General features: G+C 51.2%; 1 protein-coding gene across 2 annotated transcripts; it reads left to right on the top strand.

Moving 5' to 3' along the window:
* The first annotated feature begins 4,129 nt into the window (after positions 1–4,129).
* MDGA1 (MAM domain containing glycosylphosphatidylinositol anchor 1) lies at positions 4,130–68,712 on the top strand. 2 transcript variants are annotated; one of them, XM_061398065.1, is made up of 17 exons: positions 4,132–5,055; positions 38,411–38,550; positions 43,408–43,582; positions 44,948–45,144; positions 45,897–46,029; positions 46,236–46,505; positions 48,491–48,820; positions 51,745–52,041; positions 53,066–53,350; positions 54,931–55,082; positions 56,102–56,279; positions 56,532–56,555; positions 57,556–57,708; positions 60,998–61,132; positions 67,084–67,214; positions 67,385–67,493; positions 68,362–68,712. In XM_061398065.1, the coding sequence occupies exons 1-17, from the start codon at positions 4,989–4,991 to the stop codon at positions 68,451–68,453; spliced, it is 2,868 nt and encodes a 955-aa protein (XP_061254049.1). In that variant the 5' UTR covers positions 4,132–4,988; the 3' UTR covers positions 68,454–68,712. The 2 variants fall into 2 exon arrangements, with proteins under 2 accessions (XP_061254050.1, XP_061254049.1); XM_061398066.1 differs by lacking the exon at positions 56,532–56,555 and having other exon boundaries at positions 4,130–5,055.
* Positions 68,713–121,896: the final 53,184 nt, after the last annotated feature.

The following is a 121,896-nucleotide window of genomic DNA, read 5'->3' as shown; positions in this document are numbered from 1 at the left end:
TGGTGGGTGACCAAAGTCTCTATGGTCCCTCCTTTCCAAGGATGTCATTGCAGGATTGCAATAGTACTAGTCTCGAGCAGCACGATTTATAACAGGAGTTAACTGCTTACTAATTAGCAGCTGGAACCATTAATTGGCTATTTGTTAGAGCGGGAATTAATAAACTGGTCTTTCAGCAGGGTCATAACTCTCCTCATTCCTCGCCCCTCCCAGCCAGCCCTCTCCTACCTGACCAGAAAGTGGCTTGCCCCTAAGATTGAATCAATACCTCCCATTGCATGATTTTCCAAGACCGTTTCCCTTGCAAGGTGATGACGCTCTCTCCCTGCAAAGACTCTTGCGCTGTCTCTCCTGCTTTTTTCTTCCAGGCTCTGACTTGCTAGAAGCCAATGATCGAATAATCGAGAGGCAGGGGGAGATGGGGGAACTTTCTAGTAACGCACTCTCACAACAAAAGCCCCAAGTTGCGCTGCTTGACAGAGGTCTGGGGCTCCTGGTTGTCCAGCCTCTCACGCACGCCCTCAGTCAGCAGCTACTTAGTCCTCCAGGAGCCCATAGGCTGGGCTTTCTCTAGGGCAAAATGATGGAGTTTTTCTTAGAATGTCATGAGTGGAACCCAAGGGCTGGCAGTGGGTGTTGACCACCAGGCCTCCAGGTGGCTTCAGTCTCAACTCGTGCCCAGTGGCCTCCTTCACTGTTGCCTCGAGTCCAGTGGTCTAGCTTTCATGCCCCACCCCCAAGCGCCTGATCTGGGGCGCAGAAGGATTGTTCTCTATTCCAGAAGAGAATAGGAACACTTCTTGTGAAAATATTTACTAAATACCTAGGAAAGAGCAAGCCTGTAGAGTCCACTTCAGCCACTTAGCAGGTGCGTGAATCATTAGATCTCTCTGTGCCATTCTACGAGAATAACAGTCCTGTCTCACGTAGTTGTTGTGAGGATTAAACAGTTAATGCACATAAAGGGCTTAGAACGGTGCTTGGCATGTTGTGTCAGCCATTACTATTATTACTCGTTTCTCTCAACCACTCTGTGAAATGTGGATCCTACTCACTTTTCAGCTGGGGAAACTAAGGCCCAGAGAGGTTAGGACTGGAGCTCAGGACCCATGGCTCCCAAGCCAACTGTTCCTTTCCTTCTCCTATTTGCTTCTCATTGTCAGGCCCAGGACTTTGTCAGAGGCAGCAAAGACAGGCACACCTAGGGGAGGAGATGACTGAATTTATAGGCACAGACAAGCAGGCTGTCAAGGTATTTACACTGCACACAATTAGCTGCCGAGTATTCACAATGGATTAGCTACAGCAAATGTTCAATCCTAGCCGCGGTAGAATTTGGTCCTCTACTCTCCCCTCCTTTTTGTCCCTCCCCCGTCATGAGTCTTCTCTCTCCTCCAGGCCAGGGTAGGTGTTCAGAGACAGTAAACTCAAGAGATGGTTAGCTGAGTCAGTGGGGTTCCTTGGCCACCAATAATGCATCCCAAAGCCAAAAAGGAGCAATTAACTGCTATTTGGGGTTGGCTAACTGAAAAATAGTAAGGCAGTTTACCATGACATGGACAAGTGCCCATCCAATTTAAAATAGGCAAAGCCAAGGAGGGCAGGAATCACTGTGATCACTCATTGAGAGCTTCCTGGAGGAGATGACGATTTTCAAATAATGGGAAGAGGATGATAATAAAAGAAGGTACTTATCATCGCACCCTCAGTTGGTACCACTTCCTTTCAGACTGCGTGGGGAAGGTGGGTGGCAAGATACAGAACCTGATAACTCTGTATGTCTGTGGGGGCAGAAAATGGATTTTTCTCTTTGGTTGGGGATAGAGGGGAATAGAAAAGATGGCGGCATTGAGGGTATCCTAGGTCGGTGGTCTGTGGTCTATGATGGGAATCATTCACTGGTTCATTTAACAGATCTTCAGCTGGCATCTGCTGGGTGCCCAGCACTAAGTGGGTCTGGCTTCCCTTATTCAGCCATAGACCCACAGGAAAGCAAGGAGAGGAAAAAAAGGAGAGGCCAAAGGAGGCTCAGTCAAGTGGAGGTGGGCTGCAGAATAAGATTCTTCCCATGAAAGATTATGAAAAAGAATATATGTGTAACTGAACCAGTTTGCTGTCCAGTAGAAATTAACACAACACTGTAAATCAACTGTATTTCAATAAAATAGCGGGGGGGGGGGGGAGGGCGGATTCTTCCGGTGGTCTCAGACTTCCTGAGATGGACAGAAGGAAACGCGGAGGTGGGCACAGCCGCCCCTCCCTTCCTAGGCTGCCTGGAATTTCCCCAGAGGCCTGAGTCCTGCCGTCACACCCCTGAAGTCAGGGGCAGGTACTCCAGTGAGAGGCAGGAGAGGAGGGACCCAGCAGGAAATGGGTCTGGGAAAGAGGGTGACTTATCCTTTAATTATTTAAAAAAATTTTTTTTAAATTTACATGCTGAAAAATTAAGTCTTGTATATGTTCTTTCAGTTTTGACAAATGCGTCGAGTCATGGACCCCCATCACAGCCAAGATGTTAAACAGGTCCGGGGAGTCGGGGAAGAGAAAGGTTTGTAATCTCACCTCTTGCTAGTTGCGGTTTTCTGCGCTCCCACGGGTTGCCCTAACACAACCCTTGCGCACACGCCGAGATAAATAACGGCGACAGGTGGAGCAGGTGAGATTAGCCAGACCCGGGGAGGGGAAAGCGATCGGAGTGCGGGGGAGGCCGCCCGCTTCGCTTGCTCGCCTTTGCCTCTCCCTGCCCGCGTTTGGGAGGCGCGCTCTACCCACCCCTGCTCCCGGAGGGCGGGTTTGAGGTAGTGGAGTTCGGGAGTGCGGGGACCACGTAGCCGGAGCCGGCCCCTGGCTAGGCTGCCGGAAGAGAGGGCGCGCCTGGGGCGCTTGGGGGCGCCTGAGGTCCTGAGCGGAGGCAGGACGGGGAGAAGGACGAGCTGCGGAGAACGGGGGTAGCCTGGGGGAATTTCAGCTGCGGGGTCCTGCGGACAGACCTGTTGGCAACCTGTGGGCCGCGCGCGGCGAGGGCTGGAGCTCTGATCGCGCCCTGTTCGCCCCGGGGCTCAGCCAGCGGCTCCCGCGGCGGCCCCCGCGCCGGACGCGGGGAGAGGCAGCGGCTGCCTGGAAAGGGGCGGGGCTCGGCCGGGGGCGGAGGGACTCCAGGGCCACGCAGACAGCCCTGCAGACCCACACAGCGGGCGACCGGCTCGCGCGCCTGCAGGACCCTAAGAGCCGCGGGCGCCCTGGTTCTTCCCCTTCGATCCCCTGCTTCGGTCCCGCCCCCCAAAAGTGCAAAACATTTTACAAAGTGTGCAGTGCCCCGCGGGCTAGGTTAGAGTCCCCGGGGCGAACGGCCGTGCTTGTCCAGCGAGAGGACTGGGATCCGTGCACCCGGCTCGGTCTGGGTGTGCGAGAGCTGGCGGAGAGAGAGTGCAAGCGCGCTGCAGAGCCCGCGCCGAAACCCACGTCCCTTCGCCACTGTCCTCGGGATAGATGGATCCATTTCTGCTTTCTGACATTTTCCTGCTGGGGGGATGGGGGGGCGGAGAGAGGGAGAGAAGGGGGGAAGGGCAGAAAGGGGTGGGGGGAGAGAGAGGGAGAGAGGCAGAAAGGCAGTCCGCTTCCCCCAGCCTTGTTTTGTTTTCTCTAATTGGTCCTGGGGGAGGCGAGGAAATTGGACAGAGGCTGGGCCCGGCTAGCTGGGCTGCCTTTAATTGGCTCCTTTTTTTAACTGGAGGGGAATCAAACAGGAGAGCGAGCGACAAAGGGTGGGAGAGCGAGAGACCGAACGAGGAGCCGCGAGGAGGAGGGAGGAGGGGAGGGGGAGGAAGGAGGAGGTGGGGGCAGACCGGGGGAGGCGGGGGGTGGGGGGGAGCGCGGAATGAAAAGCTCGGGGTGTGGGGGGAAGCAGTACAGCGAAGCCCAAGTTGCCGAGCTAGCCGAGAGCTCCCACGGCCCGGAGCCCCGCGGCCGCCGCGCCCGGGAGCCCGGCCCGGCCCGGCCCCGCCTGCTTTGGGCCCCCGCCGGCAGAGGCCGCCGGGCGGGGGCGGGGACGACCAACTTGGGGCGCGGCGCAGCCCCGCTCTCCCTAGAGCTCCGAGCCCGGGAGCGCCACCGCCGCGACCAGACGGCGGGAGCGGAGCGCGGCGAGCGGAGGCGGCGAGCGGCTCCAGCGCCGCAGCCCCGGCCTCGGCGAGAGCGCGAATATTTTTCAAACGACTCAAACTTTCCTTCTTTCCCCGCGTTCTGGGGCCTCTCTTGGATGGAATTGTTCTCTTCATTCCCGCGGGGCGCTGGGGCGCGATTCCTCCCCGGGGTTCCTCCGCGGCTCGGCTAACTTCGCGGACCCGGGGACCCGTGGCTCTCGCCCCTCGGCTGAGCCCAGCCCGCGCGCTTCTCCCCGGCTCTGGAGGCCCAGAGTCCGGGCTTTTCGCCTCCGAGAGGACGCCTAGCCCGGCCCCCTTGGATCGGGCCATTGAGCCCCCAGCACCGGCCGCAGAACTGGAGATAGCGGATTAACCCGAGCCGAGCCCCGGCCTCCCCGCCCCCGCTCCACGGAGGGGCGTCCCCTGGGCGGGGAAACGACAAGTTTGTCAGTCGTCGGTGGCCTGTTGGATCCAAGCGCCTCCGCCTCCGCGGAGGGGTCCCTGGAACCCAGAACCCCGAGAGGACAGCCCTGGGGACCCGGAGAGGCTCGGCGGCCGGGCTCCTTGGGCCGGGGCGCTGGCTGCTGCGCCGGGCGCGCCGAGGCACCCGGGGCCAGGCCAGCGCCCCCTGCGTCCCCACGCGGGCAGCGGCCCCGCCGGAGGAGAAACCCGGATCGCTGCCGCCGCCGCCGCCGCCTCCTCAGTCTCCTGGTCTCCGCCGCCGCCCCCTCCGTCGCCTCTCGGGGAAGGGGAAGACGCAAGGGGCACCGAGGGGCCCCGGCGGATGCGCCCCCCACTGCCTCTCGGGCTGCGCCGCCTCGCGGGGATGAAGCACGGGCCGTGAAGATGGAGGTGACCTGCCTTCTACTTCTGGCGCTGATCCCCTTCCACTGCCGGGGACAAGGAGTCTACGGTAAGAGCTCGCGTCCGGCTGAAAGCCGGTTCAGCCCCGCGCGGAAACTTTGCAAGAGGCGCAAAGTGCGCGCTGCGCGGGTTTGGTGGGTACCCCGGCTCGGACTCCGGAGTGGATGCCCGGGTCCCCGCCCTTTTCCAGAGCGCGAGGAAATCGGGCTAGCTGCTTCAGCTCACGGAGGCAGGTCGTAGGGTCTGGCGTTAAGCCGGGGATGCCAGGGGGAGGTAGTATCCACTTTTCCAAACCCTGCCTGGGGCGGGAATGAATCGGAAGCCTTAAGAGCATCCAGTTGGCCTCGGAGACCCTGACAGACCGCACACTGGGGACTGAGAAAGCGACTTGCACCGAAATCTTGTCCCACCCTAACTCGGCCTCTGGAGTGGAAGCCAAGCGCTGCACGATCTGGAGTTGCGCGCGGCTTGCGGGCGAGCCTGGTTGCCAGCTCCGCGGCCCGGCGGCGGGCTCGCCTTCCCAGCTCTCTCGCTGGGCTTCGCTTCTTGACAGCCCAAGCGGATGCAGGCATCCCCTAGATCCGGCTCCCAAGATGCCAAGATCCCTTCTCGGACCTCTTCTGAGCCGGTTAGTTCTTCCCGTCCCCGGTTCTCAGCTACAAAACCCCAGCTCCACCTTCCTTTTCCCTGCGCGCACACAGACATTCAGCCACGGTCCCCGGGAAAGCAAACACTGCACGCGCCCGTCAGGTGACGTGTCCAAACTCTGCCTCCTGCCCACGCAGCTTTGCTCCCGCGTCCGCACGCCCGGTTCTCAGGCGCCAAGGGAACTCTGGTTACCCGCTTCTCCCTTCTCTCTCATGGGTTTTCCGGGGGAAAGATCCTGCGAGCCGGCATCATCCATTCAGTGTCCCAAGGGCTCATCCCTCTCAGGAACCCTCCGTCTGAGTTCTAACAGCCGGTAATGCCCTGACCCGCAGCACAAAAAGTCTTTGGGGCCCGGTGGCCTTACCGTGCCTTCTCCTGACTGCAGGGTGGTCTGTGTGGGTCAGTTTTTTAATGCGGTGTAGCTGGGGTGGGGATGATTCTCTTTCTTTAGGGTGGATCAGGAGAGGGTTTGAGCTGTTCTGGGGACGGGGTGGTAGCTGAGGTATTGTCCCCTCAGTTGCCATCCTCAAGTGCAGATGCTAAATGGCTCTTTCTCGGGATGCCTGGCAAGAGGGAGGGGTATCCTGGGGGGTGGGGCGGGTATCTGTGAGGTGACATCTTCCTGGCCCTACACAGCTAGCTAGCTTGGGTTTAATTCCCCAGGGAGGCTGGCTCAGGCATCTGGCCAAACTCTGCTTCTTAATTAGTTTGTGTGTTTCTTACTGCCTGGCCCTTTACATAGGCCAGAAAGGGAAAGAAGAGAGAAGAATGCAGCAGGGACTGAGAAAGGCTGGGCTGTGGAGAGGAGGCCACTGAGCGGGTTCCAGAGGCCTCGGCCTCCCCGGGGCAGGGGAAGATATCCGGGTGTACTGAGCGGGTCCTGTTTCTTTTTTTCTCCTCGAGATTTCCCTACAGCTTCACTGCCTCCTTAAGAGGTGACCTCAGGAGGCACCAGCCAAGGCCTCTGCCTTCTCACCACGCCCAGGGGCTCTGGAGAGTGATGGGGAGCCCTCCGCCTCTGCTGCTGTTCTCTGCGCTGCTCTTCCCTCTCCGTGCCCTTGGGCAGATCTGGCAGGCTCATCTCCTGGCCGTCCGTCTCCTCCATCCCCTCTAGCTTCTTCACCCTTCTCCAGGGCTGCATGAGACCCATCTTGAAGAGGCTCTCGTGAGCCTAGCCTGGAAACCCCAGCCATGAGGGCAAGGGGTGGGGCAGTGGTCTCTGTGGACCCTCACTCATAGGACTCTGGGGCCAGGATTTAGCCATTGCCTTATAAGTCCCCCTTTCACTGTATTTTCTCCACTCCCTCATGTGCCTGGGTTCTAGCTGCTCTCAGAGCAAATCAAGGTGGGCTTGGTGCACTGGGGCAAACCTGGAGCTCTTGGGTGACATTCTTTCCACTTGCCCTTTGAAAGTTTACCTCCAAGGAAGTCTGGAGCCTCTGGGGAATTGCAGGGTGGAAAGCCTTAATCGGGGTGGATGGAGAGAATGGAAGATCTAGTGTGAGGAGAAGGATGGCAAGAGGCTATGATGCTGGAAATTTGGCCAGCTCTAGCAGAAGGGACAACTACTCTATCACTGGGTCTGGGTTAAGAAACAGTATGGAGAGCTAGTTCTTCTGCGCCCCGCCCCCCACTCCAAAGCAGGTGAGAAAAGAGTAAGAGTGTGGGGGTGAGAGATGGTCACTCATGCCCATCCATCACTGTATGTAGGCACCCAGCGTTGTGCCTGGCACGGGCAAATATTTGTTGTGTGAATGAAGGGCCATTGTTGGGAGGAAGTTGAGGAAATGCTTCTTGAAATTCTTTCTCCCCTAGAAGTCTGTCCAGGATGGTTTTTAGCAGGGTAGTGGGGGCTCTTTGAGAGTCTCTGCTTAGGGTGAGTCATGGAGTCCTAGGCTGGCAGCCAGAGGGCACCTTAGCTGCCATGGCAGTGAGCGGGGAGGCAGAAGCTTTTACTCAAGGCACAAAAGATAAAAGTGTGCCTGGACAAGGGAGTCCCTGCATCTTCACAGCCTGTGTGGCTAAGGGAGTGGCAGATTAACATGGAAGCTGAACTGAGAAGAGGGAGGAAGAACAGGACATGGAAGGTAAAGCCATCAGGATCTTGCCTGGGCTGTGGCTCTCTGCTGAGGCTGGTAGGAAGAAGGTGCCTGGAGCTCTATGCCCAGCTTCCCTCAGAGTGTCCACTTGTTGGCTCTGAGGTCCACTGTCCACAATAGGGTTGGGGAGGTGCTCTCAGTCTGGTCAGGTGGCTTTGCTCTTGGGAGCACAGATGCTACGGCAGCTGAGTACTGGAGCAGATGGTGCATTTGGAGCTGGTCTCCTCTTCCCTCCCGCCTCCCAATCTCCTGGGCCAGTTTGTTGTGCTCCGGGGTGTATCTTGTAATCTGCATTCTGGCATGCCAGGGGGAGGTGGGCTGGCCACAGAGACCTCGTTCTGGGGCAAAGACAGTAGCCAGGTGATGGGGGAGAAGTGTCCTGTGTGTGGTTAGCATCAGAGAACACCCTCTCATCCACTCTGGCTTCCTCTCTTCCTCCCATAGCTGCTGGACTTCTAGCCAGCAGCAGGTCGGTGGGACTCCTCTCCCTTTCAAAAACACAACAAACCCCTGGATTATTTAATATGCAGGAGTGGGAATTGACATTATCCTTAAGACAGGTTGTTTGCAACTTACTGGTGGAAGTCAAAATATTTCACTAAAGGTGTCATCAGAAACTACTATCCTATGCTAATTTTTGTGGGAACATGAAGACAGATGTTGAATAATTTGACAAGAGCAACATAGCTTACAGAATTATCACCAAGTCAGGTTTTTCCCCTCCTCTGAGGGGTGTGGAAAGGGAATTTGAGGAGGTGTGTCTCCCAGTGCCATCTTCTGGGTGTTGATCTGGGTGTGGGCACCCGTGGGAGTTTTCACTGACATTTCTACCCCATGCCTTGAAACTGCCTGCCCGCTGGCGAAGGAAGTCATAGCATATGAAAACTCTGGCCTCCCAGGGCAAGCGGAAGGCTTGGGGTTTTCTAAGTATCCTTGAGAAGGTCCCTGCCTCTTGTCCCTTCTTCCTTCTCAATTGTGGAAACTACATGAGGGAGAAAGAGGACCTTGTGTTCACAAATCCAGGCTGTTTTGTTTGCTTCGTCAGCATTATCTGCACCCCCACCTCCCACCCTCCAAGTTTAAGTTGGCCCCTCAACTAGTCTGAGGGCTCCTAGGCCTCATTTCAGGCAGGAGAGTCCCCCCTTCAGGTCAAGATCCACACGACGTCCCACCCTATGCTGCAGGCTGCAAATCTGTGCTTCCTGCCTGGAAGGGGGCTCTGGGAAATGGGGGTGGTTAGAGAGGAGGAGTTTGTTTATTAGCTGGGAAAGCACCTCTTCGAGGGGCTGGCTGCGGACATGCTGAGGGCCTCCTTGTAATTGGCCAGACCTGACTGTGAGCTGCTGGGGCCAGGGTGGCAAAGCCTCATTTAGAGCCTGGTATTAGCTCTGCTTTGCTGAAACATGGAGGGACGGGGCGGGGGGCTCCACAGGGAGAATGGAGGGAGCTAATCACAGCCGCCAAGGCCGGCAAATGAATGATGCAGGAAATCAATACCTGGGGGCGGGAGTGGAAATCCGGGCAGTGGTAGCGGCCACTGCTTCTCCCCAGCTGCCCAGGAGGCACGGGCAGGACTGGGAGGAGTGAGACAGCCAGGAGTGTGAGGCCCTCCTCTCCCCCATATCCTCCCCGACCCTGCTCCCTTCCATCTTCCTCTCCCCTACTCTTACCTGTTATCTCCTGGTGGCTGGGTTCACGGAGGTTGGGCCAGGAATGCCCCATCAGGCAAAAACATGGAAACTGGGAGATGGGACCTTGGGTCTCTCATTCCTGGATGAGCCCTCCCCGACTCTGACCTGCCTCTGGACTCTGGGGCCTGACAAGGGCCCAGGGGCCCGGGGACCCTGCCCTGTGCCACTGGCACTGCCGCTCCAGATGTGGCCAGCAGGGGGAGGGCTTGGCCATCACATTGCTTCTTGCCTTTCCTGGGCTCCCTTGGCCTCAAGCCTCCCAGTAGGATGAGAGTTATTCTAATTACTTAGCCTCTGGCCCATGGGGGCTCCGTAGGGCCTTCTGAAGCTCCAGACTGCCCCCACTAGCTCCGGTGTTCCCACCCTAGCATCCAGGGCATTTGCCTTTGGTCAGAGCCACACTTCCGACACCCTGGGTTGGAGGAGAGCTTCCTGGTGGGGCTTGGCTGGGTTGGTTCCTGACCCTTGGGGCTGTGTGCAGAGCAGGGGCTTATGCTGTGGCAGAACTGCCTCTTTGAGAACCTGAGTATGGCCCCTCTTCTGCATCTTCCTCCCCACAGTCAGAAGACCCTGCTGGGCACTGGTACTGGGTGTTAAAGGGCCCCTGTTACATTTAGATGCTGATACGGAAGGCAAGAGCAATGCCTAACTCAAAGGAGTGAACCTTTTTTTCTTAATGCAATCTCCCTTTCCCCATGCCTATGAGTAACACGTGTTTTCTGCAAAAACAATCAGAGAAAACATAAAAGTATAAGGAAGAAAGTAAAACTCACTTGACATCTTGCACTGCATTCGATGATGATTCTTTCGGGCATCTTCTTGTGCAAAGAGGACTGCACTTTTTTTCCATTTAGCCTCATCAGGTCTTCATCGTGGCACGTGGGATCTTCTGTTGTGGTGCGTGTGCTCAGTAGTTGCAGCGTTTGAGCTTAGTTGCTTCACGGCATGTGGGATCTTAGTTTCCTGGACAGGGATGGAACCTGTGTCCCCTGCATTGCAAGGCAGATTCTTAACCACTAGACTACCAGGGAAGTCCTAGGAATGAATATTTTAGGGAGAATTGTTGGTTATAACAACAACATCTTATAGGTGTGTAAGTGCCACGTGCATTAACAAGCATTTTCACACCTCTGCCTGCTTTGGTTCCATAACATTCTGAGAGGTCAGAACAGTGGGTCCTATGGTCCCCATTTAGTAGATGAGGGAAGCAAGGTTGTAGGAATGTAAGGATTTGCTCAAGGTCATACAGCTGGTAGGAAGTGGCTTGGAGACTCAATCCCAGTGGGCCTTCTGATTTGGAAGTAGGAAAACATGGTGTCCATCTCCTGTGTGCTCAGTCGCTCAGTCGTGTCCAACTCTTTGTGACCCTGTGGACTGTAGCCTGCCAGGGTTCTCTGTCCATGGGGTTTCCGAGTAAGAACACTGGAATGGGTTGCCATGCCCTCCTCCAGGGGATCTTCCCCACCCAGGGATCGAACCTGCATCTCTATCTCTCTCTCATCCATCAGCAGGTGGATTCTAAACCACTAGTGCCACCTGGAATGCCCGGTGTGCCTCTCACTATCCATTAAATTACTGAGTACCTCCCTGAGTAAGGCCCTGTTCTGAGCATCGACAGGGCTACTGAGATAAATAAGATGCAGGCTCTGCCCTCAAAGAGAAGGAGAGATGAATCACATACAAGATGGTGGTTCCTGGAAGATCTTGATAAATGCCATGTGGCAAGGGCAGATAAAGGGCTGTGGGAATTCCAAGGGAGAGGAAATTACTTCCAAAGCCTTTTAGAGGAGGGGGCATTTGAGCTGGCTTTGACAAATAGAAGTAAGGAGCCAGAAGGGCATCCCAGGTGGACGGCTTATTATGGCAGAGGCAAGGAGGATGTGTATGTGTTGGGGGCGGAGGGGAGTAGTGAGTCATTCATTTGGGCTGGAACGTAAGTTGAAAGGGAGTCAGGGCAGTGAGAGTTGGAGCAGTAAAGGAAAAGTAATAAAAATTGCTAACATTAACTTCCCAGGATGAGATCAGGAATATGTATTGTCTGCTTTAATCCTTATTACAATCCCTTAAGAGAGAGTAATTCATCAGCCCATTTTATAAAAGAGTAAACTGAGGGATCAGAAGGGTGGGTTTACTTGTCCAAGTGGCAGAGCTGGGCTTGAACCCAGATTTGCTGATTATAAGACCTGTGCCTAGAGGCAGTAGTCTGGACTCTTGGGTTTGGGAGATAGTATCGGGAGGGTCTTGAGCAGGTGAATGGGGTAATATGACCAGGGAGCTCATATTAGGCTGGGTAGCCCTGAAGCTGTGTGTTTTGAGGAGGCTAAGGTTAAGAGGAGGAAGACTGGTCAGGAGATCTGGCAGTTGTCTAGCGAGGTTGTAATGAGAGCTTGATCCAGGGTTGGGGCTGTGAGAATGGACAGGAAGGAGTCAGTATAAGAACTGTTGTCAGTTGACACACATTTGAGTTTGGCTCTTTGTGGAGCACCTGTGAATTTGGTGAAAGAAACATGCTCTTGTCCTAGAGTTGAAGTTCAAGTTGAAGGGAGACAGGCAGTAAAGAAGTCAGTGAATAAGTATATAATGCATTCTCTGGTGATGAATTCTACACAAAAGGGCAAAGCAGCCAAGTTCAAGTTCATATACGTTAATTAGAAGTAGGGGTGCTCCCGGAGTGGGTCTCCCCTCCCTGAGCAGAGACCTGAAAATGCCCGAAGGAGGAAGTCCCACAGACATCTGTAGGAAGTGTGATCCAGGCAGGAGAATAGCCAGTGCAAAGGCCCTGGGGTAGAAACATGCCTGGACTGTTTAGTGACAATGGGGAGTCCGGTATGGCTGCAGTGGAGTGAGCCATGGGGAGTAGGAGGTGGGATTAGAGAGTTAATGGGGCCAGATTGTTTGCAGCCGTGCAGGCTATAGAAGGTCTTTGGGTTTTATTCTGAGAGAAGTGGGAGCCCTGGGAGGATTTTGAACAGAGGAGGGACATGAATTGACACCTTTTTAATAGAATCTCTCTGGCCACCATGTAGAGACTAGACTGTAGGGGGTTGGGGATGGGGGTGGGGGACGGATCCGGTAGAGACTGTTACAAAAGGCGAGAAGTGAGACTGCCCATCACTAGGTCCTGACAGTGTTTCAGAGCTCGGACAAGGGATAGGAGCTGTTTGGAGTTGGGAAGCTTGGTACACAATGGCAATGAGATAGAACAAAGACCACAGGAAGTCAGACAGGTTTGGCGCAGTGGAGTAAAGTAGTTCAACAACGGGACTTCTGGTAAGGAACCCGGGTTTGAACCAGCTGTGGGAGTCTGAGAAATTACATCTGCTTTCAAAGCTGTGGCTTTACTGCTTGTCAGATGGGTTTGTGATAAGCATGTGATGAGCCATACCTGGGAAGCCCCAACTGTGCTGGGCACTTAGCAAGTCCTCTGTGAATAGTTTCTTTTTTTTTTTTTTTTTTTTTAAGTCTTCATTGAATTTGTTACAATATTGCTTCTGTTTTATGTTTTGGTATTTTGGCCCCAAGGCATGTGGGATCTTAGCTTCCTTACCAGGGATGGAACCCGTACCCCCTGCACTGGAAGGTGGTCTTAACCACTGGATTTCCAGGGACGTCCCCTCAGGGAACAGCTTTATTTGAATGACGGTGTCGGTGCAGTTTTGAACTTCATGCGATTCTGGCACTGGGATGTCTGGGAGAGATGTTGATGGAGCAGGTGGACGTGGGTGGGGGGTGCTCGCTCAGGAGGGAGACATCTGTTCTGAGAGATGGACTCGCATATCTGGATTTATGTCCACACAACAATGTGGGCTGAGACCACGAGGTGGGAGGAAATTGCCAAGGAAGCGTCCAGCAGAAACTAACACAACACTGTAAAGCAACTACACTCCAGTAAACATTTTCTAAAAAATGGCCAACGAAGACAGGATAGACTGAGAGAGGAGATTGGGCTAAGACCAGTGCCCTGGAGGGCCGGGGAGGAGAAGGTGGAGACAGACCAGGTGGCCCCAGGGAGGTAGGAGGAGACTCGAGAGAGGACGGGAATCAGAAAGCCAGGGAAGGGATGGAGTCCAGGGGAGAAAGGGCCATCTGAGATGGGAGAGGAGCTGGAGTAAGGGCCATCTGGGGACTGGGAGGTTGGTGGGGAGGCGGCTGAAGCATAGAGTGGGGTGTTCGAGGGCCAGTGGGAGCCCCCCGGGGATTTCTGATTCGGTGGGTCCGAGGCTGAGCAGAGATAATGCATTTCCAACAAACTCCTGGGGAATGCCGGTGTGGCTGGCTCACGGGTTGCTGTTTGAGCAGCACGAGTAGGCAGGAAAGAGGAGTGGACTCAGGTGGGACGACTTGGGTCGGCAGGTCAGGGGGCAGCTCACTGAGGGCCCCTGACCCAGGAGTCTTGCCTCTCTGAGCTCAGCTTCCTTATCTGGAAGGCTGGTTCAGGCACACCCACCTCTTGGGATTGCAGAGGAGCCGAGAGGGATAGCACTTTGTAAACTCTGAGGCGCACTATGAGGACTCTGTTTCACGAGAGCAGAGGGCTGGTGGGCAGATGGTAGGGAGCCCCGGGTGTGGGCGGCGTATGGAAGCAGGAGGTGCAGGCCACAGGCCAGGGAGGGCTGGAACCCCAGTTTCCCTCGCCAGGCTGGGCCTTCTGCCCATGAGAAGCTGGAGCTGCAGTGGAAGGGGGAGGTGACCTCTGTGGGGGAAAGGGTGACATGTGTGGGCCTGGAGTTGCTGCTGGGCTGGCCTCGGAGATTCCACCCCAGGCTCTTCTTGGTTCCTTTCCAGTCCCAGACACTCAGACGAGATTGACTTTGATGATCTGGAGGGTTGGAAGCTGTGCAGAGAAGTGGTTCTCAGCCCGGGCAGCCTGTCAGAACCACCTGGAGAGCTTTTTCAACAACAGATGCCTGGCTCCGCCCCCAGACCTGAATCAGAAACTCCGCAGGTGGCATCAAGGCAGCTGTGGTCGGAAGAGCCCTCCAGTTGATTCCTGGGCACAGCTGGTGTGGACAGCGCATCTGAACGCGTCAGGCCCAAGCAGATGCCTTCTCCCTTGAGTTTTCTGAGGGCATCTCTGCGTTTTCTAGGTCACCGTCCAAGCTTTGTTTCTACCATGATCATCTGGACACTCAGGTCTTAAAAAAAAAAAACAAAAACCTCACTATTTTTTAAATGATGAACCACGGGACTTTCTAGTTTTGTGGTTCTAACTGGAGCATCCAGGTCAGGAGCCTAGGGGACTGGACTCTCTTGCCCTCCTCTGACCAGGGATTTTCCAGTCTCAAACCTAGAGAGACCCTAAGAAACTGCTCCAGGAATGTCATTTTCAGTGATTTTCAATAGGCAAATTATGTTACCTTTTGGAAATGTGGCCTTTTTGTTCATTGTCTTCTCATTTTAGAGAAAATGAAAATTTCAGAGCTGGACCACATTGCAGCAGTTCAATGTAAAGCAAGCGGATATTGAATGAGTATCTGCTGAGTATCTGGAGGGGCGGTCAGCGCTGTGGCTGCAGGAGTGAAGGACACCTGCCCTCAGGAGCTCACAGTGCAGCAGGAGAATGGAGTCTTTCCCAGCATCCTCACCTTACAGTTGGAAAAGCTGAGGCTTAGCTCAAGGGACTTGCCCAAGGCCCAGCAGTTAGCAGGTAGTGGAGTCAGGATTTGAACTCAAGGCTGCCCAATGCCAAGTCTCATGCTTGCCTGAGTGTGACCTTCCTGAGGGCAAGAACTGACCATTGTTTTGTTCCCCAGATTGTACTGTGGGTGATGGGGTGCTGATGAGGACCCTCAGTCCTATTGTTGTTGTTGAGTCACTCATTTGTGTCTGACTCTTTGCATCCCCGTGGACTGCAGCATACCAGCTCCCAGAGCTTGCTCAAACTCATGTCCATTGAGTCGGTGATGCCATCCAGCCATTTCATCCTCTGTCATCCCCGTCTCCTCCTGCCCTCAATCTTTCCCAGCATCAGGGTCTTTTCCAATGAGTCAGCTCTTCTCATTCAGTGGCCAAAGTATTGGAGCTTCAGTTTCAGCAGCAGTCTTTCCAATGAATATTCAGGATTGATTTCTTTTAGGATTGACTAGTTTGATCTCCTTGCAGTCCAAGGGACTCTCAAGAGTCTTCTCTTGTCTTATACCAGTTAGGAATCACATTCTAAAGACTTCCCTGGCCGTCCAGTGGTTAAGACTCTGCCCTTCCAGTACAGGAGGAGCGGGTTTGATACCTGGTTGGAGAACTAAGATCCCACATGCTGTGCTGTGAGGCCAAAAAAAAAAAAAAAAGGAGTCACATTTTGTTGCCAGAACCAAAGAACTGACTACAGAGTCTCAAACAAATTAAAGCGACTTTCTTAAGTCTAGAAGTAGGCTATGCACGGCTGTACTGGTGGCTCCTTGCTCACTAGAGATCCAGGTCCCTTTCATCCTGCTCTTCTGATCTCCTTACAGTGGTGCTTCTCAAACCTCCTGCATATTAGAATTACCTGGAAATGTTAAAAAAAAAAAAAAGTGTTTAGGTCATATATCAAATAAATCAGAATGTCTGGGAGTGAGAACCAGGGATCAGCATTTAAAAAAAAAATCCCCAGGTGATTCTGATTTGCAACAAAGTTCGGGAACCCTTGCCTTAGAGCATTTTGCCTCAAAGTCACCAAAGGGCTGCTAGGGCTCAGCCGTCATGACACATTCCAGACAGGAAGAAGGAAGGAACACTTACAAGGGCGAGTCATTTACCCAGTCAGAAAAGTTGAGTCAGCTTTTCCAGGAGCCCCCTCCCAATGATGTCTGCTTACATCTTACTGGCCCTTCTAGGGGGAGGGAGGCTGAGAAATACAGCCTTTTAGATGGATTCTCACCTAAGAGAATGTCAGGGTTTATTTAGATAGAAGGGGAGAATGAAAGCTGGATACGTAATGAGCAGTCTTTACCACAAATCCCCACCTCGGGATCAGCTGGTGTTTCTTGAAATGAGCAGATTTAGATGGATGTGAACATCTGTTCCTCTCCCCACCTCCCTGGACCCTGCCAGCCTAGTTCAGGTGGGTGGGCGGGTGGGGGACTCTTGCTGCTCTGAGGATGCCCAAAAGGAACCTTAGAGAAGATGAAGCCAGGGCAAGGAGGAGGCTTGCTAGCGCCCCCCACCCGACATTCCTATGAGGCCCAGCTGCCCATCTGCTAGTGCTCGTCTCCTCCTCCTCACCCCAACGCACTGTTCATTTATCCTTCTGTGAGGGTGTTCATTTCCCCTGGTTGGTACCTCTCTCCTCTAGCAGGTGGCTCCTCTCAGTCCCAGCTGCAGGAGAGCTCTGTGGACCCTTCTTATTCAAGGGGGCAAGAAACGGAGGGACTCTTCTAGAAGCTATGATCTACTGCATCTTTCTGCCTCTCAGTAAGCCCCACACCCACGTGAGCCCAGGACACCCCACCACTGTTTGCTCAATGCCTGGTCCTTTGTAGGAAAGTTCTTCTGATTGTCTAACCTTCTTTCAACTTGCTGTAGTATAACATCTTATCAGAAAGTTTCAGGTGACTTCCTTTGGTGGTCCAGTCCCTTGGGATTCCATGCTTCTAAGGCAGGGGGCCTGGTTTCGATCCCTGGTTAGAGAAGTAGATCCCACATGCTGCAATTAAAGATCTAGCACAGTCAAATAAATAAATATGAAAGATTCAGGAGCTGAGGTCTTTGAACTGAACTTGAATATCTCCTTGGCTCTGAGACTTTCCCTCTGTAATTCTTAAGAAACTCTAAATGAAGGTACTTCTCCCACCTCTGAGAGGGACATCGGGAGGGTAGAGGTGAGGAGGGAGTTCAATTCTGGTGGCTTCCTCTACCTGGGTTTGGCTCTGGTGTTCCAGTAAAATGCGGGGAGCCCTTGATCCCCTGGAGAAGAGAATGGCAACCCACTCCAGTATTCTGGCCTGGAGAATTCCACGGACTGTATAGCCCATGGGGCTGCAAAGAGTTGGACACGACTGAGTGACTTTCACTTGGGGAGGCCAGTTTATCTCCAGCAAAAGACAGAAGCTCAGAAGGCAAGCTGAAGGTCTTTGCTGTTGCAAGACCTGGCTTTACTTGTCTTCCTGGAATAAGGGCACACAGTAGACACAGAGAAGGCCAGGAGATGGAGCTTGAGGGTGTGGCAAGAGCTCAGCTGCCAGCTAGTGGTCTTAAGTGACCCAGAGGCACTGGAATGTCAAAGATTCAGTGCAGGAAGAGACTGAGACCAGAGGAGGTGAGGTCAAGGTCACACAGCAACTAGGTGCCAAGACTGAAGGTAAAAGTCATGTCCAGGGACTTTCCAGCTGGGTCTTTCTTATTCTCTATTATTCTGTAGGCTCAGGAAAAGCCAGGACATGACTACATGGCATTTATAAGCCCAGTTCACACCCACATCACTAATAAAGCTCCCCTCATCCCTGTAAACTACATGTCTTATTCCTGGGCCTCACTGCCTTGGGACTACAGGATCTGGGGCTCGCTCTGAGTCCAGGCCTCCTGTTTGGATGTTAGAGTCCTTTAATGAGGTGTCGGGGAGGCCCTAGGAGGCCCCGCTACTTGTGGGTGGAGGAGGCAGTCATCTTGGTAGATGAGCTGGAGGTTGCTACCAATCTCCACCAGGCCCCACATCTCTGTCACATGGCCTAAGTTCCATCTTAAAGTCATTATTCATGTTAGCTGATGGAAACACAGTCACTGTTTCCAGAAGGTTGCCCTGAGAGTGCCAAGCATCTTTCAAGCCTTTTTCCAGTGATCCAGGTTGGTTGATCACATGAGTTAAATCTTGAAGCCTTGGGATTCAGGAAAGGAGGTTTCCAAGGAAGAGACAGGTGAGGTAAGGGAGCGTGGTAGGGTATTTGGTGTGTGTTCGTGTGTGTGTCTTAAGCAACATGAGAGCCCTAGGTACAGCCATGTGAGAGGTTTAATAGTGGACACCATGATGGTCATAATTGGTTTGGACTCATAGTCTTAGCTTCAGTTCCCCAGAAACAATCCTGAGACAAGGAGCCAAGTGCGGGTGGTTTATTTGGAAGATGAGCCCAGGAATCTCTGATAGAGGAATGGGGATGAGAGACAGGGACATAAAGCAACCAATGGAAGGTGCGTTGTCAAGCCAGTCACCACCGTGTCCCTTTGGGGCCCTCTGGGACACTGTGTAAAACACACTTAAGAGTCATCCCACCGTGGGGATGTGGGAGCTGGGGCCTGAACACACTAATTTCCATCTGTCGTTGGGAGGGCTGCCCCAGGGGGTGTTAATTTCCTGGTACTCGGCCCACTGCGCATGCACACGCTGGCAGTGTGAGCTCTGAAGCTCACACTGAGAGGAGCAGGTGCTGGCCGTTGTGCGCTGCAATGGTCAGGGGAGGGAATACGGGAGAAGAGGGGATATGGGTGACAGAGGACGAGATGCTTGGATGGCATCACCGACTCAATGGACGTGAGTTTGAGCAAACTCTGGGAGATGGTGAAGGACAGGGAAGCCTGGTGTGCTGCAGTGCATGGGGTAGCAAAGTGTCAGACACAACTGAGAGACTGGACAACAACAGTTGGCAGGGGGCACCTACAGCCTGTACTGCCTCCTGGCTGAGCCATCAGTCTTGCTTTTTCAGATCCAGCCTGCTTTGCTGAACTCTTTGTTCTTAGAACTTGTCTTCTGTATGAATCATCTCCAAATGCAGTCTGCAAACACTCTCCTGTGGCCATGAGCTCCGTGAGCTGCTCATTTGCTTTCTAGGATCCTGGGAACAGAACCTCCAGCACGTCGATTTCCCCAAGACCTTCCTGATAGAATCCAGACTCTCCCTAAAGGATTGAGGGGACCTTATAGCGGGGGAGGGCAGGGTGGAGGGTCACTGGGCAGCAACTCAAGAGTCTATAGGGCCTTTGGGCATGCTACCAGAGGCATGACCATTAGCTTCCCATCTGCTGAATTCAAGACTAAGAAAGAGATAGGAATGATCTCTGAGACTAGAAGACTGCCTCTTCTTTCTGCAGGCAGGATTCAGTGTGGGTAAGAAGGCTGATTGCATTCTGCCTACTCCCCTCTCCAGGCATCACACCTCGTCCCGTGGGCCAGGCTCACCTGCTTCCCTGGATGTCCTGGGGCCTGTGGGGCAGGATCAGAACAACACCTTTGTCCTGTTGTGAATTTCCCTCTGTCTTTCACTGCCAGTGGGGACCTGCGATTAACTAATTAATTAATCAGATGTTTACTGAGCACCTCCTGTGTGCCAGACACTGTTCTAGGTGCTAAGCACACAACACAAAGAGATGATCTAGAATCACAGCCCTGTAGAATCAGAGCCAGGAGGAAACTTAGAACATATGTCATCGTTTGTCAGGAAAGAAACCTGAGGCTGAGAGAGGGCAAGAGAAGTTCTCAAATCACACAGCAAACAGGCAGCCCAGCTTGAGAAATCGTGGAAAGTCAGAGGTAATGAATGTAGAGATCACCTAGCTGAACTGGTCAGCTTTTAGAGACTGAAACCAGTGGTCAGAGGTGAAAGGTCACTCCAAGTTCTCCCTGCCAGTGAATGCAGCCTTTTCTCCCACTTCTATCTCCCAAGTCAGGTTTGGGCTCTAGGTTACTGAGAGGAGTATGTATGTGTGTATCATAGCTTCACATGCCAAGGGCAGCAGGCAGGAGACACAAGAGACTTTCCCCAGATCAAGCCTCCCCACCTCCTTCTGGGGCATTCAGAGGCTGAAGCAAGTCCTCCCCTCCGCCCCTGCCTTTCCCCAGCTTCCTGTACAGCCGTGGCCCCTGGAGTTGCCCACTGGCACAGTGGCCTTGGGCGGTGCTGGGAGAGCTCAGCACTGAGGGAAGCTCTAAAGTGCCGGAAGCACCGACACCCTGTCTGGCTCATTGCCTCCCTCATTTTCTCGGGAGCTGAGAGCAGGGGCTGTGGGGCTGTCCAGGCGAGGGTGGGCTGCACCCCCTAGTCTCTTTCCGCTCATTCATTGGAGCTGGGACCAGTGAAGGCAGTGGCTCCTTTGGGCTCCCCTTGCAGAATTGTAGAGCCAGGCTGAGGGGTGAGAGGAGTGATTGATGGAGAGCTGTGGTTGCTGGTAGGGATCAGTGTGTGTGTGTGTGTGTGTCTGTCTGTCCATCTGTGTATGGAAAACCATTGGCAGGAGGTAAACTGCTCTCACTGGAAACTTCAACAGGAGCTGGAATGCACTCCCCAAGTCCTCTCACCCCTGGGCATGTACACTTCATCAGTGTTTTTCATGCATATATAAATATACGTGGACACGCATGTGCTGAAGGTGTGCGTATGTGTGGCGATACACACAAGAACATGGGTTTATGTGCAGGGAGTCCTGTATGTATGTGTGTGGAGGGCACTGCAGACCTCTTTGGGGGATTCTCTGGATCCGCCTTTATCCCACTGTCCCCCCAGCAGCCCCTTGACTTGTCCCCCTCGTCCTTGCCTTGACTCCTAGAGCCGTCAGCCCAGCACTCTGTCTGGCCTGCGTTATAACTGCCTGCCATCCCTTCTTAGGAGGCCTGGAGTGGGGGCAGGGACAGGCCGAGGCTGGCCCGAAGCTCCTGGCTAATTTTCCCGGCCTCCATCGATCCAGCAGCTTCTCCTGAGTCTATTAGCAGTCGGCGAGTGAAAATATCCCCCATCGCAAGCCCTGACCTGAGACAGGGAGGAATCCATAGCAATTTGTTCAAACAGAGGGAAGCATTTCCCTCTGATTTGTATTTCAATTTATTCCAAGCAGGAGGGGCGTCAGGGTGGGGGCGGGGCAAGCCTTGGCATGGTGGCCAGAGTTGGGCCCCTGGGCCATCCCCCTTGGCACCCCTGTGGCAGCTGGGGTGGCAGCTGGTACTCCCCATGGTGCCAGGGGGTGGGGGCTGCAGAGGGGAGGGTGGGGCCCAGCAAGGGGGACGGGAAGAGAGACCCGCCAGCCTTCCCAGCAGGCCCTGCTCGGCTGGAGAGCTCAGTTGTGGATTCGATTTTCACAAAATACAAAGCCGCCAGCTTGGAGCCTCTCTCCCAGGCACTGGGGCCTGTGCCAGGCGTGCGCTCACCCGCTGTGCCTGTGCCAGGGTGGGGGCTGGGCTGGGCGCATGGACCCAGTGGCCCCAGCTGGGTTGAATGGTGGAGGGTGGGGTGGGGTGGGGACTCTTATTCTCCTAAAGCCCTCCCCAGCCATCCTCCTAGGAACAGAACTGCTCAGGCTCGGAAGGGAGCTGGCACCTTGGAGAGTTCCCTGGCAGGGCGGAGAGCCCCTCACTGTGGGAGCCCTGAGCAGTGTTCACGTTTCATTCCTGGACTGAGTAGACTGGAGCTCACTGGTCTACTTCCCAACCTAGGAAGTCTCTTTTGAGCACCTGTGATAACAATAGCTCTGGCTGACATTTATTAAGTACCAACTACTTGCTGGGCACTGGCAAGCACCCAGTTTTTGCAGGGTCCCAGCTTCCTCCTGCCCCTCATTCTCCTCAATCTTGCGGACTCTTCTGCCGCCTCCCTCACCCATCCCTGCTTAGCGTTTTCAGTTTCTCCTGGGAACGATGTCTCCTTTCCTCCTGAGGGTGGCCCTAATGACTGAGGGCCTCAGGACTGATGTCTCTGCAGCGCTCCCCCCCACCGCCCCCGCCCAGCTTTTCCATGGGACTCCACAAACAGGCTAGCTTTCTTTCTTCTGGATCACTTTCTTTCACTGCACCTTGCCTTCTCATCCCCACCAGGGTCCAGGCCTCTGCAGAGGTGGCTCCATGGCAACCAGAGAGGAGGATTCTGGGAAGGGTCAGCCAAGTGGTCCTGCAGTTCCCCGCCTCCCCCGCAACCCCTACCCTCCACTGTCTCTTTCCCTCATTCCTCAGTGCCCCAGGGAGGAGAGTAAGTGGAGAAGTTCTTCACACCGAGGTGTCAGTGACTCGCTGCTCTGAGGTCAGCTGTCGCACATGACTCGCCAGGCTTCCTGACACCACCAAGGTCTAATTTCAGAAGCATGCAACTAAATATATCAAAGTCGATGAATAATCATCTCGCTCGCTCAGGTAGGAGTGTAGGGACGCAGTGTGGCATGAAGGCTTATAGCAGAGGGTTCTGCAGTAGAACTGGGTTCAAGTCCAGCCTCAACCACTCACTGGCTGTGTGGTCTTGGGCACAGCAGTTATACACAGCACCTCAGTTTCCCCCTGCACAAGCCAATGAGGATGATAGCATGCACCTCAGGGGGCTGCGGTGAAGAGGAAATGGGGAAAGGTGTGGAAAGCCACTCTGAGCCCAGTGCCTGGGCTGTTCAGAGGAGGCCCTGCAAAGTGAGTGACTACAGCGTCCCAGCCTGCTCAGGCCTGCTTGGTGAGTCACAGATCTGCCACCAGGGAGGGGACACGTGCGGTTCTACATACAGGCACGTGACACAGCACTGAGGGAAAGAGGGAGCGAGACCCTGGCCCTGGAGAAAGAGTGGCAGGATTCCAGCCCTCCTCCCATCTCCCTCTCGGGGATGTTGACAGCAAGGATGTTCTCTCTGAGCTACTCTGTGCCTTGGGAGACAGCTGTGTTTTGTACCTTTACCGCCACCCACATGGCTGCCCATTCCAGACCTTGCTTTCTTCCTAAAAGGCAGCTTCCCCCTCCCCCTGTCCTTAGCCCCTGCTGCTGCTGCTGCTGCTAAGTTGCTTCAGTTGTGTCCAACTCTGTGCAACCCCATAGACGGCAGCCCACCAGGCTCCACCGTCCCTGGGATTCTCCAGGCAAGAACACTGGAGTGGGTTGCCATTGCCTTCTCCAATGCATGAAAGTGAAAAGTGAAAGTGAAATCACTCAGTTGTGTCCGACTCTTTGCGACCCCATGGACTGCAACCTACCAGGCTCCTCCATCCATGGGATTTTCCAGGCAAGAGTACTGGAGTGGGTTGCCATTGCCTTCTCCGGTCCTTAGCCCCTAGGAGCCTCCTAATGGCAATGACTTTTCTGTTCCTGGCTGTGATTGAACTTTAGGCCAATTGGCCTCCCCCATCCACAGGTCCTTCACTTTCCCCCCACAACCAACTGGGTTTCAAGTCATTTACAAGTTGTTCAGAGGCTCAGCATTATAATCAGATCCTACGGTGCATGCCACTTATGTGGTTTCTAAAATTTTAGCCAAAAAAGGAGAGAAACCCTTCCGTGATGAAAGAAAAAAAAAAATCAGAATACTTAAGCATGGTGGGGGGGGGAGGTATTATATTTCTTGATTTATAAATATACCTGATGTAAAGAAAATATGTTCCCAAACTTTATGCTTCTGGAATTGACTCCTGAAAAAAAAAAAAAACAAGATTATTCATCCCATTGTTAAAGCAGGAATTTAACCTGCTTTCCCTCCCAGGGGTGTTGTCCTTTGAAAGGGACACAAGAGAATGAACAGTGACTAATCTGCCAGTGTTGACGGGTCATATGAAGAACCCACAAAGCAGGGAAGGGGACCGAAAGTGATGGCGGTGGGGGCAGGAATACTGTCTTAAAAAGGGTGGTCAGGGTAGACCTCACTCATAAAAGAGCTGAAGGAAGTGATGGGGTAGCTCTGGAAATCTAGGGAAGAGCAGTCCAGTAACAGCTGCAAGTGCAAAGGTCCTGAGGCACAAGTGGGCTTGGTCTGCTTGAAGAACAGCAAAGAGCAGTGTGACTGCAGTAGTGGGGAGTAAGATACAGGGGTGGGTGGGAGCAGACGTGGGGCATAGCAGGCTACTGAAAATGCTGTGGCTTTGACCTGAAGTGGAGTTCTGGTCGGGTTTGAGCAGAGGAGAGATGGGATCAGACTTAGTATAAAGAGATCTCTCTGGCTGCTTGTGGAGAACAGATGTACCAGGCAAGGAAGGAAGCAGAGTCAACCTCTCTGTTATAAAAATCCAGGCAGGGGATGGTGGTGGTGGCTCAGTCCAGGTTGGTATTTCAGGGGTTGGGTTCAGGATCAGTTCTGAAGACTGAGCTGGTGGCTTGGATGCAGGGTGTGGGAGGAGAGAAGTCAGGGATGACTCCCAGGTTTCTTCCTTTTTTAACTTTATTTATTTATTTTTTTAAATTTAACTATTTGGCTGTGCTGGGTCTTATTTGCAGCAGGCAGGACCTTCAGTCTTCACTGTGGCATGTGGGATCTTTAGTTGTGGCATGTGGGATCTAGCTCCTGACCAGGGATCAAACTGGGCCCCCTCCATTGGGAGCATAGAGTCTTGCCACCGGACCACCACGGTAGCCCTGAGTCTCAGGTTTCTGGCTGATGGTGTGTTTTCAAGATGGGGGTGAGGATTGGCTCCCAGGCCTTGGGGTTGCTGAGGGGCACTAAGTGCTGTCCCCTGATGTCATCGGATGTGGAGAGAGGCATAAAGTTGATCAGGCCCTTACATCTCTGCTCCGTGGTTTTTAAGCCTTTAGAGCTAATCCTCCTCCCTCCTCCTGAGCTGGGGTGAAGATCAAGCCCAGAGGAACTTTGCAAGGGCTGCATGAAGATGTTTCAAGCTGTCAGGTTGTGACACCCATAATTTCACCCCAAAGCCGGGTAGGATGATGCCCAGGAACCCACAGTGGCCTGGGGTGGGTGGGTGGGGCTCAGAGTGCTACCCCCAGCAGAGTGGAGATGGTAAGCTGTCCAGAAACGCTGTCTTTCCCTCCCCTGCCCTCCTGTCCTGGGGTCTAACGCCCCACCTGCTCTCGAGCTGCAAGATTGATTTTGTGTTCAGAGTTGTTACTGTTATTATTATCCACTTAAACAACTTCATAGGAAAAGAAAAGGAATCCAATGACTATCAAACATGAGCCATTCATTCTAAATTCCCTGCCCATTCCTGTCAATATATTTTTACATAGCAGTAAACAGCGGTCCACTCTGCACTCTTGGACGACTTTATCTCCTGCACACGTCTCCTGGTATTGACTGAGCCCTCAGACCTGTCAGCTTAATGGCCACAGGGCACCCCCTGCATCGATGTGCTGGAGTTTGGTCACTGTTTCTCCAGTGCTGGGCGTTTGGGCAGATGCCAATTTCTTCTTCTTCCAAAGAGCTCTGCCGTGAATATCCTTATGTGAATTACTTTTTCCTTTTAAATTATTTCCTTGGGGCCTATTCCCCAAAGTGAGATTGTCTAATAGGTCATAAGATAGGAACAGTTTTATGATTCTCCTTTTGCACTGCCAGGATGTGTTACAAAAAGTTTGAGCCGGGCTTGTGCAGAGGCCAGCCATAGTGGATTTTATTATTATAATTTATTTTCACTGGTGTCATAGGTGCCTTATGGCCTGCTTCTTTGGGCCTTTTCAACACCTAATAATAATAAGACCTGATCTGCACAGAACTTTACAGTTTACCTGGCACTTTCTGATATGTCATCTCACTTAATAAGACACGATGCATCTAATATCATTGGCTTCTGTTTTCTATGGTGAATTGGGGGGTTTAGTCACGCCAAGTGCTGGAGTGGAGCTTCCAGCCTGTTCTTGCAGGTTGTTTGGAAAGAACTTGTTTCCACTCGCCACCATCCCGTCCTTTCTGAGCTTCCAGGGCCTCAGATGCCAACTTCAGCCCCCGTCCACTGCCTCAAGCCCCCTTGTCTCCCTCGGCTCCCACAGCCAGGCCTGTGTCAGGCTGCAGGCCATGCCCTGTGCTTCAGACTTGGGTCTCAGCTCGCAGGGTGGGAGGAAGCCACTGGGCTTTTTGGGTCAGAGGGGGCTTTGGGGGTTCTTTGCTTTAGCAGAGCTGCCGCTCCCTCCATACCCTGACCCAGGGGCGGCCCAGGCTCTGCGTTCTGGTTTGGGAGCCTGGATCTGGCAGTGCGTCTCTGGTCCCACCCAGGATGTGCTGGTCCAGAATGTGTCCCTAGTACTGGTCACAGGTATGCTGGAGCCCTGGTGACTGAGCCTCAGGCTCCAATGAACAGGGTCACTCAGGGGCCTGTCAGGCTCCACGACTGAAGCTGCAGCTCTCAGACTAGGGGGACCTTCTGATGGTGGACACACTCAGAGGTATGAGTTTGGTTTTATTCTGCTCCCTTCTCACTGTACATCTAGAGCATGTGCTGGCAACATGTGCTGTGCTTGGTGGATTCCATTCTTATTGTATTTAATACTTCTAATAGGGAGGATTCTTATGCCCATTTTACAGGCAGGAAGCTGGGGCTGGAGACTACAGAGTTAAATGATTTGCCCCAGTTGATTATTGCAACAGCCTGAAGGAGAACCCCTGTGTCTACGCCAGCCCTGCCTCTCCCATGGAATCAGTTCAAGAGCTTTGTTTTGTCAGGTGGGAATGTGGTCATATCCAGAATTTGGCCCAGTGCCAGGACCCAAGGCCAAGTGAACTGCAGTGATGGGGTCTCCAGGACTGCAAACCTTGGTGGCGTTGAATAGTGAGACCCCTGAAGAAACACCATGTCCACTGGTCCCATGTCCCTGGGCTAGTCAAGCTCAGGTCCTGAGGCCTGAAACCATCCTCTACCCTGTTGGGTGGTAGCCTCTCTTTCTCGCCATCCTCCTAGGGAGAGCCTTCCTCCCAGTGATCACCTCTTTCAGTCCATGTTTTTAAAATATAATTTTATTCATTTTTGGCTGCACTTGATCTTCATTGCTTTGCATGGGTCTTCTCTAGGTGAGACGACCGTGGGCTGCTCTTGGTTGTGGTACGTGGGCTTCTCATTCAGTGACTCCTCTTGTTGTGAAGCACAGGCTCTAGGCACACAGGCTCAGTAGCTGTGGTGTGCAGGCTTAGTTTCTCCTGGGCACGTAGAATCTTCCCAGACCAGGGATCGAACCCATGTCCTCTGCAATGGCAGGCGGATTCTTATCCCCTGCACCACCAGGGAAGTCCTCAGTCCACATTGATATTCTGGTCTGTCAGGATTATGGCTCTTGGCATCCCCCCACGCCCTTGGAACAGGGTCCCAGGCCCTATGATCAAATGGAAAGGGAACTGAAATTTATTGAGCAGTTACTAGATACCGGTGGTTATGCTCTGTATCCACATTGTCTTGTTTAATCCTCACAACCTAGAAGTTACTTCTGCCAGAGCTGAGATATAGTATTATCCCCATATTTCAGATGAAGGGACTGAGGCTTCGAGAAGTTAAATAACTTGCCCAAGGCTGTGGGCAGCCCCTCAGACTTGCACTTACAGCCTTGGCTCAAGCAACGCCTGACTTGTAGTGTGGGCCTTTCTGCCCTCTCTTCCCTGAGTGTCCTGCCTACACTGGGTAGAATTGCCCTGTGTGCTGTGCCGTGTTCACTCTCTTCAGTCGTGTCCAGCTCTGTGCGACCCCATGGACTATAGCCTGCCAGGCTCTTCTGTCCATGGGACTTCCCAGGCAACAATACTGGAGTGTGTTGCCATGCCCTCCTCCAGGGGATCTTCCTGATCCAGGGATCGAACCTACATCTCTTACATCTCCTGCATTGGCAGGCGGGTTCTTTACACCTGGGAAGCCCAGAACTGCCCTAGGGCACCTTGTTGTTGAGAATTGATCTCCCTGCCCACAGAGAGAACGTCTTTTTATAGTTCCCCCAGGGGATCTCAGAGCCCTCACTTAGAGGGCTTTCCCAGTGGCCTGTCCTGACATCCAGAGTTCATTAGTTTTGTGCAGACTAGACTTCCATTGATACTCGGTGAAGACTCTGAGCAGAGCCCGACACTCTCAAAACCTGTGTGCCTTCTGATGGAGCCAGGATGTAGGTGCAGTGGTGCCAGACCTTCCAAGGGATGGGGGTGTGGCTGGACTGCCCACCACTTTCAGCAGAGGAGTGTTGTCAGGAGCGCCAGGCTCTGCCAGAAGCAGCAAGCTCTGCAGACAGCATCAGGTCTTGAAAATAGATCCAGGCCTTATGCATCATAGCGGACTCTGCAAGCCATACCAGGCCCTGCCTCTGACTGTGAGAGCAGCGCCTGTCTTCACGCTCCGTCGTAGTGATAGGCTGGCAGCCTGGGCCCTGATCTTTCAGCTGTGGCTGCCTTTCTTCACTCAGTGATGGTGCTCTTGGACCCGGAGGTCAGAGATACATGCAGTCGGGTTGGGGAGGGATTTTTGTAGCCAAAGAGGGGGTCGGCTGAACGTGGATTTGGTTTTGATAAGCAAAAAAGCCCAGTTGCTGAGAGCAGACTTTAATAGAGTCTGCAGCAAGCGGGGGGCAGAGGTTCTTTGGGGAGGGGGCCGTGCCTGATTGGCTCTACATCCCAGAGCTGAGGGCAGGACAGTAGGTGCTCAGGAAATGTTACAGAAGGGATCCAGGAATCAGTGCAGATGAACAGGCGATGTGTGTGTGTTTGAAGGGTTGGGAGGCCAGGGAGCAAGAAGGAAGATGGAGAGGAAAGCATCCTGGACTGATGTGTAATGCCCTGGGGGAGTGACCAGCAGTGGATAGGGCTGGGGAGATGATGCTTCCCTTCAAGATGACAGGCACTGAGGTGAGGCCAGAGGAGATGGTACTGCTTCAAACTGGTTTTCCCAGCATGGAATTGGAGCCTCCCCTAGACCCCAGCACTCCTGAGAAACCAGCTGGCCTGGTCCCAGGCCTGTGGCCCAGAGGCCAGGCTTTGGCCAGCTCTGCATACAGGTCTGTGCAGAGAGCAGGGTGAACCCTCAGTATGGAGTGCACAGAAAGGTTAATTTCCCTGAGAGGTCCTTGTTCGATGGCCCATGGTCCATGAGAGAGGTGCGTGGCATCACGTAGCATCACAAGGCCCAGGCGGAGCCAGCCAAGCGCCTACCCTGAGAGTCTCATTTCAGACCCCGGCCGCCATTCTCTGAGCAGCTAATTAAAAGGGAAAAGCCTGTTAATATTTCAGCACTGTTAACTCTGCTAAATTATTAAGTGTCCATTTGCATTATGTACAAAAAGGGATCGATAAACATGTGGGTACCAGGAGCTGGGAGGATGAAGGAGGAAGAGTATCTAAGGATGCGCCCTGGGACAAGCCCACCCAGTGACATGGAGACTCTGTCCTCAGCTCTGTGTCAGGCACTTGGAAACTGGAGATGTGGAGGGCTTAGCACAAATGTCAGAGAGTCCGATGGACTCCAAACCAGCAGGGTGCCCTTGGGCAAGTTACTTACCCTTGCTAAGGCTCAGCTTCCTCATCTGATTAATGGGAACAATAATAGGCTTGTTATGAGCAGTAAACAATTAGATATAAAACACTCAGTACAGTGCTGGCCCAGAGTAACTTATTATGTGTATGTTATGATGTTATTGTTATTTGATGGTGATGGGGGGACACCTGAGACATAGCCCCAGCCCACAGCAGTCCTTCCCTCCATGCTTCCTGTCTGCCTCTCAGCAGGCCTTTATCGCAGCTCTTCTTGACTGTCCACTTCCCCAGTTCAGGATTTGGGTGTTGGAGCTCTCGCCAGCACCCAGCTCAGCACCTCACACTTATGAGGGTTTGTTGAATGACGATCTGATAGAAGGCAGGACCAGAGCACAGATTCTGTTTCCATATCGCCTGGCCTGGAACACTCGGTGATGCATCTGAGAGGTGGTTAGGGTGGTGGTACTTGCCCTGCCAGCCAGTAACTGGGGCGGATGGAACCAGCTTCAGGTGGGGAAGTCTGTGGCTCCCACTTCTTTTCTCTCCTTGTCCTCCCCTCACTGTGCTCTGTTTGGAAGTTTCCTTCAGCCTGCAGACACACTCTCCATGAAAATCAGGAGTAGGGAATAGGACACCAGCTCCCACTCGGTCATGATTAACCTTTTAAAATTTAGGATGGGTAAGTTCATTTGTGTGTGTGTGTGTGTGTGTGTGTGTGTGTGTGTGTATATATATATATATATATATATATATATGTATTTAGATTCCACATATAAGGGATGTCATATGATATTTTTCCTTCTCTGAGTTACTCCACTCAGTAGAAAATGAACTTCTGGTTGCTGGGGGAAAATGGATAGTTAGGGACTTTGGGAAGATCATGTACACACTGCTATATTTAAAATGGGTAAATATTTTTTATTTACACAGAGACCTATTGTATAGCACATGGAACTCTGCTCAACGTTATGTGCCAGCCTGGATGGGAGAGGGGTTTGGGGGAGAATGGATACATGTGTACGTATGGCTGAGTCCCTTCACTGTTCACCTGAAACTGTTAACACAGCACTGTTAATTGGCTGTGCTGCTGCTGCTGCTGCTGCTAAATCGCTTCAGTCATGTCCGACTCTGTGCGACCCCATGGACTGCAGCCCACCAGGCTCCCCCGTCCCTGGGATTCTCCAGGCAAGAACACTGGAGTGGGTTGCCATTTCCTTCTCCAATGCATGAAAGTGAAAAGTGAAAGTGAAGTCACTCAGTCGTGTCCGACTCTTCATGACCCCATGGACTGCAGCCTACCAGGCTCCTCCATCCATGGGATTTTCCAGGCAAGAGTACTGGAGTGGGTTGCCAGTGCCTTCTCCAGTTAATCGGCTATACCCCAATACAAAATAAACAGTTTAAAGTTTGGGAAGAATAAATAAATAAAACTTAGGATGGCGAGGAAAGCTGAAGGAAAGCGATGGATGGGGCTTTTAATCAAGGGGTTTCATTCCCACTGCTGTCTGTCAGCCTTGTTTGGCCCCCCATCCTGCTGTTGACTCCTCCTGCACTTGGCCAGCATCTGCCCACCGCCCCCCCCTACCCCCGACCCCCTTGGCTAACATCCAGGGAGAAAATTCTCCCATGGGGGATGGGGATCTTTGATGAAATTCCCCTTCCAGGTTGCAGTGAGAATTCTCTTCAGGAGCCCAGGGGGCAAGTTGGAATTTGCCGTGAAATGAGTCCTTGAGAATTGGTGGCTTCCTTGCTGGGCCTCCTGGTGCTGTCAGTCCCTACCGTACCTGTGACTTGGGGTGATGCTTTTGGAGGAAGGAAGGAGTGAGCTGGAAGCACCTGCCAGGGACTTGCCATTTCTGCTCAGTGGTCCTCCTTACCCTGTGGCCCCATTGGTGACAGCCCTCATGCTACTTGGCTCTTCTCAGCCAAGGGCCTGGGGAGGGGCATGTTCCTTGACTCCGTAGCCATTATACTCTGTGAAGAAAGGGCTTTATGGTCAAATGGAAAGCACTGGAATAAACCAAGTTATGTGGATGTGTTTGCATGTGTGCCTGTGTGCTCAGTCGCTTCAGTTGGGTCTGATTTGGCGACCCTGTGGACTGTAGCCCGCCAGCCTCCTCTGTCCATGGGATTCTCCAGGCAAGAATACTGGAATGGGTTGTTATGCCCTCCTCCGGGGGATCTTCCAGACCCAGGAATCGAACCCGCATCTCCTGCAGCTCCTGCGTTGCAGGCAGGTTCTTTATACCACTCAGCCACTGTGTTTACTGCAGGCCTTTTCAGAGCCTTTAAGAGTATGTGCTCTTTTGTGCTGCAACTCAGAGGGAGAGAGAAGGCACAGCATCCTTATCTGGTGATGGGCTCTGTGAGCCTCGTGTGGCACTCAGGTTGGGAGACAAGGTATTTTCTTTTCCTGGGGGGATTTGCTGATAAAACTTAGAAGAGTGAAATATTGTAGCAAAAGTCTCCTAGACCAAAAGCAGGGAAATGGTTCCAACATCCTGTCCTAGTTTCTATCTACCAAAGTGGCCTCAGAGAGAAAACAAATCCAGCAGTACCTCTGAAATTCCCAGGGAGTTTGTTACAAATATGGACTCTGAAGAGTCAGGCTGATGGTTCTGCACAGGGCCTGGGAATCTGCATTGCAAAGGGCTCCCCACCAGTCCCCCACAGGGTGATACAAGGGGGGAGCAGGGGAGTCCATGGAGGGCAGCAAACTGAGTTCCAGGCTAGCAGACAGAAAGCCTGAGTTCGAGCCCCAGCTCTGCTAGTGCCTGTGTCCATGAGTGGAAAGAGGGCTCCCTTCTCCAGGCCTCAGTCTCCTTCTCTACCAAAGGAGGCTAAATAGGACTTTAGAAATAATGCCCTTTCTGGCTCTTAGAAATAAGGCCAGGAGCCTGCAAATATACAATGGACCCCAGGAATGTATCAGGCCTCACCATCTGTGGTAGATAAGACAACGTCCTTTCATGCAAAGCCCTTGCAGGCCCTGGGGAGATGGCGTTTTGCGAGGAGTGCAGATCACATACAGAATAATAACACTGGCTGGCATGCTTGGGGGCTTCTGTGAACCAAACAGTTTTAAACACTTCACCTACATTTACTTCCTTATTCCTTTCCACAACAACCCCATTTTACAAATGAGAAAAACTAAGGCTTGGATAACTTGCTGAAAGTCTTTCTGAAAGTTGAGTGTATAAAAGGGCTCCATTCCTCCCCTCTGGTTTTCTGACCTCTCTAAAGTCCTTCATAGCCCTCAACATGAATTTGGAACAAATTTGTGAGACATCCCTAACGGTTTAGTGTCTGCTTCGAGTCCCTCCACTCCTGGGATGTAGCGTGGGCCACAGAAGGTGGTCTGCTGTCCCCATCTCTTGGTCATGTTTAATCATCTCAAGACCTGTCACTTCTTGACAGAACATATACTGTTTGGGATTTCCCTGGTGGTCCAGTGGCTAAGGCTGTGCACTCCCAGTGCAGGGGCCCCAGGTTTGATCCCTGGTCAGGGAACTAGAAGTCACATGCCACTACCAAGAGTTCACATGCTCCAACTAAAGATCCCGGATGCCACAGCGAGGATGGAAGATCCTGAGTGCTGCAACTAAGACCAGTTGCACTAAAAAAAAAAAAAAGAAACACATACTGTTTGGTCAGGTATTTTACATACATTGTATTTAAGTCTCACACCAGCCCTGGGAGAAGGCATTATTGTTCCCATCTCTTGCTCCTGAGACTGAGGCTCAGAGAGGTGAAGTAACTTGCCCGGTGTCACCCAGCTAGAGGGTAGCAGAGCCAGAAATGAGCCCCAGATTGTCTGCTCTTTCCATGTCTCTCCAGGAGACCCCTCCTCTGCCCAGTTTCTCTTGTCACGACCCCCCCACCCCACCCCCCACTTCAGGGTCATCCTAGCAATAACCACACTCTGAAACCATCCTGTTCATTTCTGTTTCCTTCTTTGCCGTCCGTCTCCCCAAGAGTGCTCTTTCAGAGCTGGTCCTTGTTTGCTTTTCATGACAGTCTCTTGAGCACCCAGCGCAGCGGCTGGCTGGAAGCATTTGTCGTTCGATAGACTGAATGAAGGGATTATGTCACAGTGCCTCTTGACTCAGGCCCTGGCCTGGTTGCCTTTGGAATGAGAAGATGCTGTTTGCTGGCAGTGCCTTCTGGGGGTGTGTGGAGTGAGAGGCTGAGACTCAGTGGGACACAACCCCTTTTAGGGGGGACTATAACTTGGTGGGATCTCTGTTGGTTTAGGGTCAGAAACATAGTTCTAGCCATCCTGGGGGTAAGAGGAGTTGGGGGGGCTGACTCACGTTAATGAAACAGTGGGGGTGATGGGCAAATTGGAATGCCTAGGCCAAGGGGGCCTATGTGTGTGTGCATGTGCTAAGTCGCTTCAGCCGTGTCCTGTGCTTTGTGACCCCATAGACTACAGCCTGCCAGGTTCCTCTGCCCATGGGGTTCTCCAGGCAAGAATACTGGAGTGGGTTGTCATTTCCTCCTCCAGGGGATCTTCCTGACCCAGGGATGGAACCCGTGTCTCTGGTGTCTCCTGCATTGGCATTTGGTTCTTTACCACTAACGCCACCTGGGAAGCCCAAGGCTCCTGGGTGCCTTGCAACTAGCCAACACTTGCTCCAGAAGGAACATCTATACTGGGAAGAAGTCGGTCATGGGAAGTGGCTCATCAAGAAGGGCTTAGAATAAAGGGAGAGGGTGATTGAGGAAGCTGGATAACCTCAGTGGACAATGTCATCAAAGGGAGGTGGGTGGATGCTCTGTCTTTATCTAATAAAAGTGATACAGTAAAATCTTAAGCAAATACCTTGGTGCCTTTTTACATGTGCATCCACCCTTATAATAGCCACTCAGATTAGGACTATGGATATTTCCGTCTCATTCGATGGGATCCCATCTCCTCCCCAGAAGCTTCTCTTGTAACTTCTTAGTAAATAATCCCTCACCTCCACCCAAGGGCAACCATGGCTTAGACCTCTGTTACTCTAAGATTGTTTTTTTTTAGTTCTGAATTTCAAATAGATGAAACCATACACTGTTTCCTCTCTTATGTCTGAGTTCTTTTCACTCAAAATGTGCTGTGAGATTCAACAGCATTGTTGTGTCTACCCATAATTCTTTTTTCACTTCTGTGTAATATTCCATTGTATGAATATGTGAGAATTAATTTACCCTTGTTGCTCTTGATGGACATGGGGGTTGTTTCTTGTTTTTAGTTGTAATAAATAAAGCTGTTGTGAATATTCTTGGACCTATTTTTTGGTTGTCATAGGCACTAATTTCTATTGGGTACATACCCAGAAATGGGATTCCTGTGTCATGGGGTATATACTTGTTTAACCTGAGTTTTGTTTGTTCAGTTGCTCTGTTGTATCTGACTCATTGCAACACCATGAATGGCAGCACACCGGGCTTCCCTGTCCTTCACTATCTCCCAAAGCTGGCTCAGACTCATGTCACTGAGTTGGTGATGCCATCCAACCATCTCATCCTCTGTCACCCCCTTCTCCTCTCACCCTCAGTCTTTCCCAGCATGAGGGTCTTTTCCAATGAGTTGGCTCTTTGTATCAGGTGGCCAAAGTATTGGAGCTTCAGCTTCTGCAGCAGTCTTTAGCCTGTGTAGGTGCTGCCAAAATCTCTTCCAAAGAGGTTCTACCATTTGAGAGTTGGATAGTCTTAGTGGTTAATGTCATTAAAGGAAGTTGGGTAATCTTGATGATGTCATTATCCATGATGCCAACTCATAGCCCCGTGGCCAATGAGGAAGCGAACCTGTCAGGTAGTCAGAAGCCTTGGGTCTGCGGGTCAGGCCCCATCTTTCCCAGCTTGTGCTGTCCAGGCCCTGAGAAAGTTCAGCTCTCTAACTCACTTTCAGAATTCCTTATCAGTCACCAAAGCATCTGTCATTACAACACTGTCTGGCTATGGGCAAGCCACGTTGTCCAAGATTACAGCTTATCTTCCACTGGAGCCTGTTAAATTGATGTCTTCCTTGTTGAGAGGCACCCCAAGCCGCTTGCAGACATTCAGGCAGCCTCTGGTCTTACCAGCAACTGCCACACACATCATACATTGGTGGGTTGTTTCCTGATGAGATTTCCTGAGGACCTTGGCCACAGATGGCTATCTCTTCTGATGCATTTCCATTTCAGGGGGTGACAGTTTCAGACTTGTTCCCCAGATTCCAGGGGGCACCTTACATAGGGACTACGTGCTATTGATAAAATTCATAGAAAGTGTGACTTGAAAAAAGATGTCAGAAGTTATCTAGTACACGCACCTCCTACAGGTGGGGAAACTGAGGTCCCTGAGGTCTGACTTGCCCCAGGTCACACAGCTTGTCTCCTGACCACTAGCCTAGGTTCATTGCTCCGGGGCAGCCAGACTGGACACTCAGACCCTGGGTTGGTGGCAGCTGCCACTGTTTGCAGAACCTGCTGCTATTTGCAGAGACTCTCGTGGTTAAACCCAACCTACATCACTCCCAGTGGTTGCACCCCTCCCCTGCCCCCACCCTCTGCTAGCTACTTGACCTGTGGCCAGGCTGCCTCTGTGGACCTATCTCTGTCATTAGTTCATGACTGTCCTGTCACTGTTGGTTGGAGAGACTCTGCTAATTAAGGTACTACTTGTGACAACAGTAAAAACACATCAGAGTTCTACTAAGCACTTCTCATTTATCCTGTGTTATCATCACTCCTGAGGGCTTCCCAGGTGAAGCTGGTGGTAAAGAACCCACCTGCCAGTGCAGGAGATGTAAGAGATGTGGGTTTGATCCCTGGGTCAGGAAGACCCCCTGGAGGAGGGCATGGCAACCCGCTCCAGTATTCTTGCTTGGAGAATTCCATGGGCAGAAGAGCCTGGCTGCAGTCCACAGGGTCGCAAAGAGTCGGACACGACTGAGGCAACTTAGCATGCACGTATCATCATTTCCACCCTTGTGAGTTGTCAGGGTTGGTAGCATTCTCTCATCTTAGAGATGAGAGAATGAAGGTCCAGAGGTCACTAGTGTTTTTCCCTGGATAATATGGAATATTAGACTGCCCTGTCAACCTGCAGGAAGTCCCCCTATTCCTTGAGGACTGGTTCAAAAGCTACCTCTTCCACAGTCTTCTGTGATTCTTCCTCCAGCAGTGATATCTTTCTCCCCTGACCTCCTAGGGATTTCTTTACCTCTTTTACAATGCTTAGCACCTTCACCGTGGAATATTCCCATACATTCATTCATTCAGTGTTCACTGAGTACCTGCTGTATTCAAGGCTGGGGATACCAATGTAAGCTCACGGTGGGGCAGGCAGAAAGATGAGAATCCTGAGTTTGATAGTCACACAGATTGATGCTTTGTTGCTGTGCTGGAAAAGTGATGGATGCAGAAGCGGGGAGGATGTAGGTCAATCATGGAATGCTTGCTGGAGGACGTTACACATTGTATGAACAGGTTTTATCTCCCTGCGCCTCTTTGGGGCAAGGGCTCAAGTTTTCACCCTATTGTGTTCCTCGAACCCTGGATTAGCTCTCCTACCTCCACCTCGTCCACCCTCATCTGTGAGCAGACATGTTTAGCTCTCCTACCTCCACCTCGTCCACCCTCGTCTGTGAGCAGACATGTTTGAACTTGAGGTCTTGCCCTCTTTCCCAGAGCCCAAGTACTGGTGGGCTGGGGGCTGGTTTGCTTTCAGGACAGTGGGGTTGAGACACCAAAGGAGGGCTGTGGACTTCTCCGGCCCCGTCATTTTCCCTTTGGTCCCCCAACCATATTCTAGCTTTGGTCCCCCAGCCCCGGCCAGACCCCAGCCCCCAGGCATGGTAAGAGGGTCAGAGGACATGTAGTCTTAGGAGAACTTCCAGGTCCCCCAGTGAAGACTTCTATCCCTTGGAGAGGGGGCTGGCATAGGTTCCGCGAGCAATGAGGGAATGATAACAGGCCTTGGGTGAGGGGAGTGATGTGCAGTCTGTGGGGCTGGGGGATATCTTGGTCAGGTTCACTAAAACCTGACCTGAGCCTGGAGTGGTTGGGAGTGAGTTCAGGCAAGTGATTTTCTGAGAAAGTGCTCCCAGGACAAATTGAAAGAGGACAAGAGAAACAGCTGGGTGACAATGAGATTTTGTTGACTTAGTCTCAGCCAGTCCCCAGGGGTGGGGGCAGAAGTGCTCTGGAGCATGAACGGAACCATAGTCACCCCGCTTGAGGCAACACAGCTGGGCCTTTGCATCATGTCCATCAGGCCACTGGTGTGTATGTGTGTGTGTATGTGGGGGGGGGTGTTGGGCAAGGGGTGACCTCCTAGGCATGTTTGGTCCAGGCAGTGCTCACTGTCTGAAGGCAATTCCTTGGGGCAGGTGAGCTCTGCGTGCCTCTCAGCGGACACCAAAGCTGGGAATGGAGGCACCTGCCAGATGTGGAGAGCAGCCTCCACGACTGGGGTCTAAGACATGATGCTCATTGAGTGATAACCAATTTGCACAGATTACCAAGCCTCCTCACAATCCTTGGCTCATTGAAAAGCACCTCTCTCTCTCTTTTTTAAAATATTGTAATTTGTTGACTGCGCCGGGTCTTCGTTGCAGCACACAGGATCTTCCATCTTCATTGCAGCACGTGAACTCTTAGCTGCGGCATGGGGGATCAGTTTCCCGACCAGGGATCAAACCCCAGTCCCCTGCATTGGGATCATAGAGTCTTAGCCACTGGACCACCAGGGAAGCCCCAAAGAGCGCAAATCTCTTGCAAGAGCAGTGGGATGGGGAGGAATTGCCCCTTTCCTGAGTCCTTGACCCTTCTGGTTCTGGCCTAGGGGCCCCAGGAGGAGCTCAACAGGATGAGGCCTCTGAGGGATATGGTGGGGAGTTCTGGGTGACACACTCAGGAGGGAGCCTTGGACCTCCTCTGGCCTCCGAGTCTCCTACCTAAACCTCCCCGTCTCCCGCCAGCTCCAGCCCAGGCTCAGATCATGCACGCAGGCCAGGCGTGTGTGGTGAAAGAGGACAACATCAGCGAGCGCGTCTACACCATCCGGGAGGGGGACACCCTCGTGCTGCAGTGCCTCGTCACTGGGCATCCTCGGCCCCAGGTAAGCCCCCGCCCTGGCTTGTGGGTGTCCCTGCCCTCGCCTCCTCACTCCCTGCCCCACTCCAGGATCAGAAGAGACAGTGGGACCTGAGATTGGAGGCAGATGGTAGCAGGTCAGCAGAAGACAGGAGCCTGGGGCTGGGGAAATGGCTGGAAAATAGACTCTGTGGGGAAGGGCTAGACCATGGGCTTACTCACCTGGAAACACTGACAACTGAATGTCAGCTGTTCCATCCCACTCCATTCCCTGTACCTGCTGAGCAAATGCTCCTGCAGATAAACCTTCAGCCACTGTGTGAAGTCAGACCGTGTGCCAAGCACTGTGCTAGGTACTTTCTCCAGTGTTTCCTCCTTGAAACCTCACAGCCAGGCTGTGAGGAAGGCATTAGGGCCTCCATTTTAAGATAAGGAAATCAAGGATCAGAGAGGTTGGGTAAACTCCCAAGGTCACCCAGCACTTGTGAGGGCGGAAGCAGAATTTGAACCCAGAACCAGTGTTCTCTATGGCTTAGCACTCTTTCTCTTTCAATTGAGGGACCCAGGAGTTACCAACAACATATAACACAATTGCAAGCAAACAACAACAACAAGCAAACAAAAAACACATAATACAACCACTACTTCAGGAGGTTTCCAGTATGCAAACCCCACAGAAGATGGGTATCTGGAAAAGCCAGGTGTGAATTTTGTCCCAGACCCACTGTATGGTTCAGGCAGGAAGTGTTGGCTGGTTATCACTGAAAGCTGACGGAAGAGGTAGGAGGATGGGCTGAAGGGACGGTGGAATTTGCTAGTGAGCTGCTGTGACCTTTAAAAGCAGCAGAAAAGGTTTTGGTTGGCTCCTAGGAAGCACAGTGATTGCAAAGTTCTTTTTTGCGGGGGGGCGGGGGGCGGATAATACTGGGAACAGGGACAGCTTTAGTAGGTTTGACCTTAAGACAATCAGATGGACAAGAAATCCCCAAAGGTTTTAGTCTGAAACTATCATCATTGCTTGCTTCTTCTTAAGGATTTGTTTGGAAGTGAAAGCAATGCTGCCAGTCTTCAGGATGCTGCTCGTCTAGGTGTGACTTTAGGGGTGGTCCTCTCTAAAGCCTAACCCTAAGAGAGAGAAGGCAATGGCACCCCACTCCAGTTACTCTTGCCTGGAAAATCCCATGGAGGGAGGAGCCTGGTGGGCTGCAGCCCATGGGGTCGCTAAGAGTCAGGCACAACTGAGCGACTTCACTTTCACTTTTCACTTTCATGCATTGGAGAAGGAAATGGCAACCCACTCCAGTGCTCTTGCCTGAAGGATCCCAGGGACGGGGGAGCCTGGTGGGCTGCCGTCTATGGGGTCGAACAGAGTTGGACATGACTGAAGCGACTTAGCAGCAGCAGCAGCAAGCTCTCCCTAAGGCTGCACCGACCACCTGTGGGTATCCCCCTTGTGCATCGCATGTAAGAGTCATTCATGGGTGTGACGGTGTGTCCATGCACCCGTTTTCTATTCCTGTTTATAGTTTCATTGTTCTTCCTGCTACCTAGGTTCAATCCCTTGGGCTCATATTTGACTCAGCCCCATATCAGTCTCCACCTGCAGCCAGGCTCTGAGGCCTATCTTTTTATGTCTCTTGAGTGGATCTCCATCTATTCCTCATTACCCCTTGAGGTCAGACTTTCTGTGCTGTCCCTTGGACTATGGCGGTAGACTGACTGGCCTCCCATCCCCTCCCCCAACCCATTCCTGCACCCTGTTCCCAGAGTCACCACCCTCAGACCTGTTACCTCACATCACTCCCCTGCCCACATGGATCCACATCACCTGCCAGACCCAGTTCAGGCTCCTGAGGGTGGAATGGAAGACCTCCCACAGTCCTGTCTGATCTCCCACCGCCATCCTCCTCACACCCTGTCTTCGGTGAACCTGTCCAGAAATACCCTGTTCGTTCTTGCTGTAGCCACTGCTCACCTTCTCTCTCTCTTTTTTTGAGTACCCCGTGTGGCATGTGGGATCTGAGTTCCCTGACCAGAGATGCAACCTGTGCCCCTGTACTGGAAGCATGGAGTCTTAACCACTAGGCTGCCAGGGAGGCCCCTAGCTGCTGCTCTTTACCTCTTCTGAAATGCCTTCCAGTGCCTTTTTTGCTCATTTCCTTGCAATAAATATTGAGCACCTGTTATGTGCCAGGAGAAGGCAATGGCAACCCACTCCAGTACTCTTGCTTGGAAAATCCCATGGGCGGAGGAGCCTGGTAGGCTGCAGTCCATGAGGTCGCTAAAAGTCTGACATGACTAAGCGACTTCACTTTCACTTTTCGCTTTCATGCTTTGGAGAAGGAAATGGCCACCCACTCCAGCATTCTTGCCTGGAGAATCCCAGGGACAGGGGAGCCTGGTGGGCTGCCATCTATGGGGTCGCACAGAGTTGGACACAATTGAAGTGACTTAGCAGCAGCAGCAGCAGCTATGTGCCAAGTACTATGATGGGTCCTGAGGATACAGCTGCAGTTCCCATTGCCATGGAGCATCCACAGTCTCAGGGTGGAGCAAGTACCATCTCATGACCTGCTTTGTGGTCACATGGGGGAATGAGTGCTCCTGGAATTCTCTACTGCCAACTAACAGCAAGAGAGAGGGAATGTCTATGGCCAAAAGGAAGAAGAACTCTACAGCAATGGCAGTGAGCAAAAGCTGAAGAACCTGGTCCTTGGAGGGACATACTCACTTCAGAGACAGTAGTATTAATACACACATGGGTGGTATGAGCTGAGGCCACAGGCTCATCTATAACTAGAGCTGGAGCTGGACCCTCTACCTAAAACTGGAAGCTTAATACGAGTGATACCACCTATGAATGGGGACCAGATCTCTGCCCCACAGCCCAGAGTCACAGCAGGGAGCAGACTTTTGCTTCAGGGTGTGGGTGCAAACAGAGTCACCTTTGAGGGAATAACCCTAATCCAGTCTGTATCTTGCACTGTCCAAGTGGTAAGGTAATCTTAAGCTGAGAAACATATAAAAAATGGTTTAAACCTATAAATCCATGTATCTTGGGTGTAGGCAGCCATACAGTTACACCCCAGACAGGCATGTCAGGGCCCAAGTGGGACTTTTGAAGTAATTCCTCCTGAATACAATCCCATGGGGTGAAATTTTAAAACATCTTAAAATGCAGTGCTGGGAGAGCCAGTCCATAGACCCCAAATAATTGAACAACTCACATCTGAGAAAACAGAGATCATAGAGCAGTCTGGAGGGAATCCTTAAAATAAATATGTTTAAAATGTTTAAAGAGATAATGGAAGGAATAGAATCCACAAGACAGGAGATTATAAACTGGTCAGTTAAGGATATGGAAAAAAGCGAACAGAAATCCTAGAAGTAAAAAATGATACAGTCTTTAGAAAAATTTGACCTCAAAGCCATAGAAGTAGCTAAAGAAGAAACTGGTGAATTGGACAATAGATCCAAATCAGCTACAGTGCAGTCTGGAGAAGACAGGGATGCCAAGTGTAAAAAGGAAGTTGGGAGAATGAGAAGCTATAACATAAATCAAGGCATTCTAGAAGAACTAGATAAAACTTAGAGGCAGCAATCTTTAAAGAGATAAAGGCTGAGAATTTTGTAGAACTGAAGAATGCTATAAATTCTTTGATGGATAAACCAGGCCCTAAGCAGTTTGTAAACAAACCCCATCTAGGTAAATCATGGTAAAACTGCAAAATGTCAAGTACAAAAAGAAAAAAATCTTTTTCATGGTCTTGTTCTTTCTCCAAAACACCCTCTGATCAACGTCTGAATGGCCTGAAGCTGCTGTTCAGTTCAGTTGCTCAGTCGTGTCCGACTCTTTGTGACCCCATGAATCGCAGCACGCCAGGCCTCCCTGTCCATCACCAACTCCCAGAGTTCACTCAAACTCACGTCCATCGAGTCAGTGATGCCATCCAGCCATCTCATCCTCTGTCGTCCCCTTCTCCTCCTGCCCCCAATCCCTCCCAGCATCAGAGTCTTTTCCAATGAGTCAACTCTTCGCGTGAGGTGGCCAAAGTACTGGAGTTTCAGCTTCAGCATCATTCCTTCCAAAGAACACCCAGGGCTGATCTCCTTTAGAATGGACTGGTTAGATCTCCTTGCAGTCCAAGGGACTCTCAAGAGTCTTCTCCAACACCACAGTTCAAAAGCATCAATTCTTCGGCGCTCAGAAGCTGCTGTAGTCTTCCCCAAGTTTTGTAACCCCTGGGTCTATCAGGGTAGAGTAAGGGTGGTGAGATGAGAGTATCAGAGACACACCATCACCCCTGCCAAATTCTGTTGGTCACATGGACCATTCCTGGTACAAAATGGGAGAGAACTACAGAAAGGTGTGACTATCAGGAGGTGGAGACCACTGGGGGCCATCCAAGGTAGAGGCTGGCTACCACATAGACCTCTTTCATACATGAGAAGTCTGAAACTAGGAGATGAGTAAACTACCCATGCCACTAAGCTAAAAAAATGGGATAACAAAAATTTAATCGAAGTCTTACTCTTCCAGGCACTAACTATATACTCGTTTAGTTTTCCCAATAAGCCCAGGAAAGGAGTAATATTTCCATTTTAGAGATGCAGAAAGGAAGGCAGGAGAGGTTGGGTAACTTGCCCACAAATCGATTCTCTTAACAATTGCACATTCTAACTTTATAAAAACCTCCTCCATCTGCTCCTAGATTGCCCAGGCTCTTCACTGAGAGGTCCCACCTCCAGTGTGCATTTCTTCGAGGCTGTTTGGGTTAGCTTCCCAGGCCTGTGTATAGCCTGCATACACTTGTGGAAAAGTATGGGAGTGGGCGGGGAGCCCCCGCGCCGGGTCCGATTGTGTCCTGCCTGGCTGGCCCAGGTGCGTTGGACTAAGACAGCTGGGAGCGCTTCGGACAAGTTCCAGGAGACGTCAGTGTTCAATGAGACGCTTCGCATCGAGCGCATTGCGCGCACGCAGGGTGGCCGCTACTACTGCAAGGCTGAGAACGGCGTGGGCGTACCAGCCATCAAGTCCATCCGGGTGGACGTGCAGTGTGAGTCGGGTCCCCTCTCAGCCAGGGGCCTGCTCCTGGGGGCTCAGGCTGGGAAGAAGGAGTGGGGAGGAGGGTGGAGACGTGGCACCTCCATGGAAAACAATGGTAGAGACTCTCTGCCGGGTTAGAGAAGGGCATTTTTGATGTTCCTTCGATTTGCACTACCCTGACCCATTCCCAGAGAAGGTAATGGCACCCCACTCCAGTAGTCTTGCCTGGAGAATCCCATGGACAGAGGAGCCTGGTGGGCTGCAGTCCATGGGGTCGCTAAGAGTTGGACGCGACTGAGCGACTTCACTTTCACTTTTCACTTTCATGCTTTGGAGAAGGAAATGGCAACCCACTCCAGCCTTCTTGCCTGGAGAATCTCAGGGACCGGGGATCCTGGTGTGCTGCCGTTTATGGGGTCGCACAGAGTCGGACACGACTGAAGTGACTTAGCAGCAGCAGCAGCAGCAGACCCATTCCCATCATAATCAAATATGAACCTTAGAGCATCCCTGTAAAGTGGTCAGGGAGGCCAGGACAGGTTGGATTATACCCATTCCACAGATGAAGAAACTGAGACCAAAGGCTTGTGACTTGCTCACTGCCTAGGTCTCTTGACTATGGTCCAGTGCCCTTCCCACCACACCTCATATCTCTGCTTTTGTCCCAGGGCAGCTCTAAAACTTCCCTAACCCAACATTTGCAGGACCAGGCACCCCTCAGTCCTCGCTGCTGGCTGAATGAGAAGCCTCCAATCCCTGCCTGCCCTCCATGGATTCCCTTTGACCCCAGGAGGCTATCTGCCTGCTTACCACCCACCTCTGTGCCCATTCAGGCTGACCTAGGTACCCAGAAGCTGTGGGGCCAGGCCCAAAGATCTATCTGCCACCATCTTAGTACCTACAATCAACCTGCCTATTAAATACACCCCCTGCCCCCCAGATGGGACCTGATAGAGTGGTGAGCAATGAAACCCCAGGCCCTCTCTTTTATCCCCCATCAGCCACCCAGGAGTCTGCCTTGGGGCCAAGGGTCATTTCTCAAGTTTTTGCAGCGGGAAGGAGCTGGCAGGCATGGCCTGATTTCCAGTCTCAGCTTATTCCTCTATCCCGTGATAGGAGGTGAAGACAGCCCCCCTGCCCCCACCGCCCCCCAGTGCAGGTCCCTGGGGAGGGATAGCTGAGACACCCACAAGTTCAGTCCCCTGTCTCTGACAGGTTGGTCAAACTTGCAGGGCTGGCAGAGCATGTAGTTCTCTGGAAGCATCCCATGAGGGTGGCTTAACTTTCCCTGAGGGCTGCCAGGGGCTCAAGGCAACCCCCCCCACCAACCTAGGGGTCATGCAGCTCTGACTCCACCGGGACTGTGCCCTTGCAGACCTGGATGAGCCCGTGCTGACGGTGCACCAGACAGTGAGCGATGTCAGAGGCAACTTCTACCAGGAGAAGACGGTGTTCCTGCGCTGTACAGTCAACTCCAACCCACCTGCCCGCTTTATCTGGAAGCGGGGCTCCGACACCCTGTCTCACAGCCAGGACAATGGGGTTGACATCTATGAGCCCCTCTACACCCAGGTCAGAATGGGCGGCAGCTGGCTTGCTCTCCTCATGGCTTACCCCACACTCATCCTTCTGTACCTCCCAAAGGAGAGGTGTAGGGGGGCTGAGGCCTCACCACCTGGAGTTCCAGGGACTGCCCTGACTCCAACAATTTTCTTCTGACATCAGAAGCAAGCATTCTGATTGGGCTTCAGACAGCCTGGGGTAGACAGAACCAAGACAGAAAGGTCAGGGAGCAGTGATGACAGGAGAGCCCTTTAAGAACATCGCCAATTAGGAAAGCATCCCTGGGGGGCAGACAAGTCATCCCCACCTGTCGCTGGCTGGCAGGGTCTTGGGAACCCATGGCAGGCACAGGAGGGGTTGGGATAAAGATGACTCACTCCCCAAGGGTCTCCTGCCATCCCAGGAGATGGTGATGAAGCCATCCTTCAGGGGAGAGCTTTCAGAGGCAGCTTTCCTAGCTGTCAAGACACCACATGTGGCCATGGCCTGCAGGGCCAGCCCTGTATTTGTATGGATTGTGAGACAGAGCGGGATTCCTGCCTTACCCTTCCATTTCCTCAAATGGGGAAACCAAGGCTGGGTCCTGGCCATTGTGTACCAGGACACCCTCGGACCCATGCAAGGCCAGGGTATGGGGAGTGTGGCATCCACTCCAGGCTCAGTCGTGAATAGGAATTTGCTTTAGCCTCTGGTGCTTGGTGAGTGTGTGTGAGAGCCCTGGAGACCCAAGCAGGCCCCTCACCCTAGTGGTCGCTGCCCAGGGGGAGACCAAGGTCCTGAAGCTGAAGAACCTGCGGCCCCAGGACTATGCCAGCTACAGCTGCCAGGTATCTGTACGCAACGTGTGCGGCATCCCGGACAAGGCTGTCAGCTTCCAGCTCACCAACACCACGGGTACAGACCCCTCCCTGCCCCGCCCCTTGCCCACCTGTGCTGTGTCCTCAGCCAGGACTCCAGGCACTTGACCACGAGTCTGTGCCCTCTCCCTCCTGCCTGCTTCCTCCTCCCCCCACCCCCCCAAGAGGCCTTCTCTGCTTGCCTCTGCTCCCCCACGTCTAGCTCTGCCTCAGTCCCCTGAGACCCCATTCTTGTCCTCCCAGCACCACCAGCCCTGAAGCTGTCTGTGAACGAAACTCTGGTGGTGAACCCTGGGGAGAATGTGACGGTACAGTGTCTGCTGACTGGTGGTGATCCCCTCCCCCAACTGCAGTGGTCCCATGGGCCAGGCCCGCTGCCCCTGGGTGCCCTGGCCCAGGGTGGCACCCTCAGCATCCCTTCAGTGCAGGCCCGAGACTCTGGCTACTACAACTGCACAGCTACCAACAATGTGGGCAACCCTGCCAAGAAGACTGTCAACCTCCTGGTGCGATGTACGTGGCTTTGGGGGTGGGGGGGCATGGGGGAAGGAACTTGGGAAGCAGACAGGGTTCCTGTTGCTCAGGAACTGGAAGGGGAAAGGGGCCTGTCTTCTTTTCCTTGGTAGGAGGGAGAGGCTGAGGAAGAAGGTTCCAGGCACTTTAGTTTCCCTGTAATTCAGGTGTCTGCCAGCAGATGGCAGGACTAAAATTTGTATAAAGTTTTTTTTTTTTTTTTTAACTTTTTATTGGGGTATAGCCAATTAACAATATGATATATAGAGTTTTATTTACAGCTTACAGTCTACATTTTCAAATATAACCTCAGCAAGCCAAGATGTGGGAAGGGCTGCTGTTGATCACTTTGAATTTTTTTAGATTGGGAAACTGAGGTTGCCTGAGGCTAAATTTGGACATTCTAGTCTCTAACAGAAATTTCCTGACTTCCTGCCTGTACAACGGTTTCTACAAGATTAATAGAATCAAAGTGAAAATAAAACACATTTGCACATGCTTCCTATGTAAATCTTTATTAGCAAAGCATTTCAGTAAGTATGAAGATGATTACTAAATGTAAAAATGATTAAAACTTGGAGCACAATCTAAAGAAGTACAGATACTTTCCTAACTAGATTTCAGCCTCAGTAATGATCATTAGCTGCTTGATAAGATCTTGATTTTACTGCTTTTCTTATAAGGAGAAACCTTTAAATTCTTCTGCTTGTACAGCTTTAGGTTACTGTTTTTAAATTTATTTTTAAAGATTTTTTTTTTAAAGATCCAGGCTTGTTTCCAGCTTTTTAGCATTTGAAAGTAAAATACAGCTTTTGTCAAATTCAATTGAGAATCTTCTGATGAAATGAACACTGTTCTTTGTTCATCTCTCACTGACCAGTCTCTCCCTGATTCTCCTCACAAAAAAGAAGCTGGCACTCTATGACTTTTTACTTAATTCTGATTAAGTAGTGAGAAAGATAATAGTCAAACTGTGGTTATATAATGACTACTTTTCCCTTTGATGGTACTTCTCCCATCAGAAGATTGTTTTTCTCCACCTGATTCCATTTGACCTTTAAAATTAACCTGGCTTGATAAGATTGCGATTTACATCAAATACTTGTGGTCACCTCTTGGGGTGACATACAGCCTGTTTCACTCAGCCCAGTCGTGATTTATGGCTGTTATAGAGTCCTTGCCAATGAGCACCTAATATTAAGCATTCTATCTCTTGGCATACATAAAACAATATTCAGATTTCTAAAAGAGGCCACACCATTTTCTTTCTAAACTCTGTATTTTTATGTAATTGCAATAAGATGATTGTATTAGTCTTTTTTTTTTTAATGACACAAACTGTTGCAAAGAACTAAACAGCATAAAAGGGCAAGTTAGAAGTCTCCCCTCAGTCCCCTTCAGTCCCATTCTCTACATATAACCAGTAGTATATTCTAGTGCTTCCTTCCAAAATTTGAATTTTGTATATTCCAGGTTTAAAACAACAATAAATATAAAGCAGCATAGTAGCTAACAACATAGGCTCTGAGTGTGAATTCAGAGCACACTGAAGTGTGTGTAAATAAATTGGCTATTTACTTCTTTGAGCAAGTGGATTAAACTGTCTGAGCCTCAGTTCTCTCCTTTGTAAAGCAGGGACAATAAAATGCCTCCCTCACAGACTGTGGGGTGGGCTAAATGAAGAAACACATTTTAGGTGTTTAGAACAGGGTCTCTCATAGTGTATGGTCAACTGTGGCTGTATTGATTACTAAAACTGACTTTTCTACAGCCAGCTTTTTTTGAACTTTTGGAAACACATCTGAGCAAGCAGAACAATTTCCAAGCAGAAAACGTGATGGTTTCTCCTGGGAATGGGGTTGTAGACCCCGACCTCCAGGAAGGCCAGCTGGAGGCGAGGAGCCACATCTGGATGGCGGTGGTGAGACAGGGAACCCTGGCTTTGGGCCAGCCCCAGCCACCCTTTCCTCTCCTTCCACCCATAGCCATGAAGAATGCCACATTCCAGATCACCCCAGATGTGATCAAAGAGAGCGAGAACATACAGCTGGGCCAGGATCTGAAGCTGTCATGCCACGTGGACGCAGTGCCCCAGGAGAAGGTGACCTACCAGTGGTTCAAGAATGGCAAGCCAGCACGCATGTCCAAGAGGCTGCTGGTGACTCGCAATGACCCCGAGTTGCCTGCCGTCACCAGCAGCCTAGAGCTCATTGACCTGCACTTCAGTGACTACGGCACCTACCTGTGCGTGGCTTCCTTCCCGGGGGCACCTGTGCCCGACCTGAGTGTCGAGGTCAACATCTCCTCTGAGACAGGTGGGCAGCTGGAGGTGGGGCAACAGGGAGGATGGGAAGGGGCTGGAGAGCCCCACAGAGGGGAGGGGGCAGCAGCTTGAGAAAGGGAGGCTGCAGTGAGGAGGACACCATTTGTTCATGCTGCATGCATTTATTAAACATGCATTATATGCCAGGCACTGTGCTAGGCACTGCAGTAAAGTGGTAGGCAAAACAGGTTCTGCCCTCATTGGACTTACTAGCAAATGTGTTTCAGATCATCCCACAAATAAAGATATCACTGCAAACTGTGATGCATAAGAGTCAGGAAAGAGTTTCCTAAGATAGCTTTGATCTAGATCTGAGGGAGGGGCAGGATTTTAGTAGGCACAAGAGAGCAAGAGGGTGGAAGAAAAAGGCAGGCCAAGGAATCAGCATGTGCAAAGACACTGAGGCAGGAAAGTCCATGAACCATTTGGAGCCCTGAAAGAAGGAGAATGTGGCTGGGAGAATGGAGTCAGATGAGAGTGGAGAGGTTGGCAGGGGCCAGATTTTGCAGAGAATTTGGGTCTTTATACCAATAATAAAAAAAAATAATAATGAAATAATAGCCAACATTTAGTGAGTGTTCACTGTATGTTCTGATGATTTTGTATTTATCTCATTCACGTTCAAGATTTACTATGTGGGGTAGATGGTTCATCTTCAGGTTTTAGAGATGAAGAAACTTAGGCTCAGAGAGTTTAACACATCAACTGGAGGAGTGTTGGTGGTGGAGCTGGGATTCAAACCCAGGCAGCCTGACTTCAGATCTTGCTCTCAGCCACCCCTGAAGGGTTTACACTTGGAAAAAGAGTTTGGAGGGACTGACTCTGGACAAAGTCTCTGGAATCTCATCTCCAGCCCCCACTACCTTGCATTGAGTTGCTGGCTGACTTTGGCTAAACCTCTTTGACTCTCTGGGCCTCAGTCTCTCCTCTATGAGACACTAGACCAGATGGCCTTGGAGGCCCTTCCCATCCTGATACTTGAACAGGGAGGAGCCAGAGGCTGGAGGCGTCAGGAAAGGCTTCCAGAAGGAGACAGACCTGAGCTGGGCTTAGGGAGTGAACTAGGCTCCACGGATTCCACAAATCCATTTCTTAAATCCTGAGCCATGTCCTGGGTGAGGAGCTGGGGAACCGAGCCATGAACCACAGCCTCATTCTCAGAGCTCACTGCCTAGCCAGAGAGATAGACCTGTTGTGGAGGGGTCAGGCAAGGTGCAGGAAAAGGAAGAACAAACCTTAGATAAGACGCAGGAGCTAAACGTGGGGTCTGCAGAGCATCCTGGGGACATGAGAGGAGGTCCAGGCTGCCTGGGGTCATCAGGGGAGACAACTTCTTAGAGGAGCCAAGTTCCATGTGAGCATTTGCTAGGTGTAGGCAACAAGCCCAGGAGAGGAGGGACAGGGAGCCCCCAAGGTATAGGAGACTTGCTGTATCCAGGAAGTATGTTCCTTACAAGTGGATCCCACAGCTGGGACTCAGGATGGGAAAGGGAAGATGAAGCTGAGGGTTGACAGAGGTAAGGGCCTTGTTTCAGAGCCAAGGGGTTTGAGTTTTAACCTGAGGGCAGTATGGCCTCAAAAAGGGGGGACAGCCCTTTAGCTTGTGGGGCATAACAGGGTTGAGAGCTGGGATGTTTTAGAAACAGGGAAATCAATGAGGGTACAGGGCCATTTCCTTCGTTTGGCTATAAGCTTGACGCCTAGGGCATGGAAGCTTTTAAAGAACCTATGGAAATGGAGTAGAATTGGAAAAATAAATTAATTGGCTCCAAAATGCAAAAAGAAAACTACAGAATTAAAGTCGATAGATGTATAAATGCTTACAGAGCATAAATTATGCCAACTAGATAACTGGACCTCAACTTGCCTTGTAGAGTTATTTACAATTTATATTTAATGAAGACATTTTAACTTTTTTGATGTGATATGAGATGGGACCCATGGAAGTCTTTTTTTTTTTTTAATTGGAGTATAATTGCTTTACAATGTTGTGTTAGTTTCTGCTTCACAGCAAAGTGAATACACAGTATATACACAGCTATATGTATACAAATATCCTCTCTCGGGAAGTCTTTAAAGACTCTTCATTTGGGCAACATGTTGAGTTGGATTAGGTTTGGCTGTGAATGACAGAAAAAGCCTAAATAATAGTGGCTTTAAATGAGCTATATATGTATTTCTTCTTCTTCTTGTAAAAGTGAGCAGTCCAGGCTGGAATAGTAGTTCTGCTCCATCAAGTCCTCAGAGCCCCAGGCTCCATCTCATCTTGCTATTCTGTTCTCCTTAGCATGTGCCACTTTGTCCACAATGGCAGTGCCAGCTGCAGCCATTAGTCTGCATTCCAGCCTGCAGGAAGGAGGAAGAGAGGCACAGCCTCTCCTCACCGCCTCGCCAGAATTTAGGCAGGCTGGGAAGTAGTCTTCATTCTGGCTGTGTGTCCTGCAAAAGCCCAGATAGTCTATCACTTTGGAAGGAAGGGTGAGGATGCTAGGGGACCGACTACGAATCTGTGATAACACTCCAGAAAGAGAAGATGGAAGCTTTCACTAGAGCAGGGCGGATGGGCTGGAGAGGGGATTAAGGGAGAAGCTATTCAGCAGAACTATTTAAAAAGTGGAACCCCTCCACCCCCCAAATAAATGAATAAAAAATGGAATCCCCCAAACTTAGTAATGTTGGGGTTAGGGGATAAAAGGAATCGGCCTGGACGACTTCAGTACTCTTTCTAGGTTGGGAGACCTTGAGAGGTAGAGGCCCAGGAACTGGAGAGGGTTTGGGGGAGGGGAGTTCTACTTTGGAGAAACTGCAGGATCTGTGGGAGCTCTGGGATGGGAAAGGGAGGTTCGAACGTGGGGGGAGGGAAGAGGGTGGGGTCGGGGGAAGCTCTAACCTGGCTATCTCTCCCCCGCTCCGCAGTGCCGCCCACCATCAGCGTGCCCAAGGGCAGGGCCGTGGTGACTGTGCGCGAGGGCTCGCCAGCTGAGCTGCAGTGCGAAGTGCGGGGCAAGCCTCGGCCGCCTGTGCTGTGGTCCCGCGTGGACAAGGAGGCCGCGTTGCTGCCATCGGGGCTGCCCCTGGAGGAAACCCCAGACGGGAAGCTGCGGCTGGAGCGCGTGAGCCGCGACATGAGTGGGACCTACCGCTGCCAGACCGCTCGCTATAATGGCTTCAACGTGCGCCAGCGCGAGGCCCAGGTGCAGCTGAACGTCCAGTGTGAGTCCCACCGCCCCACCCAGACTACCGCCGAGCTGTCCCTCCCGGTCTCCTTCACCCCCACCCTCCATGTCCGACCAAACCCCTCCACTTACTGCTGGTACCCCAACCCCTCCTTGACTCCCGCGCTGTAGGACATGGAGGCCCATGACCCTTGCGGCACTTGTACCCCATCTTCATTCCCGGGGACACAGTGAGCAAAGAACTGATTTTGACAAGTGGAAATGAGAGTTTGAAGGAAGAAGGACCTTCAAGGGAACACACTGCCTCAGTGTGATGATGAGTTAACCTGTGCTGTGTGCTTAGTCGCTCAGTCGTGTCCGACTCTTTGCGACCCCATGGACTGTAGCCCGCCAGGCTCCTCTGTCCATAGGGATTCTCCAAGAAGGAATACTGGAGTGGGTTGCCACACCCTCCTCCAGGGGATCTTCCCAACCCAGGGATGGAACCCAGGTCTTCTGTATTGAAGGCGGATTCTTATTCTCCGAGCCACCAGGGAAGCCCGAGAGTTAACCTGCCATGTGTCAAGCACTGTTCTGAGTATCTTAATGCACTAACTTATCTAGTCCTTAACAGCTCTGTGTATAGATTCTATTATTCACCCATTTTTACAAATAGGGAAACTGGTGTCACACAGACATTAAGAAACTTTCCTAAGATCCCACAGCTATTTAGAGGCAGAGCTGGGCTTTGAACCTAAGCCATCTTGCTCCGGGGATCATGCTCTAAACCCTGACGTTGTGTTGCTTTTCATCACACGGGGTGAGGGGACCCTTTGAGGCACGAATAGAGGCCCCGTCTGGGAAGCTCGGCTGGAAGTTAAGGCGGGGAGGAGAAGGCATCTGCAGGTCGGGAGGTGTGGCTGTTGAGTACGCCGTGTGTGTCTGCCCTGAGACCCTTCCAGGCTGGGGGGGGTTGGGGAGGGGCGCGGGCGTAGGGGTGAATGCGTCGCCTCCCCGTGGGGCAGCTCTTCAGATCCTACCCGGTGGGGAGAGGCCCCGCTGACCGCCGCCCCCGCCCCCAGTCCCGCCGGAGGTGGAGCCCGGCTCCCAGGACGTGCGCCAGGCGCTGGGCCGGCCGGTGCTCCTGCGCTGCTCGCTGCTTCGAGGCAGCCCCCAGCGCATCGCCTCGGCTGTGTGGCGCTTCAAGGGGCAGCTGCTGCCTCCGCCGCCCGCCGTCCCCGTCGCCGCCGAAGCCCCCGACCACTCCGAGCTACGCCTCGACGCCGTCACCCGCGAGAGCAGTGGCAGCTACGAGTGCAGCGTCTCCAACGATGTGGGCTCGGCCGCCTGCCTCTTCCAGGTCTCGGGTGAGCGTCCCAGCAGCCCCGCCCACCCGGGCCCAGACCCCGCCCACTTCCATCCCCGCCCACTCCCGGCCTGGAGCTCCGCCCCTTCCGCTCACGTGCACCCGGTGTGTGCACCGGGTTTAGGCCCCCTGCCTTGTCAGGGCCCGGCCATGCCAGGTGTAGCAGGCCTCTTGGATCTAACCCGGACCTCTTCTCGCAGCCCTCCCCACTCCGCACGTCCACTCTAGCCTTCCCGTTTCAAGGCCCATTCAGACCTGGCCTCTGACAGCCCCACTCCTGTTAAAGCCTTCACCAGGCCTAGGCTTTGCGCCTCCAGAGCCCTTGGGTACTAGCCCTTGCCAGTTCTCACCACGCTCACGCCCAGCCTGTATGAGGCATAGGCTTCGCCCCTTCCAGCTCTCTGCTTACACTTGTTCGGGTAGTAGGCAGCGCGATCTTTCCAGCTGGGTCATCAATTAGGTTTAGACTCACCCGCTCAAGCCCTGGGTACTGCCCCATCTCAGCCATCACTCTTCAAGCCCCTCTTCCTTTGTCCTTGGCCCCCGAAGCTGCATATAGGGAATCTGTTCCTGACTGCAGGCCTGGTGTGAGGGGCCTGAGCCGTAGCTTGAGGGGATGGGAGAAGACGCCCCCGCTCGACAGCTTCTCTGGAACATGGAGGGTGGTGCTAGGCCAGCCAGCACACAGTTCCTGAACTGTCACTCTAGAGGTTCCGGCCTCTTGGCGCCCCAAAATCCCTTTCAGTCCCATGTCTTCAAGTCATTCGAGAGGGCACTTTGAGGCTGCAGCTGGGCAGAAAGGGCTGGAGGTCATGGTGAGAGCAGAGGGTAAAGGAAAGGAGCTGATGGGATTGCCGAATCACCCCATCTCCACCTCCTATGGGGAAAGCCAGCTCCCTGTCAGAAGTAGCGCCCCGAAGAGAGCCCAGATGTTCCTGTCCCCCATTTTACAGCACCCTGGCTCTCCCCACAGCCCCTGACTGGCCTGGTATCCCTTTAGCTCTTTTCTGGATCTCCTCACCCAACAGTGGGGGCTAGGACCACAGGTCACTGGCCACCTCCCCAGTCCTTCCCCACCCCACCCAGCCCTGCCAGCCAGAGGCCCCTGTGACATTTCCCACCTCCCCCCTCTCTCCTGTTCTCCCACACTTTCCTTGTCTCCCCACCTCTTGGTCTCTATCTCTCTTCCCTTCCTTCTGCCTCAAAATCCTTGACCTTTCTTGGTGTCTTCTCCCCACTGCTCTTCCCCTGTGTCTTCTCTAACATCTCTTCTCTGTGTCTCTCCATATTTCTCTTTTCTGGCCTTTCCTTGGTCTTTCCACTCCATCCTCACCAACACCACCTCTTGGATTCCCAATCTCCCTTTCCTCCTTCTTCCACCTTCCCTCCCACCCCATTCTCCCCAATCTCCTCTTCTCCCACCGCCTCCTCTCCTCACAATATTCCTTGTCTTTGTCTCCCTCCATCCTGCTCTCTGTTCTGCCCATCCTCTTCTGTCTCCCTCTCCTATACCTCCTCTCTCTGTGTCTCTCCCCACCACCCACCCTTCATGGCCCCGTGCCCCGCTCCCCACCCTCTCAGCCAAAGCCTACAGCCCGGAGTTTTACTTCGACACCCCCAACCCCACCCGCAGCCACAAGCTGTCCAAGAACTACTCCTACGTGCTGCAGTGGACCCAGAGGGAGCCTGACGCTGTTGACCCCGTGCTGAACTACAGACTCAGTGTCCGCCAGGTGGGCCGAGGGGGACAGGGGCCCAGGTGCAGGCTGGCCCTGGGAGTGCTTGTCAAGCCAGGGGAAGGGGTTGAAGACACATTGACCCTCTTATAGAAGGCTCTTCTGAGCCAGAGCCACAGTATTCTGGACACAGCAGCAGGAGCTGGGAGGCTCTAGGGACTTATCCCCGCTGAACCAGTGCTCTGTGCATGGCCCTGGGAATTAGGCAGGAGTCTGCTGGGTTCATGTGGGGGAAGGGAGCAGAGCCATTTCTGCTCACAAAACACAGAGTCTCCTCTTACATCAGAAGCTTAAAGCAGGAGCTTAAGTCTCACCCACAGGATGTCTAGGATGCAGGGCCAGAGCCACCCTGCTGGTCTCGTGTCCAGTCTCGTTCCATGCGGTTCCACCCAGCTAAGGGGTAGTTGGGTGGAGGGTAAGAGTGTGACCCCGGGGCAGACTGCCTAAGCTAAACATCAGTTCTGTATTAATTTGGGCAGGCTACATCTGTTTGGCCTCAGTTTCTTCATTTGTAAAATGGGGGTAGCTATAATATTCCACCTGATAGGGCGGTTATCTTGAGGATTAAACAAGTTAATAATCACATCGCATTTGGAGCAGTGCCTAGCATACATTAATTGTTCAATACTTGTTCATGTGTGTGTGCTCAGTTGTGTCTGACTCTTGCGACCCCATGTACTGTAGCGCACCAGGCTCCTCTGTCCATGGGATTCTCCAGGCAAGAATACTAGAGTGGGTTGCCATTTCTTCCTCCCAACCCAGGGATTGAATATCTCTTATATCTCATGCACTGGCAGGTGAACTCTTTACCATTGCCCCAAGACAGCCTGGGAGGAGGGGCATGGAAGGGGTGACTGCTCTGTCTTACAGATGAGGAAACTGAGGGCCCGGCTTCCTAGTTAGACCTTTGCTCTTTCTGCTCCTCAATGCTGCCCCCACAGTCACACCAGGGTCTGGGCAGGTGCTCAGGTGGAGGGCATGGCCTGTTGGGCATCTGGGACTTCCTGTATCTACAGTTGAATCAGCACAACGCCCTGGTGAAGGCCATCCCGGTGCGGCGTGTGGAGAAGGGGCAGCTGCTGGAGTACATCCTGACCGACCTCCGAGTGCCCCACAGCTACGAGGTCCGCCTCACGCCCTACACCACTTTTGGGGCTGGAGATATGGCCTCCCGCATCATCCACTACACGGAGCGTAGGTGGTGGTGGCAGCGGTGGTGGTGGGATAGGTGGGCCCATCTCATGCTCAGGGGACCCCTCATATTTCCCGCATGGTTCCTGAGCTTGGGGTTCCCCAATCTCCAGTGTCCTACTCTGTTACTGCAGGCCAGGTGCCTCTGGCCCCCAGTCCTGCTCTGGGGACCCTGTTTCCTGGTCCTAAGCCCAGGCACCCTCTACACAGCCCCACACCTTGGTTCTGACTTGATTTTCCTGCTTGCTTTCTCAGCCATCAGCTCTCCAAATTTGTCAGGTGAGATACCCCTGCCTACTTCTCCTTACCTTTAGGGTCACAAAGCTTCCCCTGGAAGGGGGGAAGGGACCCCCAAGAGATACCCAGAGAGAAAATAGCGTGGAGGCCCGCCATTGGCAGGAGAAGCAGGAGGGAGCAGGGCTGGGCTTGGAGATATTTGCATCTGGGATTTATTTTGGGGCTTAAAGGCTTGAAGGGAGGGTGGAGTCAAGAGGACATCTCTAACTCAGGGTCTTTTGTCCTCACTTAGCACCATTCACTGTCCCCAGAAGAAAAATGGAAAGATCAGGTTAATCCACCTTCTCTGTTCCCTGGGGCAGGGGTCCTTAATCTGAGATCCCTGGACTGACTGCCCCCCAAATGATCAGGGTGGGCCCATGAAACTGCAACCTGGAAGGGCCTACAAGTACTTCTTTATTTTCCCTAACTTCTTTCAGAAATTTAACATCCCCTTCAATGATGCATGTAGGAATATGGTGTAATCATTACCTGATTGACTTTGTCACCAGTGGAAATCCAGTGTTTTTACATCGCCTAAAAGTTGTTACAGCTATCTGTAAACATCATTTCCATTCATTAGTATTTCAAAACTACAGTACTTAGACTTAACACTAGATCTTGTGATTTAGTTAGATAATAGAGAAGCCCACTTATTATTATATCACGCATTTGTTTTTTGATGACCGTATTTCAGCATAATATGATTTCCTTTGTAACCCTATGCTTTTCATTTTATGCACCTAAATAATCTGCAATGGGGTCCTTAACTTCATTAGACATCAGAAGGGTTTGTGGCACCAAAAAGGTTAAGAAGTCCTGTTCCGGGAACAGATGTGTCAGGGGCCCTGTTGCCTGGTTTCTGGAGCCTTGGGATCCTGGGCCCACTACTTGGATGTTTGGGAACTGCCTAGGGGTTACCAGGAAGTTAAATCTGGATGAGGGCACCTGAGCAGGCTGACCTTCTTTGTCTTACTCCCTCCCCACCCTGCCCTGACTGCAGACAACACCTGCCACTTTGAAGATGAGAAGATCTGTGGCTACACCCAGGACCTGACAGACAATTTTGACTGGACCCGGCAGAATGCTCTGACCCAGAACCCCAAGCGCTCCCCCAACACTGGTCCCCCCACTGACATAAGTGGCACTCCTGAGGGTGAGGAGATGGCCTGCTGCTCCGAATGGAGGGATGCTTCAGGGAGGGGTCTAGCGCCGGGGAGCCCCAGTCTGAGGGGAGACACAGCCCTGCCTCAGGGAGCCCCAGTATGAGGGGAGCACAGCCCTGCATCAGGGAGTGCCAGTCTTAGGGGAGACACAGCCCCTACTCAGGGAGCCCCAGTCTTAGGGGAGACACAGCCCTGCCTCAGGGATCACCAGTCTGAGGGGAGGCACAGCCCTGCCTCAGGGAGCACCAGTCTGAGGGGAGACTCAGCCCTGCCTCAGGGAGCCCCACTCTGAGGGGAGACGCAGCCCTGCCTCAGGGAGCCCCACTCTGAGGGGAGACACAGCCCCTCCTCAGGGAGCCCCAGTCTGAGGGGAGACGCAGCCCTGCCACAGGGAGCGCCAGTCTGAGGGGAGACACAGCCCTGGCCTACGGAGCAGCAGTCTGAGGGGAGACACAGCCCTGCCTCAGGGAGCCCCACTCTGAGAGGAGACACAGCCCTGCCTCAGGGAGCCCCAGTCTGAGGGGAGACACAGCCCCTCCTCAGGGAGCCCCAGTCTGAGGGGAGACACAGCCCTGGGCTACGGAGCAGCAGTCTGAGGGGAGACACAGCCCATACTCAAGGAGCTCCAGTCTGAGGGGAGACACAGCCTTGCCTCAGGGAGCGCCAGTCTGAGAGGAGACACAGCCCTGCCTCAGGGAGCCCCAGTCTGAGGGGAGAAACAGCCCTGACTCAGGGAGCCCCAGTCTGAGGGAGACACAGCCCTGGCCTACGGAGCAGCAGTCTGAGGGGAGACACAGCCCATACTCAAGGAGCTCCAGTCTGAGGGGAGACACAGCCCTGCCTCAGGGAGCCCCAGTCTGAGGGGAGACACAGCCCCTCCTCAGGGAGCCCCAGTCTGAGGGAGACACAGCCCTGGCCTACGGAGCAGCAGTCTGAGGGGAGACACAGCCCATACTCAAGGAGCTCCAGTCTGAGGGGAGACACAGCCTTGCCTCAGGGAGCGCCAGTCTGAGGGGAGACACAGCCCCTCCTCAGGGAGCCCCAGTCTGAGGGGAGACGCAGCCCTGCCTCAGGGAGCGCCAGTCTGAGAGGAAACACAGCCCTGCCTCAGGGAGCCCCAGTCTGAGGGGAGACACAGCCCTGGCCTACGGAGCAGCAGTCTGAGGGGAGACACAGCCCATACTCAAGGAGCTCCAGTCTGAGGGGAGACACAGCCTTGCCTCAGGGAGCGCCAGTCTGAGAGGAGACACAGCCCTGCCTCAGGGAGCCCCAGTCTGAGGGGAGAAACAGCCCCTCCTCAGGGAGCCCCAGTCTGAGGGAGACACAGCCCTGGCCTACGGAGCAGCAGTCTGAGGGGAGACACAGCCCATACTCAAGGAGCTCCAGTCTGAGGGGAGACACAGCCTTGCCTCAGGGAGCGCCAGTCTGAGGGGAGACACAGCCCCTCCTCAGGGAGCCCCAGTCTGAGGGAGACACAGCCCTGGCCTACGGAGCAGCAGTCTGAGGGGAGACACAGCCCATACTCAAGGAGCTCCAGTCTGAGGGGAGACACAGCCCTGCCTCAGGGAGCGCCAGTCTGAGGGGAGACACAGCCCCTCCTCAGGGAGCCCCAGTCTGAGGGGAGACGCAGCCCTGCCACAGGGAGCGCCAGTCTGAGGGGAAACACAGCCCTGCCTCAGGGAGCCCCAGTCTGAGGGGAGACACAGCCCTGGCCTACGGAGCAGCAGTCTGAGGGGAGACACAGCCCATACTCAAGGAGCTCCAGTCTGAGGGGAGACACATCCTTGCCTCAGGGAGCGTCAGTCTGAGAGGAGACACAGCCCCTCCTCAGGGAGCGCCAGTCTGAGGGGAGACGCAGCCGCTACTCAGGGAGCCCCATTCTTAGGGGAGACAGAGCCCCTCCTCAGGAAGCCCCAGTCTGAGGGGAGACGCAGCCCTGCCTCAGGGAGCACCAGTCTTAGGGGAGATGCAGCCCCGCCTCAGGGAGCCCCACTCTGAGGGAAGACATAGCCCCTCCTCATGGAGCCCCAGTCTGAGGGGAGACGCAGCCCTGCCACAGGGAGCCCCAGTCTGAGGGGAGACAGCCCTGCCTCAGGGAGCGCCAGTCTTAGGGGAGACACAGCCCCTACTCAGGGACCCCCAGTCTGAGGGGAGACACAGCCCTGCCTCGGGGAGACACAGACCTGCCTCAGGGAGCACCAGTCTGAGGGGAGACAGACCTGCCTCAGGGAGCACCAGTCTGAGGGGAGACGCAGTCCTGCCTCAGGGAGCACCAGTCTTAGGGGAGACGCAGCCCTGACTCAGAGAGCGCCACTCTGAGGGGCGACGCAGCCGCTACTCAGGGAGCCCGATTCTGAGGGGAGACACAGCCCTGCCTCAGGGAGCGCCAGTCTGAGGGGAGACGCAGCCCTGCCTCAAGGAGCCCCAATCTGAGGGGAGGAGACACAGCCCCTCCTCAGGGAGCCCCAGTCTGAGGGGAGACTTAGTCCTGCCTCAGGGAGCCCCACTCTGAGGGGAGACACAGCCCTGCCTCAGGGAGACCCACTCTGAGGGGAGACACAGCCCCTCCTCAGGGAGCCCCACTCTGAGGGGAGACGCAGCCCTGCCACAGGGAGTGCCAGTCTGAGGGGAGACACAGCCCTGCCTCAGGGAGTGCCAATCTGAGGGGAGACACAGCCCTGGCCTACGGAGCAGCAGTCTGTGGGGAGACGCAGCCCTGTCTCAGGGAGCCCCAGTCTGAGGGGAGACACAGCCCTGCCTCAGGGAGCCCCACTCTGAGGGGAGACACAGCCCTGCCTCAGGGAGCGCCAGTGGAGGGGAGACACAGCCTTACCTCTGAGAGCCCCACTCTGAGGGGAGACACAGCCTTGCCCTCAGGGAACCCCAGGCTGAGGGGAGACACAGGCCCGCCTCAGGGAGCGCCAGTTTGAGGGGAGACACAGCCCTGCCGTCAGGGAGCCCCAGTCTGAGGGGACACACAACCCTGCCTCTGGGAGCCCCACTCTGAGGGGAGAGACAGCCCTGCCTCAGGGAGCGCCAGTCTGAGGGGAGACACGCTCCTAACCTACTAGACTGGGAAGAAGAGAAGCAGCCAGAAAGCTAAGAACTCACAAGTCCTGGCCCAGAGTCCTGTGCTGTGCTGAGGCAGGGAGGACAGATTGGGGTGGTGTGAGGCACCTGGGATTCAGATAGGTGATAGAAGGGCAGAAAGGAGTCAGGTGGAAAGGGGACTGGGAAGGCTGAGGAGGAGAGTGTTGGTACATCTCCCCTTCTCTGAAGGCTACTACATGTTCATTGAGACGTCAAGGCCCCGGGAGCTGGGGGACCGTGCGAGGTTGGTGAGTCCCCTGTACAACGCCAGCGCCAAGTTCTACTGTGTCTCCTTCTTCTATCACATGTATGGAAAGCACATCGGTGAGTTGAAGGACCAGGGAACCTGCCCGAGTGAGTGCTGCTGCTGGGAGGGGGCAGGGGTCCACCAGAAGCTGGGGACTGGTCTGCCTAAGGCCTGGGCTTCCCAACTCGGCCAGATCACAGGGAGTGTGATTGTAGAGAGTGTGAGCAGAATCTGGGCAAGAGGAAGGTCCAGAGAACCAGCTTGTCTGAGATAATCAAGATAAGACTTGAGATAATCAAGTCTTCCTGAGTCTGCAGAGAAAATGGCTTCAGCAGGATGAGGTGGAAATCTTAGAGGGGATGGAGAAGTCAGCTAAGAGGCTGCATATATTGAGTGCCTGCCAGGTGACTTTCTGGATGCTCTGCATCTGTGGTCTCATTAACACTCACAGCCACTGAGTGAGTGAGGTATTACCATATAAACCAGAGAGGTTACGCATATGCCCAAGATCACACAGCAGCCCAGTTCTGCTGACTCTCCCAAGCCCTAAACACAGGGTTGGAAGGGAGCTGATTTGTGAGCAGTGAGGGGAAGTCCTACTTCCTATGCACAACCGTGAACCCAAGAAGTGTGCCCTTCGGGAAGAGACGGCTCTGGTAGGAGCGTCACATTAGTCAGTGAACTTGTCCATTCAACCGTCACCTCCAGGCGTCCTGCTCTGTGCCTGGCTTCGGGTACTTCAGAGAACAGGATGGACAGGTTCCTCATCCTCTTGGTACCTCCAGTCAAGTGGGAGAGACAGACATGAAATAACTCGTTGCGCCAGGTAGAATTTAGCGACCACTGTGATGTGTGTCTGCAACAGCAGGACGGGGGTCGATGCAGCTGATAACAGGGAGACTTGACTGACTCTAGGGACCTGATTATGGAAGACTGCTGAGGAAGTGACAATTTTAATTTTCTTTGTTTACGTATTTACGGGAAAGGTAATGTCTTTTGCACAAGTCAAAAGGTACATAATGAGAGTCCCCTTGCCATCCCAGTCCTCCTGCCACCTAGAGTGCCTCTCCAGAGGCAATCAAGGTACTGGATTTGAGGGGGGGCGGCACACTTCCAGAAATGCTTTATGTGTATAGAAGCCAGTACACATGTATCCTTTTTCCCCACATTTTATATACTGCGTTCTGTGCCTCTTGACAATCATGCCCTAAGAGGTCACAGAAATCTTCACTGTTCTTCTTGGCTTCACAGCAGGGGAAGTGACTTTAACCAAGTGTAGACCTAAAGGCTCATTGTGAAGTGTCCACAGCTGAAGCAATGGGTCAGGCTAAACTGATGAACCAGAATAAGGGGGATAGGACCTTCTGCAGCCGCTGGAGCCCTCCAGGCTCTCTGCACAAGCCAGTTCATTCGTGACTGAGTCTGGACTTTGTGAGAAGCTTCCTGTGAGATAGGTGGGGGTGGGGATGAGCGGGACCACATTGCCCACCTAGAGTAACCAGTTCAAACCAATCCTGGTTTGCCCCAGCCTTTCCTACCTTTAGCACTAGAAGTCCCACATCCCAGGCAAACCAAGACAGGTGGTCATTTTGTCCTCAGCTCAGGAGAAGCACGGGGAACCCAGCTGGCAAGAAGAGCATGTTGGATACAGGAAGGCCCTGGGAGATTAAGCTTTAAGAGCTGGGGTGCCTGGGAGCAGAGAAAGCCCTGAGGGAGCTGTCTGTGTTCCAGAGCTTTCTAGGTGTCCCCCAGTAGGTGGGACAAACACCAATCATTGAAAACTCCTGGGAGGCAGACCTGAATTCTACCTGAGGAAGATGCTATAAGCACCAGATCTGCCCAGCAAAGGAGTCCGCTATTCTGTCCCTGGGTAGGAGGAGCGTCTAGCAGGGGTGCTGTGGAGGGGACCCCTGTGCCAGGTAATGTTACTCCCCCGCTCAGCCCTCTTCCCTCACTGTCTTCTCCAGGCCTCCCACACCTGGTCCGCCCCTGCCTGCTTCTCTGATCTCATTTTCTGCCGCTCTCCCGTGACTCCACTCAGCTCAAGCACACTGATCTCCTTGCTTTTCTTTTATATTTGAGGCAGGTTCCTTCGTGCCTTAGAGGCCTTTACTTGTGATGTTTTCCCTGACCTGAAATGTTCTTCCCCCATCATTCAGGTCTGCTTGGAGAGGTCCCTGACAGCCCCACGTAAAACACTTTTCCATCCCTTTCCTGTATTATATTCTTTATTGTGGTTTCCACCCAACGAGCATAAGCTCCAGGAAGCAGGGTTCTTTGTCTTATTCATGGATGTGTCCCTGGTGTCCAGAACAGAGCCTGCTCAATTAGGTGAATGAGTGAATGAAAGGGAGGTAGTGGAGCCTGGATTTGATGACCCCTGAGGTAACTTCTAACTCTGAGATGCTATGAAAGTCCCTTTTCAGTCCTGATGACAGTCATAGAAAGTTCTTCATTGAGCATTCAAATACTGAGAGCAGGTAGCAGTTTGATGGGAGCTTTCCCTGTGGAATCAAATGAGAGAAGATGAGAATCCCAGTAACTACCACTCCACAGAGTGGGGAGTGCTCTGGGCAAGGGGAGCTACAGTTTAAGGCCTCAGAATTCACAAGTAGCACAGAGGGCTCCCACCTCCAACCTGGGAAGAATTCCTGGAAGAGGTGGTGTTTCAGAAAGACCTTGAAACACAAAAAGGATTTGGTCAGGGGAACATAGTAGGGGAGGGCATCTCAAGCAGTGGGAACAGACCCTGGCAAAACCCAGGGTCTGCAAAGCTGGACTATGTCCAGGCTGCAGACTGTAGCTCAGTTCAGCTCCGGAGGTGACAAAGAAGAACATAGTGAGCAGGCGCCCTTAGGGCTCTGGCTGAGCCTGTGAAAGGCTGTCAGGAAGAGGGGAGATCTTGGAGCTGGTGGAATGACCAGGGAAGGGGGCAGAACTTCAGTTTTGGTTTGAGCAGTGAAAAGGTGGGGTTCTCCCATTTGAGTCCTTGGAACAGGGTGGTGAAAGAGGAAGGAATAGTTTGAAGATTGAGGCTAGACCCTGGGGATTCGGGGATTGGGATAGGAGAAAAATCTCCAAGAAGGGGGAAGAGAGGGAGTTCCCCTTGGGGGCTGGTGAGAAACCCAAAAGGCACTGGGGCTTGGGCCCTGCCTATGCCAGTGTGGCTCCTCCCAGCCCTCTGGGTGCTGGCTGCAGCCCTCTGAGGGCCCCGTCTGCTGGCAAGGGTCCCCACAGGCCTGGGATCTTTGGGGTGTTCCTCCCCCAGGCCCAGGCCTGCTGCTGGGGTGGGGTGGGCATTTCCTGCTGTCCTGGTCCCTCCTTTCCCCACCCCTCCCACCCCACCTGGCAGCTCCAGGCACCAGCTGTCCCCAGACCTTGTGTCTCGCTGACTCTTCTTGGTCCAAGCCAACTCCTTTGCTCTCAGGCAGGTAACATTTGGTGGCCCTCCCCCACCGGGGGTCTGTCTATCTGGTGTCACAGATGGTGTGGCATTGTCTGTGGTCAGTGCCATGGAAATGCCAGGCACCAGGTGCCACCTAAGATTGATTCCCCTTCCCTCCGAGCCAGGTCTTCATGTCACAGGGGGCTCGAGATAGGCTGGCAGCACCAGTGAAGGGGCACCCCCTTGTCTGGGTGCTCCTTGCCAAGGCTGGATCCACTCTTCCTTTTTCCAGTGCCTGTTAGCACCTCCACAATTCCAGGCCCCTGGGTCTGTGGGCAGAGGGGCTCAGCACCCCCTAGGTTAATACCTTCAAAATTTCACATTTTACCACAGCTATGTAGCACATACACTAATACTTTTCTTTAAGTCACCTCCTTTTTTCTTAGCTTTGTCCTAAGCATCAATATTAGAGAAGTTGTGGATTTGAAGCGCTCACTTTATTCACCTCTTAAAACATAAGTATTACATTTTTATTGAGGTATAATTGACATTATATTAGTTCCAGATGTACAACATTATGATTTGACATTTGTGTATATTGCAAAATAATTGCTACAATAAGTCTAGTTAATATCCATCACCAGAATATTTTTTCCTTACGATGAGAACTTTTAAGATCTACTCTCTTGGCAACTTTCAAATATGCAATACAGTATTAGTAACTGTAGTCACCATTACATTACATCCCCAGGACTTATTTTATAATTGGAAGTTCAACACTTTTTAGTTTCTTCACCCATTTCACCCACCCGCCACCCTTCAAGTGTTAAATTTTTAAACTTGGTTCCTGTACCATCAGGGGATTCACTGGTGGTGCTAGTGGTAAAGAACCCACCTGCCAATCCAGGAGACATAAGAGACGTGGGTTCGATTGCTGTGTTGGGAAGATCCTCTGGAGAAGGTAATGGCAACCCATTCCAGTATTCTTGCCTGGAGAATCCCCACAGACAGAGGAGCCTGGCGGGCTACAGTCCATGGGGTTGCAGAGAGTCAGACATGACTGAAGCAACTCAGATCAGATCAGATCAGATCAGTCGCTCAGTCGTGTCCGACTCTTTGCGACCCTATGAATTGCAGCACACCAGGCCTCCCTATCCATCACCAACTCCCGGAGTTCACTCAGACTCATATCCATCGAGTCAGTGATGCCATCCAGCCATCTCATCCTCTGTCATCCCCTTCTCCTCCTGCCCCCAATCCCTCCCAGCATCAGAGTCTTTTCCAATGAGTCAACTCTTTGCATGAGGTGACCAAAGTACTGGAGTTTCAGCTTTAGCATCATTCCTTCCAAAGAACACCCAGGGCTGATCTCCTTCAGAATGGACTGGTTGGATCTCCTTACAGTTCAAGGGACTCTCAAGAGTCTTCTCCAACACCACAGTTCAAAAGCATCAATTCTTCGGTGCTCAGCCTTCTTCACAGTCCAACTCTCACATCCATACATGACCACAGGAAAAACCATAGCCTTGACTAGATGAGCCTTTGCTGGCAAAGTAATGTCTCTGCTTTTGAATATGCTATCTAGGTTGGTCATAACTTTCCTTCCAAGGAGTAAGCGTCCTTTAATTTCATGGCTGCAGTCACCATCTGTAGTGATTTTGGAGCCCAGAAAAATGAAGTCTGACACTGTTTCCACTGTTTCCCCATCTATTTCCCATGAAGTGGTGGGACCGGATGCCATAATCTTCGTTTTCTGAATGTTGAGCTTTAAGCCAACTTTTTCACTCTCCACTTTCACTTTCATCAAGAGGCTTTTGAGTTCCTCTTCACTTTCTGCCATAAGGGTGGTGTCATCTGCATATCTGAGGTTATTGATATTTCTCCCAGCAATCTTGATTCCAGCTTGTGTTTCTTCCAGTCCAGCGTTTCTCATGATGTACTCTGCATAGAAGTTAAATAAACAGGGTGACAATATACAGCCTTGACGAACTCCTTTTCCTATTTGGAACCAGTCTGTTGTTCCATGTCCAGTTCTAACTGTTGCTTCCTGACCTGCATACAGATTTCTCAAGAGGCAGGTCAGGTGGTCTGGTATTCCCATCTCTTTCAGAATTTTCCCCAGTTCTCAGCATAGCATAATGACTGGTATCTACCATTATATGGACAGAGGAGTCCTTGGGGTTGCAAAGAATCAGACACAACTGAAGCAACTTAGCACACACTTACCTCCAGAAATCAATGCAGTAGCATCATATACCACCAAGTGTGTGCACTGTGTGCTTTGGGAATCTTGCTTTGTGTTCAGACTTGGGCCCCAGTGTCCTAGGACAACTCTCCTGCCTAGAGGAGGAAGGGTGTGTGTGGGTGTGTTCCAGGGTGGGGGGGAATTACTGATTAGGAAGTAAGGGAAGTCATGAGAGAAACTTTGCCAATTGTCTTGATGAACGGAAGCCGTGCTGCTGTCCTCTCTCTGTCCCACGCTGAGGTCCCCTCTGGGATGACAGGATGCTCACCAGTCTGCAGTGGGGAGAAGGTCCCGTCCAGTGGGGGCAGTGCTGCAGGCCCTGGTAGGGAGTCGAGGGTGGTGAATGGGGAAAGCAGAGAGTGGCCACTCACTGCCACCTCTCCTCACGCCCGACACAGGCTCCCTCAACCTCCTGGTGCGGTCCCGGAGCAAAGGGGCCCTGGACACGCATGCTTGGTCCCTCAGCGGCAATAAGGGCAACGTGTGGCAGCAGGCGCATGTGCCCATCAACCCGAGCGGGCCCTTCCAGGTGAGTCACCCGGGCCTGCCTCTGCTTACAGCTCTCCCGGCCTGGGGCAGGCTCCCGGGAGCTGAGGAGGGAAGCATGCAGGGATGGGGGGACCTTCCTGGGAGACAGAGGGTAAAGGCTGGGAGCAGAACCTCCCTCACCACGCTGCCTGCTCTCTGATCCCACTCCAGATTATTTTCGAGGGTGTCCGAGGCTCAGGCTACCTGGGGGATATCGCCATAGATGACGTCACCCTGAAGAAGGGGGAGTGTCCCAGGAAGCAGATGGATCCCAATAAAGGTGCAGGGCAGAAAGTGGGTGGGGGGCTCCTTTGTCAGGGGAGGTGTTGGTGCCTGAATTGGGGTTCCAAGTGGCGGGGTGATGGGGTGCATGTGTTGGTAGCTGTGGAAACAGGTACTGGTGTGTTTGGTACCCACCTCGGGCCCCACCCTGGTTCAGGCTGTGGGCTGCGTGGACAGTGAGACGACCAGACCCTCCTGTGAACTAAGCTTACGGTAGCAGCATCTGTGTCTGGGAACGTCTCTCTGTATGTATATGTGTGTGTCCAAGTGTGAACCTGTACCCCTTCCCACACTGGGGCCCAAGTGTTTGCAATAATATCAGTTCGAGGTTACCAAGAAATTACTACATTCCAGGCGAGGTGCAGATACCTGTATATGTATGGTCTCATTCATTCCTCACCACAGTCCTCTGGAGTGGCTCTTCCACTCATTTTATTTTTATTTTATTTTTACTTTATTTATTTTTGTCATTCCCCATTTTCTTTTCTGTTTTTGGCCACATCACAAGGCATGTAGGATCCGTAGTTTCCCAACCAGGGATTGAACCCCTGCCTCCTGCGGTGGAAGCGTGGAGTCTGATCTGCTGGGTGACCGGGAAAGTTCCCTGTTAGACTCATTTTATAGATGAGGAAGCTGAGGTCCCTGAGGTCGAATGAATTGCTCTGTGTCTTCCTTAGTGAGCCACAGGCCAGGATTTGGACCCAGCAGGCAGAGTTAACCCCACCTCACATCTTGCAAGTGTGTCTATGTGTACAGAGCGGGGCAGAGGAACGACCCTCGCATGGCTTGCCTGCCCGCCTGCTCCTCCCTGGCCCTGCCGAGCTGACCAGAGCCTCGGCCTGTGTCCCTTCTCTCTCCCATCACAGTGGTGGTGATGCCGGGCAGTGGAGCCCCCCGCCAGCCCCTCCCACAGCTCTGGGGGCCTGTGGCCACCTTCCTCTTGGCGTTGCAGAGATGATGAGAGCTGCGTGGCCCGCCCCCACCCCGCCCCCCCGGCACACCAAAGTGTCCGCATCGTACCAAAGACTGACCCCACGCCAGCCGGGGTGCCCAGGGGCAGGGCCGCCTGCCCAGGAGGGGGCCGGCGTCGGCCGTGAGGAGGAGCAGAGAACAAGGACAAAGGCCCAACACTGAGGCCCCGGAGACGGTTGTTCGACACACGCACACACCCACACTCACACACACAGAGATATATTAAAGCACAAGTTTCTATCCAACCTGCCAGCACCTTCTTTACTGCAGAGACAGGGGACTCTCCTGAATGACGCCCGCCCCCCAGGGACCTCAGCGCCATGTGGTTCTTGTCGGGGCTGCAGCCGCAGCGTGTTTCTGCCCTTCGTCTGGCCCCGACTCCAGGCTCAGCTCAGCCCAGTGGCTTCCCCAGCAGGAGCCAGAAGGGGAGTGGGCATAGGAGCTCTGACCTGGGCGGGACTCTGGGACTCCCTGGGATGGAGGAGGCCAGGGTCGGAGGGGCCCTGAGGAACTCTGTGAGCTGTGTGGATGACACGAAAGATGAGGCACTAGCTGCATGGAACCCTGTTCCCAGAGTGAAGGCCAGATGCTGGAGAGACCAGGTCACCCCCAGCGCCTGGCCCATTCACTCCTGGGGTGTCATATCCACGCCCTCCCCCACCACCACCACTGTGCCCCCTTTGAAAGGAGCCAGTGCAGGGTCTTGGGCCTGGGCAGTCTGAGGACTGACCCCTCCCCACCTTCCCCTCCCACTGCACCCCCACCCCACAAGCAGCTGGCTTCCTGAGAGCACAGCCCCCACCCTGGTCATGGGCCTAAACTCAGCCTCCCCCCGCCAGCCCCCACTGCATCCCCAGGAGCCAGGGGAGGGGTGGTGGCCGAGCCATTTTCTGGGCTGAGGTTTGACTTTGAGAGGAGCAGGGAAGTCCCGCCTTTATGATTTCATGCCTGCATGTCGGGCGCTGATTTAGAGGTAGAGTGAATCTTCTCTGTTTCTTATATCCCTGCTGTGAACGGGTGCTCTGGGCGGGGTGTGTGGGGGGCTTCCCTGTCCTCCTCCACCGCAAAGCAGGGTCTGGCTGTCTCTTCCTTCTCTACCCAGGGTCAGTGAAGGAGCAGGGTTTGTCGATGGCCTGAGGGGACAGTTGCTGGTCACCATATTCCCTGGGAGTTGAGGCTTATGCCCCCAAACTGAAAAGAGGCTCCATGCCCTTGCTTGAGTTGGGGGGCTGAAATGGGCATGAGGGGACCTAGACCTCCCCCTCACCGTCACCCCTGAGCCCCCCTCCCAGCTGTCCATGGGACAGAAGAGGCCCAGCCCTTTTCAGGGTGGACTGTTACGCATGTGTGCGTGTGGCCGTGTGTGTGCGTGTGTGTGCACATGTGAGCACGTGTGGACCCATCTGTTGCCTGTGTATCACTGTGGTGGGTACATCTCTGGCAGGAGTGTGTGCAAATATACATCTGTGTGTGCAGTTATCTGTATGTGAGGCTGGGTCTCACCCCACTCCGTGAGTGCCTCCGGATGTCAGCACGTCCGTCATTATGAAGGAATGTTTCTGGAGCGTTGGCCAAGTATGCCACTTTAGCCCTATTGTGTAGTCTCGAGAGCCCTGCCGCCACCTGAAGTTCTACCTTTTATCCCCGACGGGAGACAAAACTTACAGATGACCCTGTGGAAATGAAGGCCACTTTGGTGGAGGAATCACGGAGCTCCTCCTGGAGCATTTGGTGGGAACAGCTGCAGATGAGAGGCAGCACTGCAATGCCAGGAGGCAGGCAGGAAACCAAAGCAAACGTGCCCATCTCTTCTCTGCCAGGCCTGAGTTATCATCATCACCAACAGCGGGTGGGTGGCCAGGCCAGGGCTGGAGTGGGGCCTCCTGATACCCGACCAGCAGGGCTGCCTTCCCGGCCCCACCAAGGCCTGTCCTAGATGAGTGTCTCCAGGTTTCCAGAGCATGCTTCCATCGCGTCTCTGGGTGTTGTTTAATGGTCCCATCTGTGCAGGGTCTGCTGCCCCAACTAGACTGTGAGCTCCTCCTCTGAGCCTTCCAGCCCTCCCCCGACCCATCCCCACCTCATACCCAGCACAGTTAGGCCTGTTACAGAAATCTCTCAGATTTGCCCAGCGGGATGGATTATAGAAATCGGTGGTTCCCGGCCTGGCTGCAGAATAGAGTCATCAGAGGGTCTTTTAGGAATCGCCAATGCTCAGGGCCCCCTCCAGAGTGCCAGTTTAATTGGACTGGAGTGCAGCCCGGCATCAGGAATGTTTAAAAGCTCCTCAGGAGAACCCAAGAGTGGGGACCACTGACCTATCCCCTGCCAGCTGCCTCCTCCGTGCCCTGGTGAGGTGGGTGCTGAACATTCAGAGCACTTGCTCCTTGGGGTTCCGTGGCGCCCCGTGTCTGCTGCCCTCGGATGACCTTTGAATACATCTGTCCCCGGCTCTGATTGCTCCGTGATGGGGAGCTGGTCTCCCTCCCTCACCTCCACATCTGTAGAGCTGAATACAGAAAAGGGACTTGGTGTATGTCAGCTGAGCTGAACCTCCCACTCATGGCCCCTGAGTTCAGGTCTCTTTGGAGAGAGGGAACATCTGGGTCACACGGACAGAGAGTGCAGCGGGGGTAGAAATGGGGAACCGCCAGAGGGAGGTCGGGGTGGACGGTGGGAACCCTAACTGGAGGGTGGCTTGACCTGGGCTCACAGAGCGCCCGAGGGGGCCGCTGAGGTCCTTGGTCCTCACCTGTCTGCGTGTCCCAGCAGATCTGTAGGGGATGTGGGTGTTAGTGTGTGCTGATGTGAGCAGTGTGTGATGTGTGCACCTAGGGGTGTGGTAGCCTCTGTGCGTGTGCATGTGTGTGCGTGTGTGTGTATGCATGCGTGCGTGTGTGTGTGCATGTGTATGAAGGGTCTGCAAGGAATAAGTATCAGCACGTGTCCCCGTGGAACTTGTGAGTCAGCACCTCTGTGCCAGCATCACCTGTGTCGTGTGTCTTTGTGTGCCAGTGAGTGTCAGCATCCGTGTGTTGGTAAGTGGCCCACGAGGACCCCCAGCCTGGGGGAGACCAGACTGGCTGGATCCAGTGCATCTCCCCAGTGGCAGTCTCGCCCTCTGGGTCAGGGTGGCTGAGGCATTTTGTGGCCTTAAAATGGGGGGTCCAGGATCTGTCCTCAGGGTGTTGGGGTCCTTCACCCCTGACCCCTCCAGGTTGGTGTCTGGGGGATAGAGGGACTCCTGGGGCCAGGTGCGGTCTGGGTGGGAGAGAGGGAGTCTCAGCTTGGCTGGCCTGCCCTTGGGACCACAGACGGCCTCCCAGGGCGTGGAGCTAAGCCTGCTGACCAAGCCCCGTCCTGCTGGGACACGACATCCGCCTCTGCTCTCTCTGGGACGCCTGACTCCTCTTTCTCATTCACTTTCCCCTCTGTGCTCAGTGAAAGCCCCAGGCTCAGGCCATCAGTGCTGGGAAGGGCCTCAGGGGCCCAAACTCCTCACGGGACAAATGAGAGTGAAGCCCAGGGCAGGTGGGGAGGACTTGGCCCAGCTCACATAGCCAGCTGAGGTGGAGCCAGCCTTAGAAGCCAGGCACCGCAACCCTGGGGCTGTCACACCTGTGGCCGCTGCCCTGCCAGGCAGCCAGGAGGAACTTGGTCAGACAGCCCTGTCTCTGGGTGCTGCTGCAGATGTTACAGCTGTTACTGGGCCCTGCGCTGGGAAAGGGACTGCCTCCCTGCCCTAATTCTGGCCTCACATCCCAGGCCACAGCCTCTCCTGCCCCAGGTCAGGCCTGGCTGCCACACAGAGGCTGCCACCACCCCTGCCCACACTGGCTATAGCTGCTGCCTGCCCCCCATCCCCCCCCGGCCCCGCCCAGGCTCCCACATAAAGGGGCTCTGTCTCCCTTCTCTGTCCTCACGTGAACCTGGGCTGGGAATGAAGGTCCGTGTGCCCTGGTGTCCTCGTCCTGTTGACGTTCCCCCTAAGGATGGGGGAAGCCTGGGGGAGAAAGGATAATCCTTGTGTTTTCTTCTCTGGACAGCTCAAGGAGGAGAGGGGGGTACTTCCAGGGTCTGTCTTCAGGAATGGGATGGCCGAGTCTGCCCTGGAGAGTCACCACTTGAGTTTCTGGGCTCAGGGAAGCCCGCCTCAGTTCCAAAGGCAGGCTCGTACCCCTCTCTGTTGTCTCAGTGCTGCTGTGTACCCCTACGAGAGGATGTATGTGTGTGTGAGAGAGAGAGGGGATGTAAGAGTGTATGTGTGAGGGTGTGTGTTGGGGCAGAAGGATCCCACTTTTCCTGGGGATCCCTTGACCCTTAGAGCTGGAAGGGACCTTAGGAGCCACTTAATCCAGTGCCCCCACTGAACAGGTGAGAAAGCTGAGGTCCAGAAAGATGGCCCTTGCCCCCCACCACCCCCTCTCCTCCTGTTTCCTGCCTTCATTTCCAAGGGGCCCCCCCTGGGAATGCTGTGCCTCCTGGCACGCCCCCTACCCCCAGCCACCCACGTAATCATCATCTCAGTCCAACTCTGCTGGCCCGTCTGCCCTGGTGGCCTCTGAGCACCCTTCCTGCCCCAGGGCAGGCAGCTCACCAAGGCCTTTATCCCCAACCCAAGAGAAAGCCCAGGAGAAGGAGGGGACTGTCCCAGCCCTGAGGCCTCGAGGACTCGGGAGAAAGCCAGCCCCTCCATGCCCAGGCCCACCCCCACCACCACGGTAAAAGCACAACTGGAGACCCTCATTCACGGGTGGAATGGAGCGGGGTTGTTTCAGTCACACGACTCCGTCCTCACCCCTTTGCCTTGCTCTCTGTCTCCACCCCAGCCTCTGCCCCCATTTTGTTCCCTGTTCACCCCATGCCCCAGCCCCACCCCCAAATGTAACCTCTAGTTGCGGACGCGGTTGTTTCAATCAATAAAGCTGCAGTGTTCTAGCCTCTGGGGTCAGGCTGTGTGTGTTTGGCGGCAGGTGAGCCAGGCCTGGAGCAGGTGTGGGTGGGAGGCCAGGGATCCTGCTTAGGCCCCTTCTTCCCTTTGGCACCTGATTTCATGGATCCTGCTCTGTGGTCTGGACAGTGGGGGCCTGCTCCTTGGTCTCTAGTTAACCAGTTAACTTGGGTGCCCTTGTTTATTAATTCCTTCCACAAATGCTAGGTAAATGCTACCTTTATGGGAGCTCCTGTTTAGTGGGGGAGATGGACAATAAGCTCATTAAATACACTGGAAAATGTATCCTTATGAACACAATTAGTGCTGTGATGGGGAACTGGTGTTGTGAAAAAAAGGTAAGAGGCGGGTGTTATTTGGGTTAGAGCTTCAGAGAAGACTCCTCTGGAGAAGAGACACTTAGAAGACACCTAAAGAAGGATAGGAGTTTGCATCTGGGGACAGAGGGAATCTTCCAAGCAGGAAACAGAATATGCACAGACCAGGAGGGGTGAGAAAACTTAGAAGACTCAGAACTTGCCTGGTGGTCCAGGGTTGGGAGTCCTCCTGCCAGTTCAGGGGACACAGATTTGATCCCTGGTCTGGAAACTAAGATCCCACATGCTGCAGGGCAACTAAGCCTGCGAGCCACAATTACTGGAGCCTGTGTGCTCTGTAACAAGAGAAGACACCACAGTGAGAAGCCCGAGCATCTCGAGGAAGAGTGGCCTCCGCTCGCTGCAACCAGAGAAAGCCTGCGCTCAGCAACAGCAGTCCATGGGGTCGCTAGGAGTCGGACACGACTGACGACTTCACTTTCACTTTTCACTTTCATGTATTGGAGAAGGAAATGGCAACCCACTCCAGTATTCTTGCCTGGAGAATCCCAGGGACGGGGGAGCCTGGTGGGCTGCCGTCTATGGGGTCACACAGAGTTGGACATGACTGAAGCAACTTAGCAGCAGCAGCAGCAACAAAGACCCAGCACAGCCAAAAAAAAAAAAAAAAAAAACCCAAACTTAGAAGGGTCAAGGAAAGGGAAAGAAGCCAAAGAAAGAGAAATAAAGTTACCACACTACCTGTACCAACGCTGCCCTTTCCCTGCCTGGCACTCCTCCCCCACCCCCAATCTCTGTGTTCCTGTCCTGCCCCAACGCCCCACTCTGCACTCTATCTGGAACTGCCTCCCTTATTCACCTCCAGTTAACTGCCTCGTCCCTCAAATAATTTTGTGCCAACCTTTCCTTTTTTTTCGGGCTTCCCTTGTGGCTCAGCTGGTAAAAAATCCACCTGCAATGTGGGAGACCTGAGTCTGATCCCTGTGTTGGGAAGATCCCCTGGAGAAGGGAAAGGCGACCCACTCCAGTATTCTGGCCTGGAGAATTCCAAGGATGGTATAGTACATAGGGTTGCAGAGAGTCGGACCTGACCGAGCGACTTTCACTTCACTTCCTTTTTTCCAGACCTCTCAGAATCCTAAAAATCCTATGCTTTCCTTGAGAGAAACAGGCTTGCCAAGATCACGGGGGCAGGTAGGGACAAGGAGAATTCACTTCTGAGAAGGTTTGTGAAGTGACCCCAAATCAAGGGCACATGTGTCATGAGATGACATACTAGGAAATAAAGCAAATGACAGGAAGAGAGGTGATCATGCTACTCAGTAGTAACAGGCAGACAGAGCAGAGAGATTCATTTCCATGTTTCAGATGGGGAAACTGAGGCTCAGAAAAGTGACAAGATGGTGGGCTCCATGCCCCAGCCTTATCAGCTCACACCTGGGATTTCTCTTCCAGAGCTTGGAGGCTAGCACTGCTTGGGGTTGGCTCATTGGGTGCAAAGAAGAGAGACTCGCTGAAGCCCAATCACATTCAGGAGCGTTACTGTGAGGCTCTGTGTAGCCGAGAGGACAGACACACTCAGAAAGCTGAACACAAGAGCTGTTAGTGGGGTGGATTTCTTCAACCAGATGGGTATTCTGGATTCACGGTAGTTTTGGGAAATTATATACTCCTTACCTGGCACGGTAAGTGAAATTGAAAGCGACACTGTTAGACACTCAGTGTGCCTGACCCTTTGTGACCCCATGGACTGTAGCCTACCAGACTCCTCTGCCATGAGATCCTCCAGGTAAGAATACTGGAGTGGATCACCATTCCCTTCTCTAGGGGATCTTCCCAACCCAGGGATCAAACCTGGGTCCCCTGCATTGCAGGCAGATTCTTTACCATCAGAGCCACCAGGGAATGGCTGCAAATCCTTTGTTATCCTACCCACTGGGAAGGGGACCCCAGCTCCCTTCCCCTCAAATCTGGGTTGGCCTTAGTGACTTGTGTCGCCCATAGAATGTGCCACCCTGAGTTGAAGATGCCTTGCAGCATCAGCTCAGGCCTCCTGGAATGTTCTCTCTGGGAGCCCTGGACTGCCTTGTAGGACACCCAACTCCCCCGAGACTGACACCCCGGAGGGACTGAGTGAGGGGCACCAGTCGACCATCTCAGACCAGTCGAGGCATCCAGCCATCTCCTGCAAAGCACTCGACATGAGAGTGAAGTTGCCTCAGACCCTCCAGACCAGCCCATCCACGAACTGAATACCTCTGTCGATGCCACAGGGAACAGAAGAATGTGGCCCAGCCCCAGCTTGCCCAAGTTCCTGACCCACGGAGTCATGGGGTAGAATAAAATAAAATAAATGTTGTTTTAAAACTCTGAGGTTAGGGGTGGTTTGTTAGAACAGAAATCGAAAACCACCCTGGCATGACTCTGCCACTTCCCAGCATCTGCATCTTTTTACCCACATGCCTCTGTCCTGACTTACAGTGTCGACTCCTTCATGACTACCGCTTTGCAGGTATCGCAACCTCTCCAGCTCTAAGTCTCCTTCACCACCTTCCAGGGACAGCTCCCAGCCTTCATGGACTCAGCTTCTCTACAGAAAGAGCCCACTGGACTGGCTCCTTATTTTGTGCCCATTTGTACTCATCTCACTGGACAACCTGCTAATTGGTTGCCCTTGGGTGAAGTGCACCCCTGATCTAATCAGCTGGATTAGAGGAAGGGGCCATGAATATTAAAAAACGTGGCCGCTTGGGGGCTGTGGTGGACCCACTTCAGAGGGCAGGGAGCTGGCAGGCACCATGAGCATACTTTCATGGTTCTTCCCTCTTTCACTTCTCCTCTAAGGACAGCCTGTTCCCAGAGGCACACTTATGAAGCAAGAACACAGTTATGAAGCATGTGCAGCATGCAGTTGATCCCATCCAAGTGCAGATCTCAATGCAAATTATACAAGCCGGTCAGGTAACTGAGATAACAACAGATAACCCAGGAACAGAGTCTTATGTTACACACTTCCAGTGACTCAGATATTTATCTTCTTACGTGTTTATTTACTTGGCTGCACCCACCAGGTCTTAGCTGCAGCATGAGGGATCTTAGTTTCCCGACCAGGGATCAAACCCGGACCCCCTGCATGGAAGCAAAAGTCACTGGACCACCAGGGAAGTCCCTCAGATATTTTCATTTTCCTGTTTACAGATGAGAAAACTGAGGCTCATAAAGGTGCTGTGGTTACCCAAACTCATATAGTTACAAAGGGGAAGAACCTGGAGAAGAATCTAGACTTTTTACTTGGGTGCCGATGGCAACCCACTCCAGTACTCTTGCCTGGAAAATCCCATGGACGGAGGAGCCTGGTGGGCTGCAGTCCATGGGGTCGCTAAGAGTCAGGCACAACTGAGCGACTTCACTTTCACTTTTCACTTTCATGCATTGGAGAAGGAAATGGCAACCCACTCCAGTGTTCTTGCCTGGAGAATCCCAGGGACGGGGGAGCCTGGTGGGCTGCCGTCTATGGGGTCGCTCAGAGTCGGACACGACTGAAGTGACTTAGCAGCAGCAGTGTTTGTTCATGTTAGCCAGATCCTCTCCTTCTCTTCCTCCCCTTTGGGATCACTCTGCTTTCTCTCAGCTCATCCCCAGGAGCTGGGAGAAGCATGGCCCTTTTCCTGTGTGGCCCTCCACTTCAGATGGAAATTGTCCCTGGGCCTGATTTTCTATTTCTAGCTGCCTGACCTTTTGCATATGTCCTTTGTGGAAAGCTACTATAACACCTTTTTAGAAAGAGGTTGTGTATAAATAAGTCCAAGAAAAAAGTCGAAACCCTTCTCCTTGAATTCACCGCAACCCATGCCTCCAGACTGCTTCTTGAACTGTCTGCTCCCAAATCCATCTTCCCTGAGTACATAGCCCCATCAGACCCAGAAGGGGTCCCTGCTCTGAGCTCAGTTTGGCAGGACCCTCCTCCCCCAGTGAAAAATCCTACAACTGGATCCATTACCCTGTCTCTCTACTATTTTTGGTCTTAAAAAAATTTTTTTTTGCTTTTGGCTACTCTGTATGGCATATGGGATGCTAGTTCCCCAACCAGGGATGGAACCCACTCTTCCTGCATTGGAAGTGTGGAGTCTTGAACAATGGACTGCCAGGGAAGTCCTTCTTTAAACATGTTTTGAGTTTCCCATTTCTCTCAGGCCTCATGAGGCCAAAGTTCAGCCGAATGGATTCAGCACTTTGCAGAGCCCTGTTCTGTCTACACATGCTGTGCTAAGTAGAGACCCACTCCCAGCAACTGCCCCCACCCAGGACACCCACCAATTCACTCTCAACTTTGAGACGGTGAGCAGTAGAGTAAACGATGAGTCAGAGAGGCTGAAAGTGCCAAATGTTCCCACAGCGGGAGTTGCTGCTGGCATTTAGAGAAGTCTATAATATATTGTTAAGAGAGAAAGGCAGACCAGAAAAGAGCACGCCTATTGCTCTGGCATTTTTTATTTAAAAATATATGTGTACTTGTGTGTGTGTGTGCATTTTTTTCAAGTCCTGAAGAATATTCACTGGGTTATCTATTGTTATCTCAGTGGTGAAATTTCAGATGCTTCTGACTCGTATCTTTAGACTTTTCTGTTATTGTCTGAATACTTTTACATGAACATGTATTATTTTTAATAGCCAAGAAAAAAAATCTATTTTCTCGAGAAAAGAAAAGCCAGAAGTCATCAAGGACTATAGATTAGAAATAAAGGTCACTTTCTATTATTAGCACTATTTTTATAACTATACATCACAAAGATGGGGAAAGGGCTTTGAACCTAGGCCTTAAAAATCTTTTTCCTGCTGGTTTATTCAAATGAAAACACTCAGACAGTTGGGAGGAAAGGGAGAAGAATTGGTCTGAGTTGATTTGGAGTGAAGAGGTGGGATGTTAAGCTGAGTTTTGACTAAGAGAAATCCCAAGGGGAAAGGATAACACTCCTTTCAGCAACAAACACTAACATTTGAGGTGTGCCCAAGCCCCGTGCATGTGTGAGTGTGTGCATGTGTGCATAGGGCTGGCACATGGATGAGTGCATGTGCGTGTCCTGTTTCGGATGCTGCGGCATTGGCAGCCCCTGTTCAGCGCTGGCATCCCCCTCTCTCTCATGAATGCAGGGCCATGTACTGAGGCCTCACTCTAGCCAAGGTGAGTGTGTGGGCAAACACACCCCACTGGGAGGGAAGTGGGAGGGCCAGCCTGTAGGCAACAGGCAAGAACTGCCTTTGGTTCCTTTGCAGACTCCTTTCTGACCCAAGCAGCATAAAGCTCCTTGTAAACTCTCAGACCCTTGACTGGAATCATCCAGGCCTCTGCTGACATCTGCGTCAAGACTAGGGTGGGAGAAGGGGTCCTGATTCCACAGGGGAGGGAGAGAGAGGGGCAGAGGAGAGGTGGAGAGAGATGGAGCCCAGGGAATGGAAAGAGCCCCAGGAGGAGGGACAGGGATGCTGGGCCCCAGTTCTGGGTTGTGACCTGCAATAAGGTAGCCCCATCTGGGCCTCCATTTCCCTGTAAATTGGGGGACAGAATGGGGAGGTTTGAGTTTGAACAGTCTTCCAGCTCTGGGATTGAAGGAAATGAGGGGGTTGTGGTATTCCTGAGCAATGCAGGGAAAGGAGTCTCCCCCATAGTGGTTATTGGGAACCACAGAGTCCTCTTTGGGCTGGGACTGAGCATCTGTCTGTCACTGTCCCCCTCCCCAACACTGGGGACCCCCTTAGCCAGGCCCACCCTCAGTCTCTGAACTGGGCCCCATCTCCCCAAGAGGCGGGCAGGAGTCCTTGCGGGCACTGAGCAGGCAGGTGGTGGGTTCCGTGCTCAGGGCTGGGCCACCTACTGAGTGCCAGTGGCATGGCTGAAGGTGAGCGGGACCCACCGGGTCTGGCCGAGTGGGCCCTGAAGCAGGGGGTCTTCTCAGGGTGGTGGATGTCAGGATCGCTGTAGGACTGAGCCAGAGACAGAAGAGGAAAGAGGAACGCCCCTCAGGGAGGACGGCTCCAGAGCAGGAGGGGGCTGCAGGTGGACCCTGGAGGGTTTCGAGGGTGGCAGGACTAAGATGGGGGAAGGAAATCCTCCTTCCGTGGCTCCCCAGAGATATCAGAAAAGCCCTCTTCAGCCCAACCTCTCTGCTCTAGTGGTAGAGGCAGCCTAGTGAATGCAGAAGTTCTCCAGGAGGTCATTGGCCAGCCCTGGACATCCTATCCTGGAATGAGGGTGCAAGTGGGTGGGAGGTAGGGCCTAACTGGGTCTCAGAGATGTTCCTTCACCTCTTCACCCTGGGTCCAGAGATGGGGACAAGACGGAGGAGGAGCAGGGTGGAGTGAAAATCACCAATTTCCTATTCCCCTAAGATGGGAATCTGAGGCCCTTTCCTTTGTCTAAAGGGCTTCCCTCAGTGGCTCAGTGGTCAAGAATCTGCCTGCAATGCAGGAGCTGCAGGAGACTCGGGTTCGATCCCTGGGTCAGGAAGATCCCCTGGAGGAGGGCATGGCCACCCACTCCAGTATTCTTTGCATGGAGAATCCCGTGGACAGAGGAGCCTGGCGGACTACAGTCCACAGGGTCATAGAGAGTCGGACACGACTGAAGCGACTTAGCGCGCACGCAGCATTTGTCTAAAACTTGAAAAACAGAGAAGGTTCCGGATGAGTCAGTCCCCCATCTCCCCCTCCACACATATGCACGAGCACGTGCGCGCGCGCACACACACACACACACACACACGCAGAGGCTGCTGGAGACTCTGGCAGGAGGTAGGCGCAGCATCCTGGTGACTTCCGGCCTGAGAAGTAGTGATGGTGGGGTTGGGGCAGGAGTCCTGGTCTCTGTCCCTGTGTCCAGATCCCCAGTCTCTGAGGAAGTGGAGCCCCCTCCTCTGTGGGCCTGAAGTGCACCCTGCCTTCAGGGCCTGCTCGGCACAGGGCCACACGTCTAGAGGCCTCCCTGCATTGCTCCTCTTGCCTCACTCTCACCTGCCAGTCACCATGGGAACAGCCTCCAGGGCAGGCAGAGGTGCCTGCTGCCTCCACACCTGAGCAGGGCCTGGCCACTCCTGGCTGTGAGAACCGAGTCAGTGTGGGGATTTCAGCACTGCAGAGAATCTCAGGTCACCCCCACCATGGCTGGCCAGGGTCATCCCTCCAATATCCCTTCAGCCCTGCTCGAGCTGTTCTAGTGACCAGGAGCTCAGCACTTTGCAGGCAGGGCACTCCCTCTTGGCCAGCTATTGTCCCCTACCAGCCCTCGGCATCTTGTGCGATGATGAGGGGAGGCCATGGCAGGATGGAGGTGAGGGCTTGCTTCTCTGCGCCAACATTTCAGAGTGGGCTGGGGAAGCCCAGGCTGTCTGTCTTGAGTCGCTGATTGGAGGCTGTGGCTCTGCCTTGAAAAATGGTGTAATGCACTTGGGAGGGGCTGAGCCTGGGGTCCTGGCGTCTGGGTTCTCTTCTGGGCTCTGCCTTGCACTTTCTTTAGTTCCTATCTCTGAGCCTCAACCTTCCCACCTGTAAAATGGAAGGAATTTGGATGAGTGATTTCCTTATTCTCCTAGATCTCTGACTTCCAGTGTTCATTTGCTATTAGGGTAAAGAATTGGAGAAGGCAAAGGCAACCCACTTCCTCCTGCCTGGAAAATCCCTTGGGCAGAGGAGCCTGGTAGGCTGCAGTCCATGGGGTTGCTAAAAATCGGACATGACTGAGCAACTTCACTTTCACTTTTCACTTTCATGCATTGGAGAAGGAAATGGCAACCCACTCCAGTGTTCTTGCCTGGAGGATCCCAGGGATGGGGGAGCCTGGTGGGCTGCCGTCTATGGGGTTGCACAGAGTCGGACATGACTGAAGTGACTTAGCAGCAGCAGCAGGGTAAAGAATTGGGCTTTCCTGGTGGTTCAGCAGTGAAGAATCTGCCTGTAATGCAGGAAATGCAGGTTCAGTCCCTGGGTGGGGAAGATACTTTGGAGAAAGAAATGGCAACCAACTCTAGTACTCTTGCCTGGAAAATCCCATAGATGGAGGAGCCCGGTAGACTACAGTCCATGGGGTCACAAAGAGTTGGACACAACTTAGTGACTAAACAACAGCAAAGAATTGGATGTGCGAAGTCATCACTAATAGCCAAAATCAGTGATTCTTTGTATGTCTGGGTTGGCAGAGGATGGATTCCTCACATTTAATCTGAGGCCCACTGCCCACATCCCAGACCCAGTACTGTTATCTGTCCCCCAGGCTCTGTCCGGGTTCTTAGGTTTGACTGAGTCGTGCTCCCTTTTCCAGGAACTGAGTCATCTCCAGGCCAGGGTGTATTGCTCTTTCTGCCCTGTTGTCCCGTGGGTCATCTGCCCAGCTACCAGGTTTCCTGTCCACTCTGGGCTCATCCAGTCAATTCTGAGCCTACTTTTCTCTCCACCTGCTCTGCCTCCAGAAACTCTGACCTCCTTCTTGCCTCTAAGCCCCAGGAGAATTTCCATTCCTTTCTCTCCATTGTCTGCTTCTCCCTGCTTAGATTCTGACCCTGGAGGACATAGTAGCATTTTTTACTATACAGTATTTTTTCATTTATTCGTTCATTCACCTTCTCAGTCACTGGCAGATGGGAGGGGCAGACCTTGCTGGTTATTGATGCTGCGTGCATGTTAAGTCGCTTCAGTTGTGTCCAACTCTTTACGACTCTATGGACTATAGCCCACCAGGCTCCTCTGTCCATGGGGATTCTCCAGGCAAGAATATGGAGTGGGTTGCCATGCCTTCCTCCAGGGGATCTTCTTGACCCAGGGATTGAACCCGTGTCTCCTGTGTCTCTTGCATTGACAGGCGGATTCTTTACCACCGCACCATCTGGGAAGCCCCAGAGATGCCACAGTCTCTCCCTTTATTCTTTTGCCAACCTCCCATCATAGAGTTTGAAAAACCAAGGCACTCATTTCTCAGCCTCCCTCTCAGCTAGCTGGCCTATTGACACAAATATGACCAATAAGATAAAAGAGGAAGTCCACTGGGGGCTGTTGGGAAAGGGTTTCCTCCCTATTGAAAGAAGGAAATTTGGGAGAATCATCCTATCTTACCACCCTGGCCTTGCCCTGCTTCCTGCTCATGGGCATGATTGTGTGTGGTCATGATGCCCAGAACAGTGGCAGCCATATGGTGACCACAAGGCAACAGGTAGAAGGGTAAAACCCAACTCTTTGAAGACGGTGGAGTGGAAAGGTAGAATGAGCCTGGGGTCTTTAATTATTGTTTGAGCTGTGGAATTGTTCATGAAACTCCCCCTTCATACTTCTTGTTAAATAAACAAGTGTTATAACGGTTAAAGCTTTATCAATAAGATACCATTATTATTATTATTTTGCTATCACCATGAAGTGAAGTGAAAGTTGCTCAGTCGTGTCTGACTCTTTGTGACCCCATGGACTGCATAATCCATGGAATTATCCAGCCTGGAATACTGGAGTGGGTAGCCTATCCCTTCTCCATCAGATCTTCCCGACCCAGGAATTGAACCAGGTCTCCTGCATCGCAGGTGGATTCTTTACCAACTGAGCTATGAGGGAAGCCTAACAACAACAATTTAGACATTCATTCAGTTGGTCATTTACTTACTCATGAATTCACTCATGCATGTATTCACCTTCTTGCTGAATTAATTAGGATAGTGGTTCAGATGTTCTAACAGAGACCCCGCATTACAATGGCTACATTAAATAGGAATTTATTTCTCTCACACATAATAATCTGAGTGTAAGTAGTCAAGGGCTGGGGTGGCAGCTCTGAGAATTCATGGACCCAGGTTCCTTCTAGCTTGTTGCTTCACCAGCCATGGGGTGTTCTCTTGTCCACATGCTCCAAGATGTCCCCACCACATCACATCTCAGCTTGAGGGAAAGGAGAAAGGCAAGAGTCTCTGGTTCTTTTTTTTAAAGTTCTCTCTGGAAGTTAACATACCTCACATTTTTGTTCACATCTCTTTGGCCAGAACTAGCTACAAAGTTCTGGCCATTCCTAACCAGAAAGGAGACTGGGAAATGCATGCTGATCAGGAAGCAACAGTTAGAACCCTATATGGAACAACTGATTTGTTCAAGGTCAAAAAAGGAGTACGACAGGGCTGTCTGCTGTCGCTCTGTTTGTGTAACCTATACGCTGAGCACATCATGAGAAACACTGGGCTGGATGAGTTACAAGCTGGAATCAAGATAGATGGGAGAAACATCAGCAACCTCAGATATGCGGATGGTACCACTGTAATGGCAGAAAGCAAAGAGGAACTAAAGAGCCTCTTGATGAGGGTGAAGGAGGAGAGTGAAAGAGCCACCATAAGAGTAAATATTAAAAAAAAAACTAAGATCGTGGCATCCGGCCCCATTACTACATGACAAATAGAAGGGGAAAAGGTGGAAATAGTGACAGATTTCCTCTTCCTGGGCTCCAAAATCACTGCGGAAAGTGACTGCAGCCATGAAATCAGAAGATGATTGCTTCTTGGCAGGAAAGCGATGGCAAACCTAGACAGTGTGTCAAAAGGCAGAGACATTACTCTGCTGACAAAGGTCCATATAGTCAAGGCTATGGTCTTCCCAGTGGTCATATACAGTTGTGAGAGTTGGACTGTAAAGAAGACAGAATGCCAAAGAATTGATGCTTTCAAACTGTGGTGCTGGAGAAAACTCCTGAAAGTCCCTTGGACAGTAAAGAGATCAAACCAGTCAATCTTCAGGGAGATCAGCCCTGAATATTCACTGGAAGGACTGATGCGAAGTTGAAATTCCAGTATTCACATCCATCTGATGTGAACAGATGACTCATTGGAAAAGTCCCTGAAGCTGGGAAAGATTGAGGGCAGAAGAATAGGGGGTCACAGAATGAGATGGCTGGATAGCATCCCCAGTGCAATGAACATGAACTTGGGCAAACTCTGGAAGATGGTGAGGGACAGGGAGCCCTGGCATGCTGCTGTCCATGGGGTTGCAAAGAGTCACGTGACTGGGCAACTGAACATCAGCAACAAGCTTCAAAGTTCTGGCCATTCCTAACCGCAAAGGAGACTGGGAAATGCATGCTGTATTCTAGGTTGCTGTGTGTCTAGCAATAAATTATAATTTTTGTTTTACTGTGAAAGAAAGTGAGAACAGATGTTGGTGGGCAACTGGCAGTCCTATTGATTTTTCCACTCATTCATTCATTCGCTCATTCATTCATCAAACATGTATAAACACATACTTTGTAGAAAGCACTGTGCCATGTGCCAAGGCCCCAGATCTCAGGATCTAGTAGGAGAATTAGGCAAGTCTAGACATTCAACATCCAACAGACTTCTGTGTGCACCTGCCCTGCCCAGACATGCGTCTGAACCAAAAGGCAAAGAGCACCAATGACATTACATTTGGGGGCCACGTGTTGGTCCACCTGCCCTCGTGTGTGCTACCCCTTCTGAGCCCAGGAATATGGAACGAAGGAAGGGAGGACAGTGACGATGGCAAGTGAGAGCATGTCCCTTAGAACAAATCTGTGCTTAGAAAAATCCCCCTGAGATTCTAACGAGAATCCTGCCTGCTGAAACTTGTGCTTTCTCTTTGTTCTTGGGTGTGAGAGGCATCAGTACTGGCATCTCCCTGGGGCCCTCTCCTGATGCCTCTGAAGACAGACTGTCAGTCTCCCACCCTTGGGGCAGCGAGGTGACTCACTTCCTTTGGAAAGCAGAGACTGTGTGCATGGTCCACACTCTTGCTTGGCCCTCCTGGGTGCCACAGGACTTTGGTAAATGGATGAAGAGTCAGGGATGTGTGCTAGATTGTATTTTCCAAAATTGACTTCAGCGATACTTCTTCCAGAACCTGACCACACCTCATTAAAAGTGAATCTATTGTCTCTTGTCTTCAAATTGGGGAGACTATGACTGCCTCTGCCAAGAGAATGCGACACAGCTCTGCCTGGGTCTGTCTGTCCACCACTCTCATTCTGTCTGTCTCTTAATACTCTCCCTGGGAACTCATCTCCACGCTGGGAGAAAGCACAGTGCTGGCAGAGACCCCATATCAGTGTCCTGGACAGCAGCCCCAGGTGAGGTCCCAGCTGAGAGCTACTCAGTCACCCTGAGTGAGTGAGTGGGTTTCAGATCACTTCACCACCATCCTTCAAGCCACCCTGCCTGAAGTGCTGGGTGCAGTGAGGTGATCTGTCCTCACGGTTCAGTTCAGTTGCTCAGTCGTGTCTGACTCTTTGCGACCCCATGAATTGCAGCACGCCAGGCCTCCCTGTCCATCACCAACTCCCGGAGTTCACTCAGACTCACATCCATTGAGTCAGTGATGCGATCCAGCCATCTCATCCTCTGTCGTCCCCTTCTCCTCCTGCCCCCAATCCCTCCCAGCATCAGAGTCTTTTCCAATGAGTCAACTCTTCACATGAGGTGGCCAAAGTACTGGAGTTTCAGCTTTAGCATCATTTCTTTCAAAGAAATCCCAGGGCTGATCTCCTTCAGATTGGACTGGTTGGATCTCCTTGCAGTCCAAGGGACTCTCAAGAGTCTTCTCCAACACCACAGTTCAAAGCATCAATTCTTCAGTGCTCAGCCTTCTTCACAGTCCAACTCTCACATCCACACATGACCACAGGAAAAACCATAGCCTCGACTAGACAGACCTTTGTTGGCAAAGTAATGTCTCTGCTTTTGAATATGCTATCTAGGTTAGTCATAACTTTTCTTCCAAGGAGTAAGCATCTTTTAATTTCATGGCTGCAGTCACCATCTGCAGTGATTTTGGAGCCCCCCAAAATAAATTTTGACACTGTTTCTACTATTTCCCCATCTATTTCCCATGAAGTGATGGGACCGGATGCCATGATCTTCGTTTTCTGAATGCTGAGCTTTAAGCCAACTTTTTCACTCACCACTTTCACTTTCATCAAGAGGCTTTTTAGTTCCTCTTCACTTTCTGCCATAAAGGTGGTGTCATCTGCATATCTGAGGTTATTGATATTTCTCCTGGCAATCTTGATTCCAGCTTGTGTTTCTTCCAAACCCTGCCCAAATCAAAGATTCATAAGCATCATTGTTTTAGGCCACAAAGTTTTGGAGAGGTTTGTTATACAGCAATAGATAACCGTATTTTGCTGTTGCTGTTGTTTTGTCACTAAGTTTTGTCCAACTCTTTTGTGACCCCATGGACTGTAGCCCTCCAGGCTCTTCTGATTGTGGGATTTCCCAAGTAAGAATAGTGGAATAGTTTGCCATTTCCTTCTCCCCGGGATCATCCCAACCCAGGGATTGAACCCACATCTCCTGCTATGCAGGTGATTTCTTTACTGATGAGCCACCCACAAATTCTTTGCACCTCCTCTGATCAAGAGTTGGAGACTACTTCTCCTGCCCTTGAATCTGGGCTGGCTTTGCCCAGTAGAACACAGCAGAAGTCATGGGCAATGATCAAGCCTAGGCCTCAAGGGCCTTGCACATTCTCTTCTCACTTGTTGCTGCGCTAAAATGCCACGAGAAGTAGCTGAGCTAACCTGCTAGATGTTGGAGACAAGGCCCAGCTGATGGGCAGCACCAACTTCAAGACATGTGGAAGTGAGTTCACCTGAAAGCCTTCTGTCCCGTTCAGACCGCTGACTGCATGTGAGCGATCCCTGGCAAGAACCCAGCCCAGACTGCTCACCCCCAGATTGAGAGTAAATTTTCTTGTTTTAAGCCCTTGATTGTGTTACATACCCATTCAGTTCAGTTCAGTTCAGTTGCTCAGTCGTGTCCAACTCTTTGTGACCCCATGAACCACACAGCACGCCAGGCCTCCCTGTCCATCACCAACTCCCAGAGTCCACCCAAACCCAAGTCCATTGAGTCGGTGATGCCATCCAACCCTCTCATCCTCTGTCATCCCCTCTCCTCCTGCCCTCAATCTTTCCCAGTGTCAGGGTCTTCTCAAATGAGTCAGCTCTTCGCATCAAGTGGCCAATGTATTGGAGTTTCAGCTTCAACATCAGTCCTTCCAATGAACACCCAGGACTGATCTCCTTTAGGATGGACTGGTTGGATCTCCTTGCAGTCCAAGGGACTCTCAAGAGTCTTCTCCAACACCACAGTTCAAAGCATCAATTCTTCGGTGCTCAGCTTTCTTTATATTCCAACTCTCACATCCATACATGACTACTGGAAAAACCATAGCCTTGACTAGATGGACCTTTGTTGGCAAAGTAATGTCTTTGCTTTTTAATATGCTGTCTAGGTTGGTCATAACTTTCCTTCCAAGGAGTAAGCGTCTTTTAATTCCATGGCTGCAATCACCATCTGCAGTGATTTTGGGGCCCCCCAAAACACAGTCAGACACTGTTTCCACTGTTTCCCCACCTATTTGCCATGAAGTGATGGGACAGGATGCCATGATCTTCGTTTTCTGAATGCTGAGCTTTAAGCCAACCTTTTCAGTCTCCTCTTTCACTTTCATCAAAAGGCTTTTTAGTTCCTCTTCATTTTCTGCCATAAGGGTGGTGTCTGTCATCTGCATATCTGAGGTTATTGATATTTCTCCTGGCAAACTTGATTCCAGCTTGTGCTTCATCCAGCCCAGTTTCTCATGATGTACTCTGCATATAAGTTAAATAAGCAGGGTGACAATATACAGCCTTGTCATACTCCTTTTCCTATTTGGAACCAGTCTGTTGTTCCATGTTCAGTTCTAACTGTTGCTTCCTGACCTGCATACAGGTTTCTCAAGAGGCAGGTCAGGTGGTCTGATATCTACACCCCTGAAGATACCTGATAATATCACTTTCCTGTTTCTGAATCAACCTATGAACTGAGAGGTATTTTGAGAGCCCAGTGCTGTACCAGGTATGGAGGTGAAGTAGGTGAGATTGTTGGCCCCAGGAACTGATTGCCTGGTGGAATTGCAGGGAAGATGAAGTCTCACTGGAGTTAGATTGCTAGCTGACAACTCAAACCATTCTGCCCCAGTCATGGTGAGGGGATGGTAGCCCAGCAGCACATGGGCTGCTTAGCTGCCAATTGCTTTCAACCTCCCTTGCATCCATGAACCATGGGACTAAGCTCTCTCCATGGGACACGGGAGGAAGTGACTGAGGTCACCAGACTAAAAAGCCTATAGGACAGTTGGGCTGCTTTTCACCCTGAGGGGTTTGAAGGAGCCGGGGTCTCCACATCCCTTTTGGAGAAGAGCTTCTTACCACTCTGACACTCAAACTCCGCCAAGGAAGCTACGATTCTCCTATTTGCATTTTGGGTTCTCTCTTACAGGAGTTCAGTTTTAACCTCTTTTATTCAACCAGCCTCTCCTGCAAGGTGGCCTGCAGTGGCCCAGGTCTAAAGACTTGGAACTGGACGTTGGGAGAAAATGGGCAGTGTTTATTCTTAATAGAATGTAAGCTCCGTGAGGGCAGGGCCTTTATTCTTTTGGTTCAGACTTATTTCTCCAATCCAGTGCTGGAAAAGGAGCGTGACTCAAAGGTAGATGCTCAATAAGTATTTGTTGAACAGGTTAGTAATCCTGGAAAAAATAGCATTTCCACGTCCAAGGACGGTGCTTATGTCTCCTCTTCAGATGGGGGCTCCTGGAGGGCATGAATGTGACTTCCCCTCAGACCGGGGCTTGCCAAGGACAGTTCTGTTTCTGCCTTCAGACTGGGGCTCCCTGAGGGCAGGACTGTGTCTCTCCACAGACTCAGGCTCCCTGAGGGCAGGACTGTGTCTCCCCCTAGATGGGGGCTCCTCAAGGACAGGTCCGTGTCTCCCCTCAGACTGAAAGAAAGTGAAAGTGTTAGTCTCTCAGTTGTGTCTGACGCTTTGCGACCCCAAGGACTATAGCCTGCCAGACTCCTCTGTCTATGAGGTTCTCCAGGGAATAGTACTGGAGTGGGTTGCCATGCCCTCCTCCGGGGATCTTCCTGACCCAGGGGTTGAACACGGGCCTCCTACATTGCAGGCAGATTCTTTATCCTCTGAGTCACCAGGGCTGTGTCCCCACTCACACGGAGTCTTCTTGAAAGCGGGCCTAGGTCCCTCTTCAAACTGGTGCTCACTAGCTGGCTGTGTCTTCACTGATACTGGGGCTCCCCAAGGCAGGGCTGTGTCTGCCCTCAGACTGGGGCTCCCCAAGGACCTGAATGTGTGTGTCTGTTCTAACTGAGGCTCTTGAGAGCTGGTCTATGTCCGCTTGTCAGACTATGGGTCCCTGAGGGCTCACAGGGACTTGTTGGGCAGGGATGCTTTTCTCCGTCTGACTGGACTTCTTGCTGCAGACCTGGATCTCCTGTCAGATTGGGTCTCTCTGAAAGCAAGGCTGTGTTTCCCCTCAAACTGGGGCTACCTGAGTCAGGGCTGTGTCCCCAACCCTGTCTGAAACTCCCTGAGGGCAGGGTTTCATCTCCCCTTCATACTGGGGCTTTCTGAGGGTTGAGCTGTATCCCCCCAACTCTAGACTGGGTCTTTTCTGAGTCAAGTCTGTCTCCTCCTTCTGCTCAGCTCCATAAATCTGGAATCCCCTGAGGGCAAGTCTCCTGGTCCCTTGATTTTCTCAGGGCCAGAGCAGCGCCTGGCTTCTAGTACGAACACAGGCAGGAATATTTGGTGTTCCTCCCCTGCTCCCAGCCTCCTCTAATTTGGGCAGTGACTGTAGCAGGGGCTGCAGATGGCATCCAATGATGGCAGAGGGTGGTTAAGCACCCTTGGAATGAAGCTTAGCCTCATTACAGCTTGTTTGAGAGAAGAGCCAATTAGGAAGGCAATTTTCCTTAAGCAGTCTGGAGAATGGAGTGAAACGATACCAGACAGGAAAACAGCAGGCTCACCTAGGCTGGCTCCATGGAGGCCCCTGCCCACCCCCTCTCCTCCAAGGAGCCCCCCAGCCACTTGGATGTGGCCAGTGGGTAGAGAGGGACAGTGAAGCCCCACTTGAGGTCAAGGTTCCAGAATTCTACATGTCCAGCTCCTACCCCAGGCTGCCCTCCACCAATTTAACATCTCATGGGAATAAAAAAACACCCCCAGCTTCTGAGCTTCACGCTCATGGCATTGGGAAATTTTTATTGATCCATAATCAGCCTTCTTTGGGGCTGCAGTTTCTTTCTGTTATATCCTTTGTGAGGAAGGAAAACAGGAAGCATTCTCAGGAGAGGCTCAGAGGCCCTCTCACCTCCCCGTCTTCATTCACAAAGTCCTGTCTCTTTTGTTCTCCGGCAGATTCGGCAGATTCGGGAGCAATGGTTTCCCGGGAGTTCTGTGTTGGCTGGGACCGCATGGGGAACAAACTACAGAAACCCAGCTTAAATGACCGAACTAAGGGGGGGGGGAAGGAGGGGCTGGGGGACTTAGGGGAAGGATTCAGAATACCTTTCATAATCAAAGGAAGGGAGGGATGAGCAGGCAGGAGAGCCTTGGAAACAACTGGATGCCAGGACTCAAATGCTAACACCACATTCTCTCATTTCCTCTCTGGTTTCTACCCCTCTGCCTGAATTCTCTTAGATCCTCTACATGGTAGGCACTATGGCTTTCTCTCTTTTGTCTCATAGCATCTCCATCAGGGAGGAAGGGAACCTCTCCCGGCTTCAATTTGAAGAATTTCCGGGGAGAATTCTGATTGGCCCAGCTTTGGCTCACTCCTCACCTGGTCATCTATGGCCAATGGTGGGGGATGGTGCATAATACACTCCCTCTACTAGGATCCCAGAGCTGGACAAGTGGAGTGTATCCCCTAGAAGATGGGGAAGGAATGCCAATCTCAGGAGAGGGGAGCAGGCTGGGAAGACCATAAAAGAGTACTCAATTATGGGGGCACAGCTATCTCCTTCCCTCACAGTGTGGCAACCTGTGAAATAGTTTATCTGTCTCCTTCATTGAAACCAGCATAAAATAAGTTCCTATTATTATCACTCATGGTATGCAGATGAGGAAACCAAGGCTCAGTTCAGTTCAGTTCAGTTGCTCAGTCATGTCCGACTCTTTGTGACCCCATGAATCGCAGCACACCAGGACTCCCTGTGCATCACCAACTCCCGGAGTTCACTCAAACTCACGTCCATCGAGTCGGTGATGCCATCCAGCCATCTCATCCTCTGTCGTCCCCTTCTCCTGCCCCTAATCCCTCCCAGCATCAGAGTCTTTTCCAATGAGTCAACTCTTCGCGTGAGGTGGCCAAAGTACTGGAGTTTCAGCTTTAGCATCGTTCCTTCCAAAGAACACCCAGGGCTGATCTCCTTTAGAATGGACTGGTTGGATCTCCTTGGAGTCCAAGGGACTCTCAAGAGTCTTCTCCAACACCACAGTTCAAAAGCATCAGTTCTTCAGCGCTCAGCTCAGTAAAGCTAAATAACTTGTCCCAGCTCACACACGGCTGCTAAATGAGAGAGCCATAACTTGAACCTCAAACTCTGGGTGGCACAGATCTGGGAGGAAGGCGAATTCAGTCTATATGATGAGCTGAAGTTGGACATGTGAAATAGAACTCCTAATATCAGGCAGATTGTGCCACGTGTCAGCAGGATTTACATAGAGCTGAAGGAAGTGATGCCAGGGGGCAGAGTTGAGCAGGCTCCAGCAATCAGGACATGCTTCCCAATGCTGTGCTGTGCTCAGTCACTCAGTCATGTCTGACTCTCTTGCAACCCCATGGACTGTAGCCCTTCAGGCTCCTCTGTTCATGGGATTTTCCAGGCAAAAGTCCTGGGGTGCATTGGGATTTTCCTCCTTCGGGGGACCTTCTGACCCAGGGATGGAACCTGCCCCAGGCTTCCCAGAGGAGGTGTCATTTGTGAGCTTAGTGGGTTGGTTTGGGCTGCTCCAGAGAGAGGGAACAGGCAAAGAGCTGCAGGTGCTGGCAGCTGGGAGTCTAGTGGTGCCCATCCTGCGGCAGCGCAGGCATTAGACTTGGGAGTGAGCCCTTTAACTAGCTGAGCCACACTGGAGGCGCAGCGCCGAGCACAGTGACAGGCACACAGTAGGTGCTCAACAAGGGGTGGTAACTTACCCAGCTTAGGTGCTGACCACACTGCCAGGATTCCTCTGTCAGCCTGATGAGAGAGAACTGTCAGGCTGTGAGAGAGAACATTCTCAACTACTGAGCACCTACTGTGCGCTACGCACTTTACCACATTCTGCAGAAGGTAAATCCTGAGAGCAGGGATTTTGCATGTTTGTTCTGTATGCGTTTTGTATGTGTCCTGCGCATAGTAGGGGCTCACTGTATATCTGATGAATCTGCAAGGTAGGCCTCGTAACCCTCATTTTACAAATGGAGAAACTGAGGCTCAGAGAATTAAAGGGAACTTGTCCAAGGTCACGTGGCTAGAAAATGAAGGAAACGGGTTCTGTTAATTTTGCAAAGCTATTTTTTTTCAGTGAGCAACCCCAGCGCCTCCTTGGGAAGAGGTGGTTTCCAGGTAGAGAAGGTGGGGTTGGGGTCCTGCCTTCCCCATCAGACTCACTGATAAGAGGTGTGTTTCGCTCTCCCTCTGCCCTTGCTGGGCCCTGCTCAGAGTTTAAGCTCTTTAGACCTGGATGAGCGGCAGAGGAGAGAGGGGACTGGCAGAGGCTTGAATGGTCTGGCGCCTGGGGGTGTACCAGCTGCTGCCTGGGGAGTCTGGGGGAGGCGGCCTTAGCAGCAGTGCCGCCTGCTAATTAGGCCATGGTTTTTATGACTCACTACTCCAAGATGTCATTTTCTAGGCTTGGGGTTGGGGGTGGGAGTGGAGAAGGCACACACGCAGTTGTTTTTAATTACATTTGGTTTGCTAATTTCTGATAGAAAATAAATATTTACCGGGAGCCATATTTCTTCATTTCACGCCGGCTGACTTCTGAGTTTATCGGGAGCCCAAACTGGCACCTCCAGCTCACCTCCTGCCCCCACCCACTGCCTCCCACTGGAGTCACACACTCAGGCTCCAGCTCCAGCTCCGAAGATAGCCGGGGAAGGGGGAGGTTTGGGAGGAGATGGAGAGATGGGAGGGGATGGAGTGATGGGAGGTGATGGAGAGATGGAGGAGATGGAGTGATGGAGGGGATGGAGAGGTGGGAGGAGACAGAGAGTTGGGAGGAGACAGAGAGGTGGGGGCGAGGGTGGGTTGTACGGGAGGCCCTGCTTCTTCGTGTGGCAGATCCACTATTAGATGTGGACAGAGGGGAAGGAGTCCCGAGGACGGGTGCCCCTCACTCCTGTAGCACAGTGGCTGGAGCAGGGAGGGGCAGGGGGTTGAGAGGCAGCTGGCCCCAGCCAGGAACATGCCCTCTCTTTCTACCTGTCAGGATGATCTTTAAGGGCACTTCTGGCTCCCACATCCTAACAGGTGATGATGGATCTCTCCAAGGACTGGCCTTGGAGGGCTCTTTTGAGAGATGGGAATGGCAGAGAGCTTTGGGAGGTCATCTTGTCCACTCCTCAGCCTCCTGATGGGCCCTGGGCTTGGGAGTTTGGAGCGAGGGATCGAAGAAGAGGAAGGGGACAGAGGGAAAAGCTGTGGAAAGAGAGGAAGAAAGTCAGGGTGAATTCCCCTAGTGGGGAGATAAGTGGTGCCCACAAAGTAAAGACATCTGCCCTTCTCTCTGTTGAGGGTGAAGGTCTTAGAATTTACATAAAATTCTGAAGAGGACACATAAAAGGGCGGGGGGGGCCTCCCTGACGCTAAATATGGGAGAGGAAACTAGAGGCCCCTTAGCTGAAGGCTGAGCTGAGGCAGGATGGAGAGCTAGAGTAGGGCAGAGTTTCTCACCATCAGCACCATTAGCTTCTGGGGCTGAATAATCCCTTGCTGGGACGGGGGATGGAGTGGGGAGGGGACAGTCCTAAGCACTGTGTCCTTGGTCTCCACCTCCAGGTGCCAGTGGCCCTGCCCCACCACCCACTGTGACAGTCAAAAATGTCTCCAAACATTGGCAAATGTCCCTTGGGGTGTGTATGCATGCAAAATTGCCCCGACTGAGAAGCACTGTCTAGGATGTCTGGGGCTGAGGGTGGGGAGAGAGAGAAGCTGCAGGAAGATAGAAAGGAGCTCGTGCGGACTCAGGGCTGAGAGGTGACAGGGTCCCCTGAGAGATGGGGAAGACAGAAGGAGATTTGGGGACTAGAAGGTAGAGAGGCCCCTGCCCCCAGCCTGGTTTCTAAATCCATGTTAAGCCATGATTGTGTTGTTTTTTTCTTTTCCAATTACATTTCAATTTAGCTCAATTACTTTTCCATTATTGTTCAAGCGACTCGGTTTTAATTGAAGCTGCTGGTTCTTATCTCTCTCATTCTCCCACATAGAAGAGGGGGAGGAAGGGGGACAGCTGGGGTTAGAGGAAGCCCAAGTGGCAGTGTTCCGGGAGGCAGTGGGCATCTTTAGCTGAAGGACCAAGGCCTTGAGGGGTGGGACACATCCAGGAGCTCTCTGGGGTACCCCGAGTGCTGCAGGAGGAGAAAGGGAGAGCTGTGATAGTAACAATTATCAAGTACTGGACATTTTTGCAGCTAAAACCAATAAGATAACTACTACTGTCAAACCCATTTTATAGGTGAGAAAATTAAGGCACAGGGACATTTAAAAATGCCCTGATTCACTTACCTGATAAGTAGCAGCGATGGAAGGCAGCCCAGCCCTTTGCCCCTGAGTTTCGGTGCTTAGCCTCAGGCTCTACTTCTCCCTTGTGGCTGTACCCACTGACTCCCTCTCAGCTCCTGCCCCGTCTCCCTGACCCTCCCTCCTGCCCAAGCTCTGAGGCTCGCTCTAACTCAGTTCCCTCAAGGGTGTTTAAGTTTTTGTTGTTGTTCAGTCACTAAGTTAACTCAGTCACTCCTACAGGAAATCAACTCTGAATATTCATTGGAACATTCATTGGAACATTCATTCAGCATCAGTCGATGTTGAAGCTGACGCTCCAATACTTTGGCCACCTGATGCAAAGAGCCAACTCCATTGGGGAAGACTTTGATGCTGGGAAAGACAGAGGGCAAGAGGAGAAGGGGCAAGAGAGGAAGAGATGATTGGATGGCACCACCAACCCAAAGGACCTGAGTTTGAGCAAACTCCGGGAGATAGTGAAGGACAAGGAAGCCTGGCATGCTGCAGTCCATGGGGTGGCAAAGAGTTGGACACAACTGAGTGACTGAACAACAACAGTCACTAAGTTGTGTCTGTTTCCATGTCTATAAACTAAGTATTAATAACACAGGGTGTAGGTGGGTTAAAGTAAAAGAGATGAAATGCGTGGAGTAAAAGGCTTAAGAAGGATAAGGAGTTTTCTCAGGCAACCTTACTGTCAATCCTGAGCCACAGGTAGAGCACGGATCAACCTCCCTGCTTCACAGAGCAAACAAATGAGCCCTAGAAATGCATTCAAATCCTGAAGGAGGTGGAGCAGAGACTGGGACTGGGATCCCCCTCTTAATTTTGACTTTAGCAACCCTGTGGCAATTGAGATGAAATTTGAGTATAAACAACTGTTAACTTCCTGAGCCTAGGATGGTGAGGAATTTGGTTTTTTACTCTCCCACCTTCCTGTTCTTCCTGAGAACCCAGTGAATTCACAAAGGGGCTGTCCCTGAAGCCCTGAGGGTGGGTAAGAAATGGAGCTGAGAGCAGGCAAGCCCCGCTGCCATTCAATTGCTTGTACTTGGCTTTCTCAGGTAAGAGAGATGACTTCCATTAGAAGGAATAGAATATTAGACTGAAAGTGACCTTAAATGGTTTTTCTCAAAGAGCAAAAACTCTGGAAGTGTGTGGTTCCAGGGTTGGTCAATAACTGGGTTCTTCACAGATCCCTCTGCTCTACCACCTTCAATGTGTTCATAATATCCACCTGACGGTCACAAGACGGCTGCTAGAGCACCACATCACAGCTTTCCAAGACAGCATCCTGAGCTGCAGGAAAGGAGGGAGAAGAAGGAGACTCCCCTCTTTAACCTCTCTTTCATTGGTAAGAAAAGTCATTCCCAGAAGTTGTCCTACACATTTCCTCTGCGTCTTATTGGTTAGAGAACTGAGTCACACATACAGTTGTCTCAAACTGTGAGGGATTATGGGAAAGTCAGTCCCTAGCATCTTTCCCCAGGGTAAAGGGTACACCCTTTGGGGTGGAGCCCCAGCCTCCTGGAAGCTCCTCCTACCTGGGGCGTGGCAGACCTTGACTTCTGAGCTCTTCATCTGGAGCCTCCCCTAAACCAAAGCCGAGTGAGTAGTGTCTACAAAGAACCTCAGGATAAGCAGTATTGGTGCCTACCTCTCTGGTTATGAGATTGCATCTCCAAATTAGCTTGGTATTTCCCACTGTCTTTTCACCTTTTTGGAAGCATTTAAGTTTGGTTCTTAAAATATATTTTCCCCAGTGCTTTTTGTTGTTTTTAAAAGGAAGGTTGATCTGAAAGACCTAGCAAGTCATTGCCTGGAACAGGAACTGCAGTGTCTCACAGAGAGGAGTGGGCTGTCACACTTGACTTAGACTAGTGACTCACCCTCAAGCCTGAGCACACTGCTGAGCCCCAAGAAAATTGGGGTCTTCTGAGAGAAGGACAAGGGGGAGTGGTTGGCATGTGGGTCATCCACAGCCCACACCACAGCAGTGATAATTATTGTTGAAATCCCAAGGGCAGGGCCCAGGAGACACAGACATGACTTGCCTGTGAAATACATCTTTTTCCCATACTTTGAGATTTATTGACATTTTCCTCCAACGAGTATTTTATTTTTTAGTTTGACACAACCACAAACTCACAGAAGGGTTGGAAGTATGTTACAAAGAACTATTTGTTTTCTGAATCATTTGAGAATAAGTTGCAGACCTGCTGTCCAACCACTTCCAAATGCATTAGTATGGCCTATATACAACAGAGTTCTCTTGCATTGCCACAACACAGCCATCAAAATCAGGAAATTAAAATTGATACATTACTACCATCTGAGCCTGACACTCTGTTCAGGTTTTGACAACTGTCCCTCTAATATGTTTTATAGCAAAAAGATGCAGTCTTTTTGCTATAAAGAGTCATGTACTGTGTTCAGTTGTCATGTTTCTGTCATGTGAATTTTCCTTCACTCCAAAACACTTCTTTGAGTTTTCCTTGACTTCAACATGTTTAAAGATTACAGGCCAGTTATTTTCTACAATGTCCCTCAGGTTCCATGTGTTTCCTCATAATCAGTTTCAAGTTACATATCTTTTGCAAAAAAAAATCAAAGATGTGATTACATGCTCTTCTTATTGCACCCTAACAGCCTTCAATATGTGTCATTTCTGATGACGCTCACTGCCAATGAGCGGTTTTTGAACATATGTATATAAATCATGTTCTGGACTTCTGGGCATCCTGTAACTGCTGGTCTGAACTATCAGTGATAAAGCAAACCGAGGGCCAAGACTACCCCTGTGCCAAATTGCCTGTTTGGGGCAATTCCATGGTTAATTCAGGGAAGAAAGCAATCAGGGAGAGCTTCAAGGAAGAGATTACGTATGGCCTCCAAGAATGGGAAGGATTTGGCAGGGACTGAAGGGAAAGCACTCCAAGGTACATGCAAAGCCTCAGAGATAAGGAAAGTAAGGCATGTGTGCCAGAGACAATGTTATGTACTCAACTAAGCAGTGCCATTTCTCTCTTGGGTACTCAGAAACACTATATTTCCCAGACTCCCTTGCAGTACAGTTGGCCCATGTGACTGAGCTCTGGATAACAGAATACAGATGAAACCAATGAGCACTGTTTCTAGGCTTCCCATAAATTCTTCTGCTTGGTCCTTCACACTCTCTCCTCCTCTTGCATGATAACCACACAGACTGTGACTTGAGGATGGTGATGTTACCAGATGACAGAGCCTGGCTCCCTGAATGTGTGGGACAGAACTCCGCTCCTCTCCCATCAGATTGTGACATGAGTGGGAAGTAACCTTGCTTATGATAACCCACTGAGATTTGGGGGTTATTTGTTACAGCAGCCGTCATACCCTGAGCAAGACGGTTATGTGATGGAGACCTCAAGTAAACCAGTAAGTATGATAAGCATGTGTGAAGACTATGAGACAAGATGAATCCAGTTACTAGTAGGACCTTGAATGTCAGGCTAATGAATTTGGAATTCTTTTCAATAGAGAATAGGAAGCCATTTAAAGTTTATGAGTTGGGGAAAGACTTGAGAAAAGTAGTATTTAAAGAAGAGGTGGTTTCTAGAATAGCTTAGGTTGCAATGAAAGAAGCGGGAACGGCATTTAAAGGTTCTTGTGGTCATCCAGGTAAGGGGGAGGATTCAATAGGATTTAGATCCAATTGACAGTAAACTCCAAGTATTAGTGACTAAGTCAAAGTGAATATTTATTTCTCTCGGACAAAAGATGTCTGAGTGTATCAGTCCAGGGCTGCCCCCCAGGCCCTTTTTGTCTTGTTGCTTTGTCATCTTTAGCAGATGTATTAATTCTACTTACGTATTCACCATGTGACTTCCTGGTGGTTCAGATGGTAAAGCATCTGCCTACGGTGTGGGAGACCCGGGTTCAATTCCTGGGTGGGGAAGATCCCCCAGAGAAGGCAATGGCAACCCACTCCAGTACTGGGAAATCCCATGGACGGAGGAGCCTGGTGGGCTACAGTCCATGGGGTCACAAAGAGTCGGACACGACTGAGCGACTTCCCTTTCTTTCTTTCTTTCTGTGCCATGGAATGAGATGGCTGCTTGAATACCAGCAGTGAGTCATATCCACTTTCCAGTCAACAGGAAGAAGAAAGGGACAAGGAAGGGGGTGCCCCTTCTCTTTGAGGACACTCCATAAAGCTACATGTATCAATTCTATTTACGTATTCACCATGTGTAGCTGCCAACGAGACTGGAAAATTTGGCCTTTATTCTACATGACCCCAGTGCCCAGCTAAAATTGGGAAGATGGGCAGAGTGGATTTGGAGGGATAATTAACAGTCTTTGCATCGGGGTGGTGGTGCCTAAGCCCCAGGGATGGTGCTGAGATTGGGGAAGCAAAGGGAGGACCAAGAATACTGAACAATGGAAACAAATAGCCCTCAGTTCAAATCCTGGGTTCTCCATTTTACTTGTTAAGTGATTAAGTCAAGTATGTTTCTTAACCTACTTGTGCATGCTAAGTCACTTCAGTCCTGTATGACTCTTTGTGATGCTATGGACTGTAGACCACCAGTCTCCTCTATCCATGGGATTCTCCAGGCAAGAATACTGGAGTGGGTTGCTATTTCCTTCTCCAGGGGATCTTCCCAGCCCAGGGATCTAACCCATGTCTCTTACATCTTCTGCATTGGCAGGGAGATTTTTTTACCACTAGCACCAAAAAGATCTTAATGACCCAGATAACCACGATGATGTGATTACTCACCTTGAGCCAGACATCTTGGAGTGCAAAGTCAAGTGGGCCTTAGGAAGCATCACTATGAAAAAACCTAGTGGAGGTGATGGAACTCCAGCTGAGCTATTTCAAATCCTAAAAGATGATGCTGTGAAAGTGCTGCACTCCATATACCAGCAAATTTGGAAAACGCAGCAGTGGCCACAGGACTGGAAAAGGTCAGTTTTCATTCCAATCCCAAAGAAAGGCAATGCCAAAGAATGCTCAAACTACCACACAATTGCACTCATTTCACATGTTAGCAAGGTAATGCTCAAAATTCTCCAAGCTAGGCTTCAATAGTATGTGAACTGAGAACTTACAGATGTTCAAACTGGACTTATAAAAGGCAGAGGAGCCAGAAATCAAATTGCCAACATCCACTGAATCAAAGAAAAAGCAAGAAAATTCCAGAAAAACATCTACTTCTGCTTCATTGATTATGCTAAAGCTTTTGACTGTGTGGATCACAAAAAACTGTGGAAAATTCTTCAAAAGATGGAAATACCAGATCATCTTTCCTGCCTCCTGAGAAACCTGTGTGCAGGTCAAGAAGCAACAGTTAAAACCAGACATGGAACAATGGACTGGTTCAAAACTGGGACAGGAGTACATCAAGGCTGTATATTGTCACCCTGCTTATTTAACTTCTATGCAAAGTACATCATGTGAAATGTCAGGCTGGATGAAGCACATGCTGGAATCAAAATTGCCAGGAGAAATATCAATAACCTCAGATATGCAAATGCTACCACCCTTATGGCAGAAAGCAAAGAGGAACTAAAGAGCCTCTTGATGAAGGTGAAAAAGGAAAGTGAAAAGACCAGCTTAAAACTCAACATTCAATAAACTAAGATCATGGCATCTGGTCCCATCACTTCATGGCAAATAGATGGGGAAACAATGGAAACAGTGACAAACTTTATTTTTTTGGGCTCCAAAATCACTGCAGATGGTACCTGCAGCCATGAAATTAAAAGATGCTTGCTACTTGGAAGGAAAGCTATAACAAACCTAGACAGTGTATTAAAAAGCAGAGACATTACTTTGCTGACAAAGGTCTGTCTAGTCAAAACCAGTAGTCATGTATGGATGTGAGAGTTGGACCATAAAGAAGGCTGAGAACTGAAGAACTGATGCTTTTGAAATGTGGTGTTGGAGAAGACTCTTGAGAGTCCCTTGGACTGCAAGGAGACCAAACCAGTCAATCCTAAAGGAAATCAATCCTGAATATTCATTGGAAGGACTGATGCTGAAGCTCCAATACTTTGGCCACCCGATGTGAAGAGTCGACTCATTAGAAAAGATCCTGATGCTGGGAAAGATTGTATAGGAAGGAGGAGAAGGGGATGACAGAGGACCAGATGGTTGGATGGCATCACTGACTCAATGGACATGAGTTTGAGCAAGCTCCTGGAGATGGTGAAGGACAGGGAAGCCTGGCATGCTGCAGTCCATGGGGTTGCAAAGAGCTGGACATGACTGAGTGACTGAACAGCAGCAACAAGCACCACCTGGAAAGCCCAAGTTTTTAGTTAAAAAGAATGATACCACCTCCCCCATTGTGAAATTAAATGAGATATTAAATGTAAAATGTATGGCACATTGAGGATGCCCAACAAATGGTAAACTAATTTAGCCCTTGAGAGGCAAGAAAGGGGACCGAGGGGAAAGATTGTAACATCATTCATTCATTCATGTACACAACCACTGATCATCTCTTTATTGACATGCTAGGCACAGTGCTGGACTGTGGAGATAAACAGAGAATAAGGCTCTGGCCCTTCTGAAGAAGTTCTCCAGCCGTAACGACAGACAAGTAAACAGGTGATTAGACCATGATGGAGTGGAAAGCCCTGCCTCACAGGCTCAGCCAGGTTACAGCTTTGTCTTCCTCCTCCCTAGGAGAGTGGCGGGAGCTCTCCAAGGTCCTGGCTTGGGTCCACCACTCCTGCCATGTGGGCCCTGCCAGCCATCAATCAGTGAGTCATTAGCAGGGGGAGAATTCTCCTCTTCTGTCTCAATGTGAGGCAAACTCGCACTTTGAGCACACACGAAAAGGTTAGGAAGGGCCTGAGTGGGGACGAGGAGAGAGCTGGGTGCTTGCAGCAGATTGTGCCTTGGGTTGTCGTGGGATATAGGTTGGGTATAGGTAACATAGTCCTTAGAGGTAAACTGGCAAAACGATTGCTATTGTAATGGGCTTCTCTGATGGTGGAATTTCAGACATCAGCCAAAGGAGATGGGTGTTCCCTTTTATAAAAATAAGAATTTGGGTTCTAATTCTGAGGAGATGGAGTAAGCATGCCCCTATCTTGTCTCCCACTGCCTAAAACTATAAATCTTGGTCATGGAGCAGGTATTAGAGAATCCGAAAAAATAAATGGTGGTAAAAGAGTCAGACGCGACTGAGCGACTGAACTGAACTAAACTGAGGTGGATTAAGTAAGAATTAGAAGTTTTGCCTGTCTGATAATGCCCATCCTGGATTTAAAGCAGCCTGAAACTCAGAAGTGCTCATTGGGTGTGGACAGAAAGAGATCCCATGAGAAGCTTCTATTTCTGGGCCAGGGAGTGGGAAAGCGTACCCCATATGGGTTACCAAGAGCAGGAGACATCCCGTGATGCTTTTATGTCACCCCTTCTTTTTCTGGCCACAGCCCCCAGGCAACACTGTGGTGACCGTGGTGACGGTTACCCGGTGATGGAGATTTAGTCAGCAGAGCAGGTGTCCCTCTCTGAGCTTATCCCTCACCAGAGCATGTGATCCAAGAATAGGGCAGACCTGCTCCCCCCCCACCCCAGATTTCTTTTCTGTCTGTAACTCTGAGAAGGGAGGCTGCAGGGATTTGAAAGTGTCAGGTGGATCATGGAGAAGTGGGAGCTCAAGAGAGGAATCCCATAACAGTATGTATGAATTCCAGGCCTCACTTCTGGGCTGTGTATGTTTGGATCTGATCCTAAACAGTTTATCCAGGCCTTGAGAACTGAGCTAACATTGTAGGTCACCGCCTAAACTTCAGACTGGCCACACATGGGACTGTCCCTCAAAACACTGCAAACATTTTAAGGACTAAACTGATATTGGAACCACAACATACAGGAGGCAGAACAGAACTGAACTTGCAGCCTAAACTTAACTTGGTTGATTACCTGCTAACAATAAAAGCCCCCAACACACTTCTTAGGATGTAAGTAAGACCCAGAATATCTAGGATAAAAAACAAAATTGCTTGGCATGTTAAGAACAAAGAAAATCTTAACTCACAAAGAAAGAGAAAAGCAACAAATGCCAATCCCAAGATGACACAGATGTTGGATTATCAGAAAAAGATTTTAAAGCAGCTCCAAGAAGTTAGTGTGAACACTCTTGAAATAGAAAATTAGAAAGACTCAGCAAAGAAACAGAAGATATAAAAAAGAATAACCAAACAGAAATTTTAGAACTAAAAAAAAAAAAACTGAATTAAAAATTCACTGAATGGGTCCAATACAGTGTGAAAACGACAGAGGAAAGAATGAATGAACTTGGGCGACTGACAGTTATGTAATTTGAACATCAGACAGAAAAAAGACTTGGAATAAAAGATGAACAGAATTTCAGGGATCTGTGGGACAATAACAAAAGCTGAACATTTGCATTAACAAATTTTTAGAAGTTGAATTCAAGCTATGTTTTTTGACCATAGTGAATTAAACTAAAAATCAATAACAGAAAGGTAACTGAAATATCTCCAAACCCTTTGAAATTAACATACTTCTAAGTAACTCATGAATCAGAGAGGAAATCTTAGAGAGAGAATATTTTGAACTGCATGAAAGTGAAAAATACCAAAATCTGTAGTATCAATTGAAGAAATGCTTGGAGAAAAAGTGATTATTTTATGTATTTATTTTTATGTATTTATTAAATACCTATATTAATAAAGAAGAAAGGTCTCAAACCAATCATTTAAGCTTTTTTTCTTAAGAAACTGAGGTGGAGTGGGAAAGTACAAAATAAACTCAAAGTAAGTAGAAAGAGTAAATAATAAAGATCAGAACAGAAATCAATGAAATTGAAACCAGGAAGAAAATAGAAAAGAATCAATTAAACTAAAACCCAATACTTTTAAAAGATCACTAAAATTTATAAACCTATAGCTAGACTGAATTTGGCAATAAGGAGTTCATGGTCTGAGCCATAGTCAGCTCCTGGTCTTGTTTTTGCTGACTGTATAGAGATTCTCCATCTTTGGCTGCAAAGAATATAATCAATCTGATTTCGGTGTTGACCATCTGGTGATGTCCATGTATAGAGTCTTCTCTTGTGTTGTTCGAAGAGGGTGTTTGTTATGACCAGTGCATTTTCTTTGCAAAACTCTATTAGTCTTTGCCCTGCTTCATTCTGTATTCCAAGGCCAAATTTGCCTGTTACTCCAGGTGTTTCTTGACTTCCTACTTTTGCATTCCAGTCCCCTATAATGAAAAGGACATCTTTTCTGGGTGTTAGTTCTAAAAGGTCTTGTAGGTCTTCATAGAACCGTTCAACTTCAGCGTCTTCAGCGTTAGTGGTTGGGGCATAGACTTGGATTACCCTGATATTGAATGGTTTGCCTTGGAAACGAACAGAGATCATTCTGTCGTTTTTGAGATTGCATCCAAGTACTGCATTTCAGACTCTTTTGTTGACCATGATGGCCACTCCATTTCTTCTGAGGGATTCCTGCCCACAGTAGTAGATATAATGGTCATCTGAGTTAAATTCACCCATTCCAGTCCATTTGAGTTCGCTAATTCCTAGAATGTCGACATTCACTCTTGCCATCTCTTGTTTGACCACGTCCAATTTGTCTTGATTCATGGACCTGACATTCCAGGTTCCTATGCAATATTGCTCTTTACAGTATCTATTTTGCTTTATTGACTATGCCAAAGCCTTTGACTGTGTGGATCACAATAAACTGCGGAAAATTCTTCAAGAGATGGGAATACCAGACCACCTGATCTTCCTCCTGAGAAATTTGTATGCAGGTCAGGAAGCAACAGTTAGAACTGAACATGGAACAACAGACTGGTTCCAAATAGGAAAAGGAGTTCATCAAGGCTGTATATTGTCACCCTGTTTATTTAACTTCTATGCAGAGTACATCATGAGAAACGCTGGACTGGAAGAAACACAAGCTGGAATCAAGATTGCGGGGAGAAATATCAATAACCTCAGATATGCAGATGACACCACCCTTATGGCAGAAAGTGAAGACGAACTCAAAAGCCTCTTGATGAAAGTGAAAGTGGAGAGTGAAAAAGTTGGCTTAAAGCTCAACATTCAGAAAACGAAGATCATGGCATCCGGTCCCACCACTTCATGGGAAATAGATGGGGAAACAGTGGAACAGTGGAAACAGTGTCAGACTTTATTTTTCTGGGCTCCAAAATCACTACAGATGGTGACTGCAGCCATGAAATTAAAAGACGCTTACTCCTTGGAAGGAAAGTTATGACCAACCTAGATAGCATATTCAAAAGCAGAGACATTACTTTGCCAACAAAGGTCTGTCTAGTCAAGGCTATGGTTTTTCCTGTGGTCATATACGGATGTGAGAGTTGGACTGTGAAGAAGGCTGAGCGCCGAAGAATTGATGCTTTTGAACTGTGGTGTTGGAGAAGACTCTTGAGAGTCCCTTGGACTGCAAGGAGATCCAACCAGTCCATTCTGAAGGAGATCAGCCCTGGGATTTCTTTGGAAGGAATGATGCTAAAGCTGAAACTCCAGTACTTTGGCCACCTCATGGGAAGAGTGGACTCATTGGAAAAGACTCTGATGCTGGGAGGGATTGGGGGCAGGAGGAGAAGGGGACGACAGAGGAGGAGATGGCTGGATGGCATCACTGACTCGATGGACATGAGTCTGAGTGAACTCCGGGAGTTGGTGATGGACAGGGAGGCCTGGCATGCTGCGATTCATGGGGTCGCACAGAGTCGGACACGACTGATCGACTGATCTGATCTGATCTGATAGCTAGACTGACAAAGAAAAAAGAGAAAAGACACAAGTTGCCAATATCAGAAATGAAATAAGGAACGTCACTACCCCCCTCACAGATATTAAAAATAAAATACTGCAAACATCTCTATGTCCTTAAGTTTAACAACCTTAGTGAAAGGTCAGCAAATCAAAGCCCATGGATCAAATCTGTCTCACCATCTATTTTTGTAACTAAAGTTTTCTTGGAACATGGTTCTACTGCTCTGAATATTACCCCTCTCCCCATTCATGTCTACTTAGAAGCTCAGACTGTGACCTTATTTGGAACTAGAGGTTTTACAAACGCAGTTAGTTAAGATGAGGATGAGGATGAGGATGGGCCCTAAAGCAAGCATGACTGATGTCTTCATCAGAAGAGGAGTGGAAAATCTGGATGCAGAGATACAGAGGACACAGAGGGAAGGAGGCCAGGTGAAGACTGAACTTAAGAGGGGAGTTATGCTGCCACAGTGATTCTTCTGGGGCTGAAGAAGCACGGGAGGATTCTTCCCTAGAGTCTTGAGAGGGAGCATGGCCCTGCTAACACTTTGGTTTTGGACTTCTAACCTTCCAAACTGCGAGAGAATAAATTTCTGTTGTTTTGAGCTTCCCCAGGAAATGCTAAAATACAATTATGTAGACTTAATCATCGACTCTGTCTGCAATGAAAAAGAGGTAGGTTCTATCCCTGGGTTGGGAAGATCCCTTGGGGAAGGAAATAGCAACCCACTCCAGTATTCTTGCCTAGAGAATTCCATGGACAGAGGAGCCTGATGAGTTACAGTCCATGGGGTCGCAAAGACTTGGATACAACTGAGTGACTACACTTTCACTTTCAGGAAACCAATACCACAGCCGTGCTCATTCATTTATATATTGTCTACAGGCTTCCCAGGTGGCACTAGTGGTAAAGAACTCACCTCCCAATGCAGGAGACTTAAGAGACATGGGTTCGATCCCTGGGTCAGGAAGATCCCCTGGAGGAGGGCATGGCAACGCACTTCAGTATTCTTGCCTGGAGAATCCCATGGACAGAGGAGCCTTGGTGGGCTACAGTCCACAGGGTCACAAAGAATTGGACACGACTGAAGCGACTTAGCCAGCATGGTTGCTTTTACACTATAACAACAGAAATGAATAGTTGTGACAGAGAACATTTTCTATCTACCCCTTTACAGAAAAACTTTGATGACCCCATATGCAGATTAAAGAAATCAAGTCCTTAAAAGTCACAAACTATCAAAATGCACCCAATAAAAATAACCAGAATAATCCCATTCCCATTAAAAAAATGGATTTGCAGTTTAAAAACCTCCAAAAAATCTCCTGGCCTGGATGATTTCTCTAGTGAATTCTAACAGACATTTAAAGAAGAAATAATACCAATTCTACACAATCCCTGCCAGAAAACAGAGAAGGGAAAATTCCCCAACTCATTTTACGAGGTAAGCATTATCCTGTGCACAAGCCAGATGAAGAAGAAAACTACAGACCAATATCCCTCATGAACATAGAAGCAAAAATCTTAAACAAGATACTAAAAATTTGAATACAACAATATATATATTAAGAAGAATACCCCATGACCCAGCAGAGTTTATTCCAGGAATGACAGACTGATTCTACACTCAAAAATTGTTCGATGTAATCCATCATATTAACAGACCAAAGTAGAAAATCCACATGATCATTTCCAACTGAGATAATAGATGTATGTGGTTTTAAGCTGCTAAGTTTTGTGATAATTTTATACTCAGAAATAGATAATTAATATTAGCAACACAGTTAATATTAGTATTAGCAGCTCATCTATTCCCCCTTTATTTCTTCCCCTACCCATCTCATTCCCCCAGAGAAAATATTTTGGTAACCTCTAGGGAACCACTAACCTGAGTGTGTTATCTGTCTCGGACTTTTAAAAATATCAGTACTTTTACTTAAATGTATACATGTCCAAACTATACATGGTATATTTTAATGTTTTCATATATAAATGGTATCACACTGTGTGCAATTCTTCTGTTAAGTATTCTTCTCTTAATATTGTACTGTGATATCCATCCATGTTCTGTGTGTAGATCTTGTTCATTCACCTTTTATACTTATAGTATTCTACTGCAGGATTATGCCACAATTTATCTATTCTTCTGTTCATGGACATTTAATTTGTCCCCCCGCCCCCGCTTTTTTTTTTTTTTTTTGCCTTTTCCAGTGTTGTTGGGAACCTCCTTGTATATGTCTCTCTGTGTGTATTTCTCTGGCGGGGGGTGGGGGGCGGAAAGCTTGGTCTAATCCCTTGGTGTTAAGGCTTCTCCCGGAGTTCATAATGAAGTGGTCACAATCCCAGTGTGTGATGAGTGTGCGTGTTTGTGAGGGTCTGGGACAAAGAGTCACACTGTAACAATAAGTGACAATGGGTGGAAGTCATTGAGCCTCATCTCTGTACCTGAACCACGCACTTGAAGTAGTTAAAGAGGCATAAAATGTCTCTTTCAAGAGGATTTAGATGCTATTTATCAAGCTTCCTGAGAACCTCTGACTCTCTCTCGACTCCTGCCTTGCCTGCGTGGCTTCTTCATCCCTCACTTTCCCCATCCTGATCCTGCAACTTTTGTCAAGAGCTCAAGAGCAGGCGTTAGGGGCAGGTGCGGAAGGGAAAGAGAGCCGCATGCCCAATCTGTGCCATGATGAGGGGCTGGGAGCTGCCAGTGAGACAGACAGAATGAAGAAGGGGCACCAAGTGGGAGAGAAAAAGAAGAGGCAGAAACAGGGGGACGTGGCTGGAGGTGAGGGGAAATGCCCTCTTCCTCCACAGAGCTCAGCTTCTGCCTGGACCAGCTTCGCCCAAAGTGTATGTGAGCATCATGGGTCCCCTGAGATGCCACAACACGTGCACACTCACAACATACACTCACCCAGATAAGCAAGCATACACACCATGCACATACAACAAGCACACACACCATGCACACAGATACGTATCGAAACCCATGTACAATACATACCCCCACGTACACAGCAAAACATATATGCATGTAGTGACACACAAAAACACCTACGAATGTCTCATGTGCGCGCACGCACACACACACACACTCTCTTTCTCTTGGTTAAATAATAGCAAAAAATGCTTTATCCCCTAATCCTCTCCCATAGATTCCCAGTGCACATCAGAATATCAAGGGCTTCAGAAAGCTGGATGTGAGAGAATCCCACTCTCTCCTGTGTAGGAGCCTTCACTTGTTTCTTATCATTTACTTCTTAATTGTGACTTTCATATTGCCATTTGTTTTTCAACATAGAAATGGTTTATGTTTCTTTTTAATTAGGAAAATAATGCATGCCCAATTGCAAAAAAAATAAATAAAAATTGATAAATCATTAGAGCAAACACAAAGAAGAAAGCACAGAGGGGGAACTGTAGTTTAGCATCTATCTTTCCAGTATTTTTCTCATAAATAAGCACATGCTTTCCTCTTTTTCATACATTTTTATGTCTTTTTTTATTCGATAATATACATTAAAATCTCTAAACGATTACATGGCATTCCACATTGTCTGTTGTGGCAGATTGTATTTACCAAAGATGGCTGGAACACCATCTCTCATCTCAGAAGCTCACTTTGATAAATGGAGTCTGAGTTCTGTCCCCTGGAACCTGGGCCAACTTTTGTGACTGCCTTGAGCACTCAACACTCTGAGGTTAGTCAAAAAACATTTCCACCTTGTGCTCTCGGAATTCTGGCTTTCGGAACCAGACACAGTGCTATCAGGAAGTCCATGAAGAAGTTCCTGAGAGAAGCAGAGGCCCCAGGGCTACAGTCCCAGCTGAACTCTTGCTTGGCAGTCAGGACCAACTTGCCAGCCAGGTGAAGAAGTCACTTTGAAGTGATTTATCCAGCTTTAACCGAGTTGTCCCAGCTGGTGCCACATAGAACACACGGCTGCCTGGCTAAGCCCGGCCCAGATAGCAGATATGTGGGAGAAATAACTGATTATTGCTGTCTTAAGCCACTAACTTTTGGGGTGATTAATTACCAGCAACAGATAACTGTAAGATGGGTTTATCGTACTTCATATATGCATCACACTATAGATGCATATTTAAGTTGTTATTGATGTCCAGCTTTCTTCTTCAGTCTGTCCTGTCTCCCGGTTGGCTGCAGCCCCTTCTTCTTCTTTTTTTTTTTTTTAGTATTCATTTATTTTCATTTATTTATTTGACTGTCCCAGGTCATAGTTGTGGGATGTGGGATCTTCCATCTTCATTGCAGCACGTGGGATCTAATTCCCCAACCAGGGATCAAACTGAGCCCCCTGCACTGGGAGTGTGGAGTCTGATGCGCAAAGTCCGAGAGTGTAAAGTCATGGACGCTGGACCACCGGGGAAGTCCCTACAGCCCAAGGGGCCCAGTACCGGGTCAGATGCATGCACAGGGACTCGGAGTGCTCACTACAGGGGCTGGTGAGCGGAAATGGAGGATCTCATGGGGGTCTGGAAGGGAACCTGCCTTCCCAGTCCTCTGCTCCTGCAGCCTGCTGTCTGCTCCTGCTAGAGCTCCTCTCTCACTGCACTTAGCACGGGCCCCCACGGGTGCCTGGGAAGGACAGGCAAACATAACACAGGGGGACAAAGGTGGCCTGGAGGGGTGATAGAGAGCTATATTCCTCCAAGGCAGCAGAAACAAACCTGGGAGCCCACAGACTTCCTCTGGAGCCTGGTCTCCCGGAGTGAGCTGAGGGCTGAGTGGTGCAGAGCCAGGCTGGTGGCGCAGAGAGAGGCTGCAGCTGTGGGCAAGAATGCCTGTGGACCTGCTGAGGGGTCTTCACTCCTCAAAGACAGTGACCCTCTCCTCGCAAACACACCCTGCTGTCACAGGAAGGTGGGAGCACTCTGAGCTGGCCTGGGGGGTGGGCAGAGCCTCTGGTTATGCTGGGTCTCCTGGCGGCCAGGCAAAAGGGCTCTCGGTCTGCACTGAGCTGCTGAAGCGGGAGCTGGGCCAGGAGTGGCTGGTGGAGAAGCTGCCCTCGGGAAAGGCAGAGTGTGAGTATCTGGGAGGGGCTGCAGGGTCCCCAAAACACAGCCACCCTGGGCGGACTACCTGCCTCTAGGATCTTGGGAGTCAGAGGAATCTCTCTGCCACTCCAAAACCATGCCCCATGCCTGGGTTCAGACCACTGATACTTCTCAGTTTAGGGCCTTTCCCCACCCCAAATAAGAGTTCTCTGAAGCCAGATGGAGAAGTCTGGGTGTTTTCTTCATTATAATCTCTAAAGCCAGCTCCCAGGGACTGCTATCAGCAGAGCTGGGAGGGACCTTGAGATTAGAGGGGGGCTTCCCTGGTGGCTCAGACGATAAAGAATTCACTTGCAATGCAGGAGACCCAGGTTCGATCCCTGGGTTGGGAAGATCTCCTGGAGGAGGGCACAGCAACCCACTCTAGTATTCTTGCCTGGAGAATTCCATGGAGATAGGAGCCTGGAGGGCTACAGTCCATGGTGTTACAAAGAGTCAGACTCTTGCTGTGAAAATGAAAGTGACTAACACTTCCACTTCCCCCCACCCCCCCCCCCCAAGACTAGAGAATCCAGGGCTTTGCCTGTTTGAATGTGTACAGGAATCACTTGGGACCCCATAAAATGCAGATGCTGACCCAGTTAGCCTGGGGTGAGGCGCATGGTTCTGTGTTTCTAACCAGCCCTGCACGATGCTGGTGCTGCCCTCGGTGAGCCTCACTTTGAGGAGCAAGGCTTTAAGCCACTGCTTCAAGTTTAGGAACCCAGGAAGGCAATTGTATGGTCTCAAGGCCACACACAGAATTAGAACACGCACCCCACTGTACCGCCAACTCTGCACAGCCCAGGACAGGTACAACACTCCTTTTCAGCCAGCCCCTCCAAGGGAGAAGGCCTGGAGCCCCCACTGTTAGGGGGAACACGCTGACTACAACCACCGCCCTGACCAGGCACCGTCGTAAGCATCTGTGTGAGTTATTTTACGACAGGAGATCCTAGTAAGAAACGCAGAACTAACAAGCCACTACCAACTGGAAGAATTTGGGAAAGGTCAAAGGGAGAGGTCACGTGTCCTTCCCCCTCCCAGAATTCTTGCTGGCATCCATTTTCCCTGAGCAACGTGTATGCCACCAGGAAGGACCCTGAGTTAGAGTGATTGGCCAGGGAAGACCCAGAAACTAATCCCATCACCGTAAAACCCTAGACTACGAACAGAGCAGTTCTCCTAGGTTCCCTTACCCTCCTGCTCTCCGCTCAGGCGCCCCCTTCCCAATAAAGTCTCTTGCTCTGTCAGCACGTGTGTCTCCTCAGACAATTCATTTCTGAGGGTTAGACAAGAGCCCACTCTCTGGTCCTGGAAGGGGTCCCCCTGCCTGCAATACCAGTATGGCCAAGCTGGGAACGCAGGCACTTGCTGGTAGGGGTGGGGCAGGCCAACAGGGAGATCTGTTGGGGCTGAGAAGCCCTTTGTACCTCCAGAACAGGAGAGGCAATCTTTCTGCACACAGAACACCGTGCCTGGGGCACCTGGTCTGAAGCAGAGAGGAGGCGAAAGAGCCTAGAGGCGCCCTCTCAGCCCCTGCAAGCCCTGTCCTCTCCCAGGGTCAGCCCACTGCTGTGCACACGTACACACGCTCATATAGTCACGTCACTCAGTAGCCCCCTTCTTGATGAGGGGTCATCTCCCATCATTCACTCTTGACCTAGCCGCCCCGTGCGTGCGTGCTAATTTGCTTCAGTCGTGTCTCACTCTTTTCAACCCCATGGACTATAGCCTGCCAGGCCCCTCTGTCCACAGGGTTCTCCAGGCAAGAATACTGAAGTGGGTTGCCATTTCCTTCTCCAGAAGATCTTCCCGATCCAGGGATCGAACCTGGGTCTCTGTGTCTCCTGCATTGGTAGGTGGGTTTTTTACCCAAAGAGCCACCTGAGAAGCGCCCCCCCCCAAATGCCCCAGCACAGTCTAAATGCTTACGTAGGAAGAAAATCCTGACCCCAGGGCTGAGAGAGTTTTCCGCTCCAAGTGCACACAGGGTCTACCCAGCCCTGGAGTTGGACTAAGGAGAGAATGTTGACGAGCCCTCAGTCTGAGTCTGAGGGTGGAGGTACAGCGCCTGCCCCTTAGGCAACTCCCAGTCTGAGGGAGGAGGCACAGCACCTGTCCTCAGGGAGCCCTCAGTCTGAGGGAGAGGAGCTCCCAGGCTGGCTGGTCATCACAGCACAAGGGAGAAACTGGAGACCCTGGGACAGGAAAGATCTCTGGTTCTAGAACTAAGGTCTAGATTATTGTAACATGTGAGAAGCCACAGATTTCTGCTTCTGCTGGGAATGTGCTGAAGCAGCAGGAGACCTGGAGGCAGACGGCAGGAAGGAGTTCCCACTCATAAGAAACGAAGGCGCCAAGATGGTGGGCTGGGGGCTTCCCAGGTGGTGCTAGTGGTGAAGAACCCGCCTGCCAGTGCAGGAGGCATAAGAGATGTGGGTTCCATCCCTGGGTCAGAAGATCCCCTGGAGGAGGAAATGGCAACCCACTCTAGTATTCTTGCCTGGAGAATCCCATGGACAGAAGAGCCTGGTGGGCCATAGTCCATGGCGTCGCAAAGAGTCAGACATGACTGAAGTGACTTAGCAGCAGCAAGGTGATGGGGCTTGGTGCAGAGGGGATCTCCTCAAGCTGCAGGCTCTCTCCCCTGATTGGATGCTTACCCTTGAGGCTCAGTTGCCATCCCACAGGGAGGAAGGGGGAGGGCCAGGTTGCTTTACAAAACTGCTTTTATCTGAGGAAACACTATCCTTGGAAATGAAGAGGATCTAGCAAGACCCCCTGGCCAGGTGTCCAGGAAAAGCAGAACTCCCCACCACTCCCCCGAGCACTGCTGCCCTCGTCAGTAGCCCCCTAACTCAGCATTTCCTCCATCACTAACAGCACAATGGCCAGAACTCTGGGCTACCACTAGGAGGCCTGGGTTCAAGTCCTAGCTCTGCTGGTTTGCTGTGTGACCCCAGGCAAATAGGCAAACTTCTCTGAGCCACATCCATCACAGAGGGAAGAGAGCCTAGCACCAGGGATTGTTGTAGGGTTAAATGCAATGGTTTCAGTGAAAGCAGCTGGTAGGTTGTAAATCATTGCATAAGCATGATGGCCTATTACTACAGTTAATTGTTATCATATACCTTACTGGGGTGGCAGCATCTTGAATCCCCTGTCAAGGGTGATGTGACCCCTGCCTGCCCACTGAGGTTGCAGAGTCCAAGGCAGGAATGTGGGCCTTTGTGTATGGGATCCTCTTAAGAGCCAAGCCTCATCTTCAGAAGGAAGCCAGTTAGGACCCCCTGGGCCCTGTCCCCAAAGATTTCCGCAGCCTGGCCAGGAGGAGGTTGGGGCCTGTGGAAGCCACGTCTCTCTATTCAGCCCCATCCCCTAGGCCCCAGGAGCTGACAGCCCAGAACACTAAGCATTAGCTGGTCACAGTTCTTCTTTCTAAAAAAAAACACAACTCTATTAAAATAACAGCGTGATTTAGTTAATTATTCTCCACAGTAAGTAGGTAACTGTCGAAATACAATTCATCCAGCTCCCTGCTGCTTGATTGAGTTTCTTAAAATCCCTCTTTGCTCTTGTCACTGCATCCCCTTCCCTAAGAGTTTTTAGAGGCTCCCAAGTTTGCACAGGATAAAGTTCCAAATCCTAGCTCTGAGATTTTGGGACCTCCACCATCTGGGCCCTCCCCCCAACCCTGCCTCACTACAGGACTCTACCTTCTGGAAAACTAGACCATCTATTCTTTATCTTTGTTTCTGTCTTCTTCAGCTGAGCTCCTTAAAGAGTCTGGTCAAATCCAGCTTCCTCTGCTAAGCCTTCTTTGACTGCTATAGCCCAGAGTTTCTCAAAGTGGGCTCACACCATTGGCCTCAGAATCACATGAAATGTATAAAAGACAGTGGGTTTAGATGCTGATTCATGGGCCCTGCTCTGGGTCTGTTGGACCAGACACTATGAGGGAGGGGCTGTCTGGGACTTCACTCACTTAATCACCCCTGCCCTTACCCATCATGCACCACTGCCCCAGCTTTTGGTAGCCACCCGTCCTGCTTGAAGCCCTGTAGCCCTTGTCCCGGACCTCTCACGTGATACATCACTTGCAGGAACATGACGGTCTAGACATACTGAAGGGCTTTCTGACTATAAAACACTCAAATCCTCTTTTTTAAAAAAAATTTATTTGACTGAGCCAGGTCTTAGCTGCAGCATGTGGGATCTTTATTTGTGGCATGTGGGAACTAGTTAGTTGAGCCATGTGGGATCTAGTTCCTTGACCAGGGACTCCAGGCCCCCTGCACTGGGAGGGTGGAGTCTTAGCCACTGGACCACCAGAGAAGTCTCAAAACACCCAAATCCTTAACAAATCATATATAATGATGTGGGGCTTGGGAGAAGTCGAGGAAATCTTCAAGACTGCCCCAAGGGGACATGCTGGCATTAGCCCCACAGGAGGGGTCGCTAAGAGTCGGACACGACTGTGTGCCTTCACTTTCACTTTTCACTTTCATGCATTGCAGGAGGAAATGGCAACCCACTCCAGTGTTCTTGCCTGGAGAATCCCAGGGACGGCGGGGCCTGGTGGGCTGCCGTCTATGGGGTCACACAGAGTCGGACACGACTGAAGCGACGCAGCAGCAGCAGCAGCAGCAGGGATCACTAAAGGGAAGGCAAGGAAACTGACCAGGCACTCTTGCTTTAAGTGGAGAGTTGACCTGCAAGGAAAAAAAAAAGTAGAGACTCAGTACTCCAAGCCTGTGTCCCCTGGCTACCAGTAAAAGCTGCCACAAATCCCCTGTCAAGGAAAGTACACCAACTTAGTATCCCCAGGATTCCTATAGATCAGGATTAAGAAAAAAATCTCATGAACAAAGTTCACCAAACACTTATGAAAAGGAGCCACCATACCGAGAGCCAGCAGAAACAGTAAGCAACAGATATGAATTCCCACGAAGTTCAGATACAAGGGTAATTAGACACGAGTTACAAAATAATTATGCATAAAGTATTTTAAGATTATAAATAGAATTGCAAAGACGATCATGCAACAAATCTGAAAAATGGCAAGGCAGATTTCTCTTTTTTAATCTTTTGGTTGCACCACGTGGCATGTGAAATCTTATTACCCAACCAGGGATTGAATCTGTGCTCCCTGCTTTGGAACCTCAGAGCCTTAACCACTGGACTTCCAAGGAACTCCGAGGCAGATTTTTTTAAAGGACTGGATTCACCTCATAATAAAACAAACTCAGTAGATGAGTCAAATAGGAGATTAGATATAGCTGAAGAAAAAATTCGTGAAGCAGGGACTAGAGCTGAAGACAGCATTTTGATTGCACTGAAGCAAGTCAAGGAAATGAAATATGGGAGAGGGGTTGAAAGGTGTGAAAGACTAGTTGGAGTCTCAGAAGAAGAGAGTAGATGGAGAAGAGATTGAAATGTTTAAAATGATAATGGCTAGAAATTTTCCCATTTTGATTAAAAATGTGGCTTCACAGACACAGGAAGTACAGTGAAAAGGAAGATAAAATTTTAAAGCCTCATCTAAACCACCAGGCCAGGCTGCTTGAACTTTTGGGGATAACTGTCCTCCTGAAGATGGCCCTTGGCTATTAAGAGAAAGTCATCAAAAGAATATCAAACAGAAAGAAAAAATTCTAAAAGCAGCCAGAGAGCAGACAGGCCTCATGTCATGCCACCTTATAATGTCAATTGCTTGCAAATGAGCATGTCCAATCTCTTCTGCCAGATCCAGGCCCCTTAAGGCCCACACCCGCATCATCTGTGAGCCCATAATAATCATTGAGTCTCAGGTTTCCCATTTGCAAAAGATGGAGGGAGTTGGCAGTTATGGCAGGAAAGAGTCCTGGCTTTGGAGCTGGGGGTGCCAGGGAGAAAACTCTGGCCCTGCTACTCACCACCTGTGGTCATTTTTGTTTTCCTGGGGCCAATGCTCACACCTAAGTCTTTAAAAAAAAAAAGAAGAACAAGATAGCAAAACACCCATGGAAAGAGTCTTATTTTTTGAAAGATTTACTTAAGTACCAGCTCTGTGCCCACATACATTCTCTCAGGAGGCCCTTGCAATATCCTGGTAAAGTAGTCATCACCTGGGGAGGGGACATCCTGGGCCAGAGCACAAGAAAATCACCCCTCAGCCCATGGCGTGCTTTTGTTGGTCTGCGCAAGGCCCCGAATCTTCACTGTCTTTCCTCTCTTTCATCCCTGACACCCACTCTCGTTTTCTCCCTGACGCCAGCACACATTCTGGTGTCCTTGATTATACATGCCTATTCTTGTTAAATATGTAGTGTTGGTTGCCTGAGAATGTGTTTCTAATTTCCACAAATGGTATTTTGCTGTGGACCTTAATTCTGTTTCTTTTTTCCCTCTCAACACCGGATGCTTAATATCTATCCCTGTATCTGTCTACACACCTTTGTTGTTCAGTCGCCAAGTCGTGTCTGACTCTTCACGACCCCATGGACTGTAGCACACTAGGCTCCTCTGTCCTCCACTCTCTCCCGGAGTTTGTTGAAATTCACATCCATTGAGTTGACGATGCTATCTAACCATCTCATCCTCTGACACCCCTTTTCCTCCTGCCTTCAGTCTTTCCCAGCCTCAGGGTCTTTTCTAATGAGTCAGCTCTTGGCATCGGGTGGCCAAAGTATTGGAACTTCAACTTCAGCAACAGTCCTTCCAGTGACTCTTCAGGGTTGGTTTCCTTTAGGATTGACTGGCTTGATCTCCTTGCAGTCCAACAGACTCTCAAGATGTTTCTCTAGTCTGTACATTGGGCATGTTGCTTTTTCATTACAGCTTAGCATTCCATGGTGTTCCCACTTCTGAGGTGAGTCCATCAAGGCTTAGACAGCCTAGATGACCTTGCCCCAGGGTCACACAGCCCATCAAGAACTGGACTTGATTCACAGATTCAGAGAGAGATGCTCACTGCCTCGTCTCACTGGGTCCGCTGACCTCCCTGCTCAGTGGAAGGGGAAGGTCCCTGGTCAGTCCTCCACTGGCATCTAAAATACCACTCATCCTGGTGCCCGGGTTCTGGGAGGCTCCATCCCTTCTTCTTCCGAACCTCTTCAGTGGCTTTCACTTACAGTATTTAATGGAACATACTTAATTAGGTAATATAATTTAACTGATTTAAGTAGGTAATATAAGTGCATGTTTCAATATTCAGAAGATATAAAATGGGATACAGTGAAATCTCAGTCTCTGCTGATCACAGCCACTAGGTTCCCCAAGCTGAAAAGACCCACTGCTCCCAGAGATATTTAATCCTTACACAAAAAGATGTTTACATGATGTTCCTATGCTCTCATTTTTATGCAAATGCTAGCATACTCATTTTTTCTTTTTTTGGCTGCACTATCAGCTTATGGGATCTTAGTTCCCCGACCAGGGATTGAACCCAGGCCCTTGGCTATGAGAGAGTCCTAACTGCTGGACCATGTACTAGCATACTCTTCCCTAGCATCCTCTTTATACTGTTCTGTGAAGTGAAGTGAAAGGTGCTCAGTCGTGACCAACTCTTTGCGACCCCAAGGACTGTAAAGTCCATGAAATTCTCCAGGCCAGAATACTGGAGTGGGTAGCCAGCCTTTCCCTTCTCCAGGGGATCTTCCTAACCCAGGGATCGAACCCAGGTCTCCCGCATTGCAGGCAGATTCTTTACCAGCTGAGCCACAAGGGAAGCCCATAATCTGAGTAGAGCTCAACATAATTTCCAAGGACAGAACAAAAGCATATGGATGGGCCTGGAGTCGGGAACCGTCCTGAATGGAGCCCTTCCACCTGACCCAGGGTACAAGGCGCTCTTGTGCAGATAGTCACATAGGGTTTTCCAGCATCCCTGTGCAGCAGGTGGGACAGATCATCCAAGGCTTTGCTGCTGGGAGGAGGGAGGCCGTGGGGGAGAGGACTGCTTGCCTTAATGAGGCAGTTGACACAGCAAAAGCAGGGTCATACTGGTTTACCCAGCCTATGGGGATGATGAAATGTTCATTTTATCTGGGGACTGCAGGAAAGGGTGTTGCTGAAGGGGGATGTTGCATGTTGTTGAAGGGGGAAACATGCACACAAGAGGGCGTGGGGAAGGCAGTTAGCAGACCTCCCAGGGAGGTCCCAGCCCTTTTACGATGTCCCCCAAAGTGCTCCAGTCTGGCCCAGCCCTCCCTCTTCTCGCCTGACCTTCCCCTACCATTTAAACTCCAAAGGCCACTGGAGCTGCCAGATGCCCGAGTGAAAGTAGTTGAGACTCACACGAGGGCCTTGTGCAACCTTCTCCAAATGTCTCCGGTGTCTGCCCGATCTTCTGACTGTACAAAAATGAGCTCGTGCCCTAAGATCACCTTTCTAACTCTTTACAACAGCCCAGCTTGCCTCTGGAGCCTGACAGCTATATTTTGTTTTGTTTTGTTATTTTTTAAAAAAAGATTCTATTTTATTTATTTGGCTGCCACAGCTCTTAGTAGTGGCTGAGTTGGATCTAAGTTCCCTGACCAGGGATCGAACCTGGGCTGCACTGGGAGGGCAGAGTCTTAGCCACTGGGCCACCAAGGATAGAATAGCATGAGCCGATCCTCTATTTTGATATGAGCCCTCTGCCTGGATTGGTTTCCCATCTCCCTTCCTCTTCCACCAGGCAGATGTGTCCTCTCCATGCTCCACTCCTCACCCAGGCATCACCTCCCTTAAGAAGCCCTCCCCCGGGCTCCCCCTGCCACAGACCCCAGTAACCAGCGCTCACACTCAGTGTGACGGGTTGAACTGCGTCCCTTCGAATTTGCATATTGAAGTCCTAACCACCAGGACCTCAGAATGTGGCCTTTTTTTTTTTTTTTAATAGGCTCATCGCAGATTCAGTTAAGATGAGGTCATCCTGGAATAAGAGGGGCCCCCAATCCAATGTGACTGGTGTTCTTATAAAAAATGCCACATGCAGAGAAAGAGCCACACGCAGAGATGATGTGAACGTACCGTCTGTAAGGAGAGCCAAGGGTTGCCAGCAAACCACCCGAAGCTGGGAGAGAGGCCTGGAACAGACTCTCACAGTCCTCAGAAGTCACCAACCTGCTGACACTTTGATCTCACAGCCTCTGGGCTGGGAGAGAATGGAGATGTGTTGTTGAAGCCACCCAGCCTGTGGCGCTTTGTAACTGCAGCCCTAGACACTAATGCCCTCACTGAGCTCTCAGCTGTGCAGACTGAGACTAAACTCCTGGTGAGGATGAGTGAGTGCGTTCCTGGACTGCTGCAAGGGGCTGCTGGCACCTTCATTTACACTCTGGGAAACTGAGGCTTAAAGCTGGTTAAGGGGGAGAGCCAAGAAACGGACTCAGGCTCCTGAGCCTGTGTGTGTGTTTGTGTATGTGTGTGCTCAGTTGCTCAGTTGTGTCCGACTCTTTACAACCCCATGGACTGTAGCCCTCCAGGCTCCACTGTCCGTGAAATTCTCCAGGCAAGAATACTGGAGTGGGTTGCCATTTCTTACTCCAGGGGATCTTCCCAACCCAGGGATGAAACCCGCGTCTCCTGCATTGGCAGGCAGATTCTTTACTACCACGCCACCTGGGAAGCTCAAGCCTGTATTGTTAATCACTAGCCTATATGCCTTATAGTAGTAGCACTTAGTAGTAGTGAAATTGACGGAAGACCCACAGCACTACTCCAGGCTCTGAACTCAGTGCTGAGGCCTCCCACAGCCCCATGAGGGAAAGAAAAGACGCCTTCCAGAGCCTCAGGGGGGCTTGCCCAGGCTCCCTGTCGGTGAGAGGCTGGGCCCGGATTTGATGCAGGGCCTTCCGTCTCCTAGAGACGGTCACATGTCCCAGCCTGGGTGCACATCTGTCTACTGGCCTAGCTGCAGGAGCCCAGCAGGGTGCCGGGCACAAATGCGGTGGGAAGAGTGACCTACACGTGCCTCCAACACGGAGGCCTCCTTGGGTCTCATAACAACATTTCATATACTGCTCCAGGTATCGACAGAATTCTCATCTCAGCCTGCTAAATGCCTGCCTAATTTTCCACTCTATTGACAGACTCCATTTTACTTAACTGGCCCCTATTGTGTAGCAATTGGATGGCTTCTCATCCTCTCCTAAACTAGAGGGAGGCGCCAGGGACACCCGTGCTGTGTTGGCAGTGGCTTCTGAAGTTGCTGGCCTAGGAAGAGCGTTTCTGTGCCCACAGCAGCAACAGTGGCTGGCTGGGGAGAGGCTTGAGGACACACCTGGCCCAGGAGGTGTCGGCCCATCCCTGGTCACCCTTGAGTTTTGTCTTCAGTCCCTGCTCACTCCTGCTGACCCCCTCCAGGGAACAAAGGACAGAGCTCCCCCATGACCCCTCCCTGTCCTCTCTTATCCTTCTCCGACCCCTCACTCTCTTGTCTTGCCCACCCTTCTCTAAAGCAGAATCCTGGAATTCTTTCCAGAATGTTCACTGAGTACCCACCCGGTGTCCAGCCCTGATTTCAGTGCTGGGGATACAGCCATGAACACAAGAGACAACATCTCTGCTCTCGAAGCTGACACTCCAGAATGGACCAACGGACTCCAGGCAGAGAAATGTCAGGTAGGAACATGCATTATTGTAACAGTGGGAGAAAGGTGATCATTTAAGCAGGATGGTCCAGGAGGGCCTCTCTGAGAAGATAACCAGGCTCCTCTGTCCATGGGATGCTCCAGGCAAGAATACTGGAGTGGGTTGCCATGCCCTCCTCCAGGGGATC

Source organism: Bos javanicus, chromosome 23 (assembly GCF_032452875.1).
Source record: "Bos javanicus breed banteng chromosome 23, ARS-OSU_banteng_1.0, whole genome shotgun sequence".
Taxonomy (NCBI): Eukaryota; Metazoa; Chordata; class Mammalia; order Artiodactyla; family Bovidae; genus Bos; species Bos javanicus.
The sequence above is the reverse complement of the archived record's forward strand: the minus strand, read 5'-3'. Positions and strand labels throughout refer to the sequence as shown.

Coding starts and splice junctions, on each gene's coding strand:
- MDGA1 (XM_061398065.1), top strand. CDS start 4,989: ATGGAGGTGACCTGCCTTCTACTTCTGGCGCTGATCCCCTTCCACTGC. Junction 48,821..51,744: donor CAACATCTCCTCTGAGACAG/GTGGGCAGCTGG, acceptor CCCGCTCCGCAG/TGCCGCCCACCATCAGCGTG. Junction 56,280..56,531: donor CATCATCCACTACACGGAGC/GTAGGTGGTGGT, acceptor TTGCTTTCTCAG/CCATCAGCTCTCCAAATTTG.